This window comes from Accipiter gentilis, chromosome 16, assembly GCF_929443795.1.
Source record: "Accipiter gentilis chromosome 16, bAccGen1.1, whole genome shotgun sequence".
NCBI classification, from domain to species: Eukaryota; Metazoa; Chordata; class Aves; order Accipitriformes; family Accipitridae; genus Astur; species Astur gentilis.
The window spans coordinates 7,592,118-7,736,296 of NC_064895.1; the positions used below are offsets into that span (position 1 = coordinate 7,592,118).

At 39.6% G+C, this 144,179-nt stretch overlaps 1 protein-coding gene across 1 annotated transcript; it reads right to left on the minus strand.

The window, feature by feature from the left end:
- Positions 1–31,098: 31,098 nt before the first annotated feature.
- MYOM2 (myomesin 2) lies at positions 31,099–105,320 on the minus strand. The gene is made up of 37 exons (XM_049818658.1): positions 105,249–105,320; positions 102,480–102,613; positions 101,323–101,442; positions 99,530–99,668; positions 99,204–99,361; positions 98,224–98,316; positions 89,056–89,144; positions 88,925–88,975; positions 88,491–88,655; positions 84,000–84,161; positions 81,942–82,083; positions 80,134–80,333; positions 78,897–78,950; positions 76,152–76,279; positions 73,102–73,285; positions 69,564–69,738; positions 68,055–68,176; positions 66,019–66,206; positions 62,744–62,870; positions 58,190–58,368; positions 57,904–58,018; positions 57,158–57,314; positions 56,947–57,053; positions 54,872–54,916; positions 54,271–54,407; positions 50,956–51,100; positions 50,787–50,846; positions 49,201–49,268; positions 45,364–45,474; positions 43,923–44,010; positions 41,091–41,129; positions 40,306–40,411; positions 37,460–37,623; positions 37,096–37,132; positions 36,945–36,967; positions 36,027–36,082; positions 31,099–31,996 (listed from the first exon to the last, which is right to left on the minus strand). The coding sequence occupies exons 2-37, from the start codon at positions 102,584–102,586 to the stop codon at positions 31,652–31,654; spliced, it is 4,386 nt and encodes a 1,461-aa protein (XP_049674615.1). The 5' UTR covers positions 102,587–102,613; positions 105,249–105,320; the 3' UTR covers positions 31,099–31,651.
- Between the last annotated feature and the right edge of the window lie 38,859 nt (positions 105,321–144,179).

A 144,179-nucleotide genomic window follows, 5' to 3' on the forward strand; every position in this document is an offset into this window, starting at 1 on the left:
TACTGGAGATTGCCTGTGGGTCTGGGCTTAAAGTTGACCTTTAGTTTGAGTGCAAAAATTAGTGCGCATTGAAGCGTCAGTAACGCTCAAGAACTTTCTGAAGAGATTATTTACTAAAGTACTGTCTATGTGAATGGAAATTTAGCCTTCTTTATTTTGCAGTGCATTTACAGGGAAGTCACTGTTGTTATTGTTCTTTCCTTCTGTTTCACTGGCTTCCAGAAGAAGTATAATAACCTAGTCCTCAATTTTGCACAGTGTTCCTAAGAGACATAAATATTACTGCAAAACCAGAGAGGTCTCCAAGGTCCCAAGACTTATTGTCTTCAAAAATGTTAAGACTCCTTGCACAGAAACACCTCTTTCAAGGCTTATTGATAGCTGCTGATTGAGAAACACATTCAATAAAACAGCTAGTCAGCTCGAGAATGTGGCAATAACAAATAATGAACACTCCATTAGGAATGAGAACATCTGGTCATCTTAAGATGTGGAGTAAAAACTACAGCACTTCAGGCCAAGTTCCCATTGTCTTCTGAATATTTTATCATAAACATCCCAAGTAACTCAGCCCTTTCTGTAATTAATGTGAAAGAAAGTATTTCACAGAGCTTTGTCACAAGGCAAAAACACAAAAGCAGGAAAGTGCATTAAGAGTGTAATATATAACTGAAATAATGACTATAAACTAAAAGTACTACAAGCTCAAATGAGAAAAATATTTGATAATCACACCTGTCCAACATTCTTAGGAAAGCTAAAAAGACAGACATACGTTCTTTATCCAAAAGGCTCCTATAAAAACCAGTACATTCTACTACAAATATAACACTGTATCTATGAAGTTGTTAAGAGCAGACAAAATGAACCATGAAATATCATCATAGAATTAAAAGCATTATGAAAATATTATGTAGTTCTGCATTGCTTCTATGAGGTACAGTGACTTGGTTTACCTGTTTAATTTGATTCCAGGGCAGGGGAGCTGTTAATGTAAGGAAATAGTTTGTTTAAACGGACAGTGGCAAACAGCATGCACATGTTCTGGGCATTATATCATCCTATCTGTTTAGGCTGATCAGACTGTGAGGACTTGTACATTTTTGAACATGCCTACCTGTGTAAAACCAGCATATACAAGATAAGTAAGGCAAATTCTACTGTTCTTGTCTAAACTTGATCAAAAGAATAAAAGCAGATGAGCTGCGGTAAAATTAAGCTCAGATATCATCCACAACACATATTGCATCTGTGTACTAACATTTCTCATTTGAGTAAATTAGCCTTCATTTAGCTCTGTGTTATGCTGCCAAACTGCTTTCAAGCAGTTTGTTTTATCTCTACTTAATCCTGCAATTTAGACATCCCATAGAAACTAAATATGAGCACAGACTTTAAAACCACAGAATTGGGAAAGGAACTATAACAGCATGCTCTTGTGGCAGACAGAATTTATTTCTATTATTCAACCAGCTATGAATGAACAAACATAAGCAGACAAACAGAAAGGAGTGGCACTCTGAGTTTGTGACTGAAAAAGAAGGCACATTTAGGAAAAGACACTCTGGAAGGCTCAGACCATATGCCAGAGATTATTTCTAGGTGTTGGGTATAATAAGCAATACATATAGGTGGTTTATTTCTTGTGTCTGCACATACACATCATTTATGCCATTAAAATTAAAGAGTAGTTGTCCTGTAAACCTTTTGGCAGTCTTTCTGCTTTGTGGTTGTAATACAGATTGACCATGAAAATATTTGTTTGATGACAGATACCCACACAGCGTTGGCACCAGGTGGTAGGCTAGCTGAATCACAAAATTGAAGTGCTGTGAAGATCAAATCAGAGCCTACAGAGCATGACAATGAGACCAAAGAAAGGGAATTACGGAACCCACTTGGACCACGGGAATCACAACAGTCCTCCATAGGGAGACTCAATCACAGCAGATTTGTAGATGTCAGAAATTTGGGGCTTGGGACTTTTAAGCAAACCTGTATGATTCTGTGAAGGATAAGCTGCAGGGGCAAGAACGTGCAGTGTACATTAATATATACAGATACACAGATACATAGGAACAAAAATATTTCTGAATTTAAAACCACAGGAATATCAGTGCTCTGTGAATACACCTGCAATCACATGATTTTGGTACAATGGCATGAAATACTGAGGAACACAGACAACGTTTAGCTATGGCGAGAGATCACAGCCCTAGGAAAGAGGAAAGCACAGGTCTGAGAGTTTAGCTTGTTGTGACTGATTAGAATCAGCATAGAAAATGATGCAGAAGTCGTCCTCATTCCTGTATTATCTTCCTTCAAATACTCCTTAAAGTTTTCCTTTGCCACAGTGGCTACGAGAACCAAGACCACATGGCACCTATTTGTGTGCAGGGCTAACCAGGATTCTCTCATTGTCTTCTACACACCCACTATTTCCTGTCTCTCTTATGACTCCAAATTGTTGGTTCTGTGATGTAAAGTTGACTATTCTGTGCCTTATTTGCACATAGCATCTGTTTCACACACTTGATTCCTCTATATTACAATATAAGTATATTACAGTAGAAAACTCTTCTTGCTTTTTATAACATGGTATATTGCAAAGAGCTCCTTCTGTAATGAGATTCACAGAAGGTAGACATTGATATTATTTTATTATCAACTTATAGGTATATTTCCTATACCTCTACAAATCTACAAATTTACATTTGACATTGTTAAAATTAAACTCTGGTTTACCAACACTTATTTTTACTGTGGTAGATTTATGTAGTAGATTTATGTGGTAGACTTTACTGTGGTCTTGTACCAGAATCTAACCCCTGTGATAAAAATTGGGATGGAACCAGGCTGCTTTTACGTTCATTTTACCTCTTCCAATTAGCTCCAGGGTCTATTCTTTTCGGAGCAATTGACAGAGATGCCGAATACCTACTAAATCAGTTTTAAAGAATGAAACTCCAGCAATTATTCCCCTAACCATATCAATACAGGCAACAAAAATGCATAATCCAGTAAAAAACCGAAGAATTCGCTTTTTTTTAAAAGCAAGTGTTCTGTTTCACTAAATAAATTTTTCCACGGCAGCAATGTTGTATTCATATCTGAATTGAGCCTTGGAAGAATGTTCACATGCTTTCTTTAACTTCATTTTAGACATCTTTAATAACGAGAAGAATTCAAATAATTATAATTATCCTTTAGGAATAAAAAAGTCTGCATGTAACTTACAGTAAATTCCATTAAACTTTTAATACCTTTTGAATCTGTTATTAGTTACATGATTCAAAGACGGAAAAGAAAAAAAAGAAGTGAAAAAGCCAGTTTTATTTTTACCACATTGATGTACGATCAGCAGCGGTAATCCAAGGTTTTTTACAATATAGGATATTCGTTAACTTGTCCTTCAGCCAGAAAAATGTAATTAATTGTATATACTTATTTCTATAGCTGTGATAGGAATGCATGTCATGACTGTTGTCACTTCAGTCTTTTGAACGTTTCTACATCCTTAGCAACAAGAAGGTACTGAGGTGGTGGTGTTTTGTTCAGTAAAAGTGTGTCACACATTTATTAATTTCCTATCATTGAAGCTGTTAATTACACACACAGAAAGTTTGAGGTGGGAAGGGGCCATAGGAGGTCACCTTGTGTGCAAGCAGGGTCACCTAGAGCTGGTTGCCCAGTACCATGTCCAGAAGGCTTTTGTGTATCTCCAGGGTAGGAGATTCTACAGCCTCTCTGGGAAACCTGTGCCGGTGCTCAGTCCAAACTTACATACAGGTTTCTTCAATGATTTTTGGTACACATGCACGTCTTATGTATATGTAACAAATTCATACTCAGAAGACCCATAGGAGCTGGGAGACATTATTCAAGAGATCCCCAATTCTCAAGGGTAGTGGGGGACCTCACACGGCATTCCTCTCATCTAGGCACAGACATTGATATCTATACTACTGTCCAGGACATAAATCACCTTCTTCCAGGTTTTTTCCCAGAGGAAAAGTGATGATCAACTCACTTAATCTGAAGCCTGCAGCTCAGGTGTCTACACTTGAGATAGTCATCTGAAGTACCCACTATAATCAAAGTAAAAGAATAAGCATTTTTTTTAATGTGCAAGCCATTCGATAGCTTAAAAGCAATGCAGAATTTATGATTAGCACATCACAATAAAATAATATTTGTAGTATGACTACTTATTAATCAAATGTATCACTAATAATTAAATGGAATACCTATACAAGATCTACAAAAGTTTTCTTATACTACATTGATTTGCTCAGTTAAAACATGTTAGATGTGTTGGTACCACTGACCAAAAAAATAAAAAAAAATAAAAAAAGCAGTGTTTGCCTTCCTACAGTTAGGAGTCAAATGAGTGTAAACACTTTTCTTCTGTCCCTTCTTTCCTCATGTTTCACCATTTCTGATTACCTTCTACTCTCCTTTTATTTTTCTTGAAGAGCTCCACTGGGGCTTCTTTCAGTATCTTTCTGCTGCATATTATTCAATGACCCCTCCTTTTTTTGCCTCCATTGTTATGCAATGCTCTCTCTGCTCCACAGTCTTTAGATTCAACATAATGGAATTATTGCACAGTGTTACGAATGGTACATGATGATGCCTGAACTTATTTGGTGGGCACCAGGAAAATAAGTTATTTGCAATAGAAACCAATGTATGAAAAATGAAGCCTTGGTCAGATATTAAAAATATACTCTTAAAAACTAAGGCAGACTTTCAGTGAGAGTAAACGACCATAAGTCCATTGTCTTCAATTTACCGATATACTCTTAACTGCTTATTGCTTTCTGCTTTGTAAGTAAATATGTTGTAGTGATTTGCTTGAGCCAATAGCATGTGAACAGCTTTCCAGTGGTGGAGAGAATGCATCAGATAGAGAACCACTGTCCCTTTACCCTTATAGCGAGCAAAGCCCTTCTGCTTTGCAAATAGCATCTTGAATAACGTCAGCTATGCTAGGTTTGTGTGAGTGTGATGACTCTAAGGGAATGAAAGGGAACATCAGCAGGCAGCCTAAATGGCAGTGTATTTACTTCAGCACTATTCATATATTCACACCAGCTGAGGATCTGGCTCCTGAAGCTCCCTTTCAGTCCAAGAAAGCAAAGTGCCTCATCACAGAGCAACAAACTGCTCACAGTTGGTGCCATTCAAGATGCAGTTTGCAAAAGCAGAAGTACTTCGGAAATACTAGAAAAAAAGAAAGGACAGTGGTTTCATACCATTTAACTGAAATACTCTCTTCCCAGATTCAGGTGAATCACCAAAGCACTGTAAGATTTATTGCCAGTTCATAAACTACTGAGGAAGCAAAAACCTGAATAGTTACTGATGATTATGTATGAAAATTAATAACTCTTCTGTTAACATTTATATCATGTCATAAAAATCGTAGAGAGTGGTTTGTGGAGATGAGATTTTCTTGTTTTCATAATTCAAGAAACTCCCTTTCCCAAGCAGGCAAGTAAAAGTATAAATCCAAAAGAGGCAGATCCCGTTAAGATGGATGCAGTTCAACAGTGCAGAAAATATGCTTTGTTACAGAAAAATAATTCTCTACCAAGGTATATGAACAAGTAAAGTAATGATATTGGATTTCCATGTATTTCTTTATCAGGAATTGATTTAATTTACAAGCTAAGGCCAGAAAATGCTTACAGAAGTAACATTGTTCAATTACATACTGTTCAAATTACGCTGTTTATTATTTTTCAGGATGAGTGAATTTCTTTTGCCTCATTTTCTCTGCACTCTTAAGCATCAGAGGCCTAATTCACACTACAGAGACTGAGACAGGTTAGATTTTGGAAAGATGGCACCGCGTAGCGGGTGACTACTCAGCAGTGTTGCCTGACAGCAGTTTTACTGGCTCAAAGAGCAGCTATGTTTAAGTAACAGCCTACCTCTATACTACCTCTGCATGCCATGTACATGTGGAAGAGGAAAATAGTAGAACAGGAAAGAAGTGTGGCTGTGGTAAGTCCACATTTCAGCGATCCTCTCCCTTTGTAGCAGGCCGGCACGGTAGCAGTCAGCAAAGAGCTGCAGTGTGTGCTGCTGTAGCCTGTGCCAGCAAACACTTCTGAAGGGCAGAAATGCAGAAAGCCCCTGAGGCAGGTGGCCCGGTGCTTGCAGCAGTCTGTGGTGGACCAGTGTTCGGTGACACTGAGAAACTTGCATTTGCCTGCATCTCCTCACTTCTAGGACATCTGTGTATAAGAATATGCACTTGATTTCTACGTAGTTCGTTGGAAAACAGTCCCGTCTCCTCTTTTTTTGTTTAAGGAAAAAAAAAAAAAAAAAGATAAATGGCATAAAGGACACTGGAGAAATGCAGAGAAAGGCAGAGAGCTCATAGAAAGCAACTGAAAGTGAGAGAGGACAGCATGCTAAGATGAGCATTCTTTTACTTAGGGAACTTGGTTGTGCATCCTTCTTGCCAGAGAACTGCCCTCTATTCCTGGCAAAAGCTTCTCTGCAGCCGGGAGAAATTCTAGGCCGTGATAAAAATGGCAGAGCTTAAAATATGCACCTGTTCAAGCTAATCAATTGTATTTCACTTTTTCTAAGGTAAATTAACACTCAGCTTAGCAAACTCTTTTTCTAAATCGCTGTCTCTCAAATGAGGGGCCGTGGGATGGAAAGGGAAGTAAATTTTCCCCAAAATGGAGAGAATAGTAATTGGTCTGTGTTAGAAAGAGCACAAGCTACAACTTCTCTGCACAACTGTTTCTCTGGCACCCCTCCTACCCTTGGCAGGCCCAGCTATAGGCATGAGGCGTCCAAGAGATTTGTCAAAAGCCCATGTTCCTGGGCTCCCGAGTTTGACCCCTTACCCTTCTCCTCCATCATACCACATGCTATCGTCAGCAAGCAATTTTGTTCAACCCGTTTCCCCTAGGTCTGCTTTCCTACAATTCCAGGCAAACTTATATTATGCTAGCCTGTGGGCAAGCAATTTCTGCAGAGCACAGGGAAGCTGTTCCTCTTTGAGGAAGCAGGTTGGAGCTCCAAAGCCTTCCCTGGTTGAGCCTATTTCAGGGTCTGCTTGTGCATGAGAGTGGGGATTCAAACAGCAGACTTAAAAGAAGGGGAACAAGCAGGAGCTGGGGAACTGGGCAGCTCTGTGGAACTGACTGTAGGAAATTGAGACTGGCTAGTTGTTTTTTTGGAAGGGGATCTTGGGCCCAGGCTCTGCATCTTACCTTGAGCCTAAATTTTATGTGTCGCCATTATCGTTATGTTCTTTGCCCTGCACTGGAATCGCCACTCTGGATACACTTTCAAAAGCCATCTGTAGGCTATGTAGGTGGTCAGCATGCTCTCTGCATGGCCAAGATCTGTTCTTTATCAGCTGTGAACAGTGGAAATAAAATTCATTAAATAGCATGGGCTTACCTCTGCAGCCAAAATAATCCACCACTGCCTGTGCATAACACGTACACTCACACTTTAAGGTACCAGCACAAACATGAAAGATGAAAATTTTCCATGTTCTTTGTTGCCATGTGTTCAAAGGATAAAAATCTAGACAGAATCAATCATCTTCTTTATAACCTAAGTATTAATTGGAGTGAGACTAATTAGTTGCCTACCTTTGATGAGAAATTAGATATCCTCCTCCTCTCTTTTTTAAAGTGAAAGATTTACTGCTCAATTTTAATGGCATTTTAAACGTTTCCTTCTCTTTTAATCTGTGGTACTAATTTAATATAGATACCTCTGCAGCAGGAAAGCTCTCTGCAAACTGATTCTGATACATAAGGTGAAGCACCATCATTTTTCAATAAATTGTAGGAGTCAACAGTAAGCTGAATATGATGCTCTGCTGCTGAGCTCAATTAATAAATTTGAACTATGGATTTAAAATGTCAACAGCTGATGCAAACTTTAATAAATTATATTATAATTAGTATCTCTGACTATAAAATCTCCATTCCAATCTCTTTTAAAAGCAAACAAGTATACGTCGCAATTTGGCGTGCTGACCCAATAAAGCCACACTGATTACAGCACAGTAATGAATATATGTATCATGAATAGTTTCAGTGGCTTAAAACAGGTGTAGTGTATGTAAACTATATATTAATGGCAAAGAGCCTTTCTAGAAACAATTTATTAAGTTCTGCTGAATGTAAGAAAAAAACCCTACTCTTTCCAATGTCTGAGATTTGGTGAATGACACTCACTGTTCTCACTGTCCATGGTGTTGGCAGGATTAGTATAGCCACCATGTGTTGAAAGTATAAAACATTCATTGTGGAAGAATTCTTCTTTGTTAGAAGTTGATTTAAATGAGAAAGCTGAACCTTCTGGAAACTTTTCTGTCTAGTAAATAAGTATACATCGGTTCTCCCTCAGATCTTGCTGGATTTGGGAGGTTCTAACACAGCTAGAAGTCTGTTGGTATATCTGTTTTATCAGTTAATGGCATGACAAATTCAAGAGAAAAAGCTTAACGAAAGCTTCATGGACTACCTCAAGTCTCCTGAGACTTATGCAGAACAATTCTAATCTTTCATAGCATGATTTAGTAAACCACACTGGTTGCATGCATTTCTAGCTCACTATGATTTAACTTAGAAATCAAAATGGAGCATCATTGTTTTGGGTAAGAATGTGATAGACAAAATTTTAAAGATTTACCAGGATCCAAATACATCCTCAGGACCTTAGCCTGAATGCTGATTTTCTATTGAGGAAGTCACTTTCCCTTAATAATACATTCAAAGGTCATCAGCCCTGTGGGCAAAAGGTTTCCTTACATACCTTTGTATTTACAAGCAACAAAAATAATACCCTTTCTCAATCTGTGTCTTTTTAGTACTATAAGTTTAGACTTTGTATAAAAATGAGATTTTCTTTACACATAATTTTATTTAATTGGAAACTTTTATAATGTTACATATGGGATGAAAACATTGCACATTAAAAAAGACTTTGGAAATAAAAAATTCTTTATGGTGTGCAATTGGACCCTTGTGCATATCATACATTATTAAGGATTAACAATAATGATTCTTTGCATGGCAATTTTGTCCATAATACCCATACTGTAATTTCTGAAATGCTCTACCTAGTATATATTACTGCTTAGGGAAATATTGCAATGCTGAACTTGCTCGAGGAGTGTGATTTCAACAGAAGTGTATGGGTCTGTGTTAGCTCTGGATCTGGGTCTAGATTGTTTTCACAATGTCTAAGTATCAGCTAATTCATAATCAATGATCTGGCTGCTGCTAAGCTACCCTAAAATATTTGTGAGGATTTTGCAATTACATTAACCTAGTAAAGGTCTGGGTTAGTATCCTAAGTTATATCACAAGCAAAATTAATTTTTAAGTCTCTGTATGCAGCAACATGACAAAATATAAATGAAATAATAGAGATAAAACTGGGCAGTGGGAGTGCTTTAGTTCAGCTACTGTTACTAGCTTTGGCTGTGTTTGTTCCCACAAGTTAATCACTTAATTTTCTGTGTCCTATTTCCCCATCTCCAAATCAAAGATGATAAAACATACCTTGTACAGTTTGCAGGAAACTTGCAATTGAATCCTGCCTTCCACACTTTGTAGCCAGGCCAGTGTTCCAGCATATAGAGATCACATGACAGAAAGGATCCAGAAATCTTCCATCTATTGGACCGAAAGTCTAGAGAAAGAAGCAAGTATTGTTTTGCCCTGGTAGTATTTTGCAGCTAGAACATACCACCATGTTTAGACTGCAAGGAACAACGCTCCTGCCAACCACCCGGGCCATCTCCTGTCAAAGGCTCCATCCTCCCCCTTCCTCTGTGTGACCCAAATCCCCTGCCTGCATTCTTCATTAAGTGCCTTTCCTAATGGGAAAAAGCTGGTATTGGGGGGAGGGAAAGGGAAGCCAGGAGCAGAGGTTCCCCCAGCTACAAAGACTGCTCATGCTGAGAGGAGTTGAAGACGCTGGTACACACATCCTGGTTCTCCTGTCAGTCTTTCTTGCCTCCCCTCCTTCATTGTCCTTCCTCCTGACAGCTCTTCAGTAAAAGGCAGGTTCAACTTCAAACATGTGTTTCTAAAATACAAAAAAATTCAAATGTCGAAAGAGGAAATGGAGGGAGGATAAGCCTTGTGTGTAGACAGAAAACCAAGTGGAGAAAACAGCTCATCGATTGCTGAGAAAAAAGCTTAGCTATTTACTTGGAAATTAAAAAAAAATTCATTTTGATATATCCCTACAATTCAGGTCTAACACAAATTCATCACAAAACAAAGATATTGAAAATGCAAGTTACACTAAGGTCCAAAAAACCCCCAAATCACAAGATGATTAACGATGAGATAATTACACTTATTGGAGTTTTGTTTATGGCTTTGATATAGAAGAGATCCACAAATGTCAAGCACTTGCCATCTTGCTGACATCAAAGATGTAAGTAAAACCCTCAAGTAATACATTACATGCTTTTCCTAAAATCTAAAGCAGTGCTTGTTACATATGTATATTTTTCCATGGGAGAATGTAGTCCCATGGAAATTTCCACCCTTGCCCTCTCTTTTCCAAACTTAATTTCAATGCAAGTGCATACAAACTTATTTTTACCTCTTCATAACCCACTCCATACTGTTGAAACTGACAAGTCCTTCTTCTCCCAAGAAAAAATGCATGTACTGTTCTGCATATTGGTCCAGTAAAGTGACTTGCTTAGGAACTGTTGAAATATTACCCCCTTAAATGACTACTGAATGACAAGAGATCCAGATTGTGGTCCTCACCTCCATGCTGAATCCTGGCCTGGGAAAGGTGAGTCAGAGCTAGATTTATGACTTAATTTACATGCAATCATTTAAGAAAGGACAAATAAATTCTCATAAGTATCAGATGGTCTCAGAGCTCATCGGGTGCTTTTTAAATGTTATCTGGGAGACTGACTAAAGCAAACCAGAGGGCTGTGGTCAAGCAGACAGATTCAGAGAAAATGTTACACCTGAGTCAGCCTGCTAATACAGGAGAACCTTAAAACATTAAAGATGAAAAGCAACCCAGTTCGAAAAGGCTGTGATTGGTAACAGAATTCAAGCAACTTCAATTAGATTTGCCCTCAAGGAGATGTCTGAAGCTACAATATGGGTATAAATTGCATTGCATTGCAAAAATACAGAAACTGTCTCTTTCAGAACCACAAAATCTACTTTGAACAGACAATAGGCCTACTAGCATATCAAGTGGAACAAATTAAAACTGTCAACATCACAGCAACTGTTTTAAATTGGTAACTTAGCATGACCCTAAAGCAGAATAGAAATTAGATGTTCTGATAATGTTCAGAAAAGTGAAGGCAGAGATCTGCTGCCTGCCCTAGCAAACGGCAAAGTTGTAACATGCAGAGTCCTTATATGAAACGTTGGCTCACCCACACAAAACGCAGCTTTAGAAACTTTTATAGGTTGTGCGATAATCTCCAACAGAGTAATCAACCAAGGAAAAGAAGTCATTAGCAGTGAGTAATCATCAGATGAGTGATTTATCACTAGTCTTCTAAATAATTGGTCATGGTGATTGTGAAAACTTCAGCTAATATATTTAAAATGTCATGTGGAGTGTTGACCCTGGCTGGTCTCCACCAAAGCTGCTCTATTACCCCTTCTTCCTCTAAGCTGGACAGGGGAGAAAAAATGCAAAAAAGGCTCATGGGTCGAGATAAGGACAGGGAGAGATCATTCAACCAATTACTGTCACGGGCAAAACAGACTCAACTTAGGGAAAATTAACTTAATTTATTGCTAATCGACCAGAGCAGGGTAATGAGAAACAAACCCAAATCTCAGAACACCTTCCCTCCACCCCTCCCTTCTTCCCAGGCACAACTTCACTCCCAGATTCTCTACCTACCCCCCGCAGCGGCGCAGGGTGGATGGGGAATGGGGTTTACGGTCATTTCATCACGTTATTTCTGCTGCTTCATCCTCCTCAGGGGCAGGACTCATCACACTCTTCCCCTGCTCCAGCGTGGGGTCCCTCCCACAGGAGACAGTCCTCCATGAACTTCTCCAATGTGGGTCCTTCCCATGGGCTGCAGTTCTTCACGAACTGCTCCAGCATCGGTCCCTTCCATGGGCTGCAGTCCTTCAGGCACAGACTGCTCCAGCGCGGGTCGCCCCCAGGGTCACAAGTCCTGCCAGAAAACCTGCTCCAGCGTGGGCTCCTCTCTCCACAGATCCGCAGGGCCTGCCAGGAGCCTGCTCCAGCGCGGGCTTCCCACAGGGTCACAGCCTCCTTTGGGCATCCCCCTGCTCCGGCGTGGGGTCCTCCCCGGGCTGCAGGTGGAGATCTGCTCCCCTGTGGACCTGCCTGGTCTGCAGGGACACAGCCTGCCTCACCAGGGTCTTCCCCACGGGCTGCAGGGGAATCTCTGCTCCGGCGCCTGGAGCATCTCCTCCCCTCCTTCTGCACTGACCTGGGGGTCTGCAGGGCTGTTCCTCTCACACATTCTAACTCCTCTCTTTGGGTGCAGTTTCTGTTCCACAGCAACTTTTTTCCCCTTCTTAAATCTGTTCTCGCAGAGGCACTACCACCATCGCTGGTGGGCTCACCCTTAGCCAGCGGCCAGTCCATCTTGGAGCCGGCTGGCATTGGCTCCATGGAACATAGGGAAAGCTTCTAGCAACTTCTCACAGAAGCCACCCCTGTAACTCCCCCGCTACAAAAACCTTGCCACATAAATCCAGTACACAATATATAATATCTACTGTATTCTGATACATAATCAATAAGAGGGTGAAGGGTCTAGTAGTGTACACCACTGCTGTCTTCCTAGTGCTGCTGTTTGGTTAAAAAAAAAGTGTATATATATACATATATACATACATGTAAATTCAAGAAAAATAAGCACCACCATACTATTCCTGCCATAATTTTTCAAATTCCATTGACAAATTGACAAATTTGAAAAATAGATTAGAAAATTCTTACTCCCAAAATATTCCTCACATGCATAGCAACCAGTCATAATCAACAAAATATAAGATCCCACATGAATTTAAGATTAAAAATGTTAAGCAGTGTGGTACCTAACATTTAGGCACCTCAATGCAGGACAGATAGACCCACAAAAAACAGTATACCAAGCACAGAGCAGCCTAAAGGGACGTCCTGAAGAGAGGGTTTGCACTGAGTTAATGCCCCAGCACTACCAGGCAGCACAGTCTTCCATGTGGGATTTGCAACCTGGAAACTTCTTAGACCCTTTTCACTCTACCCTCAAAACAAAACAAATAAACAACAACAAAGCAAGACAAACAAACAAAAAAAGAGAGTAGGAATTACTGCTTTTTGTAGGAGGAATTGTCTAAGACACTTATCTCTCTGCAAATACTAGCTCAGGACACAGGAGGAAGACACAGACTCAGACGGACGCAGGCTTCATAGAATCATAGAATCACAGAATGGTTTGGGTTGGAAGGGGCCTGAAAGATCATCTAGTTCCAACCCCCCTGCCATGGGCAGGGACACCTTCCACCAGACCAGGTTGCTCCAAGCCCCATCCAACCTGGCCTTGAACACTGCCAGGGATGGGGCAGCCACAACCTCTCTGGGCAACCTGTTCCAGTGCCTCACCACCCTCACAGTGTGAAGAAATTCTTCCTTCCATCTAATCTAAATCTGCCCTCTTTCAGTTTAAAGCCATCGTCCCTTGTCCTGTCACTACATGCCCTTGTGAGAAGTTCCTCTCCAGCTTTCCTGTAGGCCCTCTTCAGGTACTGGAAGGCTGCTGTAAGGTCTCCCTGGAGCCTTCTCTTCTCCAGGCTGAACAACCCCAACTCTCTCAGCCTGTCTTCACAGGAGAGGTGCTCCAGCCCTCTGATCATCTTCGTGGCCCTCCTTTGGACTCACTCCAACAGGTCCATGTCCTTCTTATGGAAGGAAGAAAGCTTGTCCCAGGAGATCCCTGGCCCCGTCACAACTGAGGTGCTACCAGATAACTTTAATGTTCTATACTAGGTATTTAGCAAATGTAAATGGTGAGGATTAGACAGAAGCTGGGTGAGGGTTTGAGGGTCACAATTTTGGTGTTAGGTGTTTCCATTCAGTGTAAATCCCCCATCAGACACCGTGGCCTTTTTCTAATCTTTGAATGAACAGCGTTAGGATGGCCCACGAAAGCCGCCTCATTGATTCAAAGTCAAGGAAAACAAAGCTTTGGACTGCAGCTCATTTAATGCTGGGCAGATAAATGTAATAATGTGGTATTATGCTGAACTGATATGCTTGACTGGTTGCTTGCTGACTGGCCCACAATGTGCTGGAACTGCAGTCTGTGACCTTTCAGGGGTGAAAGTTGCTCCATGGCGCTGACATTTACCCAGGCTTTGGGAGTTTCTGTCTCCTAATACAGTGACTGCTTTATGAGAGTTCCTGGCATATTCCACAGGAAAAAAAATAAAAATGAGGAGGGCAGCATAAAAAAAGACTTCAGCAGCCTAGGTTACCAGGATAAGGAAAGAAGAATGTAAGAAATCTAGACATGTAGTCTGACTATTATCCCCAGGGAGTGGCAGCTCAGCAAAACCCCATTAATTTTACAGTTGTAGCTTAAACTGTGTGGATTTTATTGCACAGATGAACAGTGGCTGTTCCCCGCTAGGTCCGTCCTAGTTTGACGCTATTCAATTGCTACCTCCAAACTTCTGTTTGTTGGTGTCCCTGGCTGCAGGTGTTTCTTCCTGTTCTTCCACTAGATTAATTTCTGTTGGTTTGTCTGTAACAATTACCTGCAGATGAGAAAACCTGAAGATCTTGAAATATATTCAGAAAACTGCAAAATATACAAGGGTCTGACCAAAAGCCCCTGCAAAATAGTAGGTAATACTTATCACTACAAAGCAGGTAGCAGAGCAGGCAGACAGCCTTAACACACACTAATACCATTGTACTGTGAAAACTGTAGAGAGAATGCTGTTGCACTGACAAATAATTTTGTCAATAACGTTGTTCAGTTACCATTTTTTACCCAGGTCAATAGTTTTTTGATACCATTAAAAGCATTTTCTTGGATCTAAGCTTTACAATTAAAGCAAAATTAGTGGCCATGCTATTATGATAAATAGAATGTAAAACAGAAACAAATGCAAATGAAAGGAAAGTATATTGTCTTAGCTTGTCCCTTGAGTTCAAAATGACTTACAGCATTTTACTAAATTAAAAGGGCCAGCAGCAGTGGAAAGATTATTCTGGGTGGGGTAATTTTCTAGCAGGGCAGAAAAAACGTAGCAGTTCTCACTTTGCCTTTAATCCTCCAGCTAGAGTAAGGGAGGAAAGGAAAAAAAGCTTGGCAGGGACTCAGCATGTCACTGGCATTACATGGCCGCCACAACAGCCATCCAGGACCACTCACAGCAGCAGTTAGAATATTGTAACTTATGCCACCGGTCTGGTCTGATACACAGCTGGCCCAGGGTCATGGTAACGGCATCCAAAGTAATTTACAGCATCTGTGCACCTCCCCCAAGTTACACTGTGTGCCTCGCGGCTGCAGTGAAGAATTTGGATCATTAACTTTAGAGTCATTTAACTTATGCTTGCATTATGACTGCTGCCTGATGGCATCCTACTCCTCTATCTGTTCCTAGGTTGCCATGACAAACTAAAAATCTTGATGCAATGAGAAGTTAGTAAATCAGATGAGTTCCATGAGAATTTAGGGGATAGTAGCTCTGCCTCCAATATCTTGGCAGATAATCATTTTCATGGCCACTTGACAGTGGCAACAGTTATGACTTCTGCATACTGCCTCATTAACATTTCTAGGATTCAGCACTCTCCGAAGATGCTGCCGTTCTTTGATTCATGAACACTGCAGCAGTGCACAGATGCTACACATGGCCAAATATTCACTAACCCGTATTTAGGCACCTATGTACGTGACCTGCTTTTCACCATTATTGGGAACCTTTAACACATCTCTCTGGCATCATGAGAGTGTTTCTACTCATATTCTCATAAGAGATCAGCTCCTCTTTCTCCTCTCTGTCTTCACCCTTAAGCTAATAGAACATTTGTTTCATGAAGTTGTAAATGATCATTTTAGATGTTGGTGAGTTGGTTTTTTTCCACCTGTGAATGCGAGTTAAACTGGTTGATTTATGCATCTTTTTAATGAGCACATCCAAGACTTCATCAGCATCTCCTAGACCTTACTTTTCCCCTCTAAACAGTAAATACTGAGGATCCACCTTAATGTGAGTTCAATTCAGACTAATCTTCATTTTTATAAAAGGACTTCTAGAATATATTTTTATTATTCAAAAAGTATGAAAAATAAGGGCTTATATTTTTCCTGTCAGGAGCAGAGCTATTATGTAACAATTATGTTAATAGGCATATAAAAATTTGCTTTAGCGTAGTACAAGCACGAGCTGCAATAATTAAAAGGACAGCACATTTGGTTGGATAAAGAAGCTTACTTATGAGTTTATGGCTAAAGACAACAGTTTTGTCATTAGTATCGTACGTTTTATTATTGTAAGTTGCAGTAAGTAGACTACTATATGAATATGATCAAGAAGACTTCTTGCACAGATAAGCACGGTGCTGTGCCTGGAAATCGGACTCCTGTGTGAAGGAAAGATTTAGGTTTGTTTTTAAGCAGGTTCTTTTCTAATAAATCTTGATCCTCACAGCATTTTAATCACACGTGAGGGTAAAATTCATCTCACTGTGTTCATATGTAATTAGCTATCAGTCAAATGCCTTCAGGTTTATGATAAAGTTATAAGCCAGGAATGCTCACCTCACATCCAGTGAGCCTTCACGTGGCCCATCAGAAAAAATAATCCAGTGTACAGCTGCTTTCAGCATCCCTCTCTCTTCAGGCAGTTCAGCAGCAACCAAGGAGTAGGAGTTAAGTCTAATAAATTGATTTGCTTCTGTCATGCCATGAGGGAAGGATTACAAGGAAAAATGGGGATAAGTGCAGTCTGCGGTGGTAACAAGGACAGTTCCTGTGGCCTGAGGAGAGCGTTCACTACCCCATGCTACCTCCAAGGAAAGAGGCTCCATAGCAGATGATAGTTCTCCTACTTGCTCCAGTGGCAGCAGCCCACTCCTGGATGCTTTTCTTTGGGTATACCTGCGGAGGTCACACTTGTGAATGATGTGGTGAGAGTGGACAAAATAAGCCCAGTTCTCCTGGGAAGTGTTAAATGCACTTGACTTCCCCCCGAAAAGTAAATTCTTCTATTTGCTGCCTTCTCATTTTTCTAACCATTTCAACTTCATGTTCTCAAGCTTTTCTGTACCACCATCAGATTAGAAATGCATTCTTGTGTTTTAAATTAAAACTGAGGTACTCACATCAGTTTAGGACTTTGAGTCTAAATTATGAGGTGGTACAGTAGAAACTGCAGCCACTGGCAACGTTACATCCCACTGATGGATCTGGGGCTTTTTGTACAACTTCTAGCACCATTCAGCCATGATTTTTAGTGGAAATTTAAATGTTATTGTAATAAAAATAATGAACACTTATATTTTTAGTATGGTTGTTGGACAGCTTTTTTTATCTGTGCTGTATCACAAACACTACTTGAAAGATAAACCATCTTACTACTGAAATGCAAAATGATTTAATGAGACACACTACTGTAAACTCTCTTATTCTCATCAGCCTTTTTCATTATCAAGGGAGTGCAATATCAAATTAGTTTAACTTCTTGACTCGCAAGAGAACACAAAGAAATCACAAATTAAGATTCTTCTGCAAGAATGCTTTAGTGCCAGGATTAAATGTGAATGACCAGTTCATTGATAAGCAGAATTAGCACGGGCAAATAAAGTCCTTGGGGGCAAACCTTCCCAGTGCTCAAGAACATGTCACTTAGTATGACCCCATTTATTTCAATAATATGCAAACCTGTGACTCAAAATTTCAGCCTGATGATATACAAGGACTTGCATCCAGTTCAAGATAGTTAATGATCTTCATCTCTGAATGCAAAGACAGCTGTATCTTGTCATAAATTGTTTATACTGGGAAAAGCTTCATGTCTCCTCCCCAGTAAGGGAAGAGATGTCTCACAGAAACATCTAGTTGAACTTCCCCTTTCAGTTACTTCTCATTGTTATTGAATTGTACACCCTTCATGATTACAGAGTTACTTATTCTTTTGCTCAAGACCTTGTCCCTAAATCCATGACCCGAAGAAAGAATTAAGGTTTCACCTAATATCACAACATTAGATGGGACTACTGAGACTGCTTTATAGATTTTTAAGGCAGGAAGAAAATAATTCACCAGCCTGAACAAAAAAAAACACAAACTAAGGTGACCAGCAGCTATTAAATGACTTGTGATTTAACTAATGTGTAACTGTTCAGAAAGACCCTCTGTCTCAATGGCTATTGAAAGCTATGCCCCATATGTTAATTGATTCTCACTGTTGAAAATCAGCTACCTGCTTCCAGTTTGAATTCTGCTAGCCTCAAGAGGGGTTATTTCCTCCTAATACCTGGGTTTGAATGTTTATCAGTTATTCATGTTTCAAGCAACAGAATGAGGGCTGGACTTTAGTACTGCCAATATTTGCACACATTGCTTTTTTCACATGCTTTCATGAATGCTGCACCATACAAGACACAGAATCATCTGTTTGTTTTTAGAAGTATATGTACTGTAACCCATGTGAAGAACTTATCACTCTAGGGAAGGATACCCCAGAGAGAAATTGAGATTTTTATGGTGGATCAGTCACTGTGTAGAAGTGCTCAATTTCTTTCACTTTTTTCCTTTATTTTTTTCTTTAAATTTTAACAGGTGGGACAAGCTACAAAACATCTATTTTTATCAGGTTGTGTTGTCAGAGCTTCTTATATTCCCACTTGCTAATTTTACTCTAGCTCATGACTTCAATTTTTTCAGGAAAGTCTCACCCGCCTGTGATTTTTTTTCATGGTATTTCTTATGCCTGCAGTGCACTACCTTTTCTCTGCTATCTTGTCCTCATCACTTTGTTTTCTGGGAAGAGTTTAAACAGTGGTCTGTTAAAGCTTTCCACTAAAAAATGTAATTCCAGTAAATGATAACTAAGATGTTGCCATTCTGGGTTGAATAGGAGCATTGCAGCAGTTGTTATCAAGCTTCTCAAATGTAATTCATGCTGTATAAGAGTTTATGCATGCAGTCAAATCCTTGTAAAAAAGGGATGTGATACTCATGTCCCATCTGGGATTAGCCACCAAAATAAAATTAAAAAGAAGAGTGAGAGCTACATGATGTAGCTTCCTTCTGTCTTCTGAACTAGATGTACGCTCATCATTCAAGTGTTTATTATTCAGGAAAATAAAGAAATCTAACAGGGCAGGGCTTAAATATCAGAAAATGGCAGTTAAAATATACAAAATTTTTTTTCTGCAAATGCAGTGCTGCAATTCTTCACACAACAGCTCATGGCCACAATGGCAGGGTAATGAAAACAAAAGAAAACCTTGAAAACAAAGTACTTCTACAGGTGAGAAAAATATATGCTAGGTTCTTGGGGGTCATTTTGTACCATGCCAGAAGAGCAAGAGAGTCATAAACATTAAGGTTATGGCCACAATGTGTCACTAGAGCTGGGTACAGAGAACCAGGGACACATCAGTGAAACTGGCAGGCCACTATATCCCTTATTATTTTTCTATTAAAGATTTTGGCTTTGTAAAACCAAAGCAGAAAACTGTATGCTTCTTGACAGATGAAATCACTGCAGAGAGAATACTGATAGCTGTGCAGTTCCTGCTTTGCCCTATTTGAGATCCATCCTACTGCCAGTCAACCAGAAAAGAGCATTTAGTCAGGATGTGTAGCCCAAACATAAACTTTCTTTTGTCGGTAGTTCTCTTATTAGTACTTGGACAGCTGGTAAGAAGAAACTCCCCAAACTAAACGTTTCCCGACAAGTATCCCCTCAGATAGAAGAGAGTGTCCCAATTCTCGTCATGAATAACATATTCAGATCACTCTATGTATTAAGCTCAGCAGGTCCAGCACTGTACAGAGATCCTGAAAAGGGGACAGGTTTAACCACCAGAAAGTTTCGGATCAAGATTTTGCAAGTTTTTCTTGAGGGTCTGGTCACAGACTTTCATTTATGTAGCTGAGTCCCTTAGTGAGCTTGGTAGTCCTCACATGTAGAAGATCAGAGCTTTGCAGGGATATAACTGTCATAACTAAAAGAACAACTGTTATTACATTCACCTGACTAACTTGAACCTTCTTGTGCAGCTCAATCACACATCTCTGCTTCTGATGCTGGTGTCTTCTGCCAGCTAACACTTCCAGCAAACTGCAATTCTGACACTCCCACTGCAAATATCCTCATATAGCCATGAATATCCTACTATCAATCTCCTTCTCAGCTTGCGAGCTTTGTTGAATGTTTAATTTCTCTCTTTCTTCCCTGCATACTCTGGTTAGTATTATTGCCAAGTCTTACTTTAGTATCTCAGAGTTGGTACCTTTCCATATCACTCTGGCCAGTGGTCTGACATGGTCTTCCCCAGTTAGAGCAGCATCTTTCCCTCAGTTTCTTGCCAGTGTCTTTCTTCCTGTCACTCTATCCTACTGCTTAGATCATTTGATTCTCCTGAATTTCAGCCCTGTTACCCCACTCAACTGCCATACTCTGCTCCCTTAAAAGCTGCCACCAATAATAATTTTGGCTAACCAACAGCAGATTTCATAAAATGTACTAATCTAAGATACACGGAGATGTCCATCATCTCAGGCTCTGGAGAGAAATGCATGTCATCCAGCCCATGCTTTTGTCCTTACTGCTTTTGTGCCTTCTTACCCAGCTGCATTCTGTTTCACTGCTGCCTCTTCCACACACGTATCTGGGTACTCATCTCAGCCTGACTGCCCATCCCCTTCACTGTGGTCTCCTTCCCCTCTAGGTCATACTTCCCCTTGTAATTTCAAAACTCTTCTTTCTCCCTGCTATTGTCTCTTTTCACAGCCAGGCCAGTACACCCACAATCAGATGTCTCTGAAGCTGTCCTGTTCAGTCGCTCTATCTGCTGCCCCCCCAGCATCTTCCCGGTCCGCCTTCCCCTCTCCTCCCTATGATCTCAGGCTTCCCACAACCATCTCCCCTCACCAGCTCTGCACCAGTATCAGCCAGCTCCCTCTTCCTACCCTGCCTGAATCCCTCAGGTAAGCAGGAGGAAGAAAAGAGATGGTCTTCGCTGCAGCATCTATTTAGGAGAGCAGGCGCTGCCTCCTGCATCCCAGAGGAGTCATCTCAGGGAAAGGGCAAGCTGCTGTCAGCTGGAGCCTGACCTGTGTGCACAAAACCATCAAAGACTTTTACCTCTAGGAAATCTCTACTCGTGCAAACTACAGTTTACCAACTTGGCCAAATTTAGACAGGTTTTCAAGAGGATGAAGAGAGGCAATTTTCTTCTGCAGATCCCCTTTCCTGCTCGTCTCCATTCAATCTGTTGTGAACGGGTGATTTAGATCACTTAAGAACCACTGTCAAAGATATTAACAAAAGTGGTTTTCATATGATGTTGTAAAAGTGTGACTTAACATAGTTCAATGGCAAGGTTCACTATTACTGTATGGCACAACCATTTGAACAATGATTCAAAACTATCAAGGCACAAACCAAAGTTACCAAGGCACAAATCAAAGTTACCATACTACAGGGTTATGCACTATATCAGTCACTTACCAAAGATCTGCCGTTGGTAAGAGGACTCTCTGCCTTGAGGAGCAACCTTGAGAGTTGTCCCAGCTCCAGGGGAGATCACCGCCATGCAGCCACACTGCCTAGCAGGGAGATCTCAAAGAAGACCCACTTAGGCTGTCATATTTATGCAATAAAGTGGCTGGCTTGTAGTCAAATTACATGTGATGGGAAAGGTATGCATGAGACTCCTTGTACCGACAACTTACTTTGTTCCTTCATAAAGAAGATTTGGAAAAGCCACCTGCTATTTGTGTGTTAATTGCATGTTTGATGTTCCAAGCTCATATGCATCGATGCTCAGTGTCACTGTTCCTTTGTGGGCTTTCAGAGAACAGACTGAAACTAGAGGAGTTCTCAGGCCTGGTTTAGGCCTTTACTTCCTTTGGAGCCTGTACCAAACTACTACTAGTTTGGTAAAGGGGTCAAGTGCATCCTTCACACTCCACCCTGTGACTGCAGTCAATCCACTTCATCAACTCATAGAGTAGTAGTACAGTTACCTCTTCCCTCCGTGTCATAAATATGTGGTGTATTGCAGATCAGTGGTAAGAGTACAATTATTTGGTAAGTTGTTTAGTTTAAGTGTCACAATTAATGCTAGTTATACACCATTTCACAGACAGAATTGGTTGATTGTATGTGTTTTACATGTTGGATTGACATTATTTGTTTCATCTTTTACCAAATTTGATATACAGAATGATTATAAATAGTAAACATAATAAGGTTAAAACTAACAAAACTACAATTCGGTGCAGCATCAAATTTAAAATTCCCATTGATGTTGGTCACCACCCAAAAAGAGTTTCCCACCAGTGATGTCCTCCATCTTTCTTTGCTCTTTCTAGGACATGGTGCATCTTTTCTGCATCATGAGGGCTCTTTGCTCCTTGTTTGAATTCATTTTATCAGTTGACTCAGGTCATCATGCTGCAACAATTTTCTTATTAATGTGAGATTCATTCCAATAGGGGTAGGCAAAAATCTTGAAATGATGTCTAGGTACATTGTAGCAATTGGTGGGTTGTGATAGGTGCTGAATAGTTAAAGTCACATCCCATGATTTTGGTAAAATTACAAATACAGATATTTGAGTAATTCTGTATCTCTACAGTGGTGTTTGTAAATATAGAATCACAAAGGGGTCTCATATAAACATATCCATTTCCAACATATACAAGTACATTTTCAGGGGTTTCATCAGGATGTATTTCAAAATGACAAACATTTTGTTCAGTGTCAAGACAAATGTCTTGGGCCTTAATGGTATTACTTTCATGAGTAAATCCTTGTTGTTCCCATACAACACATATCAACATCAATAGTTTGCCATTTGTTCCCATTTTGTTGGGGCCATACTCTGTGTTCTAATGGAAAGAGGGCAGTTCCATTGTGATTGAGCCCCAGCACAATGACCAGGTGTATGGTGTATACCGAAGCATTGCATACTATCAGAACTAAAGCTTTGGCTTTACTGTTGGTAGGGTCATAAGTGAAAATAACTAGATGCCACCAAGGTTGGAAACTCTTTTCAAACTGACTTGCATTATCCCAAATTACCTTTCAAATCTCAGTGGGAAGGTGCACTCATCACCTTCCCTTATAATTGCTGTTACAGTAGATTGCCCCCACAGCTGAGAAACATGTACGGTGCAGAATGTATTATAGTTACTGTATTGATTAGAATAAATAAAAGAAGTGAGGTTCTCCACCCTGTGGGTTGAGCTTGTTGACACGTGGACCAAATTTGGTTCATGCTGGAGATGATTAGACCTGCGAGAAGGATAAGCAATCCTTTGATGGTTAACCCAATCTCCAGGGCAGATGTGCTGGCATCATTCCCGGTATGATTCCTGGAAAAGGAAAACAACACAAGTCTCAGCGGGGACTTTCCAGATGGGTTACACCTTAGTGGCTCAACTTGTTTAACTGCTCACACTAAAGACAAAACCCACTAGGAATATCTATGTTCTGTCTCTTTAACATCAAAATACAAGATCATTTGAAAGAATAAAGATGAATATAAGCAAGCTGCCAATCCTGAAATGCCTGTGGAGCATCTGTAATTACAGCCTGAGGCCTCAGGAGGAGACTTGGGAGCACAGTTACTGCAAAGTCATTGGCCCATGGCATTTTCAATTAAAGCCTGTCAAGCCCAAAGAGACTGTGCTCAGATGGAAGGGGAATTACTAGCTGTGTTCTTTGGAATGGAACAGTCATATCAGTTCATGTTTTGGCATGGCATGGACAAGAGGCCTGACCAGAGCCCATCGGAAAGTATCATGCAGAACTCTCAAAGTGACAGAAATTATGTTTCTGAGTCTTCAGTACTACAAGGTAAGGATAAGGTTCTGAGAAGGGAAATCATGGTTAATTAAATGGACTACAATACAGGTGACTTGATGATGCAGGAGACAAAATGGTCTGCAAGAGATACTCTCCAAGCTGTGACGGGACACTTCAGGCAGTCACAACAGGATGGGACACAGACTTACTTCAGATGAGTAAGCTTGAAAAGAGTAACACCCATAGGAATTTAGCTGCCTGAAGCCAGTAAAAAGAGAGTTGTGCATGTAAAACATGATTGTATTTAAAAGGAACACAAAAGCAGGTTTAAGACCTGACGACAAAGTGAAACAGATCCATGTGTCACACTTGGAGAAAAAAAGACACATCCAAGGCAACCTGGAAGCCCATTGACCAGGCATAAATGCCAGACTGGAGCAGCAGGGGGTATGCACCAAGATAAGGAGAAAGGACTCACAAGAGCCCAGCCTGTACCTGAAAGGTCAGAACATAACCTTTAACAGCAAAAGCCGCCACAAGTGTTTACTGTATGTGAGCTGGAGGTCTATCCAAAAGCCAAGAAAATCAGGACGTTTAAGGTCTAAACCTGCAAAAAATGCTTTGTACATCACAGAGGAGTTCAAGTACTAATTGTGCCAGTTAATCATAACCCATTTTTTCCCGCCTAAGTTACCCAAAAATCAGTGGGAAGACAATCAGTGGTGGACACTGATAAAAAGACATCATGAACAGGAAAGGGTCAACATCCAGAAATGCTGGGTTCAGCTGCCAACAGTACGGAGACACACAAGCTCCTCAGCCAAACATTTCATTTTCATTAGGATGGGCTTGCTTGCTGAAAGTGGTTATAAGAACAGCAGACCACGTAGGCTCAATTATTTACTTACTAACAGGACACTAAGTCTTGCTGCTATCACATACCATACACATTTCATATGGCTACTGATGCCTGGACACTTTAGTTACAACCTCTGCTAGTAAATTAACCAGTGCTAAGGCATCAGCATTGAACTTAATTAGCTAGTGCTTTTATTTGTTCAGACTGACCTTAGCAAAGTTTTGGTGCAGGTCAGCTCACAAACTCTCAAACACCTCCTGATCTGAAGTTAGGGTGGGTAAGTACTGTCTTCAGTGGGCAGTTCAGGTGACATTACACTTTGTGGTGGATGCTAGAAGCAGTTAATGTGATCTGTACAGGGTGTTGCCTTAAGGACTAGATAATCAAGCCTGGCACTGTTTTATTTACTGATACAGATTCTGCCATTAAAGTAGTATCAGAAGACAGCAGATTGAATGACAGAGGGACACAGATCATATCAAGAAACCATGAAGTCTAGAGAGTAACAGAGTTGAACAGAAAGATAACTGGGAACTAGTTAGAGACAACCAGATGACAAAAGCAGACAGGCTCAAGCCCAGGAGCAGGAGGATTCAGAGCTTTGGCCAGTCGCTGAGCTGCCTTAGGCACACTGGAAGTTTGGCATATGAGAACCACAGAATCGTGCTTCTCCAGCCAGAGGGTACTGCCTGGCCAGCACAACAGAGAAACTGCCCAAAGCATATCTTACAGGCTGAGCAAAAGGACACTAATTGACCATGAAAGGCTTACGGCATCTATTGATTGAGATGTTGCCACAGAGCGATGGCACTCACAGCAGCATCAAAGCCAATCAAAAACTGGGATGAAGACTTACATATTTAAAATAGAAGGCCTAACAGAATGTCTTGGTAAAGGCCAAATCACAAGAGTCAGCTATGAGTTGGGACCAAGTGGCTGCTGGAAGTCAGCAAATGCTTGCATAGAGATTTCAAAATAACATAGATGTCAGAGAAGGCAGCAAAGACTTCAAAATACAAGAGTTCAGGAGAGGAAGCCAGCCTGTAAAAACATAGCAAAAATTCCAGCTATTAAGAAGCATCTCTGTAAATAGACTTTTCAACTAAAGAGCTAATTAGAGAAACGTGGTGCAGAATTTATCACGTATAACTTTAAACATCAGCCATGTAGATGTCTCCCATCCAACCTGGTTATACTAAGCTCCCTTTACAGTTGGTGGAAAGAATAGACATGATTCATCTCACTGATTTGAGACACCTGCTTTAGAATGACATGACTTGTGCCCTACTAGTACTTGTTTCTCTCCATTTTCTAAGAAGGGAGTTTCAGTGATTAGCTCAGATGGAGACATCTGCATGTGGCCTCGTAACTCCCAGCCAGGGAGTCGTCTTGTGTTTTACCTCCCATTAAGCACCATGCAGGAGGTTGATTGCCATTTTCATATGTGGAAGGCATTTTTTCCCAGACAGCAAAAGTGGCACACGACTATGAGGTGTTCTTTTTCACATCCTATCTAGCAATCAGGAGGGCTGGCTTTGGGGTTGATTTACAATTGTTGGATTGGCTTTTAGTGCACTTCATTCAAAATGGTCCAGTGGAGGTCACTAAGTTAGCAGACCAAAATTTTGATCATCATTTTTACCATGATTTAAAATGGTAAAGAGCTACACTGGCTCTGGCTTTAAAAGAAGTCGTGGCTCTTTCCATCTGCCTCTCTTCTACATGCTGTGTGCACCAATGTCATCAGATGGATAATGGCTTCCTGCAGAGGCCCTTGGCAGGGTGGAGGGCAAATTCCCTCCTGGGGGACACTGGTGCCAGGTGAAATCCGCATGGGACAACCCTGCTGGATAGTTTAGGATGCCATGGGAAAGGTTTTAGCTGCAGCTATTAACCATATTACTTGTAACTGCAGTAGGGTGTCTAGGTCTTTTTTTCCTATCAGACTCTCAGCTGTACAATATTAATGTAACACAGGAGCAACAATAACAGAAAATGAAGCTACATTAACTTAAAAAATGAGACAAGTTTATTACAAGTTAACAGTCCTTCAATGCACCCACACAAAGTTCAAATGTTCATAAAGGAAATGATGTGAGGTCAAGTGTGCTATTTTTAAAATATAACAATCTGATAAACCTTGAGCTAATACCCAAGGACAAAGCTGGTCCTGAGTTACGGCACATTCCAATGAGGAATTAAATATTAATATAGAAGGCTACTGGTAGTTTCTTACAGGTCTCGACATCACTGAATCTTGCAGTGGCAGTGCTGAGAGCAGACCCTGCACTCTTTGCTCCCAGACCTCCCATTAATTTCAAATGGAATCATCCCTCTGTAAAGACTGGAGAAAAATTGTAGGGCATGGGCCTTGCAGTATTAGAAACAGTGTTCTGAAAATCTATGGAAGCTACTAAGTCTGAGAGGTTTGCCTTTAGAGCTTGAATCCAAATCTCCCTTCGTAAATATAGTCGATAGGCTGGGGCTTTCATATCCTAAGGAAAAACTTGATGTAACATGAGTCTTGCAATATTTTACAAGGCACGCTTAACCTCTTAATGTGTGTCATGCAAAGATTAAGAGGCAGCATTATTGCTTGCAAAATCACCTGCTATTTCCGGGAAACAGTCATTTGCTGGACCTGTCCTTGTCACTGGCATAAGTATAATGCTTTTAATAATCTCCCATTCCCTAAGTGATGTGTTTGCATCAAAATGATGGATATGCTATAGCTGGAAGAATTTTTTAAGATCTGCTCATTTCTATCTTGTTCTTCTGGTGCCATCTAGAGGTTTTATTCTTAGTTCTACAAACCAGAAAATAAAGTGGTTTATTACATTTCAAAAGTTTCCTTTAAAAACCGTCTGTGCGTTAACATCACTTAGGGTGCTATTATCGCTGAACCTCTGTCTCCATACAAGAGCAGATTAATGAAGTGTGCACAGGTTTTTGAGCTGTGGGATGCAAGTGAACCTTATGGGCTGGGAAAAGATTTACACTAGAGGAAAATACTGTCATAAAAAAAAAAAAAACACTTTTCCTCATAAAAAGCACCTGTAAATTGGCCTTAGGAGGAATTCTCAGAGAACTTGTTTTCAAGAAAACAAACAGTAACGTATCAAAGCTGATTCAAAGGAAGCAGGTGCTTGGAGAAAAGGCAGCCTTGCCAGCCTTGTAGCAGAATGCCAACATGACAGACACAGCCATGACTTTGGCCTATCAGCACAACTGGCTGACATCTTATCTGCCTCCCATGACAAGTCGGCAATGCTCCATTTCACGCTAGCACTGCCTAGAAAAGCGCAACATGACTCAGACAGCACAAAACTCACCAGTGTGACAGAAAATTATGCTAATAGAAACATTTCTTCTTAAAGGTAACAGAAATAGCTAATTCACTGTAATGGGCCCCTGGATTTGCAAAAACAACAGTCTAGGTTCATATCCAGAATAAATGAGTCAATCTCCCTTGACCTTAGAGTGGGTAGGCTCATTTGGCATCAGGCCTTCCCCAGAAAATCTTACTTTCTTCCCTTCCCCTTTCAAAATATTTATTAATTAAACTAATGCTGACACCAAGTCTGTGAAGGGTGTGTGCAAATGCTAATATGCCTCATCATGTATTGCATCTGACTTGATTACCAGAGCATCCTATTTGTCCCTCTAATATCCATCCAACTGTATTGCCCCTCCGGGCAACTAGGTGCACAGAGTCGACCCAATTCATTTCATAGCACTGATAACAAGATTTTAAAATGTGTACAAAAGAATCAACGGTACGCTGAACACTGAAAAATGTGAAACAGTTTATAGGAAGTCCTTAGCCTTTTGAATACAATGTTCCTGTGAATGATAATTTCTGTACTTCAGCAGAGGATTAACTGTCATAATAAATTATTTCTGTTTGCCTGGAAGGAAATAAGTGAAGCTTGCTTAACTAAGAAGGCCAGCTAAAGGTACAACTGAGATGAGAGTAACCTTGTCTCCTGTGCCCAAGGATACCTCTGAAAAGCTGCCATAACATGCAATAATTTGATAGTGTCAGCTAAAATTAACTTGTGTACTGTAGAAGGAGATAAGAATAATATTAAATTCTTGCTGATACTCACTTTGTATGCTACGGAGACTTGCTCTGATGTTTTGTGAGTCTGCCATGGTAAGATTTTGAAAACCTGAAAGGCCTTTAATAAGAAATTAGAATAGAAAAGAAGAAAATTTGAGTTATTTTATCAAGAGATTTGCTGAAGTTCTTGTGATGACAAATTCATATAAAAATAGTTTTTCTTATTTTGATAGATATTTGGAAGATAAATCTTTGCTTTGCTTTGTGTCCTGAAATTTTCTAATTAAACTGTCTCACAGCAATATCATGTCCTTGAGCCTTTAACCCTCTTGGACATTTTCATTCAATGACCAGACACAGAATGTGGTTCCACAGCCACAAGAAATCTTCCCCCAAAAGAAGCATTTTTCATCACTGGCCAATGTAATTCCTGGCTGGTTATACTGTGCTTAAATATAAACCCTCTGTTCATTGGCTCTAAGTACATAAATCTTTCAAAAACTGTTTATTTAAAAATCAAAGCATCTTTTAATAAAGTGTGATTAAAGACCCTTTCCTTTCCAGAGCTGGCCTGTTGCTTTTTATCATGACTACTCACAGATATCAATGAGTTGCAAAGGAGACTTGCAGTCTTTTTCACCCGAGGAATTTGAAACTACAATGAGTCCATTCTCATCTTCATCATTATCTGTTCAAACCATCAGGTTGTTAAATAGTCCAGAGCACCACACCCTCAATCCCTCCTTCAATACTGAAAACTAAGGTAAAGTACAAGAAAGGGAGAAAACCTCTCAAATCTAGCATTTAACATGCTCATGTGAGACGTAAGATGCCTAGGCCTAGTCCCTTTTTCAGTCTGTTTACCTAGTCAGACAAAGTAAGAAAGGATCAACAGAAGCAGCACTTCCAAATACCGGGAAGGCTGGGCATTAGTGCACTGCTCTTGGTGGTCAGAGATACAGGTCCAAATCCCCATGGATGGAGAGAAGGGAGAAGTGGAATGCTGCTCTCCTGGCTCCCAGATGAGTGCTCCAACCTACTGTATCTGACAGCTTGTAAATTAGCTTCTTATTTCCTCTGCTTTTCATCTGTCTCGAAAATAAAACATTTTTTGAATCAAGTGAAGTATTTGTTTGCCAGACAAACAATTGAAGGTCTATGTCAATTAGGTGAGGGGAAAAAAATGGAAAAAAGCCCTGAGATTAAATTTACTCCGAAACTATTCATTTTCCTGTTTTTTCCAGTTTCTCTGCTGGGAGGAAGAGGGAGGGGGAAGCCCAAACTATTATTTCTGTGTTTTCCACACTTAAGCTCAGACACTATCAGACACTCAGCACTGGCTTTCAGCCATGACCCCAAACCCAAGTTAAAGTCCCACCACTTGCGTCAAACACTTTCATCCAGTTTCTCCAGTTAAGATTTTCCAGAGTGCCATTTCTCCAGGCCACCCCTCATCCAAGCTCCCGTCTCCCACAGTGCTCCCTTTTCCTTGCATTTATCCTGAGAATGGGAGAAGTCACAAGAGAGAAGGGCCGCATCTGGGATGTTTGTATCACCAGTGTTACTTACCATTAGAAGAACTCTTTGCTGGAAGTAGCTTAGCAAATTACAGAGGTTCATCTAGGTAGATAAATGGACTTTTATTGAACAGAGAACCTGATATGAAAAAGACACAGCTACAAACACTCAATCATGTACAGATATGTGAGTAATCTCACTGAAGTCTGTTCTATTTCAATGTCTCATGATAAGCATATATTGAAGTCTTTGCCTAGCAGAACATCACTTCATCCATGGAAGAGTTCTGTTGTTCATTTTGGATAGACCAGAATCAAAGACATAATTAACTTAAGTGACTGAATTGTGTACATGTCTTTTGGTACCAGTTTAAGCTTGCATCTTGATGTGTATTGTAAAGAGTAAAAATTGTTGCAGGTGCCACCCAGTGACTGTGATTAACCCTAATTTGCATTCTTTATTGAAAGTCGATAGTCTGCATGCTACCAGCTGTGAAATTTTGCAATAAGCAATAATTAAACAGTGAAAGATAGTAAACAGAACTAGTTAGGTGTGATTCAGAGCAGTGAGTAACAAAGGTGACTTTTAAAATTTTATTAGCACAAAGCAAGAAAACCAAAATGCAACCATGTGACCTATGCTTCAATGAGTAAACAGTGAACATTTGTAAAAGTCTACTAAAGATAACATCACGCTATAAAACAACAGTATCACTACTAATTAGAGACTAATCACTAGACTTAAAGGATCAGAGGCTTCAAAGCCAAAGGGACTGTGTGTGGAGCAAAGCAGGAACCATCTCTGAATATGTTTCTAACTGCAGTTCACTACCTTTACTGATGGGACATTTGTTCTCAGAGGGTTGTTGGGTACGTTTGGGGTTTTTTGTGGAAGATTAGGGAGGGGGAAATGGAGGTTTACTGTATGTCTGTGCAACTTGCCATTGCATATGGGAACGTCTGGCAGGCATTTGGTTTTTTGCTATTTGTAAGTCCCACCCTATTACGTGTATTCCAAGTGAGATTGTTGCAGATGTGTACAGCACCATAGCACAGCTACCTCCCTAAAGCAAACTCCTAAAAGCTCAGTTTCCCTTTGGACATTACCAACTAGTTACATGGGGGAATACCTCAACTACAGCTCATGTATTCTATTTTGTTTGTCAAACGTAGTTGTCAACCTTTACTTCTTATCGGATTTTGCCTTGTCCTCAGGCTTGAGGACTTCTTCTGATGGTGGTATCGGCCTGGGTTTTGCAAGCTGGCCAGGCTTAATTTCAGGCATTTTTTCACCATGTCTGTACACACTTACAGTGACATCCACTGTTTCCCCACCATACTTGTTCTTGACATGGATGCTGTATTTGCCTGAGTCTTCTGAGGTCACTCCCTTGATTGTTAAACTGGCATATTTCCCTTGTTCCAGTGAAAACACATAGTGCTCATTAAGTTCAAAGGCCTTGTCATTCTTGAACCAAATCACTTCGGGGTCAGGATTTCCAAATACAGTACAGGTCAGATTCAGCGTCTGAGGGAGGAAAAAAGAAGTAATTTTGAGGATCAGTCAGATTTGTTTAACCAGAACATTCTCAGTATGGCTTTCAGGCACTTCTTATTCCTAGTTAATTGAAGTAAGGCAGGTATCATGTTCTTGAGGACTGAAAAGTAGAGTTCCTAATTTTTTTTTCTTTGATTCAGTCTTTCCACCATCTTACCAGTGACTGTGATGCAGTAATAGCCTCGGGGTAACAGTGTCTGAAGATGGTAAGTTGGACTGTCATTGCAGTCCTGCCTGCAGGAGACTCCTGACAACCCATTAATCTGACATGAGGTTCAGGCAATGATAGGTTTAAAAACATCCTTGAAGTTTCCCTGTACACAGCGGGGAGGAGAACTGAGCAAATCTTTTCTGGCCAAGGCCTCCTGAGGTTATTGCTTGAGATGATAAAAAAAAAAAACAATCACTTAAAAATAGACTACATAACATGAATCATTGGACATTGATTCCAGGTGCTGCTGACTAGTAAAATGGAAATATTTCATGAAGAATAAATAATACATAAATGTTGTAAAAGTGCTACATGCGTGTGTAACCTATTCAGAGAATAGCTGAAATGACCTAGTAGGCCATTGAAGAGAAGGAGATTGAAGAAGCCCACAAAATTTTCATGGTTGTTCATCCAAATTTTTATATAGCTACTGCTGAACCCCATTTTGGCCACCATATGTATATCTACGTAAACTTTAAGTATTTAGGTACAGTGATGACAGAATAAATGATAGAATCATTTGAGAAGTTGCATTGATTAGTGCCTACTTTGTCCACCTTTGCTTGAAACTCATTCTGCCAAAAATTCTGCCCTAGGTAATTAAAAGTCATATTAAAAATTTCACATATGCATGATTGTGTTGGGGGGGGGGGGGGGGGGGGGGGATTAAAAAAAAATGAACAACCCAAAACTGATAGTTTCTACCAGAATGCTTCCTTATATTCCCTCCCCTCCATATGCCCCTTCAGGTTTTGAAAAATCTTGACCCAGAAGGAGCAGAGAAAGTCTGTCTGTGTGCATATGTGCATGTTTTTGTGCAATATTTTTCTTGAATGATAATGACTGAATAGGTGTGATATAACACAGAGAAAAAAAATTAGAGGAGGAAATTTTAAGTGATCAGAAGTGCTGTATGTTCACAAATAGAAGTAGTCTTGCATGCTACATGCCTCCAAAGTCAGAGGGGAATGTTGAATGAAGATTTTATATGCACTGGGTCCAATCTAGTGACAACCTAAGTGTGTGAGTACTCTTAAAGAAGTGATACCATGTAGGACGTAAATTTAACTAAGAGCCTAGAGGAACTAGCCTTACTATAAAATATTTAAAGGAGTAATGATGCAAACACAAAAATAAAATTTTGGGAAACCAAACTGATGTCTAATAGTGTGAGTTTAAAACTCACTCTCCTTTCTGTAACTCAGGCAACATTTCATTACTATTGCGCTCAAAAGCAACCTCATTTAAGAGCAATTAATAATTAATTCATAATAATTAATCAAGTCTTAATAAGTTAACATTAAAAATTTACTAGAGAACAGATCTATTCCACAGTCATTTTAGATCATTTCGGCCTGTTCTAATTTATTAAATTATAGATGTGACCTAAAATCATTTATATTCTCTTAAGAAGCACTAGTAAAACTTTGTCTCGTGTCCATATATTTGTGTAGTTACACCATCCCATTGCATGAGGAAAACTCTCCACTCTTTTTTTTTTTTATAGTTACTTCCCACACTTGTACTTACACAACTTTTGCATGGTACCTGTTCATATTTAATTTAGAGGTGATTTTAATGTTTTACTGCCTTGTGATGCATTTTGTTTTGTCTGATTTCAGGCATCGGAGATTTTCTCTTCACGCATTGTTATTTAATCCTCACACGATTAGGTCTCTGTTGAAGCCTTTGACTTCTGGAAATGCACTATGTAGCATTTCCTTAACTTAAGATTGTAGTTTTTAGGGCATGACTGTATAAGGAAACTGCAGCTCGTCTGTGCATGCTGTCAGGAGTGACTTCACCAAGCTGTTTCCTTACAGTTAGACTGGTTTAAGATGTTGCTCATAGAGTGACTTACACCTAACCTCCCAAAAGACTAGCTTTCTTGCTCTGAGGTGCCTCTGACCACCACAATAAGAAGGCACCTCATGTGAACACCCATTAGAGACAAAGAAAGGAATGGGCCAAGAGGAAAGTCATCTCTCTCTGGTCCAGAGTTGAGCAGCTTTCAGCATCCACTCCAAGGACCACATGTTCCCCAATCTTTCTAAAGAGACTGCTCCTCGATATGCAGAAAATGGACAATTACATGGAAATTTGGAAGGGTTGTGTGCAACCTCCTACTCTGGTGATAAGAAAGACAGTTTCCACACAGAGCAACATAGCTGTAGTGTCTGAAGATGCACTTCATACAAGAGTTGTAAACAGCCTGATCAACATGCTCTGGATAGCCAGCAGATGGTAAGAGTCACATTGGCTCATGAGCCGATCTGCTATAGTCAGTCAGAATGAAAGTCCATCTAGCTCTTTTAAATGTCAAAGGCAACTGCTTAAGAAAGCATACAAAAATACAGAAGATGAATAGTGTGATCCTATTCCCAGTATACCTTCCTACTTTCCAAAATCTGGTGGCTTTTAAACTTGTTATAAGCACAAGTTGTATCAAGAACGTTGTATTTAATGGCCCCTGCTGGACTTCCTTTCATGATATTACCTATTTCTTTTTTGGACCCAAATCTATTTTGGCCTAAAGTACTAAGGCACAAATTAATTATGAACTACTTGAAAAAATACTTCTTTTTGATTCTTTAAAGCCTGTAAAGACCATGTAATTAGGCATTCCCTAGTTCTTGTGCTGTAAGTGCTTGATAATCATTTCCAAGTACCTCCTCTGCACCGTGCACAATACTGCAGATTTCTTTTTTAACCCTGTTCTCTTTCAGTTATTTTTCTTCCAGACTGAAGACCTAAGTTTCTCTGCATAGGAAAGGATGGGCTACCCAATAGAAGATTATTTGCTTCAGGAGAAAAGGACAAGAACTTGCTGTCTGCATGGGAAGAATGCAAAGAATTTGTCTTTCCTGGACTGAAGGATTGGGTGTCTGGAGTCTGGCACTCACGCCCAAGATGGAGAGACCAAGTTCCATTACTTCCTCACACCTGTAAGGACTAACAGCAGCTCAAATAGTCTTGTCCTTCTGTCTTAGTATCCAGAGAGTTTGGCCTGAGGTTGCATGAGGTCCTGCTCCACCATGACAAAAATCCCAGTGAGGGACACCAGTCAGTCAGAATCATGAAATTTCATCGCCACCAGTCAAGCTGACCTAGGAAGGGACTTTGCAAAGACTGACCAATTTTGACTTTGTATCTGGGCATTTAGTTATTACTGATGTCAAAAAATGTGTGTATTCACAGGCCTTCAATCTCCCATAATTATATATTTTAATGAGGCTATCTGCCAATATGTAGGAAGAGGGGAGAGTTTAGCCCCTTGGCCCAGGTAGGTTCTTTACCCTCCTTTACTCTTACCAGCCATAACAGCCTATGTCTAGCATGCTGGAGAATGGGACCTGATTTTTGTTTCTGTTATACTGGCTCTGAAAGAGTGGCTGCTTCCTCCTGCCTCTTCAGTTTCTTCTACAGGGCAGGAGTAGACTCTCCCCTTGAACTGCTCTGCTCAGTACACAGAGCTGAAAGGCAGCCCAGATTTGAGTTTGCAGTTAACTTAGAGCCTCTACATAATCAGTACAAGACCAGCTCCTCCTGAGGCTGACCTTGCTTGCCTAAGGTCTGAATCAGGCTGTGCCTTCTCCATATAGTCAGCTTATGGTACCTGTGCTTGCTTAGAAATTGCATGTATCTCAATTAAATGACTACCATTTGGTAGTTTAAATTATCCTCCTTCTGCTTTCAGCTTCTACAAAATCATCTTCATCCCCTTCCCTTTTGCCATCAAAGAAAACCTCTCACCAGTCAGAATGACTCATTGACAAAAATTAGCCTTACCTTCCCATCCATTATAGTAACGACATCAGGCAAACCACCAATGACTTTACCACGATCTAGGAGTTAAAGAAAAATATGTGGACCATGTGAAGTTTAGACCTCACAATTATTCATTTCTTACTGATTTTATAACATGGTATCATATTAGCCGCAGCTTTGGTTTGGACTTATCTTTAAACAAACTGTAGTCCCTGGTTAAATGGCGTAAAATAATACAATTTTTGTGATATTTTGTGTTATTTCTTTTCAATGTATTTTATGGTCCCCTCTTTTTTTTAGCATAGATTGTGCTATAGCATTCTAAACTGATACATACAACAACCTTGAAGCTACAGCTGAGATTGACAGTTTGTGCTTTGGGCACAGAGCAAAGCAAGAAGGATGCTTTTAGCATCTTGGTGGTATCTAAGATCTAAGGAAAATTTGTTCTGCCAATCTCTTTGTGGGCAGAAGCATCTTGTCATTACCAGGGGAACTGATATCAAAGTACCAGAATTCCTACAGCACCTAACAGTAACAAGCTTCCCCACTGTCAGTGTCTCAGCAGCACTGCCCAACAGGCACTAGCAGGTAATTTTGTACTTAATAGGTAGATCTCAATATTCAGTATCAACAGCAGCTTTCAGAGTCAACATCTCCTTGTATGACACCCAGAAGCTCACAGCCACAAAACCTCTGCAGACACAAGAAGATACAGTGGAGGCTTGCAAAATGTGTAAAGCTTTTAGTGGGTTTCCATTGGAATTAGAAACAAATAAATCCACAAAATACTATTATTATTGCAGTATTATGTGCTAACAGGGAATTACCGCAGCCACAAAACTCTGAAAGCTATGGCAGCATATCGTGACAGATGCCTTAAAGAGAACACTAGACTACATTGTAGAACACCTTTGATAAAATGTAAAATAAACTTACTCTTCTCAGCAAAAGCAGCTGCCCTAAAATTGTTGAGGAATAGAGGAGGAGAAATAAATAATGCAATTAATGAAACGATTAATAATTTTTGTTTTCTGTAAGTAATGACGCTGTTGTTACAGCATTAAAATGCAAAAGATGTAGCACTTACTTGAGTCGCTGGAATTCTGCATATGCATCATCAAAAGCTGTAAAAAACCAATTGAGAGCGCTATGGTCCATGAACATAACTTGCACTTTGGGCTCAGTATAAACATTTAAACACATACTCATGTTAAAGCTCTTTTAAAATCAGTACAGGGTTACACAGTAGCGAAATGGGAAACCAAATCCCTGAAACCCAATGCCACTGGTGGTGAAAACAGATACAAGACTAAAAAAATCATAACAGTTGTGCAACTAAACTACAATTGGTTCTGACCAAAGGCTTTCTGGTTTTACTGTCATTCCTCTGATTATTGCCAGTAAATTCTGTTTAATCCATGAAAAGTTACCACATGGTCTTATAAATTTACCTTGCCCAGACAGATCAATTGTGCGTTTGTAGGATTCCTTGTCGCCAAAGATTTCAAAGGTGTAGTTCCCCTTATCCTTTTCAGTGGGTTCAACTATCTGCAGCCAGGCAACATCCTCTCCACCTCCAATCTTCATCTTTTCACCAGAAGGAATCTTAGATTCCCTGGGGTAAAAAATAATAATAATAAAAAAAATAAATTAGTTTGAACATTCTTTTCATGTATATTCTCCATAGGAGGTCATCTATAAAAGGATGGATAAGGATATATGGATAAAAAGATGGATATAAGGATAACATACTATTCCTAAACTAAAGATAAATTGCAACTAATGGGAGCAACTTCCCAGAAGATTCTTTTCTTCCTATTGGGGGTATGAAACCCTTTGAAACAATTAGCTTGAGCTTTCATTCCAAAGATTAATTTGTTCACCCGCTTCTCACTCTCCTTCTCTCCACACACACAATCATCTGTGTTTATATGCACATTCATGTCTGTATGTGAAAATGGTGCATGACCTTAGACTTCTGTACACTTCATACATACTAACATAGAATATATCAGAATAGGAAACTAGAGGCAAAAAACCTTTTCTGATGAGAAAAAAATATCTTTATTTTTCATTAACTTCAAAAATCAAGTAAGAAAACAATAAAAGTTTTCCATAGAATTTATTATTCTTGCATCAAGTCAAAACACACCTTTGGGGGTTTTTTGGTTTTTTTAAGAACAAGACAAGAAGCGAATTTTCTAACTGCAGACAATTAATAAACAGGTATTTAAAAACCAGTGGCATTATATTGACTTATCATCACTTCCAAAGCTAAGAATATAAGAAATGCCCTACTGATTCACATCAGGGGTTCTTCTGGTCCATAAGCTGTCATGAAGAGTGGAAATAGAAGAAACTATTTAATGAGAGCATGCAAACCAGACCACTTTCAATGGTTTGAAAAGTGTCCTCTTTCACTCATTAACTAAAGGAATATTTATTTTCATCCTTCCTCCCCAAGCATGTTTAGCTGGAATTTTTGATAGATGAAGTCAGCATTAGCTTCTCTTTGATCACTTATTTTATTCACCCAGACAGGGCTGATTTTGCTTCATAGCTAGAGAGTTACTCTGATGAGGAAAAGGAATTTTTACTATTTCCCTTTCTGTAAGACGACTACATTGATTTCAGTGTACCAAATTAGATACCTGGATAGAAACTACTGTGCATTAGAAAATACTACATATAATATTCCCCAGTGTGCCGTGAGTGGATGATGCATGCTGGCTTTAGGACTTGTATTATGTTCCCTGCTATGCAGTACAATGGATAATTCAAAGCTAGCTAGAAATTTACATGGTATGTTTCATGATGTGCAGACAATGGTAAAAAACAAAACAAAACATGTATTGTCTAGCCTTTCATTTTTTCCAAGAAAAGATTTGCTAGAACCCCATTTAAAAGAGCAGGGAGGTTTGGAGATGCTGGGGGAGGTTGGTTGGTTTGTTTGTTTGTTTTAGTCTTTGTTTAAGCTTTAATAACTCTGGCTTATAACCTTGATATTCATGGAAGAATTGAAATTTTATTTGTTCAAAATCTGTGTTCAATGATCTTCAAGACAATCAATGTGCAAGACATTATAAAATCTGAAATATTAGGAGGAGGAAGGTGTCTATGTAAATATAAATATGCACGCGGATGTTTCCTTATTAGCCATGTGTCATTCTTAGTTTTACATTTCTATGAACTGGATGGTAGAATGGACTAAGTCACTTTTAAAACTCAAGCAAATACAGTAAAAAGCAGAGGCAAAAAATATTTTTCTTTTCTTTTCCATCATATCAGTATCATATTTACTGAAAAAGGAGCAGAACTTACTGAATACAAAGCTTGAGTTATGACTACAGCTGCACATGCTTGCTGAAGTGTTCTTGAGCTCCCTGAACCTGATGATCACTGACACTTTTCTTGTGTTCCTGTATTCATAGAAACCAAGGCTGGGCAGCATTGCAAAATTATGACAACATGCTGATAAACCAGCTTCTTCCTGTCCAAGTCAGACCAGTTCACTGTGTCATCTCTGTAGGCCATCAAGGAATGTGAAAGTTGAAACCTCTTGAAGAGTTTTAAAATCCTTCCAAACCTTACCTCTGTGGTTTCAAACAAATGAGGGCCTGACATGGCGAAGTATTTGAGGACGCATTTAACTGTAAATACACGGATGAAGAGAGTGCCTCTGCAGTCAATGATTAATGTAACGTGAGGGTGGAAGACTATTGGGATCTTTAAAGCTTATTTCTGGTCATATTGTGAGCTCTGAGGGCTATTCTTGAAGTATTCTGTGCTCCACTGAGTATCTCTTCAAAGAAGAGGAACAGAATCAAAATATTTTTGGTTACTTAAGACTGTATCAGTTTGAAAAAAAAATCCTTTCTTAATACATGCTTTTATAAAACTGTGAGAGCACATCCTTTCTATTCACCTAGTATTGGAGGAGAATTTCATCCATTTAAAGAAAAGGGCAGCCCTGAGTAGAAAACTATGCTCGAGTATTTTGCTATCTTTGAACCAATGAGATGATATAGTGGAAAACAAACAGTCTTGTGTTGAATAAGAGGCTGGAATACTGTAGTTTCTTCTTTCCTGGCTGTTACAGCCCTCCGGATACATGTTGAACAAGTCTGTTAAAATTTCTTTTACTGTATGTACTATGTGAAAAGAGAATATGAAGTGCTGTAAAGAGAAATTAATTAATGTGGTCCAGTTACTAAATGAATGCCACAGAATAGTAAATAGCAAAACATAAAGATGAATTTTTTTCTGAAATAAATTTGAAAAAAATATTCTCATCTACCTGTGAGACCAGCTAACTTTCATTTCTTCATTGTAGTACTTCAAGAAACACTGGAGCCTTATTCCTTCCTCAGTGCAAAGGATCTTCAGTGGAGAGGCTGACTTACCTACGTAAAATAGAATATGTGCAGATCAAACAGGATAGTGGAATGAACAGGAAACAGTCAAATGGACTACTTGTACTGTCAGGACAAGAAAAATTCAAGATGTGAGCCATGATTTTCAACTACCACAAAGAGACAATTGGTCATGCGTCTCAAAGGAGATCTGCTGATTTATATCAGGTATAAGTTCAGTATGAGTTTATGGTTTTATTGTCATATACAAGCATTATGACTAGCAAGATCCATTGTGAAACAATAAGCTAGTCATGTAATTGCCATGAAACAGTAGTGTCATGATTCTAATTGCACAAAAAATTTATTCTTGTGCACCCCCTTTTCTTTCAGTGGAATGACTCGCAACTTCTCACTGGGAGCAGGATCAGAATCTCCTTCTCTCTGTATCAAGGTTCAATTACCAGTGGGATGTCCGAAGAAAATTATTGCTACAACATTGTCACAGTATCTAAACCAAACAAGCCAGGTGGAATAATACTTTGTTCCCTTTTAATAGTGTCAATTAGCAAGGTCAACTGCCTATTCAGAAACTTAATAACATGTCCATAATAATATAAGCATCATGACTCTCAGAGATTTCCCACTTACAATAAAAATTTTCTGCCTCAGGCTCAGATGACTTTAACATTAAAAACCTACGTGAAAATCCAAGACAGCATTTACTTACCACTGACTCGGCTCAATGCCAGAATTATATCATCGTACACTGAAGAGAAAAAAAAAAAAAAGAAAGAAAAAAAAAGAAAATGTGCCATCAAAATCCAATCCCAATATAGCTTTGTTATGTTCAGTTTAATTAAAGCAATATGGGAAATCTTCACATCCTTAGGCAAAGAAAACCATTAAAATTGCAACAGGTGTATGGGACAAATTGGAGACTGACTGTGTACAACATATGAATTCTGTGCTGTGTCACTCAGTATCTCTGCTGTGTCTGGAGTCAGCTGTCTGCTGTCAAATCTTTGTCTTTGTATCCCTCAGGCCAGAAACAATAAAAGGTCATTAAAACTAGATAGTTCACATTCAGAGGAGAGTGCAGGGGAAAGAGAAATTATCACATTCTAGGTGAAAACAGTTTTCACCTGCTCCCTGTAGGTTGGCATTTGACAAATGTAAACCTCTTCAACAGCAAGTGAAAGAAAACGGGTATCATATCAAGCTTTTGAAATATCACAGAGCTGATGGGTTTGCAGAAGGGGAGAACCCTGGAGATAACAGCAGAAGAGCAGGGAACTCTTTCACAGCAGAAGAATCCTATTCAGTGTCATTGTGTAAGATGGAAAGAGAAAGAAAGAAGCACCAAAACCTGAAGAATGCATATTCAAGGCTGAAGAATTTTTATGAATAGGGAAGACAGCGAAATGCATGAAGTTCAGAAAACACTACTTGTATATTTGGTCTGTATTGATCTGTATCTGCACATTTTTTGTCTCTGCTAAAATAAATCGTGATTCAATTCTGTAACTGTCTGCAAACTCCAATATGCTTCTACTGGCATGTTGACATGAGGACATGAATTGCTTAAGAACTCAGTCTGACATTCATCTTTTCCTTTTATTTCAGGTAATTCCCCAACCTGCCAAAAATAAAAAAAATGTTAAGATCTTTGGTAAACTGAGTCAATTTTTGAACATGCCTTTCTCCCTCTATTAGCACCCAGCAAATAATATTCATTATTTGGGTCAAATGTCTACATGCAGGTGGGATGAATCCAGGTTCACCTCGGCTTAGTTGGAGGGACCTAAGCAAAGATGCCCAGGGAAGCTCTCTCTGCCCAAGTTGAGTAAAAATCATTTATGTTGGCAACAGATCAGTCTTTGCTATAGACTCAAAAGTAAACTAACTTTTTTTTCACTGAACAAATTTAAATATACATAGAATTACAGTAGCTTACTGTAATATCTGATAACATATGAAGCCTTATTTAAATGCCTACCATCAGTGCATTTTAGACTAGATTCTCTTACCCCTATTTGCATTTATTTTCATTTGAATGCCAATGCATCCTGAGCTTGAACTAACCTGCCACATAAAATATGCAGTCTTCCAGGGTCCCAATCATGCTAAACTTCTCTGTTTATCCTTTACGTTTCAAGGCTAACTCCATCATTTAGGAGACCCACTGTTCGTTTTAACACTGCAGTTCATGCGGTTTTGCTGGTTGACATTTTCAAAGCTTCCTGGACTCACAGAATTAGACACTATGAATTCTCTAAATAGGCATTTCACTGTACACCTGCAGCACAGCACCATCTTACCATACCTGAAGTATAGTCTCTGGAAGGACCCCTGACCATAAGATGGAGAACTACTGTACCTTTTGTTTATTCCAGTGGTCAGGATACCCCTTACTTGAAAATCCGTAGACTAAGAGAATGATGTCTGTGTATGTACCAAAGGACAAGAATGGAGGAGGTGGTTAATGAGGATCTATTGGATAGTGTGACTCCTGAACATGACATAAATGGTATGGAATGAGGGGCGGAGATTGTACTGGTTTTGGCTGGGATGGAGTTAATTTTCTTCATAGCAGCTTGTATGGTGCTGTGTTTTGGATTTGTGACTGAAACAGTGTTGATGATAACACAGGGATGTTTTAGCTATTGCTGAGCAGTGTTTGCACAGCGTGAAAGCATTTTATTTCTGTTCCTCAGACTGCCCCACCAGCGAGGAGGATGGGGGTGAACAAGGAGTTGGGAGGGGACACAGCTGGGACAGCTGACCCCAACTGACCAGAGGGGTATTCCAGACCATAGAACGTCATGCTCAGCATGTAAAGCTGGGGGAAGAAGGAGGAAGAGAGACCTTCAGAGTTTTGGTGTTGGTCTTCCCAAGTCACCATTACATGTGATGGAGCCCTGCTTTCCTGGAGAAGGCTGAACACCTGCCTGCCAATGGGTAGAAGTGAATTAATTCCTTATTTTGCTTTGCCGTCATGCACAGCTTTTGCTTTATCTATTAAACTGTCTTTATCTCAACCCACGAGTTTTCTTGCTTTTCCCCTTCCAGCTCTCTCTCCCATCCCACCAGGGTTGGTGGCAGGGAGGGAAGCAAGTAGCTATGTGGGGCTGAGCTGCCTACTGGAGTTAACCTACAATACAGCTTTATGATTTTACAATCAAAATAACTCTCAGTCCCCACAGACAGACCCACATCAACATATTCAGCACTTTGGTGCTTTAGGGTGGTTTGTAGACATTAAAGCTTAACAAATTTGAGAGAGAGCGAGCTCTCTACAAAAGATCTCACATAAAAGGGGGTGTCTGATTAGAAACTTACTTCATTTCTTGCCTGTCAGAGTACTAGAGAGTAACCATTACAATGACCAGTATCACCCCTCCTAAACTGGTGATCTGCAGTTCAGGCCTCTATAACATAAGAAATGAAATGCAAAGGACCCCAAAAATGTTTGCTAACTTGCCATTTGCAAGGATAGATCTTTGACACCTCTTATGAACATATGGAGATCATCATTTCAATATAGTAAACTAAATGTTACCTTTTCCTGATAATTCAAGAGTAGATACATCATGACCTCTATCATCTGATACTGTCGCCTTATAAACTCCTTCATCTTTGCGAGACAGCTACAAGGAAAACACAAGATGTTTACTGACAAACTTGATAATAGTACAACATTTGCTCAACCCCTGCATGATTTTCTGAATCAAACAGCTTACATCGTACCGCATTCTGGTTAAATAATCTTTCCAGAAATGAGATGGAAACTATGAATGGCTTATGCATGTTTTTCATGGAGCTGTAGTTAGTTCTTAAGCCTAAAACATATTCTGATTTCAGTTCAACTGCCTTGAGAAACCATGGTTTTAGTCTTATTCCAAAAAGAGTTGATCCTGGTCAGTAGAAATTACAAGTAGCGTAGTAAGATGTAACAGAGGGTAACTTCAACACACACAAACTTTAGAAATTAAATTTTTCTTCAACCAAAATGATTACTTTTTTGAATCAATCTATGTAAAGCATAACAACAGATCTATATCCTTTAACTGTCCAGATATCAACTCAGTAGCTTTCATTCAAGCAGCAACTGTAGTCAAATTATATCTACGCTAAGTAAATAATGAAATCATTACCCTTACATTCTAAAATCTAACACAGTGATACTGCATTAAAGGCAGCAGGGGTTTTTATTTGGGATGGGTTTATTTTAATTTATTTTAAAACCTAAAGGAAAAATATATAAATAATTATATATAAATGGGAGGTTATTTAATTGAGTCTTTGACTTATACAAGACCACAAGCAAGTAAATCATAGTAGAAGCATCATATAATTGAATGACAAGTAACAAGAACAATTCAAGACAAGCAGAAACCACCCTCCCCCAAAAAAGTCTAGTCAAGAAAGATGAAGCCACTGGAAAGTCAGTATCCTCTTGCAAGTGAAATGAAGGAAGGAAATTAGAAGAATATGAAACCAATAAATAAATACATAAATTTAATGGAATGCACATTATGCTGAAAGCAGAAAAACTCGATCCGGGGAGGTTTTGGCACTTGACAAAGGCAGCAACTATGCAAGCTAAGGCTTCAGACCCAAGTAAGGTTGTCCTGTTTGCATAAAGATAAATCTTAAGAATTCATATACCTCAAACCTATTCATTTTAGGCAATAAAACTGAAACACTGTCAGAAATGAGGTGCTTGAACAAATTGATAAATTAAGGAGCAATAAGAACTAACGAGATAGAGTTCACCTACGGACACTGAAGCAACTTAAGCATGAACTGTCTGAGCTGATAACAAAAATAGATACTCTTTTACCAGCATTAGTTACTCACCAGCTAATTGAAGGGTAGCAAATATGCTTTTTCTTAAAATGGTTCACAGAAATCATGATAGCTGGTTTAGTGCTCTGCCTGGCAAATCTACAGCGTGTCAAGCAGAAGCTGTCAATTCTAATCAGTAGGTGATACTGTACCCTGGGAATACTAAGGTGACATTGTCCCTGCTGCAGATCAGGCACCTCAGCGTCAATCCCAGAACCGTCCTTATACCACTTGAAAACAGTCTCCTTCTTTGTGTTCGCAACCTGTACAACAGAAAAGGCACATAAGCCTGGCTATGTCCTGAAGAAAGGTATCACAGGTAGGTAGTCACACAGGTACTTTCAACATAAGAAGTCAATTTTTTTTATGACACATGTCAAATAAAGCTAAGTAAAAAAACAATTTCAACCAAGTGCTACTAAGCAAACCTTAGTCCTGCGGTATTTATTTGCAGCACAGAACTGGTCAGAAGTATAGAGCTTACACCTTCAGAGCCCTGTCAAATCCTTAAAGGCAATCCTGTCTATCTCTTCCCTTAAAGGGTTTTGCACCCTCGCTATGTGGTTGTAATTTTTCTAGAGATATCTTTGAGGAGTATCTTTGAAATTAGAGCTGCTGAACTCTGCTTTATCTTTTTGTGTTTGCCATGTGTCTCCAGAGAGCTGTAACACAGAACTCAGGCCCTATCTTAGAGCGTCTTCAGCCAATTTGCAGATTTATCCCAGCTACCTAAGCAATGTCTTCCAGGGCTACACTGCAGAGAGCAACAGAAATTGTTATTCTGAAAGCATTTGAGACTTCAAAATTGTGAGCTGTACCAGATATCCTTTTTTTCTTCAACATTGTGTCCTATGAGAAGCACAAAGACTTGAGGAATCCTACAAATTGCAGTCTCTCCCAACACAAAGGAGCTTCACAAAGTAGTGCAAATGCAGAGAAGTCACTTGAAAGCCAGAATTTTGCTGTAGTAGCAGCAGATCATCTAAGCAATGCATAAACAGACTACAACCATACCTCAAGTATTGCTCTGATTTTGAAATATAAATTGTGTATTGGTGATGCTTAAAATATCTCTGGGTGAATGTCCTCAAACTACGAATTCAAAGAAGCTAAAAGCCCAGCTCTTTTTAGAAACCCTGGCAATATATTTTATTTTTCTCCCTTTCAGAAACACTATGGTTTCTTTGACATCACTATCCCCATACCCTTCTAAAAATCACAAAAATGCAATAGTACTTCTGTGCGTAGCCTGGATACCCAGTCAGCATGGCTTTGGCAGAAGGACAGAGCTGGCAGGACATTTCTCAGTCCCCAGGCAGTTGCTTTAAAAAGCCTCCTTAAAAAAAGAACTGAACAAATGGATAGAGGGCAGCCCAGAAGTTAATACAGATCTGCAATAGTTTCAAGTGGTTTGCTTGGAGGAAAAAACATGCCCCAATTTCTAACACTTTCATAATAGAGAAGTCTTTCCATAGATGGACAGCTCTATGAAAGCGCTCTAGAGGAGACTAGACAAATAGGAGGGCCTCCTATTTTGACTCCTGAACATCTCTATAAAACCTGCTCAAATTAATCGCATATATTGCTGCTTAATAACCAGTGTGCTTGCTATGGATCTCTGACAAAGTATTTGAGATCACAACCTGGCCCAAAGCAATGCCTTGCTTTAGAAAAGTGAGCAGCATTTTACATTTACCAGTAACTACAAAGTGGCTATTCCTGTAGTCATATGACATGAGTGACAATTTTATTTGAACAAAGCCTGAAGGAATAAGCCTTTAATGCTTTTCAACAATTTTTCATCAAAGACTGTTAGCACTCAATCTGACAATAAATAGACTGAGTTTCACATGCAATTTGAAGTGCTGAAGTTATTTCATGTTGACATTTACTTTGAAAAGTTACCTTTTTTGCTGTTTAGCCACACACCAAAAATCTTGCTTTTAACAGACACAGTACAAATAAGGGTCAAAGTTATACAAGAGCAGGTAGCTTCTGAACATTCTGAAATTCAGCAGTACTTGAAGAAAAATGATAGTAGATGCTGGCATATGAAGAAAAATAAACACACAATAAAAAGCAAAAGCCATCAAATTATCACTCATATGAACAAACATGTCCCATAGGCATGCAAGGGCTACAATGCCAAGAACAAGGTCATCAATCCCAGCTATTTCAGAATTAAACACTAGGTCAATCAAAAGTCAATCAGGTCCAATCACATAGAAAATAACTGGTATGTGAGGTAATGTGTATTACTTTTGATATACTGTTTTATAACACAACCCATATTTGTTCATTATTACTGTTATGAACCTGAATCATACAGTCCATCTTCTGCCCTACACAAGCTTTCAGCTGGCCTGGTTTCCTAAGTCCCCTATTTCATGCCATGGCCTTTGAGAAAGTCAAGGCAAAAAGCGCTCTCTTACAGGTACTTCCTTCACATTATCCCAGGCTCTTTCAAGAGGTAAAAACACCCATGACAATTATTTTCGCGCAGGAGCACAAAACAGAGCCTAGAAGAGACCTGGGCCAAGTGCTATGGTACGACCTGGGGAAGCAGAGATTGTTCCTTAGATGTCTTTTATTAGCACAGAAATAGCCCAGGTCAGCCACACTTCTAACTCAAATGTCAGGTATCTGAAGTTTGTAGGACAAATCCAGGCTTTATTGTTTAAACTCTTCCTATGTACAAATATCAGTTAAGCAAGCATAAACAACAGTACCGTGTGAACCTAATGGCCAGTCACATACTAACAGTAACAAACATTGTAAGGTCAATGGCATAGTTAAAATGATAAGTGTGCAAACAGCCCATATCCTACATTTCATTTACATAAAATGTTCTGTCCTTATGAACACAAAGGACACTGGTGAAAAGCATATAATCAGACACTCAGCCTTTCAGTTTCAGTGGTATAAACAGGTTTGACAGTCAATGAAGAGCAGGATAATTTCAGATTAATTTGTAGAGAATTAACACTAGTATAACTGGTTCAGCAACATATAATTCCACATGTGAAGGAAAGGATAAGCAGGGTTCATGTCTGAGCCAAATGCATGTGGAGATTACAAAGTATGCCAGCTATGCGGCTCAGTACCAGCAAAGGTACCATCTTAGCTAATGAGCGTTGAGCCTTAAAATGGGGGCACACAGAATGGCAGCTTCACCACCCAGGCCAGTTCTGCTGGGAATAAGCTGAGGTTAAAGGTCTCCTAATTAGTGAGCAGAAAAAAGGAAAAAAAATCCACAAATGTGCATGTGAATTGCTCATAATGAATGATTCAAGTTAGTCTAATTAAACGCCAAAAGCTTACTCAAAAGGAGTGGAGAAAATTAGTACAAAAGAGTCCATATTACAAGAAAAGGCAATGAAAAGGAGTTTGATGCCTGTTCAATTCAATTAATTTAGTTATTCAGACCTCTAATTAGTCACTCTAGAAGAGCAACAAAAATGAAAATGTATCAGTTTAGAATGGCATATAAAGATGTTAACAGCAAAAATTACTCTGAATTCCATGCACATTAGCATTAGTTAAGATTCAAAGGTCATTAGCCAAATATAATAAAAATCATGTTTTATAACTTTAATTCTAGAAGCCTTTGTTGCATGTTTGGTTACAGTTGATTAAATAACAGATGCTTTGGTAGAGGAAACTTTAAATCGAAAATGGTGAGGAAAGAGTTTGAACTCTGGCTTTTGGATGAATATTTTGTTTAAATTATTGTTATGGTTCACAATTATTATAAAGGATTAGATCACCTAACACATTTAGAAGTCTTCTGTAATTTTTTTTTTTTTAATGACGAATACAGCAGAAGAGTAGTAAGTCAGAAATTTTGATTTTAAATAATTCTAAATAAAAATAAAAAAGTTTTCATATGAAACTTTTAATTTTAAAAATATCAAAATATTTCCTCATATTTCCTACCTCAACTTTAAATCAACACATTCTAACAAATTATTTCAAGTATATTTCCTCACCTTACAAGCAAGTAAAACTTCACATTCCTCTGTAACTTCCCAATACAGAAACTCTGAGAAGTGAGGACCTAAGAAACAAAATTGTTTTGAAGCATATGTTATAGAATGAAGAGTATCAGAGAGATCCAGTGAAAAAAAGAAAAAGGATGAAAATTATATTATAACATCCTTACATCAGAATGATGAGAGGGAACTCCTCAACTACCCATGCACTAAAAGGAAAATCCTGTAGTAAGTTTTTATTGTATTGACACAGGTGTCTACAGTACAGTTTAGAAACCTGAGGCTTATCTCCGGTTTTATGATAATTCATGTAGTATTCCAAAACGTAACATGGTGAGACAGATTAATTTACTAAATACGTTTATGCCCAATTGCCAGCTAAACATAGGAAAGAAACAGAGTAGCTACAAGCAAGTGTACAAACAATGTATTTAATGCAAAGGGAACTGGAGAACAAACAAATGTATCCAAACACCCAATTAAATGGTCAAAGCAAAAATCCCATGCCAGACATTATTTGTCCAGATTATATAAAGTAAGTGAAAAAATGTATGAAACATTACAAGCAGAATAGGAACTATTCCTTTTCCCCACTGAGGTTCCAATTCTGCAAGTATCTATAAATCCTTAAGTAAATTTACTGACATACATAGCCTTTTTAAAATTATTGTGGTTACTCATGTCAGTAAAGTTGTATGTTTTAGTGTCTGCAGGGTCAGGGCCCATAACTGCAATATCCAGACCTGGAAGGTAGTAAAGTCCCAGATTTTCACTTAAGTCACTGAGAACTGAAGATCTTGTGAGTTTATGTTGTAAGTGGTATAATTTCCTTCCTAAATCTATTGAAAAAAAAAATAATCCCCCCCCCCCAAATAGAAAATAATCGAATTACATTGCTTATGTAGAGAATTTTACCTAAGCTATTTAGAATAAATGCTTTTAATTATTATTATTACTTTCATCCTAAAAGCCATGTGCTTGCCAAGCGAAAATTACAAACTAGAGCTCAAACTCAATTTTTTAAGCATTTCACAGTGATAGAATTCTGAATTAGGTATCCAATAGTAATCCTGACTTTCAGCTGCAACCAATATTGATAGCAAGTATATAACAAACTCTGTAACTGTATAGCAGCTATGCAACAAATATACATTTAGTTCCTGGAATTTTGCCTGGAGAGAAACCACAGGATCTGGTTTTTCATCTTCCTTGTTTGATGCTATGCTGTCAACTCTTCTGTCAATTATATTGAAGGGACAATTTGTATGCTTAAAAATAAATGTGCTGAAATGTTTTGTTGGATGAGAGCCTACAGTAGGCACACTTCTCATGAATATTGAGCAGATAACCTCTTGTAGTGACTCCCACTTTATTTCTTTACTTAGTGAAAGTTCTGTCACAACCTGCATGTATCATATCACAATGCTGGAAAATAAGATCCACCAAGGGTTCAGTGTCTTCTCAAACTCACAATATATTCATCTTCTAATGAAATCAACGGAAGTTGGAACCACTTAGTATTCACCAGGGATGCATCATTAGCTGCAAACTGGGCCTAAAATCACCAGTCTACTCTGTCATACCTTGCTTCCTGAGAAATTCCTTTCGCTGGAGCTCAGACTCAGCCAATACTGCCTTGAATGCTAAATTTTAGAAGTGAATGAAAAATGAGTTAGTCACAAAATTACTCCAAGAATAACTAAAATTCATTTCTTCATCAGACTCAAAGTTTCAATGTTTCAGTGAACATACCATCTCCAATGAGAACTAATGAAGACTGGTTCTTGGCCTTTCCATCTTGAATCTGTACTGTGTAGGTACCTTCATTGTCAATTGTAAATCGGTCCATCACCATTTCTATAATGCCATTTGGACGGTCACAATTTATTTTATGCCTCTGAAATAAACAATAACGTTAGTAAAGTGTAAATTACTTATGATTCCCTACTGAATTAATCATGTTTTATAGCCCTGCCTGCACACTCAATTTTCACATGTCCTTTTAATTGTAAACTATGGAAACAGGGCTGTGCTTGTATTTTACTGTTGTACCATATCCCAGTGGTGACAGAAACCTCTGTGTGCAGCTGCATTTGGAATCCTCGAGTCATCATAATACAGCAGGTTTGGATTTAAAAATAATAGTTTATGGCATTATGCATGTTTGAAGAAGAGCCTACACAGCCAGCCTTTAGCTGCATTACAGCTTCCAGTGCAGCAAGGGGTTTTGCTAGTCTGGTTTTCACTGTTTGTGTCCTTTTTGTGTTTGCGTTCTATTAAATATTCCAGAAAGAGAAATTATTGGCAGGCATCATCAAGGAAATAGAAAAATGCAAGCAAATATTAGACAATACTTGAAAAATACATGTTCTGAATTTGCAGGTACTATTTTAGATACAACCACCTCTTACTAAGTAATAACCTCTTTCATTCAGTGACTAACAACCATGAGGACTGTGTGTCTCACTAACAGTGATGTTGTTTGAATCTCAATTAATAAATTCTGAAAGCAAAGTAAAAATAATCCACAGAAGTTATCTGATTAATACTTTTAGGCAACCAATGTGGCTGAGGATATTACACATTAACTGTTCTATTCATGATGGGACAGAAAAGTAAATGTCACCATCTAGAAGGAGTTCTATGCAGTAAACTGTTAGTCTTAAAAGGAGACATGATGCCTTATAAACAGTATGTTTTGATTAACCTTTTTCTTTTACTCCAAAACTAAAGCCTACCTAAAGCCACAGGTAGATTAAGTTTAGGAAAGGGGAAAAAAAGAAGACAGGGGAAAAAAGCTAGTAAAAATACCATTTATTAAACTCTCTGGGACTATTTCCTTAAGTGGAAGAACCTTTAAGTACTGATCCAAAATTAGTAGGAATGACCCTACAGATATATCTGCTTCAGCTTTGAGGGACACCTCCTGGCCAGCATCAAGAACAGATTCACTGTTGTATGGAAAACAAGCCTGAAATAATAGTGTAGACATAGTCAAGATGTTTAGTATTCATTACTGGTACTTTCAAATGTACAAATATTACTATTTTAAATCTTAATGGGGTAACTGAAGAATCAAGAAAGAGAAAAGATAATGGAATTAACAAAGAAGTAGCCAACAGATTGCTTAGGAGAACAATTTATTAAACAAATTTCTTAGTGGGAAGGGACTGCGGTATAACATTTATATAAAATAACAGGAGAAAATGTTCATATAATTTGGATATGTGTTTTCCCATTTATAGTTCAAAGAAAGATATAATGTCAAAGAATAAGACAAGTTTTTATTAATCAGGAAATTAAGTTGAAAAATTACTTATGTAAGAGTTCATCTGTAAGAGCTGAGGACATAGGCTAGGTAGGTTAAAAAGAGAAGTTATAAACTTCATCAAACTATCAAAAAGTGCAAATTCAAATTCTCACTTACAGTCTCTTGCCCACAGAGGTCAAGGACAACACTTGCATTCGTTTCATGAGTTCTCAGGGAGAGTGTTAAATTGAAATTTGCCAGAAGCAGAAAAAGAAGAGCAAGATGTAAGTTTTAATCTGATCATTTATCATACTTCTAGAATTATTTTTTATTTCTTGCTTTTGGGTAAAAGAAAAAAATATTAAAAGATTAAAATGACAGCTGATTAAATGGGGCCCAGTTCATGCCATTCTCAGACTATTTTGAAATTTTACTGAAACTGCTCCCTTTTAGGACCTAGAAGGAAAAATTTATCACTTCAGCCAATGTCAAGAATCAGACTACAATTCACCAGCATAACGGTCTATTGAACATGTTCAGTGACTGTAGCCCAGTCTCCAGGCAGGTTTTAGAGTGTAATTAGGCTTCTAACTATTGCCATTATGCAGCAAGATGAAGTTCAATGATTTTATGGGCACCATAAATACTAGGCTTTTACGTGACTTTCCACAAAAATATCATCAGTCTCCAAACGTAAATGTCACCTGTGGGTTACTAATTAAAGAGGTGAAATAATGCAGCGCCACTTCAAGACTCTCTCTGATGTCAACACTTCCAAAACATACGTGAACTAAAAATAGCTTGTTCTGTTCCACTAACATTGCCAAGACAGAATATTGTCATTTCAATACATCCTAGTCACTAATATTCAGGTTTTCAGTGCTATAGTTTATTACTTCTTCAAGAAAAACAGAAAAGTATTTTACTCAGAAACACTTCTTCTGCTTGTCAATACATAATTAAAGTAAATGCTCTTTGCTTTTCTGTGGTATAAAGATGCTGATAAGCTTTTCTGGCCAAAACCAGGCTTTGCATCCTCAGGAATAAACTAAACCTTTCAAACAGGTGCACTGGAGGTAGATTCCTCACAGGAAAAGATATGTCCAGTGCTATACTTTATTCCCAGTAGATGAACCATACTCCAGCCCTGCAAAGGCATGACCTTGCTTTCTTCCCAGCCCCATCTGACTACTTTTTTGTTTCTTTTTCTATGAAAGATCTTCCTAGAGCTATAAAAATGCATTAAGCTGGTGGCCTGTCCTTTCATCTCCATGTAGCCATTCAATGCCCATTTACTATCTAGGCCAAAATCTAAAAAAAAAAAATAAATAGAATGTGACACCATCTAAAAGTTTTATATCTATGACTACTGTTGCATTGTCAAGTGTGTCCCACATTATATGTAAAACTAGTAGTAGTAGCCTCAGAGGGTCTTGCTGGTTTGGAGTCCAAAACTGTACTTGAACTAGCTTTTTTGGTTTGAGCTATTTCACTAAAATATTTCTGCACTACATTTCATCAGATGTGTTTAATACTGGTCTGTGTCTAATTTCTCCTTCTCTTTGGCTGTTGGTTGTCTAGCTACCCAAAATGAATACGAACTTCCGAGGATTAAACTTTGCTCTTCTTTTTTGGTATGAATAGGCTCACTCTGCAACAGGAATTCTATACTGCAAAAAAGATTCAAGTTAAAGATTGGCATTCCTTTCAGTTATTATCAGACTTTAATAGCATGTTTTTAAGCAACTATAAAAATAGTATACCTATTAATACATAAAAGTTTACTAAAGAAAATCACATATTTAATATGTACTTACATCACTGTTTTCAACTTCTTTATCATTAATAATGAATCTGAAGGTAGAATCTGGTGATAAACTTTCAGCCTGAATCCAGAAACGAACTTCTCCTTTGTCAAGAACCTCATAAGCTAATTCTGATTTCAGAGGTATTGCTGTAGCAAGAAAAGCAATCAAAAGTCAATAACACATGAAACCTTGTGAGAAAAAGGACTACTGTAAAATATTAGTATCTCCCTATTATTTATGGAATGCTGGATATAGAATAAACTTTATGCAGGGAAAAGATGTCTAATGCAGTCTTTGACTGATTTTTAAATTAATTTCTCAAAGGAAGAAAAGAATTTACACCTTATAGTTTGCAAAACGCTTAAGGAAATGGCTAGTAGCAACCCATAGTCTATTGTTAAAGTTAAACTTCAAAAGACTTCTAGGCAATGATGATTTTATTCAATGCAAACTGATATTCTTTTAATTGAATGGAAAGATAAGGAAGCAAGTTGTTCCATGAAAAATGAGCCTGCCCTTGTCTCGGGAAGAACCTTTTTGGAACTCCAGTCATTTGTATGTAATTATATTTTTTCTAGAAGTATCAAGTAGATTCAGATCTTCAACTTACTTGGATTCTTTATTTCATTGCTTAATGCCAACAAACGTTCAAACTCTGAAATTAAGAAAAATACTCATGTTTTAATTTATTCTGAAAAATACAGTCAGAAAACAAGTGTCAAAGAAGGTACATATCAGCATCAGCAGATAATCTCCTTAAGTCTTATATGTGAAATACCTAACCCTCTTCAGAAAGTGATGACTAAAAAATAACATTTGAGAAATTTAAAATTCCGATACATGGATTTTGTGAGTGTTCCTATTTTGTGCATTTTCATACACACTGGCTTATGCAAAAGAATCTAAAGAAAGAACAAAACTTATTTTAAACTCGCTATGGGATTTAAATGAACGATGGGAGACAATAGCTTCTAAGTAGTGTTTGAGGTTCCTTTATCTGCTGACTTCCTTTCCGACACTGTACCTGAAAAGCTTGTTTTACTGTGGCAAGAAACAAGATTGAGGGCAGGTTAGTCTGAAAAAGGTACAGAAAGTCCTATTTAATGCACTAAATCCTCGTGAAGGCTGTGCGAGAGTCTAGAAATCACTTTGTTAGATTTTCATACTAACCCTATTTATCATATTCATTACTAACAAAGATTTGGAAGATTAACATTACTGCCAATTCCAACTTTACAGATAATGTAAAGACCAAAGGAAATTAGCAAGAATTTATGACATGGTTGAGGATTTAGCAAAATTACAGGAGAATTTATAGCATTTGAGGAAGTAAATGGGCAGTGAAATAATGGTTTTCAGTGTAGAGATGCAAAATCTAACACTTGCTTATAGATCCAGTATAAATAAAAATGTAATTTTGAGTGACAGATATGACCAGGGAAGACATGGGCTAAGTGTGGGATGGGAAACACCTTTAGTGGTCTTCTAAAAAATAACCTCCAAAGGTAGGACTGGTGGTGACAAGACCTACAGACAGCTTTCAGAGTGATGCCTTACAACTAAGCCAAAGGGAAGTTGTCATGAGCAAATGCATATCTGTCTTTTCCTACAGTATTCATTGGAAAATTAAAAATATTACAAGTTTAGCTTCCCTAGAAGAAGCAGATATTGGCAATGACTAAGAGTCCACATAAATGGTCCATGTCCTGGAGAACCATATTTTTTGTGTCTGCACATGGATTTCTTCTCAACACCTACTTTGAATGGGAGGTTTGACATGTTTCATACTGCGATAAAAGTCCTGCCTACTATCAGACTCACACTCAGTCTCATCTCCTCTCCTTGAATGACTTAGAAGGTAAGTAGAGGGATTTTCATGCTTAAGGAACTGGGCATAGCAATCACAGCCTGTGGACTGGGAAAGCATCAAAATAATTTTTGTGCTATTTAAAAATAGCAAATTCCCCCCCTGCCTTGCCTTTCATCTCAGCACCTCTCATGCTAAACCAAAGTCAGACTGAAGCAAATTCATTACAACTTCAATGAAACAAAATACCTACAATGAAATAAAGCAAAACTAAACTAAATTTAAGCCAAAGGATAACTTAACCCTATGTATTCAGATCTAGTTAAAGCAACAACATTTTTCTCACATTCTTCTTACTAATTCTCTGCACCTCCGTTGTATGAAACTGTATCTGGAGCCTCAAGGTCCATCTCTATATTAGGGTCCTTGGTAAGCACAGATCTCATGGTAGCTTTACAGCTAACAGAAAACCAATTATTATAAGATGTGAAAGGCTATGAAGTCAAACCACAGCAAAACTCAAATACTAGAGAAAGAGATTCACAACACAGTGAAAAAAGCAACACTTTTAGACTTTTAACTAACAGTGTAACAGGTTTTTGCGAACAGCATTATAGTCCCAGCACAAAGAAAACAATTCTAATTGGTCATATTCTTTATCTATTTTTAAAGAAAATATTTCCTTAAGTTATCCAAACTTTCATTATTGTGATAATCAGAAAAATAATCACACAAAGCCTGTTGAGCAGTCTTTTTTGGTTTTCCTTAATGCATAGGAAAGAATGTGAGAGTTGTGGAGTTCTTTTTTTTTCTTGGACAATTTTTAGTGCAGTTGAGGTGATAAAATGAAGAAAGACTTAAGATGGTAATGACCTTACCTTCATCATCCATTACAAAGCTGGATGAAACCCCATCTGTGTCACTAACTGAGATAGAGTAAGTTCCCAAGTCTGATTTATCAGGATTTTTGAAGTACAGCTTAGAACTAAAATCATCAATAAAGAAGGATATAATTAGCAGGGTTTCTCATGATATTGAGATTTTTAACAGGACAAACTTCTAATGATTTGAAAGACTGGCGTGACTTACTGATTTCCTTTTGTTTCAATCTTAAACTTATCAGAATCATCAATCTCCTCATATGATTTACCCCACGCAAAATGAGATGCATCTGTAGCTTCTTTGCACTCAAAAGCAAGGTAAATATTACCCTCATCATCCACACCTGAAAAGATTTCTTTTGTTCCTGCAAAATAGGAATCAACAAAAATGTCAAGGCTGCATTTTTCTTTTGAGCTGCAATTCAGAAATTACTAAAGCCCATGCAAATTTTGTCCATCTTCACTAACAGATACTGATCTTTCTTGCAGATCTTGAAGTGTTTATGTCATACGCTGACTCAGCATCACATACTAGCAAGATTCTTACTCTACACAAAAAACAGGAATACTAAAAATAATAAATTCTTATTAAGAAATGAATCTATAAAATGAAACTGTGAGAATGTATGAACAGTTTAAGTAAATTAATCTTTTATCACTCTTGAAGCATTAATAAATATGTTGTCATACTTCTTTTCACTCACAGCAAGTAGCACTTTTGTTTCTGAGAATAAAAACTGAAATAACTGATTATCAAATATTTCCTGCAGTAAATAAAGCAAAAATTCTTGACAGTACCTCTGTATCCACATGATTTTTTCTTTAAGTTTTAAGGCTAAGAGCTTCTTAACTCTTGAAATACTTACCTGTGCTACAGTATAGAATCAGATTGATTAAATTCACTTCTAAGTATTTCAGTATTTTAGAAGCAGAGGAGGTAAAACAGTTCATTACCTGGCCGTGCCTGTACAAGCACTGGTTCAGATATCTCAGATGACTTGCCTACCCCAGCATCATTCACTGCACGAACTTTGAAAACATAGGTATGACCCTCATGTAAATCAGTGACCTTGAAAAAGATAAAGAGCAAAGCCAAATTAAAAAACGATATCTAAACTGTTTTGTTTACTTATATGAAGATGTTAGCAGAAGCCCAAGTTCAAATACACCTCTTTGTTGTACTCAGTCAGATGTTTTTAGAACTCAGTTTTGAATTAACACTAACTGATGAAAATGTTACCTTAAAATAGCGCTTTGAAGTAGGTTTGTCATTAGCAGTGATCCAGTCTTCTGTATCTACTTCCTTATAGTCCACTAAATACCCAGTAATAGGGCTCTTGCCTTCATACACAGGAGCTTTCCACAGAAGAACCAGTGATGTATTTCTAACTTCACAAATCGTGAGATCATAGGCAGGACCTAAAATATTTCAAATATTGGAAGTTCACTTCAATATAATACATTTTTGCAAACTGGCCCTGTAGAGGCTGAAATGCACCACTTTAATTTTGTTTTGACTGTGTTTGCTTTCAAAAATCTCATTCTCTACAATAAACCTGGTATGTGTGGTATTTTGGTTGTTTTCCCCTCATGGCTGCATACAGCAATACCTGCTTTATGCAGTGAGTGACGTTAGTATTCTGAAGCATACATTCTTAGCTAGATCTCAGTAACTCCATTTTAAGGAAAAGTTATTCATGTGGAAAATCCATGCAGTTTAAAATTTTCCAACAAGCAACAGAGGTTTCTTGTCTATTATTTAATTCACCAGCCCTACATCAAATCTGTTTCACTGAGCCTGACTCAGGTTCATAATTTAGCACCAGGACTTTTATTTTTTGTTGGTATACATGAACCATGATCCATCAGACTAATCCAAAACCCACTGGTACCAGTGGACTTTGGATCAGGTTTCTTGTTCCCTGACAGAAGAACTTTTCATTGTGATGTGGAGAACAGTAGCCAAGAAGAACTTCTTAAGAGGATATCTGTTAGGAGAACTATTTACACCAAAAACATCCTGCTGCTCTATGAATAAGTGAGAGTTCATACCTTTGCAGCTATCCGGTTATGTTCTCCCTACTATACTTTCCTTCTCCTTCACTTAACTGTTCTGGTGCCTTTCAGTTTAACTTGTAGCATTTATTTTTTACTATACTTTTAATGTTTATTTATACTAGTAAACTATAAAGCATAATTGTAACAGTTTCCTACCATTCTGAAAACACCCATGACAGAATACTGATATTTAGCCAAATTATGTAGCTGGAAGCTTCCTTTTTGTGCTTTAAATTTAGAGTAAGGAAACCTGAAAGTACCTGAGACTTAGGGATTTTCTCAGTGCTGTCAGTTTGGCCTAATTTAAGATATTACTTTTCCCTACAACACATCTCACCATTTAAAATAAAGAAGAGTATAAAAACCTTACAAATAAACCTGATTGCCATTCCAGCTCACATGATGTTAATGAGTAATGAATGAACATGAAGTGTGTAAAGGATGATATTCAGCAAACATACAGCAAAAAACAGTAGAAAAGTGTTTCTCCATAGTGGATAAGCACATTTCAGAAAAGAAACATATAAGTACCTGTTGCAGACCTTATGAGGATAAATACTAGATTTCCCATAGAAAGACTGCAATTTTCAAGGAGCCTAAAGCCTTCTCTCAGGGGTCTTTAAAAATCCCAACCTAAATGTCTACATACCCACAGATAATTAAAATTCCACTGGCAGATGCACCTGCTAGAAATCTGGACAGTAGAAAAAAATGTGTAATGAAGTATATTCTATTCTGAGGATTCTGAGACCCCAGATGTTTCATTTTTTTTGAAGTCATGTAAAATAATTCATTAGCTATCATTGCTAAGTCACAGAGGCTCACAGAGATACCTAAGAGTAGAGTTCTGCAGAAGGATGAAATAATTATGGGTTCTGGGCAAGGAATCCATCACTCATGCAGGAAATCCTGCAAGGGTTTTTTGGCTTTTCTAGGAAACCTCCCTTCCATATCAAAAGGTGGAAGAATATTTCGTTGACACTGGGAGTATACTGCAGTCACATTACATTAGTCTTCAGTATCTTCAGCAAGTCAGGGAAGAGGGTTGGCCTCTTTCTCCCAGTCTTAAATCTCAATTATTTCTTTTCATTATTGCTATGACATTGTTTAAAAACGTATTCTAAAAAAAAGTTTGTGAAATATTTTAATAGGTTTGGCAATTTGGGGGGGGATGAGGAGGTTGTTTGTTTGTGGTGGTTTTTTTTAAGCAGGAAGAATGCAATACTCTCTGTTCAAGTATTTTCGTAATGAGAACAATGTAATCAGCCAAGGAGTAGAAAGGTCAGATTCTTCATTATGAAAATGGAAATTTCACTCTCTTCATTTCCTGAAAGTGCCTTTTATTTTATTTCTTTATATATCATTTAAAATGAAGGATAATCTTCACTTGTTTACACACTAGGCAATTTCACTGATGTTTTGAAAACACTGTAGAGTATAAATCACAGATCCTTTCTCTAAGGAAAATAATTGTTCCACGGATGATGCATTTATACTAAATATTACAAGATATAAGAAAATGTAATTAACACAAAGGGAGTTAAGGTCAGGAGATTAAACGTTTTGTTATTCACAGCTTTGCCTTGTCATTAAATCCAGAAGGTAAGACTTATGAACTCAGAAGAATTTAGTTAGAAAACACAGAGAACATCTCTCTGGCAAGCAGTTTTGCAGAAAAGAATCTGGGCATTAAAAAGAAGTAAACTTGGAACCTAGCATAACAGCGTAATTTTTTTAAAAAGGACAAATAAAAGGGGATTTGTAAGCAGGCAAATAATTGTAGGTGGTTTGGAGTTACCATTTCTCTGATCAGCACTGAAAAATCTTTATTTGAAATAATCTCTCCAGTTTGCACTCTGCCATTCAAGAAAGATAGGAACCAATGAGAAAAAGTTCAAAGAATAGCAAAAATTTATTTATTTAGAGATAGGGAACACATGATTTATGGGGAAGGTTTCATTAACTGGTTTTTGTTAAGTTAAGTGGAAAGCTAGGGGTCTGATAAAGTCTTTAAACACATAGAAAAGCTGTTGCAAAGAGGAAAAGAATAAACTCTTCATGTCCTTGGAGGACAGGACAAGAAGCAAACAGGCTTAAGTTGCAGGAAGAAAGATCCAGGAATATTAGAAAAACTTTTAATCTGTAAGCATAGTAAGATTAGGAACAGATCCTATCCAAAGAACCTGGACTTTTTCATAGGTAGAAGTCGTTAAGGATAGATTACACAAGCCTCTGTCAACAAGATAGGTATAGCTGATCCTGCATGTGGGCAAGAAGTTGAATTGGATGACATTTGATAGTCTTTCCTAGCAAACAATTCCATGATCTTACCAAATTGTTTCTTGTTCCAGGCAAGAATTACTTTTTTCATATAGCATAGAAAAGAAAACTGAAATTTTCCTGCTGCCTTATGCTAATTATGCCTTTTTTGAAATCACTGAAAATTCCAATAGTTTTACAAAACCAGATTGAGGGGTTGGATTATTTTTTTTCTTTACTGAGAACATAACTGCATGAACATTTATGCATGAAACAGATGTGTGTAGGTGTCAGACAGCTCTTGATGACATAAACAAGTGTTAGAATGGATCTTTAATTGCATGCCAAAGCTCAATGTCATAAATAGAACTTGATTTAACAACACAGCAGTATTTTACAGCATTTTGGGGAAAAGAAGGTAGAAATATATTAAAGTGGTAGGTGCCTGTGTTTCTGTTACGGGCTGTAGTGTGACACACTTTGTTTAGGCAAATCAGTACCAGACATCAGAAATAGCTGTAGCAAAAGTGTTGCTTGGTATGAGCGAGGGCAGTATAAAATAAGCAGAATGGGCCTTCAAAAACCCTTTCATAGTTTATTTACAGAACTCGAGCATTACTGAGGGGAACCAATTCCCTAGATGTCTAACATTTAAGCACAAATTCATATGCTCACATGAGGTAGGCTAAAGTTTACCTTTATTTTGCCCTGGGTCCTGAATTCACAATACTTCTTATTTAACATTTTCTACAGTTAGCATTGCAATTAAGTCTTCAGCTGCATCTACACTGTTAAATTACAGACAACCTAAACACAAGTTTAAGTACTAGCATGCAGTCATTCCTACTGTATGTTTGTTAGCACATTTGTCCTAACACCTGGCTAATAAGAATCTCTCAGGTAACACCTAGGTTCTAGGGGAATCCAGGGGAAACACATGAATAAGGGCACACTAGTTCAGAGTGGGAGACTTTAGCTGTAAAGTGAGCGCTACACGGTGCTACTTGCCTCTATGTCAAGAAACAGGCCCCTGTTGTGTCTTATTTATGAGCAGAAAAATATAGTTTTGGAGTCTAAAACTCCAGGAATATTCTTAATAGACTGCAATTATGGTGCAGAGATGCCTATATGTTGTACAGGTGCTGAGGGTGAAGTGGAGCTTGTAGGACTGAGGGTGAAGAGCTGATAGAGATAGTCTGAAGGCTGAAGACTTCCTGCTCTGAGCTGATGTGGGCAGTGAAAGGAGACAATCAGCAAGCTAAGTAAAGGTCACCCGCTTCCCAGGACGCCCAATGTTGTCAGCTGGGATGTGGAGGTAGCTTTTACTAGGAGATCTCAGAAGCAATGGCAATCTCAACAGGTAATATGGCAGAAATTAACCAAAAGACATCCAGCGGAGTTTGGTTGGAACATTACACTGACTGTGTTTTAAGGAGTTTCTATTGAAGTGAAGTTCATGAGGAACGAATAGACTTACCAGGTTCTGGCATAGTCCAGGCTTTACACTTAAAATGCTCACTGGGATCTGAAGGTTGACCTATTCCAATCAGATTTGCAGCAGCAACTTTGAATTCATAGAAGGCATCTTCGGTCAAATCCTCTACCTTTTTTGAGAAAACAATTCAACATATCAAAAGCTATGATTTATATTCTTTTAATAAATTAAATACTTAAAAATAATTGTTGTGGTTTAACTCCAGCTGGCAACTAAGCACCATGCAGCCACTCACTCACTGCCCCCCACCCAGTGGGATGGGGGAGAGAATACCCTCCAAAAAAAGTAAAACTCAGGTTGAGATAAAGACAGTTTAATAGGACAGAAAAGGAAAGGAAAATAATAATAATAGTAGTAGTAACAATAATAATAATAATAGAATATACAAAACAAGCAATGCACAATACAATTGCCCACCACCCGCTGAACAAAGCTCAGCCAGTCCCTGAGCTGCAGTGTCCCCTGGCCAACTTCTCCCAGTTTATATACTGGGCATGATGTCATATGGTATGGAATATCCCTTTGGCTCATTTGGGTCAGCTTTCCTGGCTGTGTCCCCTCCCAGATTCTTGTGCCCCTCCAGCCTCCACCGGCAGGGCAGTATGAGAAGCTGAAAAGTCCTTGACTTAGTATAAATACTGCTTAGCAGCAACTAAAACATCAGTGTGTTATCAACATCCTTCTCATCCTAGATCCAAAACACAGCACTATATCAGCTACTAGGAAGAAAATTAACTTTATTCCAACTGAAACCAGGACAATGAGCATTGGTTAAATAATTATCAGGCCTTACTTCTGTGCTGGAGTACTGGAAGGATCTAATTTGAAGATTTTACTCTTAAACCAAACACACGGCAGAGATATATGTTGTACTTCCATGTTTCAGCCACATCATCCTAGGAATAACAGCACTCAATATATTGGCATAAGAGGCTGTAAAAGGTTAGAGCAAAGGTCCAGGGAACCCGCTCAATGAATAACCACTAGCAGATACTTATGGGTGAGTGTTCTAACATGAAATACCTTTGCTTATGAATGAAATAGCATTGCTTACGAATAGTTATTCATAAGCCATTCACTTAAGTAAGAGTTCAAATGGTGTTTTGGTCTAAAGAGGTCATAGTGGACTGACCAGGGAAGAAAAGAAAACAACAGGAAACTAAAGGAAAAGCCAATCCAATTAGTTCCACAGTGTGCTGATATAACTCTGGGAAAGAATCTTTTGGTAATTTTTTCTGGCTTGTATGCATCTTTCTCTTAATATTACCTACCATTACAAGGTGAGGAAGTGAGCACTGGAAATAAGATAACCAGAATCTGTGCTACACCTCTCCAAACGCCCCTGATAAATGAACCCTGACTTATCTAATGAGTCCATCACCACATGACCATCTCAGATTTTGAGGTCAAGGTAGACAAGCTATAAGGCATAATCTTCTTGACACCCTGAGCGTGTCGTGGTAGGAGCCCTCTTCCATCCTTCTTCTTCCAGAACACCTAAATACACTAAACAAGGCTTCTAAACCTCGGGCCTCTGCATAATTTTCCCAAAGTTATATTTAAGCATATGTCCCAAGAGAAAGAGGCAGCTGAGAGTAGTACTTCCAGTGGAGATACTGAACAGTTTCGTATTTTCATTAATAAATAAACTATAACTATATTCTCTGGGAAGATGTGAGACAAAAAATTATTTTGGTGTGACTTTTTAAATAGTAACAAGCATACGATGGGATGGTAACAAACATGATGGGGCAGCATCAAATACAAGACCAACACAAACAATGTCAACTAGGGAAAGTCAGGTACTAATACAATTTAGACAGAATTTCCTGAAAATAGAGAGCTATATAGTGTGATTCACAAGAAAGAATAACAGTTCAGCCTGTAAAAATGGTTTTGAGATCCCAGGTTATTAAGGGAAAGAATATTTGTGGGGTTCCCATAGAATTATTTAATCAGAGAGGGTTAAACCTTTAGTGATTGCCCGATACTGTACTGTATATCTCTGGGCCTTCTCCGCTTGCAGCATGCCATAAAATATTCTGTGCTACTAAAAGCTGTCTTGCTGTTATTTCCCATCAGTATTTCAGATTCCAGTCACTCAAACTAATGTATGAAGATGCACCTTCAGGCACAAATACAGTTACTGGCAGGACTGAGACTTAAGTATCCAATTAATTAAACTCTGAATGGTTTCTCTTAATTTACATTACTCATTTGTTTACAAATGCATTAAAAAATGAAAATATCTGGAAAGTATTGCTTAGTATTGCCCTTTCATGCCTATCTTACCCACCCTTTTTATTTCTCAACATCCATCTGTTCTGTCAGAGATGCCAGTCATAAACTCCCTCACAAGCATACATACACCTGAGTATTGTCGGCTGCCTTCTCTGCATGAAACATTCTTCCTGAGCTCATCTGCAGCATTATTTTCTACTTTAGTGTCAAATATCTGCTAAAGACTTACTTCTGCCCTGAGGCTTATAGGAAAGTTGCTGACTTGTGGAAATAATTTTAAGAAGAATTTGGGAATAAAATCTGATTGTTTAATTTAACTTAACAAGCATCAGATTGATTAATTACTTGCTATATCCTATCTTCCTAACCGTTCCTCGTGGAAGTTCACATCAAAATTTTCCTTTTTTAAGAAACAATGAATACATTGTAAGTGCAACCGGAAGTAATTTATTTCAAAATTAAAATCATCTCTCTGGTACTCTGGAAAGGAGACGATGAGGCATAGTGCTACGTTTATTAATATACTTCCCTTTCCAGCTGAAGGCAGATTTTGAGAGTAAGAACAGGGACAGTTATATTTGTCCTTAGCCCATCTCCATGTCATTTACAAGTCTGCAGTTCTACAGACAGCACGGTCTTCTGTCCTGCTAAATGCTTCCATCCTTTCTCTGCATGTTATTACAGTGGTGATACATATAGTGCTCATTAATGAATATAGTTTATGAAGCATTTTATAGCTCATCTTGTTCTTTGTGAAAAATGTGCTTCACACCTTTTTCCTCAAAAATTTCCTCATCTGAATGGCCTTACTGGTCTTAGAATTTCATAGCAGGGGATGGCATTGATGCTGTACCCCAGTTTTTAGGCTTGTTACATTCCAAAATGCACAATGGATGGACCTGGTTTTTTTTGTAGTAAGTATTTAAAGAATTTCTGTGCAAGAAAGTAGAATTCTGCCAAAAGCAAAGAAATAGTACAAAACAACTCCAGAAGGATAAGGATTAAAAAGTACCAACCGTATAAATTGTCCTGGTAATAAGGGAAGAATTTACTTCATGCCAGTTTTGATGGTTAGCTTCCCTTTTATCCATATAATAACCAAGGATTGGTGAACCTCCACTGTACTTCGGTGCTTTCCAGCCAAGAGTCATTGAATGACCATCACAGTTCAGAAGTGTGATACCATGAGGATATGACGGACAAGCTATAAGGAAATAAGCAACCTGAGAGTTAGGACAGAGTCTAAAACAATGCAGTGTAGAAGTTGTTTAGCACTTTTTGTATTGCTTTTGTTTTCTGCAGCATACTGCTAGCAGTTGCATATCGGTAACAAAATAGTTATAAAGCTGCTAATCAACATTAATTTTATCTCCAAACATATATGTGGAAGCTTTTGAAACAATAGAAATAGAAAATATTTAGACATTCACTAGCTTAACCTATGTTGAGGCAGAAGAGACGTTTCCTTCATGAGTTTATCTGCATGAGTTTATTCCCATCTGTAGCAGAAGCAGAAATGTCACCAAAGTACCTTCCTAGAGATGAAGAAAACTGTTTTCCTGAGCTTTTTACACCTGTACTACTAGCAAACACCCTTTCTAGCAAGCACAGGTTTGTATTTGTCGTCTGTACATGAAAGTTTGCCTGGAGTTAGCCCTTTCTTGACCCTCTTGTGCTGCAGTCAGTACAGGCTAAGCTCCTGCCCCTAAAGCTCATCTGATATTTTCAGTTGAATCACCAGCATAACTTGAGAGAATGTGACTTACCTCATTCAGAAAAGAATATGTTAGCAGAGGCCTTTAATACAGTCCCTGATCTTGTAGCTGTACTAGTGTTCAGCATGAAAACAGATAGTAATCAGCAGAACTGGTCTTTTGTTCTTTCTTCAAATGTGGTGTCATACTCGGAGGCCATAAAACATGGCCTTTGCAATTATCACCACTTCTTGGTAAATAAGAATGACCATAGCAAACTCCTACAAATGCTCTTAAAACAAAACTACAGAAAAAATCTGTCCATGCTAATGTAAGTCACCTATAAATAGTCCTGCTAAATTCCTGTTAAGGCTGCCAAAATGGATACAAGCAATCCACATCCTGTAAGTGTGTGTAAGATCCATGTGCTCTGTGTTTGGTGACATACCCCATGCAACCCACATCTTTGAAACACACAGTGACAAAATAAAAGGTGCAAGTACATTTACGACATAGGGGTGATATATGTACAACTGTCCATGCACCACCTACCCATATGAGACACACTTTGTCCTAAAAAAACCAAATAAAGTAAGTTTTTCAGTAACAGCTCATCCAAATTTATCTTCTAATAGCCATTCTGAATTATAAATCTTTTTGATTATTACTTCTGACAGGTATGCCTATTGGTGGTCTTCTCTAAGAGGTGGAGGCCATTCAGGTGAAGAAAAGGTGTTCTATTTTAAATTTTTCAGTATGAAACTGAAACTGTGCAGAAATGAAAATTGGACCATAGTAGCCCAGATCCGTGTACTTTCTGTTCTAAATAATTACCCAGCCTTTCACGCAGTGTGCATCACTCCCATTGAAGGTTGCACAATGGATTGTTCTTACACTGAAATTGTGTTTGCAGGGTACCAGAGGAGGTAGATTGTGCTCCAACCCGGAGCAGCCAAAGGGAATTTTCTGTTTGGTTCAGACACATAGTAAAAAAGTTTCTTGAAACTCTACTAAATGGAGCACATTCTGTGCTAAACTGATTTGCACCACTCCAAATCACCCAGAAGCTACTTGTCTAACTTCATATTTAGTTTCTTTGTTACAGCTGAGGAGCTGAAGGCAACATGGTCATTATAGCGAATCTGACCCAGTATTTCTAACAGGCATTACGAATAACTTTTTTTAAACAATGTCTTTTCTCTAGAACAGCACATGCCAGAGCTTAAGCATCATTAAGGTGATGTGCTTGATGGCTGCAAAATGTAGCATTATAGCAAATGAGACCAAAGGAGTTGATTGCTGAAAATATGTAACTCATTCAAGAAACAAGAAGCTAACTCGCACAGAATCATACTTACTAAGGGCTGCCTGTACTGTTATAGCCTCCGACTCCTGTGAGTTTTCACTGAATCCTACAGCATTCACAGCTTTCACACGGAAGATGTACTGCTCTCCAGTTTCCAAACCATGAACAACAAACCTGGGTTAAAAAAAAATAACATCATGTATTAGTATGTATTCTATAGGAACCATTCTGTGCTGTAACATGAAATCTTGGCAACAATCAGAAAGCTCAACTTCATGAGTGGTTCACAAAGGAAAATATTTCCAAGAGCGAAACCGTAATATAATGACATAATGTAGTACAATATAATTGCATGGGACACTGGAACAAAAGTCATAGTACTCATTAAATTGCTAGCACTGATCTACCAGGTAGAGTCAGATAAACTATAATATATTCCCTCTGAACTTTGGCTTGCTAAATTCTAATCTATTTTGGGAAGGGACTTTATGTTTCACTATATTTTCAAAGTCACTATCAAAAATAGCTTTCAGTTTTGATCTGAGGTTCCAGGTAATTATTGTACCAGATAGTCAGAACTATCTTATTGTAGGATATGATCACACATGAGCAAATGAAATGTTTTTTCTTATTTTTATGTTGTCCCAATCCTTTTGACCAAGAATTAGTCTCTACTTTTTCTTTGATCAAATTCCTTGACTACTTGATCAAAGGATTCAACAGAATACAGTCACTCAAAATTAATTAATAACTGACAAAATACACTAAACAACATGATGTGCTTGTTATATACCCATAAGAAAATATAAATTGCACACCTAAACTCTGCATTTGGTGAGAGATTCCAATAAAAGTAAGCATGATTGTCACAAAGGAAATTACTTGGAGAATCACACAATGAAGTGTGATATTTTCAGGAGGGAGTAAGAAATCATCAGAAATACAGACAGGGCAAGCATCATGACAAGGCAACTAGAAATGGGCTACTCTCCTTTACCCTTAGATGTAGCAGGTCAGGGAGCCCTGATGTTTCTGGGACAGGACACTTGGATTTCCTGCACAGTAGTGTCAGCAGCTGAAGCACTTTCCTCACCATGTTTATAGCAGACTTAGCCTGACCTTTTGCCCTGATGTCCAGGGACTATGGGAAAACTTCTGAGTTCCTTCTCCTTCTCATACTCTTCCTCATGTGCATCAGGTCTGTTTACCCCATAACATAATTCAGACTTTAGGAAAGGCATTTATTTTATGTTTACTCATGTCCAAGACATACAGAATCATGTCTCTAGAACCTGCTTTTGTAACTCAAAGTCATGGAACAGTCAAAAGATGCTTCTCTCTGGAGAGAAGAAAAAAAAGGGCGGGGGGGTGGGGGGGACACAGGCAGCAGAAGTCTGTCCTGCAATCTGAAAAGCTTAGCTCTGGGAGTCTGCAGGCTGTTTTTCTTCACATTCATTCAACTTTCACCTTCCGTGATAACACCATTGCTCAGCATGTAAACTGGCTTAGAACTATCCTACAGTTTTCAAACCTCCCCAAAATACAGAAGTATTGTCAATACCTGTTGTATTTAATAGGTTTATGGTTACTCGGTTCCCAGTGATTTGATCCCACCACAGAATAGTCAATGTAGTAGCCATATAAATCCTCTTCATGTTTTGGTTTTTCCCATTGAACTACAACTGATGTTTTGGTATTTCTTGTGGCCACTACCTGGCCAGGTGTAGATGGAACAACTAAGAAAAAGAAAGAAAACATGTACTATTATGAAATACGCAAAAATAAAAGTAAGCTGAGGTAGATGCAACACTGTATACTTTTATTGTACTTAATCACTACCGCTGTGAGTTATCCTACCATGTTAATATTGCTATATGGCATATATTTTAGTATATTTGTTTCACTATAAGTCTGGATACTTCTATATATGTGTGTACAAATATCTTCATTTTTCTATTTGTTTACTTAGAGTAAACTTACTCCAAGCTATGAGGGTCCATACTTGTCTGATTTTATATAGGTTTTCTGAGGAGTGAGTTATAGGAGAACATATTTTCAAGTATCAGTGTGGAGAAAGGCACACAGATATGAAAATGTTCTCTCTCAGAAGTTCTCTCTCGACTGTTCTCTCTCAAATAAGAGGTTTATGTATAGCTTATGTCCCTACAGTAATACTGCATCAGTAGGAAATGCACATAAACTCTAGAGGTATGATATAATGAGTATTAAGAAATACTGCCTTCCAGTCAAATAATGACAACCCCAATTCAGAAAAGGCCAGCTTTTCAGGACAACTTTAAGCATATGTTTGAATGATGAGTGTTTAGCCAAACTTATCTAGATGGATTTCACAGAAGCATAGGAACATTGGTTGGAAAGGATATCTGGGGATCACCTAGCCCAACCTATTGCTGAGAGTGGGATTATCACCAACACTAAACTGGATTGTTAGTCACATTTTTTTCCAAGTCTTGAAAACTTCTGACAATGGAGATTTCACAGATTCCCTGAACAACCTCTTTCAGCATTGCACTCTTGCACCTTTTTCACTAGAATGTCCAACCTGAATTTGCTAAGCTATAATTTATGGCTGTTGCCTCTTTTCTTTTGTCATCTGGCATTGCTGAGAGCAGTTCAGCACCATCCTCTTTGTAAGTCTCCAAACTAAACAAGGCCAGCTACTTTCACCTCTCTTCACTGGTCACAACCTTTAGGCCCCTGGCCATCTTGGCTGCCATCCAGAGGACCTCTCCAGTTCCTCTATATCCATCCCTCTAGACTAAGGGAGCCAGAATTGGAACCAATAGTCCAGGATAACCTCAGCAGCATCAAGCAGAAGTGGATAAAGCTTCCTTCAATCTGTTGACTACAGTTCTCCCAAGGTAGCATAGTATGCAGTTCACTTTACATGCAATGAAAGTTCACCGTTGGTTTATATTGGTCTAAATACCCTGAATGTGCGTAAATAAAATCAGAAAAGTGACGATGTAAACAGAAAAAAAATCTTAGTAAGGGCCAACACACAGTCTGTACACTATAAAATTTCTATCTGAGCTTTCACAATGTAAGGAACTAAGGCAGTGTCTCAGCCTTTCATGGTAGCTTAAGAGAGTCATCCAGCATTTGCCTGTTGAAGGTGTTTTAGTTTCCTCAGATTGATATGCTTTGGGGAACTACAAGCAGCATATAACAAAAGAAAGGCAGCATTTTTTTCATTTAGTCTTTCAATCTCAAAATAAAAAATAATACTTATACACTATTGTACTTTATGCAGTAAGTCTGTAAGATCAAATGGGTTCAGTTTGAGATAAAGGTACCTATATTTAGGACTTTATGTGTAACTGTACACAAGTGCATGTTCTTAAGCTGCACTTACAGTCAAAGAGCTAGGGCTTAATTTAGTTACCCAAACAAATTCATTTAGGGCCATTTTAAAGTGTTTGAGACTTCTTCATGGAGCTGCCAGATATGACTCAGGAGATACTGAATACCTGCACCCCTCTGAAGTGGCAAACTGGAAGTATTTGAAGAGGTACTAGATGTCTGCTTGGCCAATTAAACTGAGCCTCTGATCAGTGGTTGGTAGAGTCCTGAAAATGATTCATCTCACCCCAACGTAGACACTCCATAGCTGCGTGCCATGGGGCAACATCAGCCAATTTATCCTCCAGGCTCCAGTTGCTGCAGTAAGAGCAGAGACATCTACAGCATCTGTAGATGCCTACATGGAAACACCTAAATTTAGACGATAATCTCAAACTGAATACTCTTTTACCACTCAATTCAATTGCATAATATTAAGTGTCATCTTGGATGGCCTAGGATACCCCATCCATCCTTAGTTTCTGCTCAAGAGAGAAAGTTACCCATAATTCCTGTGTAATGACTGCCATCCCCATGAAGTTGTCTCGGCTACCCTCAGGAATGTCAAATGGCACTACATGCAGGCAACTAAAAGGAGCCATGTGTGTCTGATGTATTATAGCTCAGGTGGTAAACTCCATCTCTGAAAATACTCCTGCAGTTTCTCTTTAAAATAGCATCTTCTGCTTTCTGCTTTCAGCTATAGCTATGATTTATTCAGAACATCTTGCGTTAACCCCTGAGGGATAGCCTATTTTCTGTACTAAGTGAAATAAATGGAGTATTTTTCTTCCCTACCTTGGGGAATGTTGAATAGTTTAAATAATTTATATGCATTAATGAGACATCAAATCAAGAATACATAAATGCAAAAGATGTTTTTATTTCATCATGAATAGTTACAGATCAAGCTAAAGGTGATGGATTATATTTTTTTAAAATTATGGGAAACATTATGAAGGCTATATCTATCAACATTTAGTGAACTATGGTATATCAGATACTGTAAATATTTCTTATATTTCTAGCTAGCAAGTGTACTTGTAAGATATGTGCTCTTAAGGTGACAGCTGTCAATACATGGGACTGTTATATGTGACCTCTGTAAAACTGCAAGAGCAAATCAAATATTTGAGCAACAAGATGAATAACCACTCCCTAAATTTTCGCTTGTGTTTTTGAATGTGGCCCCAAGATAAACACTTCATTTTCATTTGGAAAGTCACCACTGAATATGTAGATGTATATTCCCCTATCCTTGAAATCTACTCATCTGCATGCCACAGGAATTCTACACCAGCAGTAATTTGCAACTTAGAATACTAAGAAAGAAATGAAAGGCTACCTTATCTAGCTGAAAGTGTAGGGAATTAGGTAGTATATAATTACCTGAGCCAGACAATATAATTATCTAAGTTAGCGATTAACCTGTATTATCCTATTTTTTGACAAGTCACATTAATAGAGCACTCTTAAAGAATTAATAACTAAAATTAATTTAACTTTTTAACAATTATTGGTCTCAGCAAGGAGACTTGTGATCATTAGGAAAATTTTGGAACGTTTCTAAAATTTAGCATCTTGGTCTTTTTTAAATCCTTCACAGTATTGAACACAAATTGATCCAATTACTGTTACTGGATTTATACTAATCTAATTATAATGAGAGTTGTCTATTTCCATTTCATAAAATATCAATTGTATTTCACATTAATGCCTTACAGTTAGTGCCTTACCAACGGTATCTTGTGGTTCAATAGGTTTTGTGATTTCAGATGGATCACTGATGCCATGCTTGTTTGCTGACAAGACTCGAAAAACATACGATTTTCCTTCTGCAAGGTCAAACACTGCATAGCGAGGAGATTTTACTGCAACCTGTGCATTGACTCTTTGCCAGCTTCCACTGCCAACCATGGACTACAGAAAAAAAAAGAAAAAAAAAGCTGTGAATCACTTCTGTTAACTGTCAAAAAATGAACACATTGCTTATTGCATCCTGTCATGAATTTATTTAAGAGCTATAAGAGAAGGATCACTCTCAAATGCCTCTCTTTAACATATGCAAATTCTCATTGCTCATGCATTCCATTACTCTACAAAAATGTCTGAATACCTCACTGTCTCCCTGCCTGTCTAGACTTCAATATATGCACACTTGAACATACAGCTAGCCTTCAGCTAGGGCCATGACTGTCAACTGTGATTGATCCCTAAAGAATTACTCTCATGTCCTGCAAAACTCACTTGAACACCCAAAGGTTCTGTATAAAGCAAGTCCTAATCCAAATTCTGCAGAAAGGTAGGGAGGGGCATGTTACTTTACTCACTACTTTATAATTACTTATTCTGCTGAGTAAGGTCATGTCCCTAAAAGCATTCATCGAATGAAATAATTACTTTTGAATAGTCTCAGTGCAGCAGATGAGCTAATCATCACCACAACTGCACATGGGAGAGAGCCAGCAAACCAGCACTCTCAGAGAAGTCTGCTGTCCATTAGGTTCCCCAGATAAACTGTTGACCCAAAACAACAATTAGTCATGGAATCTTTCAGCAATTTTAGGAAAACCCAAGTGCCCAGTAAATAGCCTAAACAAAATTTCCTTCAAGCACAGAAAGGTGCATACAAGTTAAATGTTTACCAAATTTTGGAACAGAAAGTCTGGGAACAAAACCTGATAGACTATGAACTTCTCAGAGGAGGAACAGTGTTTCATGGGTGCTTGGAAACTGCCTTGTATATAATGAGGTCTACTATAGATAAATAATAAAAATGTAAACAGCTGGAGCCCATATATCAAACTCTTTTTCATAGATACTGAACCCACCTAGTGTTTTCAACAGAAAGAAGAAACATAACATCTATTTTCTTAATAATAAAAAGATGGACAATATGAAATAAACATTATTTTGCCATAGATTTTACTTTTTGGCATGAAAAACATTAATTGTTGCATTTCATTTTCACAGAGGAAAGAATCAACATCACATTTTAGTCTGTAGTTTGATTTGATTTATCTGTTAAATAATTATTTCAAGGGAACATTGCTATAGAGCATACTCGTTTCCGTTTTATGTTTCTTGAAGCATTTAAAAATACATTTTTATTCTTCAGGACTGAGTCTTCTTTATTTGAAATAAATTAATTAGAAATTCTGCTTTTCCAAATTAACAGGTAACTGTGGAAAGCAAAAAACAAATATTCACCTATGAACTGACTGAGCTATTCATATATATAAGTTATTTATATGCAAAAAGATTTTAGATTCAGGTATTAATTAGTATAATGAACATTTTTTTCTAATAATAGCCTTTTAGTCCTCATTCTCACTTTCCCTCAGTAAGTCTGGCATTTAATTAAGACTTGTTTGTTCATCATTGTCATTGCTCCATACTGTTTCTGGAGCTATATAAAGGTATTTCCGTTAAACAAGCAGATACATATATTTTCTAATTCATACGTAGAATGAAATTCAACTAACCAAGGTAGAAAAGGAAGACATGCTGGTTTATTGCATAGAAAAAAAAAAACCCTAGATACTTATTTCTATAGAAATTTTCATTACGTCTTTTGTATGTGAAAAGCAAAGTGGGAGAAATCATGGACATGCTTGCTGGAAAATTTAACTAGTGACTGGACTTCACTTTACACCTATTGGTTCAACATCCAGCAGTCAATGGATGATGGAGAATGTAGAGATGGTTTATAAAGGTCTTTTCAAGTGGAGATTTTGATGTGACTGAGAAGGAAAAGACAAAATGGGGGCTGCGAAAAGAGGAGTGATGTAAACAGAATGACTGGCTGGGAAATGAGCTTTGGAGGAATGTGCTGAACAGATGTGAAAAGAAAAAAAATTGCATGGTAAGGGCCTGAGAAAAGGCTGTCACAATATTCAAGATGCAAATTGAATGTGTGGCAGTTTTATGGACAGTTTCAGTGTTTGTGGATCGTTAAGAGGGGGGGCATATGCTAGAGGCATAATTCATAAAAACTAAGTATAGCTTTGCATGTAAGAGTTTTAGAGGTCAGGTATGTGGGCCAATTTACCTACCAGGGAAACTTTGTAGCAAGGAGGAAAGATTATGACCTCTGGCTGTAATCCAACACACTTAATTTAGAAACCTGGCTCCAGGACAGATCTATCTAAATCTTAGTAGCCTGGATGGGAGAAGAACAAACTGCTCCCACTGTGATGACTGAAGTCCCCTGTCAAGTCAAAGGGAAGAGAAAGGCAGCCATGAAGACTACCAGGGAGCAGTGAACCTGAGATAGGCATCTGCCTCTCCGCTGACCTTACAGGGAATAAATTGGAAATGTCAGGGTATAGCAGAGGGTGCTGTAAGCCTGCGAAAAGGAAAGTGAGGATGAAATTATGAGTCACTGTTTATTCCTTGCTCTACCACAGGACAACCAGAAACGTGCCTTTAACACAGGCAGACTGCAAACTTCCAGTCTTGCCTGTAGGATTGTGAAATCTTAAGATGGTTCTTTTCCATTAAACCTCTACCTTACACGTGTAGTTTTGTTCTCATTTTAGACAGCAGTAAGCAAACAGCACAGGGGCATCCTTTTCCCTGGACCTTGAATTTCAATGCTCATTAAATCATGCAATAAGACATTTGATTGTCCATGATTCTCTAATATCCCATTACCAAATCCTGCGAGACCACAAAAAGTGTTAGTTTTAGTGTTCATTCTGTAGTTCTAAAAATGAATTGAATGTAATTGCACTCAGCAATGAAACACCTTACAGCTGAATGCCACTGAATGCCAGGACAATACCTTCTCAATGAAATACGTCAGTGGCTCCCTGCCACGGGGAACAGGTGGATCCCAGCTGAGTACAACATATGTTTTGCTGATTTCTGAGGCATGTACGTTGGTGGGAGGGCCTGGAATCTGAATATCGCCTAGAAGAGTAATAAACATAGTGAGTGTTAAACAGCAGATTAACTCCTGGGTCAGCTCTCATGCTACAGCTCATCTTTCTGAACTCCAACCCTGCAGTGCAATGCTCAGCTATTAGGGGCTACAATATCATCCATGCAGTTCACTTGCTCACTTCAATTAAATTTTGAGAAATAAAGCATCAGTATTAAAAGCTAGTTATTTACTTTTTCAGTAAAAGTTAAGCATGCCTCCTGCAAACCTGTGTATTTGTCACACCTTTTTTCTTCGATCGCATTTGAATTACTTCTATCTGCTGGGCAGGATGCCTTGGAAAAAAACTACTCACTATATGCAAACAAGAGATATTTTTTGATCAAAGACAGAAGTCTAAAGAGAGTCCTACAAGAAATTAGACTAGAAGAAGATATCTGGAAGGGACATACAGTAAGGAGAAAATCAGCTTAAAACAAAGTGGAAAGCAGAAAAAGAAGCAGAACCTATTAGCAATGTAACCTGTAATGTGATGGTATTACCAGCTGTATTGTCTAAAGCACTTCTAAAAACTGTGGATCAGAGACATAAAAATTTTCACCAGCCCTCTGGTGACTCCACCAGTTGGTGTGGCCTGATCAAACCCCTCTCCCTCCTCACTCTGCAGGGTTATCAGGCACATGAGGCAGGACCAGTGTACCCTGGGCCAGGCTGGAGGAATTCATTGTGGCCCTCTGTGGTCACGTTCACACACCACAGTGTGAGAAGCCAGTTTTGCTATCAGAGGAATTACAATGGTGTAAAACAGCACTACATAGGAGAGGCTCAGACCTATGATGGACCACTTCAGGCATAGCTACACAGCCCTGAAGAAGGTTCCTCTTAGTAATAGGTCAGAAATAGCAACTCAGAAGATACCTACAAATATTTTATTTTTATAGCTTGCAATAAAGAAAGCAAAAAGTTTTGTTCTTTTAAGGTACATTTTGCCACTTCTCAGGCTAGCAAGGATCATTTATCTTCTAAATGCTCAGGATTTGACATTAAAAAAGAGAAAAATGTTTCAATAATAATCTCTAAATCATGGAAGTGATGTTTTAACAGTTTATAAACATCTGTAGAACCAACCAGGCTCAAAATGTACACTGAAGTTATTTCATTGTACACATTTCCCAATCAAAATCAGACTTTTTTTAAAGCAAACTGACATATCCACAGAAAATTTATTTTCTCTCAATGTTCTCTCTATTTGATTTCCTACAAATATACTTTTTCTTTAATAAAGGCACATGAATCAGAAGGCACATGAATCAACTAAGTTTAAGACAAAATTGCTGACATAGGCAAGAAAATTACAATAATCCTTCACAGCATAATGCATAAAGTCCAAAGGTTTCCAATTGGTTTCAGATAACTAAATCTCAACATGTTTTCTTACATCCTTGAAAACCCCAAAGCTGATGTAATTTGTAATGATATAACATGATGGTACAGCCTACTCTCCCAGAATGGAAGGTCATCTGGCACTAAAAAGGAAATCCATTTGTGATCTATGAGATCACTTTTTCAGAAATGGTCTCCAATCTTGCAGATTAAAGTAATGATCGATATAAAAAATGGTATTTGGATATTCATACTCCTTTATTAAATATGCATATTCATGTAACAGAAATCCAAATACCATTTTTCATGCTTATGCCAGTGGCCATTTAATGCCTCTAATCATTCTCAGACAATCCTGAGAGCAGGAGTATGTTCTGTGAAGCCAAACAAGTAAGACAAATGTATTCTGATCCTATAATGTGATTCTGATCCTATAATACCCATATCAACTCAATTAGGGTACCATTGTAAAAATAAAGAAACTTCATCTATCCTGCCCATGCACTGGGGAAACAATTTAATGTCTGATTTTCCCTCGAACTACACCTGTTCTCGTGAAGAGAGTGAGAGTTAATAGCTTATAACCTTTGGTGGAAGAGAGTAGACAGAAAATTTTTTTATTACTTGACATTTTTGACATTTTAAGTGAAAAGAAGATCATTATCCAAGCCTAAAAAAAAAATTTAAAAAATCAACACATACAGAAACAACCAAAGACAGGAGAAATTCAGGCTTTATCTCAACAGTTGTCAGTAATCTCTCCAGTTCTCCTGAGGAAAAGCAATATTTAGTGTATAACCTTAACCTTAAGAACAATCTCTCTATTCAGATAGATATATTAATTAAAGAATTGGGATGGATTGAATAAGTTTTTATCAAAATGTAAATAACTTGCTCATATCATCTAATTCAGTCTAAAAAAAGCTGTATTTAGCTCCCAGAAGGACAGGAGAAAGGGAAATGTGGGTAATCAAATGCAATGTTCAGCTGTTTAAACTCAGCTTAGAACTAGCCAAAGCAAAAAGGTGAGGAGATGCTGTCAGTACATGATGGAAGTAGTGCTGTTGAGAGTGTGATGTCCTCTATCCTTTAGACCACACCTTTCATTTGTGTTCTCTCAGCCTTGCAAGCCAGAATATCTGTATTTATTATTACAAAAAGTTTACTCACTAGGTGGATTTCTTTTCAAGCTATGTTTCTAATTATAATGCTAGATTCCTGGACTATAAACAGATGGACTGAAATCATAGAAATGCTACATACCTTCAAGGTCATCCTTTCTGAGCATAATCTTTCGCCCTTCATCCACATGAATAGCTGTTAATCAAAATATTCAATTAATTTCTTGAACCAGTTTAATGTATTTACAAATTTTGCAAATTATTGTTCATCACCTGTTCAAAAGCCCTTATACTTCCATTTCTATAACTCTCTTATTAAATCTTTCCCCAGATGGAGTCAACACAGTCATACACTAGTTCATTCACTTTCATAGAAAAACAGAGCATGATAAGACAGTACTATTTAAAGATGTGCTAAAAAGCAGGAATCATAGTCACAGTAGATGGATTCAATTCTGTGGCAGATTAGTAAACAATTGTATCATGAACTGGCCTTTTGTTATAGGAATTAATCATAAAGCTAACGGAAACACAGCATACTCAACTCGGACTTTACAAGCAACATTGGGGCAGCGCTCTGCAGTCTTCATAATGAGTTTAATTCCCCTCTGAGTAAAAGGAGCACATAAACCAGAAGATGTGCAAGTACACAATATATGGACTCTGTACAGGGGTTTAAGACAAGGCTAAATCAATAAAACTACTCCCCAGAGCAAGCCAGCTTACTCTTTTAATGGAGAAGCTCTCATAAGGCTTCTTTGCAGTCTGCAGTTGCCTTAAGCACAAGACCAGCTTTCAGAAAGAACTTGTTCATTAGATAGATTGACTTTTTCCACCTGCCAGAAAAGCCATAATATCAAAGACCCCCCAACCTGTAGCATGGGGGCTTTGTGCCAGTACTGGTGCTTCACTGAGGAAAAAAGAAGTGGATAAATACAACAGTCTATGAGCCAGTGAATTCGCATGACAATTTTTACTTTTTCTTTAACTAAACCAGACATATTCAATAGCTTTTTCAGAAGTTACTACCAGCAAATGTAGACATTTATGATGATCTGAGGGCCTATCTCCCACTACAAATGACACAAGCTTCCAGGGCATATTAGCTCTTTTGAAAATATTGCTCCTTGTGATAATGAGTGTCTATATTTAAAGCTAAGCAAAACCAGCCAGAATTGAGACAAGAGTCCCCAGGTCGTGCCAAGTTCTCTGTATGGACCTTGCCATTCCAGCTACATTCCCCACCATGAAATTAGCGAGATATTCAATCAAAGGAAGAAATAAACTCAGGTCCTTAGCTTAACTAAGCAAACAGAATCTTTAAAAAAAAAATTAAAAAATCAAATATTCAACATCTGTTTCAGCCTTGCATAACCTACTTTGTGTTCTCTCCAGGTCAACAGGATCAAGAGCTGCAACGGGTTCAGAGACTCGAGAAGGCCTGCTAATGCCAGCACTGTTCACTGCTCTCACACGGAATATGTAAGACCGTCCCTCCTGAAGACCAGTCACAGGATACTTGCAGATTTTTACAGGAGCATCATTGCACTGGACCCAGTTTTCCAAACCTACTTCACATCTTGGAGTAGCAGAAGACAGCATTTATCAGTATCATCCCACAATAAATATATACCATCCTACACACACCAAGTCGGAATCACAGAAGTCATCCTCACTAAGTTTAGGAACTAAACCATACAGCTTTTAATGAAAATCACACACTTCATACACTCTTTCCTCTGATCAGACAACCAATTCCCACCTTGCTTATATTTATTCATAATGTAATTGCAAAGGTCATTTTTCTTGCATGGTTTTTGGCCTTTCCAACTTTCTGCTTCACTTCCATTTGGTTCTCTTCCTTGTCATATAAAGAACAAGTTATTCACTTTTATTTTTAACATGCGTCTCCACAGAACATGCTGAAATTGCAACATTCACCTAATCTTTTCCATCTCTTTCTTGTCATATTTTTAAGCAAGCATCTTTGTGTGTTTCCCTCCAACAATGGTTGGGCCACAGAGTGTAGAAGTCATCAAGAAGCAGAGTCATGTCCTCATACTGGCTCCTTTGTATGTATGTATCTGTTTTGTGTCCTACTATGATAAACTTTTGTGGAGAAGACTGCCTTTTGCCCTGACAGTATCAGGAAAAACAGGGTCATGATCAAGCGCTCCTTGGCACTGCAGTAATCCAAGCAAAATGTCAAAAAGCACAGCTGACTAGATTATACACAAAATAGGTGAAATACTCCCATGATCTATGCACTGTCCAAATTGGATATAAATGGTAGAGTCCCCAGGGCTTAAGTTAAATTTCCTCATACTGACTGCCATTCATAAGTCAACATTTTCCAGCAATTCCCAGACAGTTGTCACTGAACTCAACCAAATTACAGGATAGCAAATAGCAATGAGCTGCAAATGTTGCTTTTAAGTGTGGAGCAGTGTACACTATGAGATAATTTCAGTAATGTTTCTGCTGACTGACAGTTTCAGACACTAAGGATCAGATGTTCTGCTCTGGCTACAAGGGGCAAGCATGCACTTCAGTGGAAGAGACATGCAAAACAGCACTTGGATCCCCTGTTCCCCAGCTGCCTGCACTGAACTGAAACCCCAAAGTGCAAAGCAGACTGGAGGAGAGAGGACTGCCATTCTGATTTAAACTACCAGCTCCTGGGAGCCCATGCCTTCAGCTCCTGGTGTACCACAGTTAAGGCAGAAATAAAAAGGTAATGTAATAACTCCAAGATTTCAGCTTTTGCAGTATACAGATTAAAGAGACTAAATCTAATTCAAGATGACCATGGATTCTGGCTTCTATAAATTAAATATTGCCAGGGCTCATTCTCTGATTTGGCCACATCCATACTATTGAACATTTTTAGTGTCTGATAAAATGTGGCTGCCTGCAAATGATTACGGGGAATGGCCCCTGGCCCTTGCTAACTCCCAGACTGTGGCCAGAATTGCCTGGGAAGGTACTAGATCATCTGGGCTAAAAGTTTGCCAGGGAACAATCTAGTAATTTAACGCAGTAGGCAACTGAGTTCCAGTGCCGCGGGCCTGTAAAAATATATCTAAAGAACCCACGTATTGAAGGATATAAGGCCAATTTTTTTTTCTTTAGTATATATATGTTTTTGACAATGAACAAAATTTTTAAAATCCCAATGTTTACATACTTGTCAACAAAATATCCAATGACTGGGCTCTCACTGGTTGTATTTGGTGGTTTCCAGGTAACAATAACATAGTCTCTGTTAGCATCATGGCATTTAACATCCATCGGCGCCCCTGGTGCTCCTGCGATCAATGCATCAGCATCTGGACCACAAATAAAAATAAATCAGTTTTGACCCTGACTCCTCTGAAGTCTATCACAAAGACAAATGGGAAGATTTCCAGTTCACTGTGCTATTTGTTTATATGAATGGGAGCCCAAAGATTTCATTAGATGCTAATTCACTGCACTAACGAATCAGGCCCACAGTGTCTATATCTCCACATAGGTAAAAATGCTCAGGGACTTTTTTGAGGACAGAAAAGCAGTTTAGGCATCAAACACCTATTACTTTTCATGAGAATTAAAAGCCTAACTAGCCCATGTGGTTTTGATGCTGTTTCTCACCGAAAGCTGTAGGTTACTGATCAGACCAAGGTACTCAATAAAGAAAATGTAGCTGAGGAAAATAAATCTCTTAAGGAATAAAAAATATGCAAAGTCCGGTACGTTTCTAAGCCTACTTTTTATTTATAGTCTTACAATAGCAACAGGCATAGGTAATCAATGTTCCACCATTAAGATACCCTTACATGGCTTCATTTGGGGAGGTGTTGACTGATGTGGACCCACAACTCCTAGGGAAGTCTTCTAACATGTGAAGCTCCCTGCCTCTTTCTATAATACAAAAACACCCTGTGTATAGTCTAAATTTATAGAGTCTAACCACAGTCAGTTGTGAGGTGGCTGGTGCTCAGCATCAGACCACAGCCTACATGAAGAAAGGCAAGAGGAAGGCCAACAGAGGACACTAGAGACTCCAGAAGACACAGCTCAAGTCCAGGGTCCTGTGCATTCAAAGGGATCAAACATAGTATAAAATGGATAATAGAAGTACCTAAAATTGACCCACCACTACAACAAAAACTTCTAGGAAACTTATTATAAATTAGTGGGCCTTTTTCACCTGGGTACTTTCATTCTTAGAAGGTAATTGGGAAATAGAAAGCTTTAGCAAATTGTTTCCAATGAGATCAGAGTGATAGAGTGGCTTGTTCAGGACGTATTGCAAAGCTGATGAAGTCCTTGCACTAGTCCTGTGAGGAAGATGGATCTCAGGCCCCTGAAAAAACATTCATGTCCCTCCACCCCACACAAACTCTCTCTGGCTGACACTTCTGCAACAGACGTATATTCCAATACATTTCCAAGAAGAACAAAGTTTAAAATTAATACAGCTCCAATGGCTTCAGTGGGGCTGCTCCAATTTGCCACCATCAAGGGTGTTGTCCAATGTATTTAGGAAAGTGAAAGAACTGCTTAGCCAGAGATATTTTCACCTTTCAACAAAAAAATAAAAAAGTGAAAATTAAGTTCTGCTCACAGGTGCATGTGAAAGCTCATTCTCACTTCACTGAGAGTTGTGGATGCAAATGTAAAGGAAAATTCTGACCTTTATTCTACTACAATACATTTACCTCCTTTTATCTATGTCCCTTGTGAAAACTGTATTTCTTCAGTGAGCTAATTTCTTACTTTGCTTCTTTTCTTTGATTACTGAGATGACTGTGACTGGTATAGTGGTGGGAATATTTCTTTTGCTTTCTCCTGTGCCTCTTCCTAAGGCCAGGCACAGGATATGAGAATGCCCAGCAAGGCTCATTCCCAGTTGGCAATCTCTAGAGCTAAAACCATCACAGTGAGGACTGGTAGTATGCAGAGATGTTTGTTTCCTACTGGGAAAGGAGACAGCAAAGGAACAAGCTGTTTCTTCACAAGAATGATTTCTCTGGTTCTTCAGGAAAGAAAATGTCCTCAGGAGCATGCTCCTCTTGAAGCTCCCCATTCATGTAAGGTGACTGTTTTTTCTAGCACAGACTACTATATAAATCTAATTATTATGAAATACCACAAGTCTGGATTTCTTTTGTACTTCAGTTATTACATGGGATTGTTTAATAAAACTAATCTTTCTACTGCTCTTTTTAATTTCTCCTCAGGAAAGAGATGAAAAGTTTACCTCTGACAAACAGGTATGCACTGTATTCGCTCACTCCACCTTTTGTAACCATCCGCAGGGTGTATAAACCTTCATCATCTTTGTTCAGATGGGTAAAGGAAAGAGCTGCCTGGCCCTCTCCAAAATACAGCTTCGTCCACTTGGAGTCCTTTATCAGCACATCTGGAAGAGAAGACCCACCAGACACATTACTATGCTGGCCAGAACAACCTACATCCTAGTACAGTTCTGTGCTAATCAGGGGCACAAGCTAACCCTTATGCCAGCTTTATTCGTAGTGATGGTGCTTTGATGCTATGAAAACTCTACAGAGAGTAAGCTGCATCTCTCTAAACTTATTTGATCAGTGAATTTTAGAGAATATGAGGTCTCAGACTACCTATGCAGTGCCAACAACAGAATTTCTAGCACTACAATTTTTAATACACTGACAGAGAAAAATATTATCCACATTTCGAAACAATGACATGAAAACCTGCCATACCCTGTAATGAATGCAGGGTGGAACTTTGTTTCATTTTTTATAAGTTTTGCTACCCATTCAGGTCAAATGTCAGATTACTCAATTTCTTCCTTCAACTTTCAAGACCAGATTTCAATTTAATCTGAAGATTGCTATAAATATACACCAAATTTAAATCTTCAAGTCACGCCTGTTGAGCAGTGAATAAAATTAAATTTGAATCTCTCACAGGTGAGAGGTGGTGACCCATGATTAATGCAAATTAATCTGATTGCTTAGTGAAACCAGAGCAAAAGAATGAGCAGGATATTTTATGCTAGCCAAGGGACTTTCTCATATCACCTTTTTTAATAATTGATTGGATTATTTTTTTATTTTTAACTCCCTAAGACTTATTGCATACTAATTTATTGTAATTAATGCAGCAGAACAGTATTTAAAGGAGCTGAATATCTATAAATGTTCATTATTCTATTGCTTAAATACACTTTGGAGCAGACACTCAAACAATTGCAAAGAAATCAGTTTTCCCACCTACCAGCTGTATTGCTTAAGAAGGTATACAAAAATGACACATATTCAGATAATAAAGCAGCTGGAAGACACACACTACTAAAACTTACAGCAGTAAATTACAAAATCACCTATGCATACAGTTGTTTTCTGAGAAGCGTACAGTCCTTCCCATGAAGTCCTTAATCATGAGATCCTTATCTAGAATATCTGCATGTCCCCTTTCTGTCAGGCATGCCACAATGGTACTGAGACTTTGTGTAGAGAGACATGAAGTACTTTAACTGAAATCAGAAAATAGCTTCATCTAGAAATTTTAACCAATACATGAGTTCTGTGGAAAATCCTGAAAACAAAGTTGAGTGACCAGCACCTCTGAAAAGCAGGTCACTTATTTAGACTCCAAGCTTGAGTGGAATGGTAGACACTCTAGTTAGAATATACAGAAACTGTAGGGAAGCTTGTACTGTCTGTGAAGGCCAGAATCATCCATTTCCACCCTTTATGTGTACCTGGGATCAGAAACTGTAGAGGCAGTTGTCTTTAGTAAGAGCAGAAAAACTCTCCTTCACACAAGGCCAAAGACCCACCAGAACCCCTAAGAAAGCAGCAGCTCTCTTTTTTAATGCAGTCTGGATGGATGACTTTCTAGATAAGCCAAGAAGAAGAGTAAATTTTGGAGGACACAAACATATTCCGAAGTTCTAATAGAGCAGGTATTCATGCACCTGCCATCACAATAATAGTACAGTTACAGGGCTTACTACTGCACTCAAATTGTCAGTCTGTTCACGTGTTCTGCTCTGTCACTTCTCCCAGGATTTATCAAAGAACAAACCTACAGGAGACTAACCCTCCAAGGCAGTGTGACTCAAGACTCACATGCTGTTTTCAGTACATGAGATAATTTTCCTAAAACATTACTCTGCTGAAAACTCATATAAAGAGTGGAGAATTACTATATACTGAAGCTTCTTTTCATCGTGTATTTTGGTCTGCTGAAGTTTCAGCTAAATTCTACACTCCATGATTTTTATCTCTGAATTCAATTATTTTATTCTAGATTACAGTATAAATGGCTGCAGAATGCTGGTGCATATAGCTTTATAATGTTTATATTACATCAGAGATCAGTAACAGAAAGCTCCTGTTACCAGCTGAACTCATATCCAGATTAGATATATGTTCCTGAACTATTATTTTGATTTAGTTCTTTTAGTATCTTAAATTGTTCTAAGTGGGCCCTGAATTATAGATATCATATTCATGTTTGTCAGATACCAAACCACTTTAAAGGATTTAATTCAGTTGACTTATATGCCCCTAGGAGTTTAGTAGACATCCTCAATAAGGTTCACTCGCGTGAAGCTTATTAATGCTGGATAAACACATATTTCTCTTGTGTATAATTATTAGAAGTAAATCATACGTATCCATCTCAGGGCTTCAGTTGTTATATTATTTGATTAACACAAACCAAAAAATTTTAGGAAAAATACAGTTTGTCTTAATGCAAGAGTAGAATTAAGTATTACCTCTAAAAAAACCCCAGAACATCTAAAGCACATGATGTTGAACAGATTATTAACCTTCTCATTGTTTACATTTATGCATTGCCTCCAGCTCTCAAGAGACTCAACACAGGGAACTGTAGCACATAGGAAAGGTTCACAGTGCATCAATTCCTGTTCTGTTTGGGAACAAGTTCTGCCAGTTGATGCACCTGTACACCTCTTGGAAATATTGTGATCTATGTACGTGCAATGAAGGACAAATCTAAACTTGTTTGTAACATCTTATTTCCTGCAACATAAGTAGAATAATGGGATGAAAGCCTATCCGACTCACTGCAAAAACCTATTGGGTTTAAAGAGACCAAGTTTTCATCTCAGGCTTTCACATAGAAGGTAAACTTAAGTCAAATAAGGGGGAAAACAAAGAGCATAATATTGTTACATATCAAGAGGGAATTATCTTGGCATCGTGAAGGGTTAAACTGAAAGGTCCATAAGCTTTTGTACACCTGTCCATAGTGCAAGAAAAAATCATGTTGAATGAAAAGTAGAACAATATGGGGCATCCCTTGAAAATTAGCAGTTTCTTCACAACTGCAGTTCCAAACCCAAATTTTCAGAGGTTTGGCACCTTGAGAAACTGGGCCCAGTAGGAGACAAAGTAAATGTACCATTGAAACTGATGAGGTGAGCTATTATTTATAATGATTAAAAATCCCTATACAATTCAGTGGGAACAGAATCTGGGTCCAAGGATGAGCCTTAGATTTTAGGTTATTCACCAAACAAAAAAAAGCCATTTTTATTATTTCATAATTTTTGTTTTAGTAACATCTAATAGTTCCATCACAGTGAAGTATCCACCATGACAGAGAAATAGTAATGAGACAGTAAGTAGCAGTCCTTCCCCTGAAGGATCAGATGCGAATCTATGTAAAATAACGGCATACATGAAACAAAAGGCATAATTAGCAGCAGTAAAAGTATCCTTTTTCTGATTTTCCTAACTTTGAATTTTCTTGACTGCCCTATTAATCTTACTGTCACTTCTTAGTTTTTGCATTACGTTTTGTCAGCTATGGAAATTTCTGCCAGTTTGCCTGGGACCAGTCCAAAATCAATCTTGGGAGTCACCATTCTCCAATGTGGTCCTTCTGGGGAAAGGTCTCACCATTCACAAATAACCAAGGCTTTCCTTAAATACACAGGCAGAATATTTACTGTAAAATCCTACACAGAGATCGTGCTTGGTGAAAAGTGGTGAGCTAAATATCTAGACCGGCCTGCTATCTGTTAAACTTTAAGTAGTTAATTTTATGTTTCTAGACCTTTTTTTGGTGTGGTGAACAAACACTATTCATGCAGGCTTTGTGTACCATCCACCCGAGTATATGACATGCTTCAGCAATGCTATTTTCAGTACTTCCTGCTAAGACCGCTTCACTTGGCATAGCATAGATTTTCATTGACAAAAGGTGCAAGGAAAGCAGCCTACCAACATGACACTTAAACAGCAGAGCAGAGGCATGTATTTCAGGCCTGGCTCCTAGAAGTATTTCTGAACTATACATTACTTTGATTTTAATATGAAATTCACAATAAATACTGGAGCAAGATGGAAGTGGAGGCCCACGCCCACACCTCAGTGCTCCAAACTTTAATTTAGTGCTCTGTGCGTACCCAGTGGTCACAGCATGCAATTATAAATCATGGTCAAATCTAGGAAGTCAGTTTGGATCTCCCCCTAGTCAGCAAATGCTCTAACTATTGTGTTATTAGATAATACGAGATTACTTCCTGTTGCTGTAAATGTGTGCTCAAGGAAAGGTTGACCAAGTCACTTAATTGAAAGAGAGTGCAGGTCTATAAATTCTAACTAGACATATTTGTTTGCTCTATTCCAAATTTAATTCTGAGAATGTCATGTTCTAAGCCTGATCTGTGTCCTCAATGTGTCCTCTAGCATTTTCCAGGTAGCTCCTACTCAATGTACTGACTTACCATCTCTATACCACTCAGCACGAGGTCGTAGTCTTTTCAGGTCTGGGGTGATCAACATAGAACACTTCAGGGTCAGTGTTTCACCTTCAGTTGCAAAGGTGACTCCAAACTTCTCCAGAAACTGGACATCAATGTGGGTGAAGCAAACATCATATGACAGGGGCACTATGTATGAGAAAATGAAAACATTCTTGAGCATAAGTAAATTGTACTTGGCACAGATTACTGTGATCTGAACAGGAGATGGAGCTCTGTTATACTGTATGCTGATCTAGAAATGCAACTGGGAAAGCAAAAGCATCTGGACAGCTCCTATTGTTACTGACTGCTTAGAAAGCAAAGCCAGAAGCAGCAAGTTGTATCTAATTTTCTCATCTGTAAAATATTACTCTGATAAGAGTACATAAACTAAACAAAAAGAAAAAAATGCTTACAGTGGAAGGGCATTATCCCAGCTGGGTGGGGCTCTTCACCATCTCTGAACCCTATAAATAAACATACAATAAGCATTCAATGACACGAGCATTATATTTATTTCTTGTTTGGATCATAAAGTAGGACTTACTTCGCACAATCACAGCGCAATTAGTTGATGCCTGCCCATGGGCATTTGTTGCAACTGCTGAATAGGTAGCAGAATCATCAAAATTAGCTCTGAAAAGGGGAAGGAGGAAAACAGGTGACTTTTTATGCAAATACAAATTCTCTTAATGATTGATATTACAAACCAAGCTACTTCAACCCCGAGGAAAGTGTATAAAGCTCTTCCCTGGTGTCGCACAGTGCAAGACTATGAAAGACAATCAGAAAGCTGGTACTGTTTTTTACTGCAGTTCTATCACAGCTTAATGCGCGGGCTGCACTAACTTGAGCACACTGGAGATGACCTTCAGAGAATGATCAAAAGGAGATAGCTGCAGGATGCCAGTTTGGCTATTCCCTTTCTGTATGTAACCTTCTTCCTTAATCTGTCTTGCCCTTCTGCCACATATTTTAAGAAAGAGACATGGCAGAAAAGTACATGAGATGCTTGCAAAAATTCCTCCTTCTATGACTATTCCCAGCAGGCAGATATTGGCATTTTTTTGCCTCTCTCATATCTCTTAGGCAGTCCAGAGGAAATGGTACAAAACCAGGGAAATGGACCAAAATTGTTTATTGGCATAAATGTTTTGGCTTGATATATTTTTTAGTGAGAGAAGATATTTATTATGCAAGGGCAATTTTATGAAAAATAAAGCAAAAAACAGTTACTTCATGTAAAATAGGACCCAGTGATGGATTGTCTCACTACATCCTTCCTTGAAGAGGAAGTTACATTAGCAGATACATGGCCAGATGTTAAGATATAGGTACAAACTTTGATGTCCCAATTCTTTTCTTATTTAAAATGGTGTCAGTCAGCAGAAGAACTATCGACATAAAATTGAAGGAAAGGAAAAGAAACTAAATTATGTGCAAATACACTTTTTTGGTGCAATTACTCAAATTTACAGTTGAAATAAACTTGTTTGCTAAGTTTCCTATAAATATAAGTGACTACTTACTAGAAAAAGTTAAAAATATTTTGGACTAGTTTTTGGTAAAATGCAGATTTGGATAGAATGAGATTTCCTCAGTTTTGTTGAAAGAACTTAGTCCTGATGGAGAAACAATTTCAAAAAAAGTTAGAATATTTCATTTTTATATTTCAGAACGAATATTTTAATTAAAAATTTTATTTCAGAATTTACTTCTGCTTTGTTTTCCAAGATATACTAAATGGTCTAATATGAAATAAAACATTTTGGCTTTGAATGAACAAAACTTTTTATTTGGCCCAATTCAACATTTTTTTCTTGAACTTTTCCATTAGTCAAGTATTCTACAAGATGTCTGTCAAGCAAAACTGTTGATTTTTTTTTTATTTCTTGGCATTTCTATTAGGTTGAACCATCAGCTAATCAGAGTGCTGTCTGAAACACACACAATTAAATCCTGCTTCTGTGTAGTTCATTTAGTAGTGCATTTAATGCAGGTCACTCAGAAATTTCCAGTGATGAGATAGAATGTTCTGCATGCATGCACTTATTTTCCTCTCAGAAGGATAAATTTGTATCTTCTTGGCAACTGCCAGATGAAAGGGATGAAATTCTGGTTGCACTTGTCTTCTAACAGGTCATATATCCCAGGTGCAGGAGAAGAAAGAATATGTAAAAGTGTTTGATGTAAATTGCATAACAGAATGCCAATTTTGGGAGTATGTAGCACTGTGACAGGCACATCAGACACCTATTTTTCAGCCCTTGCATATATTCTGGACAGTGTCGTATCACAAAAATCATACTATCTGTATTGTGATGTCTAAAACACAACTTGATGAAAGCTCTATTAAATTGAGATTTAACTCTCTAATCTAACAGCTCCTCCTGGAGGCAACTCTTCAGCCACACATTGCACAAAACAAAGCAGTAAAATACAAAGTTTATCATACAATTCATTATCAAAGACAGAGAGGTAAGTCCTAAGATTAGGCCACAACTAAAAAGCCTGCGGTTGGGTATGAAGCCCTTAAGTGCCCTACTGCAATCTGGACAGGCCAAGTAAGTCTGAAAAACAATTTAAAACAATTGAAATACTAGGGTCGATATTATTCAATGGGGTTTTTTGTTTTCAGGAAGGATTCAAAAAAATGCCAATACCTGTTCACAGATCTATATAAAGCTTAACTGATTCTGGACTTGCTTGAAAGCTGTCAGACTTGACTACATTTCTTTGCGCTAACTTCTTAAAAGAAGAACATTTTTTTTTACTATCCCAGTTTCACACTGTTTAACACTTGGGTGATAAAATGCCAAAAGCAAGGTAAAACTGCAGTGCAGTCTTTTTTCCTAAGTCATGTTATAATGTCTCTATACTGAAATGTACATAGTTCATACACTTACCGCAGCCCAGTACAGTGTCTTGCTACAATGAAACAAGCTAACAACAAATAAGGCATCTCAAAAAAGTCTTACAAGAAGGGGCATTGCAGAATTAACTGTACTGGAACTGTAAGGCGTTCTTGTCACTCTGTGCTACATCCCTACTTTAAGGAGATATATATAGACTACACAGTAAATAGTACATAGTATATTTAATAACCTATATTAGTTATTAATAAACTAAACAGTGTTAGATCATTTGTCCCCAGAAACTGGATCTCGATCACTCTAGTGCTGATGTGCTAGAACAGCCCTTGACATGCCTTGGTGTGCACGAGCTCGCCAAAGGGATTCCCAGACACGGCTCAGGAGATGGTAAGGACCATCTCCAGAAAACCATCTGGATGTCCTGACAGCCTTGTCCTGAAGGACGAGAGGATTAGTCTACCCCATGCCGGGAGGCCACTGTGGCAGAGGACATCTTTAATTTGCTATGTCAGGGAGAGTCCAGGAGTGCAGCTCCTGGGCACTGGTGGCAGGTAAATGCCATAGTGTACCCTGCAGGTCTTGTCCCCACATATGTGCCCTATAAAGGCTTCCTGCCCTCCAGCCCGTAATCCAGGCCACTCACCATCCTGCCCAAAGACCTACGGAGGGGCACAGTGTCTTCCTACCACCTACGTGTCCAGCCTTCTCCTGGGTGAGCCAGACCCTCAAGGAGGACGGTGCACACTTACACCTGGCGGGCCACGTGCTGGGGGAGCCATGCTGTGTTTGCTGATGAGGTGTGGATCCATCCGTGGGCTGGACATGATTGAGGCAGCATACAGCACTTATAACTGAGTGATGAACGCTACCCCATCATTGCTGTATTAGGCCATTCCCTCACATAAACAAAGCATTACTTTAGGCTGCTTTGCTTCTGTCAGATCGAACTTAGCTGGTCTTTAACATTTCATTGTTGTTACAGAGTGTTGACAACAAGGATAAAGTATCAGTATATCTTAACTGAGGTTAACTCTGATTAACTATCACTTTAAAGTAGTCATCATCTGCTCTCAGTGTTGGCTTCATTTTCCAGCAAAACAACAGATAAAATAGTCAATGGGAACTCATTTCTGTAAGAATTACACAGGATTCAGGATCTAAAGTGTAAATTATCATTAACCACAAGGTGGCATAAAAATAATCCAGAAAAATATAGAAACGTGTATTCTGAACAAACGCGAAGCCCCAGTCTGTGCTAGACCACTGAAAGCATCAGAAATTTAGAGGTGTACGAACTGCAAAGTTGTCTCCCTAAAAAGAAGAAGTACAATGACAGATGCCTGATTAACTTTTCAAATGGATGTACCTCTGTGCTCATCTCAATCCCCTCCCTATAGTTTTGCTCACATAAGGAACAGCAAAATACATCTCTTGATGAGTTTTTCCTGGTTTTGATCAACTCCAAGCTAGAGAAAACAGTGTATGATCCTAAAAGTCTCTAGAACAGACAGGAGATTCATAAAAGGGTTGTTTCTTTAGCCCAAGAAACTCAATATCTGAAAGCAACTATTTGACAAAAGTTAGTGATGGAATGATAGTTAATTTTCTCAGGGGGAACAAAAGAAAGATGTTACTGACCAAATGACTGACCCCACTCTCACAACAACCTTTGGTTTTATGAAGAGAAACAAGGTACTTTTACAGTTGTTATGAACATACAGGTAACAATTCCCCAGGCCAGGCACTTTCTGCTATTTAAGAGGTCCTAACAACTCTACCCGTTTTCTGGAGGTCATTGCTTTGAAAGCATTTTACAATTCCTTGCTATGTTCTCTAACCTGATGCAACCATTAAACCGTCTTAGATAGCCCAGTACTCAGTGGAATGCCTTCAAATCTGATATCAGAACTGTGTGGAGTTAGTGGGTAAGAGCTACACAGCAGATTTGTTTAACACCCACTCTGAAGAAAGTTGGGCAGGATGGCAAATCCCATAAGGTCCTGACTCTCCTTTCATGCCACATAATGCTCAGACTGAGGATTATCCTGGAAACTATCTACTTCCCTGTATGCTAAAACCCCTAGATTTCCTAAATTGCACTGTAAAAGTCATTGAGTCAACACCAGATAGAAACAATATTTGAAGGACCCAGGAGGCGAGGTGTGGTCTCTCTAGCAGTTATTCTTGCATCATGATGGGGAATGTGTTTTCCAACCTTTACAAAGGTCAGATAAAATATGCATAGAGTACATTTAGATAGCATGAAGTTTGAGTGCAGAGCTGTATCTGTCCCAAGGTACTAATACTTCTTGTGAAAATTAAATTGCCCTGAATCCACATGAGGTTCTGAAGTGCTAATGTTTGTGCGGTGAATATTCCCCAGGCAGATACATCTGTTTAAAATGCATATATTCATCCATCTGCCTAGTGTAGATTTAAACACAGGAGTTAAGAGTGAAATAACATTTTTGCCTGAATTGGAACACAATTCAGTGCATGTCAAGAACAGGAAGCAGTACGTAGTAAATTACAGAGTTAAAATTGCCTCCTTTGAATCCAAATGGCAAAATTTTCAGTGTTATGGCTATATGACATCAATACTCCACAGGATTACCAGCTCATGTACTGATTCTCCAGTCACACTGAATCTCACTGATTTTTTTTGTTTGGTTGGGTTTTGTTTTTACTGAAGAGAGGACCCTCTGTTAGTGACGTGGCCAATTCTTCAAGCTCCCAACTATTGCAGTTTATAGGGGACAGTGACTGACAGGTCAGAAGATCACAGACCATTTCATTTGGGGGCTCTTGTTTGCATTTCAGCAAGGAAAGAAGAGCAGAAGTACACCATGCCTGCTGTCTATACACTCACTGGTACTGCATACCTGCAAAACCCAGGGAGCTGCAGTTTATCACCCAATCAACCCTATACAGCTCAAAGACTCTGCCTTCTATGCCAGAGGACTGCCTTTGCCTCAGTGTCTCTACTCTGTTCTGCTTCCAGCTACTGCAGGAGAAAGGGCAGACCACAATTCTCTATCTCTCCAGATTAAATCATCTCAAGCCTTTTGTGCCTAATCAAACTAAAATAGCGCTGTACAGACTGCACAGTGTCATTTGTTAAATGAGAATAGTTAGAAGAGAAGGTTCATTCAATTTTTAAGCTTTTTTTTTTTTTTTTAAAGCAATGCTGGTGGTGCTGAGGAGTGGAGCCCTGATCTAGCTCTGCCTACTGGCAGCAGGTATTACACTGCACTCTGCTGGCTGTCACACATTTTTGCTGATGCAGCCACAAACCTTTTCTGCTGCAATTACAGGCACTTCTTAAGCAATGACTTAATGAAACAGGAAAGGGAAAGGGCCCTAATAAAAGACAAAATACAGCCAAACTTCGAGCCTTGTATAGGTGAGACTGTGCAGCCACATCACACTGACAGAACTCTGGAAAAGCAGACTTGTTCCCTGCTCCTTCTACTGTCGAGCCTCCATCAGCTTGCCTGTCACATCACTGAGGGCTGGGGGTGAGGAATGCCCCCAGTCAGGAGCACACTTCTGTCCCCTCTACGCCCCAGCCAACATATCAGGAAATGTAATGTAGCCATTCACAGCTGCATAAAGCAAAGTGATTCATTTAAGGAGGCATCACAGTAAACAAAGAAAAAACCAAAACCTGTTGCCAAACAAGTAGCAGCAACTAAGAAATTCAAAATGTTATGACTTTTAATTACTAAGATATACAGTAAGGCAGAAAACATTTTGCTTATTTTGCTATAAAGCAACAGGATATCCTCATCTTGACAACCTCTAATATAGAAATCTTTTTTGTATTATGTACCTATCCATAGTTTAATTAGGTGGGACAAAGAAATACAATTTAAACAAACCCTCACATTCTCAGACATGTATCAATCACTTCAACTACTGGTAGCTTTCCCTCAGAGGGTTCTTCACAGTCTCCTCTGAATCACATATCAGAAGTGAGATGAAAGATGGGATGAACCACCACCCCAGTGCAAGCTGGCAATATCTCGTCCTATAATTATGAGATGTACAAAAAATATAATGAAACTCTAACCCCCTTTTCTTTACTGCTCAAGGGAGACCTTGAGCTCAAGCTCCCAACTGAGGAAGCCTAAAAGGAGCAAGAAAGAGGCACTGTGTAATAATGATAGAGCTGAATGCATGCAGAAAATGTGGTAAATTGAGCACAGAGCACCATAAAAATATGAGACAGAGAAATGAAAATGATCTAGTTACTGTATAGGCTTATGGGCCCTGGAAGACAGCAAACAGTGGGGGATGAAATTGTGTCCAGTTACTACTTTAAGATGACAAGGTGACGTTCTGGGTTTAGTGCCTCAAGAATTTTTCCATTGGGATCAAGGAATACTCGTAGGAATAAATATCACACTTGCAGCAGAAGGAAAAAGTTCACTCCCTGAGCTTCACTGAAGCACTAGAAACATAGCCAAGAAATTCCAAGGCCATTCTGAGCGGCTGTGGATCAGATGACACACAGCTCAGCACTTTGGTATGAACAGCTGAGAAGAGCACAGAAGTGGATAGGTAGAAAACCCCAACAGTTCTACTTCCTGGAAAAAAAATAATACTCCAGATATATGTGTACAGACATGTATGGAAGGTCCAGAGTTAATTGATACATGTTTTTACAAGAACATTAATAATATATATATATATTAACCACTACCTACATCCATTATTTTCAATACGAGAAACACCTAATATTAGTAATGTACTATCAAAATGTTCTTCCATTTCCTGCATGTAGATTTTCTGTCTTTTGGGACTGAAAATACTGCTGATGGTCAAGTTTTGAAATAAAATAGATTAGCAATAAAGAAATAAATTTAAGGTTACAAATTTCAATTTAATATATAACTTTACCGTAAATAAATCATAACTCTGGGTCTACAATCCCCCAGTATTCTTTTAAGTGGAGAAGGGAAACCTGTGGAAAAGCTGCCAGCTATCTTTAGGTGGCAAAAAGACCACACTACCAGCCAGAATGAAAGAGAAAAGGAACAACAGTCTCTGAAGATGACAGCTTGGTTAAACATGAGGGAGCCTGCATGAATACGTACAGGTCTGGGACTAGTAAACAGTGGGTGATGATGGGTGGGTGTGGGAACCTGAGTGGGTGCCAATAAATGACTCTGTGGTATGTCTGAATAAATATGGCTGGGTCTGAACACTCCCAAAGCTGATTATGGATGGTGTCTACATGACTGATAACCAGCACAGGAAAGGGGAAAAAAGCACCAAGGGGATGTAAGCCATTAGTACCCTTCAGCCTGATTGCTACAGATGCTCAGAAAGCAGCATCAACACCAATTCTCATTTCTTCAAAAAGCTATTTACTCCAAAAATGTCACAAAAAGAAGCTATGTACTACATATCCAACATCTGGACTCGCCGAGCCGTTGCTCATGGACACTAACCAAGGGAAATAAACACAGTCACTCAGTGGCAGGATGTCACAAAAGTTTCATTCCTGACTGTCACTCACACATCCAGACAAAGGAGACCAATTTCCATTTCCCCCGCTGCAAGGGAGGTGATTGTAAGAGGACAACCCCTTTCTTTTGACCTCCTGCTCTTAAGTCTGGAAGTAATGTAGGTGAGAACAATCAGCTGCGTTGAGACATCTCATGGATACAGAGAGCAGTCAGCAAGTTATCTGTGGACTGGGGGTAGAAGGCTATGAGTATCTTAGAAGTACTCACAAGTACTGTTACTCCTTAAGAAGCATCCCTTAAGAAGCAACAACATAGTGATTCTTGCTGCCAGCTTCTGTACAGGGATATGCTTTTCCCATCCTGAGCTCTGAAAAGGTGGACAGTTGGGCTGGACTTTGCTGCAGGTTGACAAATACAAGGAGTCCTTTGCAAAAGTAGAAGAAGCGGTGCACTTGTTTTCTGTACTAATGCCACAAAGCTGTGCTCAGGGCTGCTTTCACTGCTGACAGATGGAGACAGGGTAGAAGATGACATGTTTGGCTAGCCAAGTGTTAGCCACAAATACTCCAGCTGTTTCAGCACAGCTAATGCTCATGTTCTGGAGAAATTAAAAGGCCGGGGGGGGGGGGGGGCTTGTGACTCTGCTCTAGATATTAATTTTCTTTTTAAATACCACAGTCATGTCCTCATTTTTCTTTGGGTTTTTATATTTTTTTAAAAAGCTTATACCAAGTCACATATAACATGCAATACTTCAGACGTTTAGGATAGCACAGGATTAGTTTTGGGAAGCTGTTCTACCCAGGCATTTTCTATAGCACAATGTTAACATCATTTTGAAAAATAAAACTAGTTAAATTAGAATATTAAAAAAATAATAATAAATTTACACTTCCTTACTTTTCGGAGAACAAAAATATGGAGATCAAAAAGTAAACAAAACCTAACATATAATAAAACAAATACTGATGACTGGATATCCTTGCCCTGACCAGCTAAATTTTTGCTTACCTTAAAGAGCTTCATCATGGCAAGATCATAAAATACACAGAGAATTTTCCACTTTGAATGCTGAGAACACATAATTCTAATAAAAAAGGAACTACCATTTTTTCAGCTATTTAACCCTTCTTTTCTATCTTGTAGATTGCTGGAGTTAAATAACAGAAATAACTAATTTTTCATTTCATTTTCATGATCTAATATTCAGCTACTTAGTGAATCTTCTTTAGCTTAAATGTGACTACCAACAGAGAAGTGTGCTGAATTTAACTCTCTTGCAGCCTTTGTGTGAATTTTTAATTGTATTTGATATTAAAAACATTGTGCAGAGTACATAAAACTGTTGTATTCCCCAGAATAATCTACCTGTTTATATGCAACACATGTACTCCGTATTTGCTTTCAATTCTGTACTTTGTTGGATCACTTGCAGGGGTAATCAATTCCTCGTTTTTGTACCTGTCAATAAAGAAAAAAATAAACTCATTAATATCAGCTACTATTCACTGTGTTAATTTAGTAGATTTTTATATCCAGATATCATTTACTAACTTCTGAGCTCTCTCTATAAATCTTCTCTACTTGCATAGAGTATTTTCCAGTATGTATGGATATATACACATTGGGCCATGAAGGCAAAGGGGGACCACCATTGCAGTAAGAAAGTGGAAAGAGAAGATGTGCACCCAAACCAAAAGAGTAGGCAGTGAGTCGAGAGAAGATGGCACGTGACTTGAACTCGCCAGTCCACTAGCCCTGACACAAGATGGGAAGCAAATTTTGTCTTGGATCGCAGTAAAGCACTTCAGCACAAACAATGGAAGCAGCAATAGGATTGCGCCTCAGGTTAGATCTTCACAGTCGAGCCTGGGCTCTCAGACATACAGGACAGCACATGTCTGGAGAGGAGGGCAGCTTCAGGGATGTTACATTCATGTCCACCTCAACAGAGTGTGACACAAAGCGAACACAGATACAGCCCGTGACAACAATGGTGCCATGCAAGTTTACCCAGGCTTAGCAAGTAGCCTGCGAGCTCTGTATATTTTGCCATTTGCTAGTTCATCATCAAGGAACTCAACAGCTGGAAAGACTGGAATGCCTTCCACAGTCTGCCTTCTGAAATACTCGAGTTTGCTTCTCACACCGCACAGGGCCGTTCAGCAAGCTGTCCTCCCACACCTTCCACTGCAGTATCAACTGCTACGATCCAGCACAGCTATGAGGATTATAAAGGGGGTTTAACATAGCCATTATGTATGTGACACTTACCAGTTATGCCATAACTTCCAAATGAAAAAAGCTTAACAACATTTTTAGAGGGCTAGGAAAGGCCAGTCTCTTACCATTGTACAACAGGGGTGGGAAATCCTTGTACAGTGAAGCAAAGGCTCACAGACATCTTTTCCCAGACAGTGTGAGACCTCAGGCGCACTAGAATTTCAGGAGCTCGACTTATCCTTTCCTCAACAGCGTGTCTTTCCAGAGCCATATTTTCTTCTACCTATTAAACACAGGAAAATAAAAAGAAGCATCTAGCACCAGACTCAAATGGGGTAGAAGACCTAATCTTAGATCCACAAAATTAAAAGATGCTAAATCACCCTTGGCCTAAATGTCAGTATATCTTATAATTCTGCTCGGATAGGAACAAAAAGATTCAGCACTGTACCATCCTTTGTATAGCAAGCCTATCCAGATGTTCTCTAGCACGGTGCCTGGCTGTGTGAATCTCTTTTTCCAAAGCAGACAACTCACTGGCAAACCGGATCCTTTTCTCATCACTTGCGTGAGACTTTTGTTCATGAGTTCTGTAGGACAAGAAAAAATATCAGGTAAGAGTAAGCAATATGAAGATTTAAGATTGTCACTCATGCACATTAGACAACCGAGGGGTCTGAAACAATATCAGCAAGATGTAAAACCTAGTTTAGGAATTACTCTTAAAGTCTATCTGCCTATCCTAATGAGCATGTGAAATGAATATGAATTTTCCTTCATTTTCTTTCTCCCTGGATATGTGGTGCCATAGCTTCAGGTCTTGAAAGCTGGTGTGGTCACACTGATGTGGTACTCCAGAGTCTTAGTCCTCTGGTAACCAAGATCAAGAACCTACCTGGCTTCCTCTGGCCCCTAATTTTCCTTCCCATGGACACAATAAGGCATGTTCTGTGCCTGTTCACACCCTGACAAGAGTTGGGCCTTGCTTATGGTGCGCCCTCGGCTCTAGCACCTGGGAAGCTCTGCTAGCTCCATGGGCTCTATCAGCTGACCTCACCTGAAAGATACAGACTAAGGAGTTCACAAGGATTTGGTGAACCACTGCATGCAAAAAAGCTGTCCTTGGACAAGGGTGAGTGGGAAGTATGACAGAAACTACCAGGAAAAGACAACATTTTGAGAAATTTGTGGGTTGTTCCCTGAAAATTTAACTCCATAAATTTTTCAGAATTCCTAAAATAAACCCCAAGTCATAAATGTTTTTAGTAGGAGCTACCTCAAGCTCCTGTTCATGCTGATTCAGCAAGCAGCCTATGTTACTCTTTGCCTTGTCAACAGGTCAAAAGAAGGGAGCTGAATATCAGACATTTCTAACATGACAGTCATTATAGAACATGGCAAGACTCTTAAAGCATAACCCAACATGCCATGAAGCAAATGAGAAGACCTGCAGAAGTTCAGTGAACAGTAGATCAAGACATTATTTGTCTGGTATTTTAAAAATATTTCTTTGTATCATTTCAATGTACATTAAACCAGCCTTGTTCTGCCATTGTTTTTTTATATTGATAAAATTTAAGACAGTTTTTTAAAAATAAATTAGAATATACAAATTAATTTGATTTTCCTAGAACATTCTGTTTCTAGGATGTATATTTCAAAACAATCAAAGTACCAGAACCATACAGATGTATATGATTTTTGCAACACATTTTCTACAAACAAGGCAGAGTTTGTTCTTGTAGTATAAATTCTCTATGTCTTTGGTGCAGTCGCTGTAGAGCATGGCAGAGCAGAAACAGTCAAATTCACTAACAGGAATATTGCCATCAGCACATTTACTATAGGATTTCATATCAAGGCTGTAACTGAGATGTGACAGTAAGCCCTTTTGATATTAAGGAAATAACTCAAAATGTTTAAATTGATCCAAATCAGGAATTTAGGAATAGTGGAGTAGATCTGTTCAAAAATGAGTTTTGGATCCCAGGCAGATTCTAATTTATTTTGGTTTTAAAGCTGTTTTCAAGGGTCAGAGTGGGGATTAGGGGAACAACTCTGGGTTGAAATATGAGATTGAAAGTGACACTCAGTCATTTAGTACTCCAGCCAAAATAGATTAGTGAAGAAAAGTGACAGAGAAGCCTCCAGTCTTGTCGACTCTGAAAAGAGCCCTAGCAAAAGAGCAATAGTAAATGGGACCAGAGCCACTACACAGGTCAGATGGGACCAACAGAGCTTTACCTTTTCCTGGATTCTTGCATTGCTTCATGAGCCAAGGTGCGTGCCCTCCTGGCACAGAGTCTACATGTCGTTTTTCCCAAGCCAGATGATTCATAATAAGCAGCCTGTCTGGAAGCAGCCCTTCAAATATAAAAGACATTGTTAAAACCCAGCAATTCCAGTAAAACATGAACTCACAAAAGTCAAAGAAATTACTTTAAATGAGCTGAATACCATGATTGAGCACTATTCAGTGAGAAACCTGCTTTGCATTCCTCATTGACTGCACTAAGGTGCTGATTCTCACTTGTCCTTCAAGGGCTTAATGCCCATCATCTGTCACTGGGGATCATTAGGCATTTTATTTCATTCAGTTCTATTAAATTTATACTTGTCTCCTTCTCCAATCATTCAAATGCTAGCATAGCACTTCAGTGAACCACGAAGGTACCAGCCTGTCTAATACACAAATTACACAGAATCCGTATAACTTTGTCTATTTCTAAATATTCCTGCCTTTCTACACTTCATAAAACCTTCTGCATAAACTCTTCTCTTTCATAAGGGAAGCTGGACAAGCTAGAGAGCTAGCTGGGCATCTTAATTACTGAGAAGGGAGGACAGTGATTCTTAAGCAACCAAGATTCAAAGCTCCAGGCTTTGAGGTACAAAGAATGTGTATCTTGTGGCTAAAACTCTGAGATTTCACATGAAAGGAATTAATCCTTTATTTAATTTTAAAAAAGCAAACTGAATGACAAAAACTATAATTAGGAATAGCCAACTTCAGGAGAAGGAACATCCTCATGTTGTATGGAAGAGCAGGTAAAAAAAAACCTGTTTCTGTGATTTACAATAAATTTCATGGCAATTTTTCTTAAGTTAGAGTTTCAACTGGAGCCTAAAAGGAAGAATTTCCGACTTGGAGGTAGTAAACAGGACAGATCCTGAGCTAAGATGTCTGTGTAGATGAGTTGCAACGTAGCTATAAAGTCTGGCTATACTGGTGGGAGACTATAGACAAGGAGCATCCCAATGGAAGGAATTGGAAAATTACCATTCTGAATAAATCACAATTTGGGGGGCAGAGGGGGGAAGCTAAATGTCTTGATTTTAAGAACTGATTACCCAAAATAGAAACCTCTCTATGCTCTGAATGTGAAATACATGGCACTTACTTTCTTGCTGCGTATTCCTCAAGTACATATCTTGTCTGAATGTTGCGATAGGACTGATCGAAGTGCTTATGCCTTCTCTGGTAAAATGGCACCGCTACTGAAGACATATTTCAGCTTGTTACAATCAGTAATTCCTGCAGAGAATGAAATCATATTTAGCCATATATTTCAGACACTTAGGTTTAATATTTTTTGATACACAGACGTGTGTGTACATGTACAAATGTATAAAATTCCATCAATTTATGACAAATAGAGCCATCACTGATATATATATGCGTACCTCAGGCTGTATCTTATCAGCCACACAGTGTGAGCTATGGAATCATAGATGATAGAGCTAGAAGAGAATTTGTTGGATCATTTTTCCCCCTTCTGTGCAGATGTCATGTAACATCTACACAGAAATTTCCAGGGATGGAAATTTGACAGCTTTGAGGGCATTTTTAAGTGTTTCATCTCTCCACTCTTCAAGCTTTTTTACTTTGTCCCTTGTTGAAATTAATGTTCACTGTTTCTTGTCCAATTCACCATGACAACAAAAAATAGACTGTATTCACCCACTTTTGCAGCAGCCTGTTGAAGATTTTGTTCACATCTCCTTTCAGCTCTCTTGTTTAAACTAAAAAAGGAGGCTCATCCAGTCTTTTTGCATAGGTTATTTTTTCTAGACTTCTAATCATTCTGGTTGTTCTCCTGTGGACTTTCTCCAAAGCATGGCATAGTTTGACCAGTATTTGGATAGAAGCTTCTCAGAAACGATCAGGGAGCTCCCAGAAGCAGTGTGGGTGGGAAGAGGACGTTTCCCAATTAGTCGGAGTTAAGCAAATTCCCAACCATGGCACTAAAAGAACCTAGAGGCGCCCACACCCCTTTGTGCTCACTAGAAATATGATCACAACTTCTTGCAAAAGTAGGGAATGTTACCAGCCATGTCCTGAGTAGGTGCCAGCTTGTGCAACTACCGTCTGCTGAATAAGTTCCATTGACAGTCTCAGTTGGATGTGGGGATCTTTACTCCTGGGCCACTTGGCAGGATTCCAGGAGCGCAACCGAACTGCCAACGCCTTCCCCAGGAGATGGCCGCGCTTCAGCGACAGCGGAAGCAATTTCCCCATATAAAGTCTATAAAGCAGCTTGGGCCAAATCCTGAACTTTTTAGTCGGGCAAATTCCTGCAACAACATCTAATTTCCTCCTGAAAGGTAAGGAGCGCCCCGTTGTTATAGTCCCACGCGGGGCGCAGCCTGTCAGCTCCGCTCCAGAAGCTGGGGTACAGGCAGAGGCATGGCCTGGGACCCCCCCCACCCAGGGCTACCCATGGGAAGTGAAGCAACACTAGCTCATCCAGGAGCCATATCAAGAGGGTGTCAGGGTCCTGGGGGCAGCAATGGACCTGACTGTCCCTGCCCAGCCTCCTCCAGGGCTTCCCCCACCCTGCCCACGGCCTAGGGCCCCCCTGCAGCCCCCCAGGGCCCTGCCCAGGCAGGGGCCCTGCCCAGCCATGGGCCCTGCCAAGAAGAACCTGCCCGTGATGGAAATCCTCAGCCCCGCACCAAAAGCCTGCATTTGTAACGAAAAGTCCCATAAGTAGGCGGCTTCATTATGTGTAATAAAATAGGAGCTCCAAGGGATTTGAAGAGAAATCTTATAAACTCATTTAGGTACAACATGAGCTCCTGTCACTTAATTTCAAGGGCATTGGTACTGACCAGTTTTAGGCCATGGTCTGTTTCCTATTAAATATCTGGAGATATCTGCTTTGGGGACAAAAATGAGCAAAATCCACATTAAAATTTAATTAATAACTGTTTCAGGAAAAAAGTAGTTTCTGGTAAAATGAGCTCAAGCACAAAATTGAAGAAATTCAGTTACTACGTCATTGTCAACTTTCAAGTTCCATGTAATTTTTTTTGTTTCATTAATCTTTTTGCTGTGTGAAAAGTACATGCAATCATTGTACCTTAATAAAATATTGCTAAAAATAGGTTTCTAGATGTTTGTTTCTTATTCTGAAAGCAATCATGGTTTTTTAATATCTCATGTTTTCAAAAATTGTTTTGCAAAATCCCCATTCGAGAATGGGAAGCAATGATAAAATTGTTGAAAAATTACAGATATTATCAAGACTTTTGCATGAATTTTTAAAGTGTGACTTGCTAACATTTTTTCTAATTGTATTACTAGCCAGAATGTATATGCAGAAGGAATCATTTTCTACATTTCATTGCAGCAATTTATTCTTGAAAAATGAGAGCTAAATTTCTTATACAACACATCATATTTTTAGAAAGAAGAATGTAAGATGATCCAATGAAAGACTTCAATTTAGTTTAGCAAGTCACTTCATTTTATGTGTTTGTTTGGCAATTTTGCCTGAACTGTATAAAATTAAATCCAAATTAATTTTTAAAAAACATGTTTTATAGGCTAAGAAATTGAACCTTTAAACATGGCAAAATACCTGCAAATACTATATTTCCAGCATATAGTATTTACCAACAGAAGAAATGCTAGTTATTGATTAAGTAGTGTAATAAATTCTAGCTGTGTTTGTTAGTTTCAGGTATTCAAAAGCAGAGTCAGATGCCTCCAAGTCATGACATTCTTACATCAGCTAGTTTTCCAGGAAAAAGGCCTCTGCAGGAAAAGACAGTAGGCATATTTAATAGCAGATACATCATATTGACAAAAAGTCATGAGATCTAAAGAGATTAGTTTTTACAATTTATGACCTGATAGCTGCATCTTCTGCATAACCTATAGTTACCTTTTCAATACTTTCTCAAGAGATACAAGAATGACAAGTCACACGTTTGGGAATGAGAGCTTGGCAAATTACCAGACACTGCAAGACAAAAATAAAACACGTTTACATCATTACTACGGGACATTAAAGAAATATATTACCACATTTCTAGAGAAATAAGAAAGTTAACATGACCCAAGTTAATACAGCACGGTGCAGGACCTTGCAGAGATGCTGCCCACATGCAACGCTGAGCTGACAGCGACCTATTAACTCATCATACGACGCATTGTCCTAGTTACATGAACACGGCTACACAGACCCATGAGCAGCCTTGGCTTCTCCTAGTTTTGGTATCTGTACGTGACATTATGCTACACCTGCAGACATCAAATACTGGTTTTCTTCCTGCTGTCTAGCTGTGTGACTATTGTGTATATGACATTTGACTTCCACCTTAGTTCATACATTAACTGGACAGTTAATGGTATAATGTTCCCTCTTTTCTATTTTTAATTAGCTTTTTCACCTAAATGAAGGTGCAAAGGGCAAACCCATAGATTAACCTGACTCAGCTGTTAAGTGCTACTCATATTTACATGTGGCCCATGTTAAATAAGTTAAATAAGTCTGTGAATTTATCAACATGCGATTTACATGTTGCTATGTATATAAGTCCCACTGAGATCTGACATATGAGGGTTGCAGAGTAATGCCTGCGTGTATGGATGGATCACAGTCTGGATTATTTTCATTTCTGAGATAGGAGAAAACATCTTTCTCATTTACAGTTCAGTCTTTTCCACTAAATATAAAACTTACATTTTGATTAGCATATCTTCTTTTATTAATCAGCACCCAGGGTTTCTCAAAATTTGGGTTCAGATATTTTTCACATTTACTCAAACAGCCTTAGAATAGAAACAAGTGTAGCCATCCACTCCCAGCCTCCATACAAGCAATTAACTGAGTTTGTTAGCAGCCAGACTCATTTTGCCTTCTGTTAACACAGAGGGGAGCTGCCTGGCAACAATTCCAAATGTAATAATCATCATCAGTTAATTACAATGATGCTTGCAGGGTATGTATTTAGTACTTAATAGTGCTGCAAAGACAAGTATTGGAAGAGCAGAACACAGCCCCACTGTAAAACCAGCTTCAGCAGAGTCTACAGAGCATGTAGTGTATCTTGAGTTCATGATAAGAGAAGTTTCTGTTGTCTTCCTAGGAACAATGTGTTGACTCTGTTCCTAGTTTTCCATGGATACACATTTATGTGAGGTGTCTGAAATATATACTAATATTTAGTCAACATACCACTAATAGTTAGATAACATGATATGCACGTGACAGCTTAGCCCCATTGAAGTTATCAATTTAGATGAACCAAGATTTTATTACCGGCAGTGGCTGGAGACCTAATTATACTGGCAAGTCAACTGGTGGCAGTGACTCAAAAGCAAGATGCAGGCAGTGGTCTGGCAGAGGCACTGGGGAAAAAAACCCAAAACATTTCCCAATGTGAAATTGAAAATTCAACAATAAAAAAATGCATAAATAGGCCAAGAGAGAGACAAATTAATCTTCTGGATACTTGTAACAAAATAAAAAGCAAATCTCAAGTTTTATTCCCCAAGTTCTACTGGTATGGGACTGCAAGAATTACAGAGAACTTCAGAAATATATGGCCTGTGTGTCACAACTGTTGAACTTCATCCATGCAGATCCTATTAATGGCCCTTGATTTCAAGAAAAAGACCTAGAGTTACAGGACAAGATGGTCCTAAAACTTTTAGTCTCTCATCCAACCTTTACTTTTTTGGTGGAACACATTGCCATTGTATTCCTACCCTTTATTATTATTGTTGTTCTTGTTGTTGTTATTGTTATTGTTATCATTATTCCTATTTATTTCTATGACTGTAAAGGCTGAGGATATCAGAAGGACCTAAACTGCACTAATCTATGTGCTGTATAAACCACTCAAAAGACTATTAAACCCAAACAAAAATATTAAGTCAGCCAAAATGTCTTTAAGGATTAATGATGTAAAACACGGGTGAATTACACTGTTAAATCAGTTTACACAAATACACACTTCCACATGCATAGCAGCATGTATATAACAATTTATACTTGGTCATGAGTAAAAGACAGAGTTCCCAGGCCAGGATATGCATAGTTTCATGCCGTAGTAATACTGATCTGAATAGAAAGCAATAATCTAGGACCACATGACAAGGGGCCACATTCTTGAGCAGAGAAGCCAAGGGTCTGATATAGACATTGTTAGTTTGATAAGTGAGTTAATTTAAGATTTAAACGACAGGCAGTAAATTGTAGCATGATCATTCACATAGCCTCAGAGAGCAGGCACACAACCAAATAAATTGATGGATGGGATTGACAAATGCCGTGGGAAGAACATGGTTGTGCTCACCATAGATAGACAACTTCCATTCCCAGACTCAGGAGGCTCCTGTCATAAGCAATGTACTATACAGCATGTACTTTCTCTGCCTGACCTGTCAATGCTACACCATGCAACATGCACTTTCTTTGCTCATCTCTGTCCTTGTCCATCTGCAGAAGTGCCAAAAACAATTTGTGGGTTCTTGCCTGCCCTCACGTAGCCTATCCTCCACATTCTGGCTTAAAGATGAGTACATCCTGCTCCTACATGCGTATCTTCATTCTTGGTCTTCCTCTGTATCTCATCTCTCTCAAATATCTTTGACCTTTTGTATTGACTTGAAGGTTTGTCCTGTTTTTCCCATGGCATAAACACTGTTTCCTCTACCTGTCTGTAGTTCTGCTTGTTGTTCTCAACATTGTTCAAATCTCAGTGTTTTTAGGAAGCCCTGTTTTGTCAACTTATACTTTCATGGTACATTAAAGCCTGTGATATGTATCTGATAAAATGTATTTAATTCCATATCACCTATATACCACTACCAAAGATAAAAGGAAAGAAAAAGAAAAAAAAAAAAAAAAAAACAAAACAACACCCTTCTAGTCATCAGTTGCTTCTAATGACCAGTTTAAAGAATTACCATATTGCCTCAGAAAACATGTGGTCCTTTCCAGATGGTTATATCAATCCTGTAGAAATTGCGGTAGATAATAACATAAGAACATTTTCTCCCAGGAAGCTTACTTTGGTGGAAATCTTGTAAAACCAGCATGAATCATTATGCAGCTCATAGACACTGCAGTCTAAAACAGAATGGGATGTAGAGGGTCTGGTAATATCTTCCTCATTTTGGTAATAAAATTTTAAAACACTAATATGTCTCTCCAGTCTTTTATCTCTGTGTGCATGTGTGTATTTAGATCTCACACAGAAAATCATGTTCGGTGGACGAAAAATGATGAACTTAAAAAACCACACAATCTCCTGTCATTTTAAAATGCTTCTGTCTTTCCCATTGAAGAGTTTTTTTCGTTTTGCATAATAAGAATTCAGTTTTAACTTTTCTGACAACAGAATACAAATGCTTCAGAAATTAAGAAAGCATATGGAATTCTCATTTGCATAAACCCTGTGGAATTCCAGACATTACTCAGCAAGCTTTGAGATTCCTTGTCTTCTATTTTCTTATGTCTTTAGCTACATTATAGCTGGTCTTACATTTTACTGATCATAACTCCTTTGCATGGGAATACTATTATCCTAGTTTCACAAATCAATTTTAAACAGAAATCTTGTGGAGAACAAGTTCAGTCTGGTTCAAATCATCTCCAGAAGTGTGTGCATTGCTTTTCTCATTAAACCTAAAAATGGAGTTCTCTCATCAATTGCTAGTCATCTGAATATCCAGCAAAGCAACATTTTCAAGCAGCTGACAATACTGGCCATCACAGGCATGTCTATTCTTTATTAGCAATTTCATATGTTTTGAATGAGTAAACTTTTAACATTTCACTACATCAAATGATTCTGCTTGCAAAGACATACAGGTAGATTAAGCAATTTAATGCAATTGTTTGGCTATGGCACATGTATGATTAGTGAGAATGCACACTTTGACCTTGTAATAGCCCCTGAATGGTTTGCTTCACCCACTAGCCATAACAGTTAGAGTGGAGGCAATTTGGAATATTCCATGGATGGTCACGGTCATAGCCACAACCCTTGATGGAGTTAACCATCAGTTTTGCTCTGTGGCAAGTAGGTAGAAGGCAGAGCCACGGGTGCCCTTCCCTCCAGCAGGGTCATTGCTGTGCAGGGGAGCACCAGTTCCTGCATTGTTGTTAAGTCTAAAAAAATGTAATTTCAGCTTTTCTATGACTCTCATGATGGAAGGGAGTGGAAGCCTCCAATGTGACTTCTCTTGCCATGTCCCTGTTATAAGCTAAGCAGTACATAGCCCAGAGAAGGTACTTATGTAGATGCTTTCTTATGAATTCATGATCTTACACGACTGGGAATTAAATGAGGCTGAATTTGTCCACATTGACTTGAAACCTTTGTGCATTCCAAATGCACAAAGAGTTGCAACATGTTCCCACAAAAACTTCAAGGTTTCCCTCACTTGGCAAGTGTATTACATCCCTTCAGCTGGACAGCAAGCAATGTGAGACAGTGAGATGGTGAAAGTCACTTCCCATCATCCTAACCTTCACTATCCTTCATTATGATACTTTCATTGGCTCATAGGTATTATCAACACACAAGTGTAGTTTCAAGAGCATGAACATGATTTCCCAACACTCTATCAGTGGTATTTAGCTGGAATTTTCACGTGGCACAGAACACATCATGTAGCTTACAGCAATACAGACACCAGAAACGTATCTTCTGAAGACATGTACTTGAAAGTATGGTAAACAAAAAATAAAAGTAGAATTCTCTGTCCTAGCTACATCCCATTCTTCAGCATGCCAAATAGTTTTGCCAGCTACTATAAGATTTTATGCTTAATTATTTACACACATACTTCAGATAAATCATGTTTTGTCTCTTTATACAGTATAGCACACAAGAAGGTGGCATTGCCAATATATGTGCAATTGGAGAAGCACATATACCAATAGGCTATGGATTGGTATAATCAAGTTCTTTATATACAGAAAGAAACAGAGGAAATGTAATACACAATAAAATCAGCTGACTATGCACAGAATAAAACAATTCAACTTTACTTTTTTGTTTGTCTTTTCATAAATCAGTCTGTGTCATGCTTATGGCTTGTTTTTCCCAAGGAAGGTAATCCATTTTTTACAGAAAAGCACTCAATATCCTCCCACAATCACTCCTATTTGTTCTGAACAAGAAAAACCTAGATAAAAAATGGACTTACCAAGGGATATAGAAAAACTGCAAAGCAGAGAGGAACACCAGCCTTTCCCAGCTTAGTAAACTCTGGCTGAGGAAAACAAAAATAATTCCCCTCTCTAAAGGCTACTGCCCCTTCACTCCCATTTAAGGGCAGATGCAGTGCTATATTTAGAACCAACCAAGTGATTCTCCCAAAACTGAGGTCAGCCTAATAGGCAATATGGCTGGACTATAAAGGCAGAAGAAAAGCTCTATCCCATATGCAGTTTTATACTCTATTTTAATAAAAGATAGACCTCATTCCTAACAAAAAAAGGTTATGTTAGAAGTGGGGTTTCTTTTCCCAGCAACACCAACCAAGCACATGGGGAACAGTTTAATGTCAGAAAACAGTTTAAGCTTTTTATTTAGAAATTATTGAAGTTTTAAAATAATCAGTAACTTTGAAGACCAGTGAGGAGATGTAAACTCCACAATCTTATTAGTAGAGACATGAGAACCCCTTGGTGCCTCAGGCTGTAAAATGAGCCTCCCTGTTGCCTCCTTAAGAGCGCCCTGGATTTGAGAACACGGCTGCAATATGTGAAAGCATAGCAACTGTATAAAAAGCCTGTTAACATAGATTTAAAGAAAGTCCAGTTCCTACTCACTATTTCCATCTCCATAATGTCACCAGTCAACCTGAGAGAGATTTCTCTGTGTCTTGTAGATAAAGTAGGAGGAATTAATATGTATAGAGACATATACAGGCAGAGGAAAAAGCACAGCCAAAGAACTTGATTCTGTGAGACCCTGATGGTCCCTGATTACTACCAACTAAAATGGAGATTTGGTGCCTGTAGGGGTCCTAGTTTTCTATCCAGAAGCTCCAAGGCACCTCTGTGGTGGCTCTGACACGTCCACATGCAATGGGGTAGCAGCACTTGCTCTGCAGAGCTCGTGAGCATGGGCTCAGTCCCTCTGCCCCATTCTGGTGGCATGCAACCCTGTAGGGATTTGTCCCATGACATGAGCCCACACGGGGGAAGGGAAGGAAGGGTAGGAACTGTGACAAGGCTTTGTGACAAGCGTGAAGAAATAATTACATTCGTCTCATTCTGTCTGGAAATAGGACAACGTGTCTGGGAAAACCTGGCTATACAGCAGACCTAATCACACCTCGTGACTTGTCCCATAATGACTCAAATCCAGTGAGTCAGCAACATACAATAAGTAGGGAATTCATTGATGTTCAAAGTATTTGAAAATAACAAGATCTATTTTCAATTTACTTATATAGGAATGGGGGACCAAAGTCACTAAATGACAGTTGAGATCTTCCAGTGCTTGCTATAAGAAACTTTGATACATGAACAATGCTCTTTAAAGTAATGCTTTCTTCTTATGCATATACATATGGGAAGCAGAGCAAGATGTGGAAAAGCCTTTAACCTCTTACCACATCCACAGTATTCATCCAAGTTTCCTGAATAGCTCTGGTAAGGATCTTTCCTACTTTCTTATCGTCTAGGACTACCATTTGCTTGTCACAGACTTCTCCCCCCCTCCCTCCCATTGATCTTAAATTATAACTCAGTCTGACAGAATTAGAACTACAGACAGACACAGTGGAATGACTGCATATGCACCAAGCATAGATGTTGCTTCAGAAGCAGCTGTCAAAGTAATTAGCATGTAATAATCCAGAGCAAACCCGCTTTACTTACACAGCTCCTTCTCTTCTCTCCTATTGCATTTTCCTGGGGGAGGTAAGAGGTCAGTTTTCAGGAAAACTTTAAAGTTCTCATTACACTCTCTGCTTTTAATTTCTTGATCTACATTTATTATCTTTAAAGAAATGGAGGAATGTACAGCCTGCTCTGTCTGCCTTTACACTTGAGCTGTCTTCTATTTTAAGTTCTTTCTTCAGGGTGTGGTTGGATGTCAAAAATGTGAAAGTGCATCCTGAGGGCTGTGGGGAACATGCCATAGGCAAGAGCAAGCCATGCAGTGGGGCCAGTCCCATGTTGCCTCCAGGTAAATCCTTCTCTTCATAGATATTCACAAAAGAGGATAGAAGGGAAAACTGCAGTATAGTATTATTCAGTGGTGTTGAAATTCAGGTAGCAGAGCACCAAAAATTATCCAGCATTTTAATAGTAAAATAATTTACATTACGTTCTCAAACAAACTTCCTCCCTGGCACTGAAGCCATCTTCCCCTGATCCCTCCACTTCCCAAATAGAAGTTCTTCCCTAAGAGGTGCCTTTTTAAAGCAGAGATTTAGCAGGGTATCAAAAGGATTATTCAAGCACTTAAAACTGATCATGTGCTAAAATCCTTTTGTGAATGTGGTATTTTAGAATTACCTCTTTATCTTATACCAGTCCCTTGATGCAGGCAGTTTAATTGATACAGGCTTAAGTAATGGCCAACTACTCCAGTAAAGGAGAAGACAAAGACCTCAAATGGAGCTCAGAAAAAAAGATGCATTAGCTTTTTAGCTACTGGAGGAAACATCAAAACAGCAATGAAATGAAATGTAATGCTGTTAGTAGAGGTGTGCTTCTAGCCTGTAAGAGTGCCTTAATAGCAGCCTTGTGCTTTTCACTTTCTCCAGTTCCAAGAAAACCTAATGCATCTTTGTTAGTATGTTAGCTCTTGTTTTCCTCAAATGCTTGTAGCATATTTATAGTTTCATACAAATTAAAAGATTGGTAAGTAGCAATGAAGTTCCTCATCTCTGCAGCAGTCCTAATTATTCACAAAGCCATGTGGTAAGGTTTCTAAAGCCATGCCAGAACAAAGGCTACTGTGCGCTGGTGATCATAGAGCAGTCTCTTGGATTTCTTTCACAGCTACCCAGGTCCTAGAATCTCCCTTGGCATTACAAATGAAAGACAAAACAATGCATGCAAATTCAACCATACAAAAAAAGAAATTATGTTCTTTACTCAGTTACTGCCTTTGGTCAGAAGTTCAGGATTATCAAGTATGGGGTCCATACATGTACCAAATAGAATGTGTCTTATTCAAAAGAGAATATCACCACCTGACAGACTTACTTCAAAACGATTTTGGAGGCAGTGCACCTGCTTATGAAGATTATCTAACAAGAGAGCAGTAACACACTTGACTGCTGACACCACTGTAAATGTGTTCATGCAGCTGAGCACAAATCCCCAAGGGAAAACACACTTAACTGCCTCTTTCAGGTGGGGAGACAACAACCCCATCCCAGCTCCTAAGTTTCAACACTTCTCTCTCTACCTCCTGCTTTCTGCTTATTTTCATTTTTCTTGATGTGTTTTCTCTTCCTCTATTAGAACCTTTTTATTTTCTTTTTTGGCACCCAACTTGCAAGTATTTTAAGGTTGGCTACACGCAGATGGAAACTGCCAAAAGCTAAAGCTACTCCTCCCAGAAATGAGGATAGTCTGTGTGGAGATGAAACCACAGGAGAGCCAAGACTTTTGGAGAAGGAGAAGGAGGAGGCACTTGCAACCAAAAGAAGACTGTGCAGCTCCTGGGAGAGAGGACAACGGCAGCTAAAAATCAAAAAAACAAAACAAACAAAAAAAAAAAAAAACAAACAAAAAAACAACAAACAAACAAACAAAACAAAAAAAAAAACAAACAGAAAAACAAAACCACTTGCTAGAAGCTGTTTTTAAACAGCCAGTCAGGGATTTTCAACTGGCACTTCAACAGAGCTAGACTGAACTACATCCAGAACATCAGACACTTCTAGTACGAGCCTTTGAACAAATACTAAAAAAATACTCAAATACCTGAATATACAAAATGGTATTTTTTCCCTGCAACCTAAGATAAAGTGAATCTCTTAGTAAGTATCTTATTTATATCTAAGAAGACAAGCACACCACTGAGTTACAGTGAGTCAATCATTTATAAGATATTTAAACACTAATGTGTCACCCTGCTGTCCAGGGACCCACTCTAGAGCACATCAGAGTCAGTGGTAAGATTTTACTGACTCAGGAAAGCTCTGATTCATATCCTTCTTGATTTAAAGCCTCTTTAAAAAGTTGACAGAGGGTTAGCTCAGCCACAAACAGAAAATACAGGGTTGCCTGGTGCAGCAGAATGTTTCAGCTACTATTTTGTGAGTTACTGCAAGTGGTAACAAGAGTATATTTTCCACTGCTTTGGACAGCACAAAATACTCTAGAGCTGGTAACAGGCTGACAGTGATACTTTAATAAAAATTGGTGTTTCAGCCAGTGCAAATACTTAGCTAGATATGTTTTCCTAAATTTTAGGGTTAGCCAAGCAAATTACAGTCTCTCACCAGTGAAGTTACAGCTCAGATTTCAATTTTTTTTTTAATTTAATGAAATCTTTTGGAAGTGTTTCTGATAAACCTTAATGAAAACAACAGCACTTACTACAGTTTACTAACTGTAGTTAGTTAGACAAACCGTACCACAGGAGACTCCACTAGCAGTATATCAGCTCAGTGACACCTCTTCATTTACCATTACAACGAGATCTATTTTTCAACCAAGTGCAAAGATAAGGACCATAATTATTTTTGTCTTACCCTACTATATTTGAGTGTCACACAATACACCCTGCAGATATCCACTGTAGCAACTAATCTCAGTGTCAGCAACAACAGATTAAATCTCAACACAACCACAGGTTGTAAGAGGGCAAAGACAGGAACTACTTACAGTGCAGTCATGTGGCCCATAGGCCTCACCACCCTGCGAAATGCAGGTGAGACAGCTACAGGCCCAAATCCACCACTGGGTAGCACCATGCAAAGTCTATTTTAATGCTTTCAGGCTTTAGTAGCTGCCAGCTGTGGGGGTTAACAGCACCGACATACAGGACTGACACCAGACGTAAGCACAGACAGCCCAATCACAGAATCACAGAATGGTTGAGATTGGAACGGACCTCTGAAGGTCGTCTTCTCCAGCCCACCTGCTCAAGCAGGGCCACCTAGAGCTGGTTGCCCAGGACCATGTCCAGATGGCTTTTGAATATCTCCAAGGATGGAGACTACACGACCTCTCTGGACAACCTGTGCCAGTGCTTGGCCACCATCAGAGTAACTAAAAAGGGTTTCCTGATGTTCAGAACCTCCTGTGTTTCAGTTTGTGCCTACTGCCTCTTGAGCCGGCAGAGACTGAAGGTCACTAGTGCAGGCACACACACACACAACACTCTCTAGGTTCACAAGCACACTCACACATTTGCTGTCTGGTCACCTACTCTCTCTCTGGTCTAGGTCGGTGTTGTAGTTTAAGCCCAGCTGGTAACAAAGCACCACGAAGCAGCTCACTCACTCCTCCCTGCCAGCTGTGGTGGGATGAGGAGAAAATAGAAAGAAAGGATCGTGAGTCAAGACAAGGTCTGGGAGGGATCACTCACCACTTATGGTCATGGGCAAAAGACAGACTCAACCTGGGGAAGAAATAAAATGAATTTAATTTATTACCAATCAAATCAAAACAAGGATGATGAGAAGTAAAACCAAATCTTAAAACACCTTCCCCCCACCCCTCCCTCCTTCCCAGCTCAACCCCACTCCCGGTTTCTCTCCCTCCTCCCCCCGGCGGTGCAGGGGGACGGGGAATGGGGTTTGGGGTCAGTTCCTCACACCTTGTCTCTGCCGCTCCTTCCTCCTCAGGGGGAGGACTCCGCACTCGGCCCCTGCTCCACCATGGGGATCCCTCCCACGGGAGACAGTCCTTCACGAACTGCTCCAGCGTGGGTCCCTTCCATGGGCTGCAGTCCTTCAGGCACAGCCTGCTCCAGCATGGGCTCTCCCAAGGAGTGGCAGCCATCTTGGGGGGCATCCATCCCCCTGCTCCGGCGTGGGCTCCTCTCTCCCCGGGCTGCAGGTGGGCATCTGCTCCCCCGCTCCTCTCCGTGGGCTGGGGGGGGCAGCCTGCCGTCTGGTCTCCCCACGGGCTGCAGGGGCATCCCCTCCTCCCCCGCTCCTCCCTCACTCCCCCCGGGATCTGCACAGGGGTTCCTCTCCCATTCCGATCCCCTCACTCCCTGCAGGTTTGTTCCCCTTCTGAACTCTGTTCTCCCAGCGGCGCTACCGCCGTCACTGACGGGCTCGGCCTGGGCCAGCGGCGGGTCCGACTTGGAGCCGGGGAAGCTTCTGGCAGCTTCTCACAGAAGCCGGCCCTGCAGCCCCTGCCCCGCTACCAAAACCCCGCCACACAAACCCAAACCAGTTGGTGCTCGCTGCAAACAGACGCATGCACTCATCGACTCATCCCACCAACCGCCCACACCCACAGGAGCCCCCCGATACCTACATGTAAGGCATAGGGGCACCTACACCCCCAGTCTGACTCCAACAGCTGTCACCCGGTCCACTCATGCCAGTCTGCCCCATAACTGGCACTCAGTCCGTGCAGAACTCACACACATGGGATGAAGAGTGAGATTACACAGAGAGGTAGTTATAAAGGTTTTAAAGAAGATAGGACAGACTGCTGTGATCAGGCACAGGGCTCAGTCAGACAAGCATACTGACCAGCCCTGTTTTACACATGACCGGCCCCTTTTATACCCCTTTCTGTCTCTTCCTCTCTCTGTTCCTCCCCAATTCCTTCCTCTAAACATTTCTTCATCACTTTGCACAGATCTACCAACTCCCAGTCCTCTGGTCCAGCATCCAGGATCTTCACCCACCCCATCCCAACACCTCCAGTTAGAATCTTATCAGTTGCAAAGTCCAGGTTAGTTTTTCTGAAATAGCCCATCAATTAGTGTGGCTGGCAAGGTTTGTTTCTTCTCATAGTCTCCATCATTGTTTGTCAGGTCTGTGACTCTGTATGTTTGCTGCCTTCACCTTTTCTTATCACCCTGATCTTAGGTGCTCCTCAATCAGATCATCTTGGTGGAATAAGCATTCTGGCACTCCACTATCCTTATCAATTAGTGCCACTAACCAGGTTTGTTTCTGGTTATTGACTTTGTTAACACTAGTCAGTCAGGTTTTTTGTGTCTGTGGTGTTTGGCTTTCCACTTTTCTTTATCATCCCATTTGACACAGTCCTCGGTCAGATAATCTTACAGAAAAAAAAAACATTCTCACACTCCACATATCCTCACACAGTTAACATGGAAATTATCTGCTCCTGTTTCATGGGGGAAAAGGAGAAGGAAAGGAATACATAACAGATCACAGGGCAGATCACTGGCATGATGAGTCTAATGTGAGAGCTGACATGAAAACGTCAAACAGTATCAAGTTCAGGCATGTCCCACTATTCAAGGTTATTGAACTTTGTGTGGCATATCCATCCGTTCATGTCACTGAAACCATGTAGCTATGCTGCATATGGCCTATGCCATGCATGGTATAGTATCTTATGTCTGATCATAAATGTGGTCTAGAGTAATGAGCCTTTAGTATATTTCTGGAAGCAGGTAACTCTCATTAGACAAATGGTATTGTTTGGTTTCAGGGCTAAATGACTCACATCAACAACAGCTTGAAGGAATGATACAGTGGAAGTCTGACCAGGTTTCACTATAAACAGGCAAGAACTATTGGAAATGCAGCCCAGGCACAATTTTTTTTAGGAGCAATAGCAGCTGGATCCCTTAATTCCTGTTCCTCACTACTGCTGGATTTCTTTGATTCTTTGGTTGTTATAACCAAAAGGATTGAGTTCACCACAGGTAGGTACAATGAGAAGTGTGCTAAGACTGCCGGTCCCAGGCAGGGCCCAAATTTACACTCTTTTAATAGATAGCATTTGGCATTTTTAGTAACAACAAAGGAAGGAACCACTGTTTTGCAGAAGTGCCAATAAGTCACACTGATCCTTCTCCAACGGCTCTGTAGTTTCTTCTCCAGGTCTTCGAGAGCAGTGCCATAGTTCATAAACCAAAGCAACATTTCATTACAGAAAACAGACTGAAGAGTCCTACTTGATTATTCCATCACAGCCTCTAACTACTGTTTCTCTCCATGGTCCATATTCTGGTGCTTAGATAAAGCTACATTTGGAGGTCACCAGTTCTCACCATTACCGCTACTGCTCCTTAGTTATTCTACAGCTACAAGTGTTCCTGACAGGGAGGTTTCACTGAGTTCTTTGTCCATGCCATTTAACTGGTTATTTACTCTTCTCACTCTCTGGCATTCAGCTGTCACTAAATCAGTCAACCACTAACATCCTTGGTCCTCAAGTTAAAGACTCGTTTGATTTCAAAGGGTGCTTTTACGCAAAGACTGTAGGATTCCCCACACAAACACTCTTCACATTCAAATGCGGCTTAGACAAGTTATTCACATCTTGTTCTTTTTATTTTTCTTCACAAGTCATCTAGTCTGTGTCTTGTCTCACATGCTGAGCTTGCTGAGTATTCCTCTGCAACTATATTTTTATCACAAGGTCATATTTACATTGCTGACTGAAAAAACTTTGACAGATATAAGTACATACATTTTGATTCCTACCTTACTGATATCTGAATCAAACAATTTCTCCATTATTCTTAATTTTAATCTGAGGAAGTTATGGGTTCCAGATACACGGATAGCTTGAGATGGCTGTAAAAATGTTTCTCCATGGGCAGTATAGAGCCTGTTCCTTTTATTCTGAATTTCTGTTGCAATAAGGCAGCTTCAGGTACCGCTCTGGATTCTACTGTAACATATCCTAAATAACAGGTAGGCAGATTCAGAGAGCTGCAAGACCAAAAAAGGCTTTCTTCCAGCTTAATAAATACCTTGAAGCCCGGGTCACATCAGAGTGGCACAGAATGTAAAGCTTTGAATGCTTAGGACAGCTGTCCTCCCTCCCTGCCTCGGTAGCCTGTCTGGTTACACTTGTACCCAATCCCATCCACTGGCAGTGTTCCCCAAGTGACACAAATACTACAGCAGAGCAGGAGAGGAAAAAATCTTGAGCTGAGTGCAGTCGTCGAGATGTCTGGGCATTTACAACAGGACAACAACAGCAACATCATAACATCACAGCAAACATTGGGATTGCTTAGGACACCTCAGGGAGCGACAGATGGTTGCTCCCTCCCTGACAAAGGGGCTGAAATCAGCTGCTCGGAGTTTCCAATGCATGGGAACTCTTGACTAGAAACATAAAGTTTGAAGCCAGAAGAATCATCATGATTGCCTTATTTATACCTTACAGTCTATTCAGTTATGTGGGCTACTTTTGTGCAGTGACACCATGCAATTGATAAAACGTGTGGCCAAAACACCACCTGGCTGATGTACTTGTTCTATAAAAGGAAATCTGTCTTAATTTGGACATATCCAGGGATTAATTCTTCCCTATTGCTTGTACTTTTCTCCAACTCTTAATCATATTTAGTGAAAAAAAAATAGTGCCTTTTTTTTCTCTAGCTGAAGTTTAATTAGCTTTACCTTCCATAGAGTAGTTCTTGCTGGCTTCTCAGATTTAAAAAAAAAAGCAAACCAAACCACTATATTTTCTTCTTCTGAAGGTGCTCACAAACTAACCCTCACACTTCACCTTCCCACTGCAATTGCTAGGCAGAATATCTGTTTCTGACCATATGATGTGGGTGCAGCCTGCTAGCACAGAGCAGTCAGGACTTCTGTGAACAAGGTAGAAAGGACCAAAGAATTAAAACAATGTTGGGAAGTTTATAATTGTCATTTTCCAGATGTGGGAGAAAAGACAGTGATTGCCTAGAAAAAATCCAAGTAGGCAATGAAGTAACAAGGAAGTTGTCATCGTGTGTTGACCTTTGGATAATCCGTCAGAGATGAGGGATAGACGCAGGTGTCACGGAGGCTCACACAATCAAATTAAATAGGTGCTAAACTCAATGAAATTTATTCTTCAGTCAAAATCGTTTAGAACTCTGACAACATTAGTAAAACACAGGTTCATTGATGTAAGGGGAAATTAATATTGCACAACGAACTCGATAATTCTTAAGCTTTAGAAATGATAAGCCAAAATGCATGTATCACTCACCTATAAGATGAGGGCTTTCAAGCTCGAGGAGTTTACTTAGGTAGTGTCCCAATCCAAGGGGAGAGTCCCTGACTGCAGACCCCCTGCTCCAAGGAGGACTGACTCGATTTGCCCTCTGGTGGGGCTCCACTTATACCCTAGTCAAATCTGATCTGTGGTCATATATGGTCAACAGTTGAGAAGTTTCTTTAGACTGAAGTGTTTCACTGGGTAAGGGTCTTGCCTTTTGACCAAAGTGTGTACGTGATGGTCGTCACCAGCCAAAGTGTGTACATGACTCCAGTCACCATGCGGGCTAGGCAGCTTGACCCCCAAACCACAGCTTCTAGCTTTTTTTTCTCTCAGTTGAAAAGTTGTGGTCGTTATCAGGGCGGGTGTACCTGCTGCAATAGGTCGTGATAAACATTAAGCAATGGAGGAACTATTTGCAGTGGTACATTACAAAAAATTAATCTTCTAGAAAGAGGAAGCTCGTAGAAAGAGGAACCTTGTCAAAAGGACACCTTGGGATTATGATCTTTTCAGAAACTTTCTAGGAAATACTAACTGAGCAACCTGCATTGAATTCCTATACTGTAATATAAAACTTCAACTTGAACTTCAGCTGTGTACATATAGAAAGACGAATATACTTTGCAGATTTTTTTCCTGCTTAATCCTAGGTAGAATTTGTATAAAGGTGTAAAGAGTGTAAGGCTGATTGTGATAGCTGCTGGTTGAGAGGCTGCCTGACAGCTTGGAAGGTTGTGCCTTCACAGGAATCATGGAAAAAGCCAGCAAACAGAGGCATGTGGAAGGGAAAGTAAGAGCTCTTGTTCTGGTCTTGCTGAGTTTAGATGAGCAACAAAAAATGGTGGCTGGTTTTCTGTGGACCTTTGATCAATCACACACTTTAAACTCATGCATGATACATCTGGAACAGAAATACTGCCTCCATTTTCAGTTTAGAAAAAATATGGCACTGAAAAGAGAACAGACCACTACACATGTATCTCCCTACTAGCAGAAAGGACACACGAGTGCAGTGTCACTCCCGTTCTGATGGAATTATGCCAGCAATTTCCTAGCATGTCACATGCCCTGGGAAACAATTGTGCCTCATCAGAACCACATGGAAATAGTCCATTAGAGCTCCAGTCTCAAGTAATACATAGCAGCTATCTCAACAGTTGGACTTCTGATTTGCTATGTGCCTTGTTCATTATTACTTTTTGCTATTCTTCCTCCTCCCACCCCCATCACCCCACCCCTGCTTTATAATTCTCGAGAAGAATGAAAAGGGAGATGTCCAGAGGTCCCATTACTAGTGTCAGCCCAGGGGATGAGAGGAAGACCAGGAAGACAATGCCACCATCTCTCACCACTCACAGAGACACAGAACAAGCAGGGTTACGTATAACTTACCAACATAACTAATTATGCCATCCATCAGTCTTCTGATGGGGCTTTGTACAGGTGGTCGCACTTCCTGCTGATGGAGCTCACAGGCAACCTGGAACATGGTGGGCTAATGCTGGTCCTGAGAGCAGCCCTCCACAGCCAGCCCTTCTGAACCCACAGCTGCAGAAGTACTCTACTCCTCCCATAGAGTCCTTGAACTGAAATTGTGTAAAAGCATGGAAACTACTCTGGGGAGCAACACAACACATACATTTGCTTTGTTCTTTAAATCCTTCCTAGGGACCTGCTATTTGCCATAGACAGGGAGAAGAAACTAAACCTGCCTCTAGGCCTGGTCTAATAAAGTCATTCTTATGTTAAGACAACACTTATAAAATATGCACCAGGGATCTTAAAGAGGAAAAGGTCAAAGAATTTATTTGCATTCCAGAAGCTAATGAACATTTGCTTGGTGAATGTAATTTGTTGAAAGAAAAGACTAGGGAACAGCAACCAAGTGAGGGGGAGAGATAAATCGCAGTGTGTATAAAAGAGTTCAGAAGAGGAGCCAAGTACAATGACGTCTTTCCAGGTAGACACATTACAGTTAAATATCAACACCAAAGATCAACAACTCTGTCCAGGAAATAATTTAAATAGTAGCTGTCCAAAGATGGGTATATACAAGGTGTTTAAATTTAATAATATTCAGAATCACCTCAGTTTTCTTTCAACATTTAAGGAAGTTTCATGACTTTATAATTTTGGCCACCATTCACAAAACTACCAACTAGCATTTCATTTACCACCCTTACATTAATTGTTATGTACATTATTAAAATTTACATACATAAGCATTTACACTGAAATGCCACAATGATGATTAAGGGATTAGAGCAACTGACATACCAGGAGAGGATGAGAGAACTTGACTGTTCGGCGGGGAGAAGAGACATCTCAGGGTATCATATGAATGTGTATAAATACCTGAAGGGAGGATGTAAAGAAGACAGAGCCAGGCTCTTTTCAGTGGTGTCCAGGGCTCTGGGGAGCTGGAGACTGGCAGTGCTGCAGCATCCCTGGGGCAGGGACTGATGGCCCTGGGGGGCTGAAATGGAGCAATGGGCAGGGTAGGAGGAGGCTCTTCTTAACTCCAAAATCACATTTGGGAAGGAAAATTGGTGAAAGCCTCCTCCACACCTCTGACTTTTTTTCAAACACATTGCATAGTGTTGGCCATCAGTGAAACTGCATCGATCAGGAAGTGTCTATTGTCTTACTTATAACACAGAATATAGCTTTTTGTGAGCAAGGAATCCAAAATAACAGAGCAGGGTTTCCATGGTAGCGTATTTGCACTTAGACAATTGGCCCATTAAGCTGGTCGATTTCCTTTTAAAGCCTCATTTAACTTCTGCAATATATTATGACTCACAAACTCCAGTTTCAAATAGGCAAGTTTCAGTGAGCTATTATTTCAGTATTGCCAATTATTTAAACTTCATGCTGCAATATACTTGATAAATGTCAAAGTTCATATTAAATATCATATTTATAGAATATGAAATATTAGCTTGCATTCAACAGAAATTACCTCCAGGTAAGTACATCTGTGCACATGGAATTGCTAGGAAAGGCTTCTGAGGTCCAAGGAGGAGTTTCAGGCCACTGAAACGTGTACACTGAAGATGTATTTACATTGTTTATGAATTCTTAGGCTACACTTCTGCCTTCCCTGTCACACTGGGAAAGCGCAGGACAGCAGATTAGCCCTGGGTGTAGGGCCCCCACCCGTACCATGTCATTTGAGGAAGAGATGAGAGGGCAGGCACGTACCAGGCGAGCAGCTGAACGCGAGGCCGCTCCCACCAGCCTTGTAGCTGTTACTGCTACTGGCTCACCAATTCTGCACCGAAGGTCAGAAGACCTTCCTCAACATGAAGGAAGCATTAGACCATTATCCGAAGGTATCCTCAGAGACAGCTTGCCCTCTGAGCAGCGAGAGAAGGCGGCCGTGGCCCTTGGCCATGCAGCTCAAGACTTAGCACTCTGCCCTGCGTCTGCACGTCCTCTACCGTCAGCCCCATGCTCTTTGGGAGCACCTCTGCTCCTCCACTGCCACTCCTCCTCTTTGGTATTAAATTCTGCATGGATTAAAAAAGGGATTAAATTTTCCCTCTCCGAAGAACTTTTTTTGACGCTGTGCCTAGTCTCTCTAAAATTTGAATAGTTTAATATCAAATGGAAATAACTTAACTAGGAGAACATAGAGGAGCCCAAGCCCAGGACTTGACCCTCAATATGGGCAACGGAAGGACTTCCATTTATCTTGAGTATCAGTACTGCTTCCGTTCAAGATCTTTTTCTGCAACTCAGAAATCATAGTGAAAAAGGCATTTTCTGTCTAGTCTAGAGTGGACTATAGCTGTGATACAAAGGTTCTCTCACAAAGAAGATCTATTTCCTAGAAACCTTATCAGCATTCACCTCTGTCAGCCCTTCATGCCTTTCCTGGGGAGCTGAGCTAGGACAATGGTTGGTCAGTGTAATGGGTCTTATGGGACCATTCCAGCTGCTGTAACTCCAGTACTGTGCTTCAGATCATTTATTCTGAAAGTCATTTTTTCCAGGATCATTTATTTCGGAAACTATTTTAGCCCCTACAGGCTGAGAAACACGGGGGGGGGGGGGGGTGGGGGGGGGGGGGGAGAAAACAAACAAAAAAAAACCCAAACAATTTAGAGCTTCTCCACACCAGGAGAGAATTTAGACCTTCTCCAGGATTTGCACAGCTAAAGATCTTGCCCGCTCTCTGCATGACTCCTGAGACAGCATAAAACCAAACTAGGCTATCAAAAGACACAGCTGTAAGTGTGCTGCAAAAGGGGTGTCAGTTACAGAAGCCAAAGAACAAAGTAAAATAGGCTGAAAACCAATAGAAAATAATACAAATGGATATGATGTCAATAAGAAAAAAATGAAAAATCATTTGTCAATCACTATTTCACACAAAAACACTTACTCACACATTACTCCTTTAAAGCTCTTCCTCCTTTATAAACAGTAAACTGAAAAATCAGATTTTCAAGTCATGGAAAGCCTTCTAGAAAACACATTACTTGTCTCTCCCCCCCCCCCCCAGATTTAAAGGGAAAAAAAAGGGGGAGGGAAAAAAAAAAAAGAACTAAGGCAAAGAGGAGTGCAAGATCATGGTTCAATAGTCAAAGTTAAAGAAGGCTTCTTTCCCAACAATGTTCTTTTTATTTTAGCCAGACTCTCATTTGTCTTCCAATATCTCTACCTTGGGAGTTTCATGCAGTGTTTTTAAATAATCCTGTTATGCAGCTTAATGAAAATAATCAGCCTCTCCCTTATGAAATAACTTTTTGTGAAATAACCCTGTTACACAAATTCAGGAGTGCTCAGTCTCCATCCCTTATGATCCTCTCTGAAGATACAGATAGCACAGAAACTCTTCAGAAAGTGCTTTCATTGGGGTTCATTTTAAATTGAAAGTCTGCAAGCTATGTACAGTTACAGACGCTCTCTTGAAAATAGCTAGTTGTGTCAAATACATTTTCCAGAGAAAACAGCTTTATCCTTACCAGATAGTTTAGCTATTTCCTTCTTTATTTTCCCTTTTATTTTAAAAAAGCAAATTTTTAGACAGCTAAGGCCATATGTTCTGTCTAGCTATCCATCTTACTCCCTCGGGTTATACTGAACGACTTAAGTGCAGTAGAAATCCAAATTTGGCTTGCTAAATTCATTTGACAGATGGACTAGAAAAATATCATATGTAAAAGTAACTTGGATACAGCCATAAAACCTTTTTCCATTTCTCAAGTCACTTTCTTTTCTTTTTCTAATACATATGTACAATAAACAGTTCCTGTCTGAACATAGTTACCATTTTAGCAATTTGGCATATAAGCAGTTCTGTCAAGACAATATACAGATTTTAAATGTTTGGCTCTGACAGACCTTTTAGTGCTGCTGGAATGCTTCCTATTTTCAAGGTTACCTAATAATCCTCTTAATTTATGGATAACTTCACAGAGTACTACTGATATCCTTGAATCATTTATCAGTGACTGTAGCATACTCAGTGAAATAATGCAGACATTCCTTTAAAACAATACAAGAAATACAAGGGTACAGAAGGAAGGGATGACTTTTCTTTTTCTCTTTTTTTTTTTTTTGTTTTACAATTCGGGTATGCTTCTGCTATGTTGTGAAAATGCTTCAGCACAAAATGCAGGATAACATTTCTAGAGACACACAGAAACAAAATGTCAGCAGGAGAAAAATGAACACACGGTGATTTCGTTTGCGATTATTAAGCTTTGTAGGGAATCTTCATATCAGCTCCTTTTACTGCTTTTTATTTCTCAATGCAACACAAAGTTGCTCTTGGTGCTGCTCAGTGCAAGCCACTACCCACTAGATGGGGCCCCAAGGCAAGAAGTTCTCAGCTCCCAAAGCCCGGTCCACCCTCAGACACTGCATTTCCAGAGGAGAAATATAGTAAGGACAAAAAGTCATCTGAAACATCAGAACCACAAACGAGTTTAAGAGCTCGAGCTGAATTTGGAACTTACTTCATGAGGGGACTTGAATTCTACTAGCACCTACAGCAAAAGGAAAGCATAGACTCTCTACCCCCCAAATTCTTGGGTACCTAATCCTTAAACTCCAACATCCTTAAAAAAAAAAAAAAAAAAAAAAAGACATACCTGTATTCTACCAATAAAATTCAGAAGATTTTCACGTAACTGTGTTTGACTACATAGAACTACAGCTTCACCTACCCACAGGGGAGGTCATGGACAAAATGATGTGATACAAGCAGCATCGTGGTTTTTTTCCCTGTTGGTCCAGACAACAGCAATGCCAACATCCCTCAGGAAAATATGTTTCCAACAAGCAATAGTCTTTGGAGACCTTTCAGCTATGGCTTGGTCTGCTGGGCACTCAGCCTCTCACAGAAATGCATCAGCTTCCCTGCCTGGTTTCTGCTTCATAGATCCATGCCTACAGAAGATGATGATTTTTACATCTAAAATAAAGGTTCAAGAAACAAAAAACTCTGCACTTCACAGCCAGAGCCATAACCACTGATCCAGGACATCATTCTGATTTGTATTCACTTTGACCCACAACTGTTCTTCATTTAATCCCTTCAAAGTTGATCCTAAGCTGATGATTTACCATCTTATAGGCGAATGTTTTGCAATGTGAATGTAGACTGCTATTATTACATAGCTTATCTCCACATTTGTACCTGAACTCATTGCCATGGGCTATCTTTACTGCCAGTGGAGAAAGCCACTTCACAAATGCAATTCATCCCATTCTGAAGTACGTGTCTAACATTTGTCCTCCTAGGGTAAGTAGTTCAGGTATAAATGTCAAAGTTGCAGAGGTCTTGAGGTGGGCCCCTGCATCTACTTCTCAGAGGAGACACATTTTCTTAGTTTTGTGTTTAACAACACATGCACTAGCCTTCTGAGTAAAACCATGAGCTTTTCCCTCAGATTCATCAGATTTGTAAGGCAACTTTACACCCATCATCTGAAACCACCTGATTCTTTTCTGTGAGCCTCCCACTGCTGAAGTGACAAAATTGCAGCTTTTAACTTAAATGTACAAGCCTAGAGTTACAAGATAGCCCATAGTAATGAGTAAGCCAGAAAGTGTTAATTGCAAATGCTTCAAACGTTTGTCTGAAAGTTTGGAAAATGTGGGGTGGGAGGTTATTAACATGGTAAATCTCATGCAGGAGAGAGAAACATAAACCTTGAGCCTTGAAGTTAATTATTCCAGGAAAGGTTAGTCACATTATGGCTAGATAACTCCATAAACCGTCCCACAAAAACTTCTGTCAACTCTATGGTCTGTTTCTGTTCTTATGAAAAATTAGGCCTGTGATGTTTACCAGTGTCGTGGTTTAACCCCAGCCAGCAACTAAGCACCACGCAGCCGCTCACTTACTCCCCCCCCATCCAGTGGGATGGGGGAGAAAATTGGGAAAAGAAGTAAAACTCGTGGGTTGAGATAAGAACGGTTTAATAGAACAGAAAAGAAGAAAGTAATAACAATAATGATAACACTAATAAAATGACAACAGCAATAATAAAAGGATTGGAATGTACAAATGATGCGCGGGGCAATTGCTCACCACCCGCCGACCGACACCCCGCCAGTCCCCGAGCGGCGATTCCCCGCCCCCACTTCCCAGTTCCTATACTGGATGGGATGTCCCATGGTATGGAATACACCGTTGGCCACTTTGGGTCAGGTGCCCTGGCTGTGTCCTGTGCCAACTTCTTGTGCCCCTCCAGCTTTCTCGCTGGCCAGGCATGAGAAGCTGAAAAATCCTTGACTTTAGACTAAACATTACTCAGCAACAACTGAAAACATCAGTGTTATCAACATTCTTCGCATACTGAACTCAAAACACAGCACTGTACCAGCTACTAGGAAGACAGTTAACTCTATCCCAGCTGAAACCAGGACAACCAGCTTGCAGGAAGATTATTTTTTCAGATCAGCTCTGCACAACAGTAAGTGTGGTGAGGGGCACCAGCCATGCTGAACGAAGACAACCTAGACTTGCTCATGCCAAAATGGACAACAGCGAAGCCGAGGTTGACTGAGTTACCCTGTTTATGTCTGGTTGGATCAGACCCTGGAGCACCAGCCTTCTGCAAGAGCAGCTTCTGAAGGTAGAACACATTGGCTACTCATGAACCTAATGGGAGATTCCCAGGCATGGTAATTCAGTCATCAATACTGTTACAGTGTTAGAGTGCTCCTTGGCACCCTTTGGGACTAGGACACATGGTACTTTCCCAAACAATTCCTGAGTACAGGTGGGATTCAGTCTGAGCAAGGCATCATTGCCATGGAGGTCTGGATGTGGTCCCCTGTTCTGCTAGCTAAGATATCTTGGTAGTGCAGACATGGCCATGGCAGTAGTTCTAGGGATCAGCCATGACAGCCGTGACCCTGTTCATTTTATTAATACATATATATAGCTGGTAAGCCCAGAACCTGGTAGATTTAAAAATAGAGCACTTGCTGAGAATGAAAAACCACTAGGCAATATTGGCATTTGGAGCAAGTCAGGGTGAGAGAGACGCACCGCAGGACTAGTACAGAGGTCAAGCAGCTTGTGCATACCAAGGCGAGGTTACCAGCAACGTTGGAAGCCTGTAACTGGAGCAGAGGAGAATAACATGCCCTAAGAGAATTGACAAAATTAAAATGAAGGAATGGAATCATTACCATGCAAATTCAGGTTTCAACCAGAGCAAAGAAACCAAAACAGACAAGACTTTTCTATGTCTACACAGGCTGGCACAAAAGAAGGAGCATGAGCTCCAGATACCACCAAGTATTTGTGGTGACCGAAATAGTAAAGTGCTTCTGAACAGGGAGGTCTGGGGAGAGCCAGTGGTTTCTGATGACACTAAGTCTTCCTCAGGAGCTGTGCAGGGCAGGCCCAGACCGAAGAACGCCTCTTCTCTCTCTCGCAGCTCTTTCCAACCAGACCCACCTCCCATCCAGTAATTTAAGGAAGGGGGAAGGAGATCTATTACTTCATCCTCATGTATGTTGCAGCTTTTCTTTGTTGCCTCCTACGCTTCATCTGCTACTGCTTTAATCTGCCCACTCTCCCGCTTTCACATGGCTCTTTTACAGCTCTATGTCAGGAAAATATTCTTTTGTCACCTGCACGCCTCACTTCGCCAAGGTCACTTTCTCACACACCTGCAACTGTTCCTTCTCCCCACAGCATCTTCAGACATTCTTTTCATTAATCATTTAATCAATCAATCATTTTCCATGTTTATGTTATCCTCTTTGAGGGTTTTTGATTTTCCAAGTTACTTTTCTCCGGTGCTTTATCAGTCTATAGCATGCTTAGCTCTCTCCAAATCTCAACATAAGAATTAAATGTGAATGGGCCAGCCCATAAGCTCTCAGAGAGTGCTCTCAAGATAATTGGAAGCATATATTGTTAGAAACATAGCATCTTTGTTCAATTTATCCCAAAATTACTTGGTAGTCCTGTGTGTCCTGAAGACACTTCAAGAACTTAGTAAGTATATCTAAAGCACATTTCAGCAGCTGAGATTCTTAGTAATAAACTAATAAAGAAATAAGGATGTTGTGCATCCTTAGGTAGAATAATAGGAACATTACTACCTTAACAAACTTTTCATAGTATCCAGCCTGAATCTTTTTAGCTGCAGAGTAAGCAAAAATTAATCTGATTTCTTCTTGCACTTCCCAAATGAACAAAGAGAACAACTGATCATTATCTTTAATAGCACCCTTTTACATAATGAAAGACTTCTCATGTTCCCCACTCAGAGTTTCATTTTCTAATTAAACACAGCCAGTGCTCTGAAACCTTCTTCACTTCCTAAGCCTCATGTTCCCTTTCCTGCCCTCTGAATTCTCTCCAGTGAGTCCACATTTCCAGTCAAGGACAAGGCCTGAAAGTAGGTGCAGTATTTCAGCCGGTCTCACCCCTGCCAAGAAGAGAAGTGTAATTAATCCCCATTTTACAAACAATGCTGCTGTTCAGACTTTTTCCTAAATGGCAGATTTCTCTTTGGTACATAACAGAATCACGCTGCAACGCAATATCCTTTGCTTTCCAATACCACCTCGAGGGACTCGGTGGGATTCTGCCACCTGGCCAGCTGCTCCCTACCTCCATTTCACATTTAATTTCTCATCCACAAAAGCAGTATTTTGTGCCATTCACTACTTTTGCTTAACGTGTGAGGGAAATCCCCTGCTTTTCACTCCACTTAGGAATAGCCCTCAGTTTTCATGCCTTACTTCAGGCCCCTTGCTTTTTGCAATATCTATTCACTGCATGACTCTATCCCCAGAAGAAGATGCATGCTGTGACACTTTGTGTGATAAAACAGTTCTGAAGAGCAAACTCCTCCTTGCTGTGATGAAGTTCATTTTTATTGCCAGCCACGGCCTATGGGAAAAAAGACACACTCAGCCTCTGTGTGGGTGATGCAGAAGGTAAAATCCAAAAAGGAAACAAGAGGAAACTGGTACGCTTGTTACTACAAGACAGAGGCAAACATGAGACAGACCAAATGGTTAAAGCAGGCATATATAAGGTGGCCAGGTTCTTGTGCAGGAAGTTCACATGGAACAGATTATATGGTATCAAAAATTAAAAAACAAAATAAAGCTTACTTCAAGTATCACATTGCCTAAACCATCTGGGAATGAGATGGAAGAAAACTAGGCCTTCATTACATCTAGGAGATAAACAACTTTGTTCTGGTGATCTCAGGGAACAAAACTCAAAATCCGAAGGCTTGCAGAGGAATAGCACGTTCAGGTCAACGGCCTGAGCTCACTTTGGGCACCTGCCAAACCAAATAGTCACGAACATACGAGTTACTCGCTGCCCACTGGAAGGTCACGCAGGAGGCACGGCAGTCTCAGCTGCGTCTCCCTGAACACTGCATGGCTGTAGTCACAGCCTGAGGTACCAAACGCAAGATCTGCATCTACCAAAATCTTCACACCGTTTGTTACAGTTTTGAATATACTAGGCTCTCTGATTAAGAGACTTGATGTCCTTTTGGTGGTGCACCTTCCGATTCTTCTACCTTCTTCTATTTACCATCTTAGCACTACCTCCCCTTGACAGCATTGCAGTCAGCTTGTCCAAATCTGTCCTGCCATTTCCTACGTATCTTCAAAGCCATTCTGAAAGAGAAGAAAGGTAAAGCCCAGGCTTTTCATTCAATTGTAACCTGTTACAGCAAAGTCCTCCAGAAAAGATGTATTTTTAGTATCTCTACCAGCCACTAAATGAGATTTTCTCCCTGAGGTATTTATCTTTCTATGGTTGTTTGCAAATGTGGCACCAATGTGGCACTGACATATGCTTAGTTTCCACACAAAATAATCCCACTGAACCCCACATGTGAAATTCGATCCCATTACAGTAAAAAAGATGTGTTTTCTATTGGCTCACCTGGGTACAGCATCTCATTAACAGGACTATGTTAGTACAAACAGTTAAGCTAAGCATAAGAGTTCGCTGATACAGCAGCTATTCTAGTATAAGGTTTGAGGATTTTTTATACGTATTTAGGAAGAAAACCAATGCATGCATACGGTACTATACAATACTCTCTAAACATTGTTAAAGCTATTCAAATGCAGAAAAAAAAGTAACAATGTGACACAGAATAATGACTTTGATGAATTGGTTATGGTTTTAAAGAGTTGCTGTCTTTTATGTAAGCTGCAACGACCCCTTTGAACAGCAGAGGACATTTAGTTACCCCAATTTGTCCCTTGAATGGTATCCAGAGGGAAGAACAGTGGGAACAGTGAGGAAACAGCCTAGGGACAGGCGGAGAGAAAGGCCCTTTTGTACAGTGGCAGAGGCAGAATCCCACTTGCTTACTTCCACACATGGACAGTGGAGGAAGGGGAACATTTATCTTTGCTGATTTTTCTAATTTTTTAACAAGGTCTGCAGCACAAAATCCCTTCCAGGCAAGTTGTCAGCAAGGAGGAAGCATCCTGTGTGCAGAGGCCCAGCCTGGGAGATTAGCGATATCACTTACCGCAAACCCAACACAGCAAGAAAAACTGCTGTGAAAGGATGCAGCAGAGGAGAGGTCTGAGAACTGTGTAAAAAAATCATACATACAGCTGCGGCTTTAATCATTGCACCAGGTTTCCAATGATAAGCTTGACTTGCCATGCTGCTGAACCAATATGGGATGCCAGAGGAACTCGCAGTAGTCAGTGGAGAAGCTGGTGTGAATTAAAGCTGAAGTAAAACTAGCATGGCAAAGTTAAATATAATTCTAATCCTGCGCACCACACTGTGTTGCTGCTGCATTTTGACTTCACTTGTTAAGCAAGACAGATGCACAGCTGCAACTGGGCTTCTCTGCTGAGAGGAATGCAAACTTTAGGAGATAGGAGAGACGGCAAGAGACATCACTGCCTGCAGTGGTGGTGGCCCACAGCTAAGCAAGAACCAACCATGTTGGGTTTTATCCCTGATACCGAGGCCCTCGATCCTTTTGCATTAAAACTCTGCTGCATAAACAACTGAACAACAGGGAGAGCAGGGACCAGAGTCTGAAGCTGTGTGCAACAAACTGCAACGTCCAGCACCTTGTTAAGCTCCGTCTCTAGTGCCCTGTATCTCAGCATCATCGCACTGTCGTGACAAGAGAGGATGAGGCTGCCTTCAGCCTGGAGGGTCCAGGTCAATGCGGTTTGAAACTTCTTAAAGTATGAAAGGCACTAGGTGAGGTCTTAACGAAAACGCTATTAAGAAAGGGTATGGCAGCACAACTGCCACAGATTTTAAAGGGACAGAGGGAGCCTCACATTGAAAATAGTCATTTTGGGCAGCTAATACAAGGGATGAATGTGCACTGTAAATCCTAGTAAGCTGGAGCACTTCTGTTCCAGAGAGAGACAAGATTTGGGACAAACCCCAATTTTGTGCTCACTGACACCCCTGTAAGCATACCAATCATTGAGATGATCTTAGGTGATTTTTCCAACTTAAATGATTCTATGATTCTATGAAACTACTTCATCAGCATCAGCCTTTTCTCCAGGCGCACTCAAACTAATTTTCTCCACCACACGGCAGACTGAATCTAAGTGCCCTGAGAACCTAAATGCCAACTTGGGCACAACAGAAAAAGTACAACACTACTGTACAGCTCCACATTCACATTATCTCCATGTGCCATCCAAGTCCACCAACTAGGTCTATCACACTTCAAAGCCCTCATTCAGCCAGATCTCTCAGAACCTCCTTTTTGGGTCAGGATCTGCACAAAATGCAGGGAGAGAGATTAGTCCTGTGTATCAGAGGCAACTTGTCAGAGCTTTAATGTAAATGAGGGAAAACCAGTTTAATCCCTTTCCTCTGCCCAGGGAAATGTGAACTCTTATCACCACATCCGTGTGATACAACCAGCACTCTAGAAGGTTTTCTAGATGCCTTTCTCAGTCTTTTATGTACAAACTGCTATATATGGCATCAAATAATGAAACATCTGATGGACGTAACAGGGAAATAACTCTATAGCGTAGTTTGGAGAGCAGTCATTGGGAGAGGAGACAGGCATTCTTGTCAGCTGTTGGTGACTCCTTCAGGATCTTTTAAAAATAATCCACAGTATTGGCATATCCAAGCGCATTGATGACTTAAACCATAAGGTTTTGCTCATACCAGCTTTCCTAGGTAGCTTTACCATGAAACCTCCCTAAGGGAAACGCAACTTATCCTGGCAGAAAACACTGTCGTCTTAATTACAGCATTGCACCTTTTCCCCTGACCAGAATCAATCATACAGCAGAACAACCTTCTGCCAGTTTAACTTACTCCGTCTACACCAGGCCATTCCCACGATCAGCTGTCTCACACATGAAGACTCACAGTGCTTTGGAGAGCCACCACACCACATCCATGTTGCCTCTGTATAAAGCATGAGGGCAGCCAAGTTAAAACCCAGCCATACAGATATGAAGCATCAGAGTTCTCCTGGGAAGGACAACACCATCTAGTATGTGCTTAATAAGGGTCGTGACTATACCATGAAGAAAGAAAGGTGGGAGAGATGGAGGTGGTTGGGAGGGGTTCAGGGTGTCAGGGGTTTCCCATGCAGCAGGGAACCGCAGCCTTCTGCAGAACTGGGTGCTCTTGGCATGACTATAAAAGCTGAGCTGCTTCAGATACATATAGCCCGGAGAGTGGAAACAGCGTGGAGAGCCAGTTGACTCAGCATCAGAGGTTTCCTCCATCCTGTAAATAGGATGTAGAGCTGTAACAAGAGCCACAAGTCCCTCTTTTACCATGCAACTGAACAAGCCCCCCCAGCCAATGTCTCTGCTCCTACAACCCGCTCCCTGCCCGCTGCCCTCAGCCTCCCCTGCCCGCCGCTGCTGCCGCCACGGGACCTGATGGGACCAGCGCTCTAGGCAGTTAAATGAAGCCATGAGGAACAAGAGATGGGGAAGAGCAGACCACAGCTCCCAGCCCCTCTCCCTGCTCATCGCAGGCTGCTGGTAGCAGCAGGGCTATCTGGTAACTTGCTTCAGCTCTGGATTTTAGCACTTTGGATAGACTGGAGGTAGAGACGGGACAGGTTTGACACCGTCCTCCCACACAACTTCTAACTGACTGCATGTTATGCCATCAGTATTTTTAAATTTGGATTAAGCCTGCAACGAATAATGCTCAATGCTGTTTTGCCCGGGCATCCAAAATGACAAACTCTTTCAAATCTTAAAAATGGTGAAAAACAAACCATTTGCATTTTTGTAAGCATTTCAGCCTTTCCTCCGTATCCTGATCTGAATCCACAAAATATAAATGGTGTGTCTTCCTCTGATGCAACTACTGACCTCAAGGAAGTGCAATAGGTAACAGCAAACCAAATATGCGACCCAGGGGAGGGATTTGAGCAGGAGCTGAGCACAGCTCTCAAACACTCAGCCTGCAGAGCTTTCACCTGTCACTCTCAAGCCTCTGCTTTGTTTATACTAGGTAGGAATTGGTAGAGCAGCAGTTAGCAGTGCTGGCGAAGGAAACTGAAAGGCTGGGTGTGCGAACAGGCCTTCTGTCTGAGCACAGTGCTCATCTTCTCTCGATGCTCATGCTCCAGTCATGTCTCATCTACAGCGAGAAATCATTATCCCCCCTGCCTGTCCCAGCACCTCTGCACTGCCAGTATCGCTTCGTTATTTGTCATCCAACCCACAAGTTCGCATGTTTATGCACATCTCGGCCGTCTTTTGCTTTACTATTGCTTGCTTCATTTAGATTTATATGCCACCTACTAGCAGTTAGGCAATAGTTTTGTTTCCTTCCATAATAAGTGATTTATTTCTGGAAGAACTTGATTTTTTTAACAGCTGGAGGAACATTCCTCAAAAAACTCAAAATACCAGGTCTTCATCCTGGGATATTTTTGACTGGTTCTTCCCCTCTTTTTTCCTATCTCCAATCCAGTTCCACTGATGCTTGCAATGGTCAGATAGACAACCTAACTTAAAATACTGCCACCAGTGCTTTAAATTCTGTCTCACGTGGATCTACTTTGTGCTGGGTTAGCAAGCACAGCATGTACAATCCCAGCTGCCTCTTGGAGCTCTCTGGGCTAGATACCAAACCCCGCTATCATTGTAATTCAACCAGGGATTGTAACCATAGGATATTTTATTTTAAAATATCTTGGAATACGTGCAGTCACTGTCACCTAGGAGATGCTGTATGAGTAGGAGTTTAGCCACAGATAATTTTGAGAAGTCGTATTTTGCAGGGTGAATCAACTGATCCTTTCTTTAGCTGGGAAGCTGTCCGTGTGACTATTGTAAAATAAAACATTAGAAATAATTTCTCCTGAAAATGTAGCTGCTTACAACTGTGCTCACATCTGGCCCTTGAGAAGACTAGTAAAAGGAGTTGGGTAGAAGCAGAAAAGAGAAGAACAGTATAAGATGGAGAAGTAACACAGAGGCTAAGGAAATTACTGAAATCCCAGTTACTTAACAACGGACAGAAGTTAAATTTACGGTTCTTATATGTAATTATGTAAGCTAGTACCATTGGTGCTGTGCCCATAAAAACACCAGCAAATACAACAGAAAGAAAAGTGTCTTGTACATGTAGTCTGCCTAGGTACAAACTCTTGAGGACGGAAAAAAAAAAAGGTATCCTTTAAAATAAGGGATATTATAAACTTAAGAAAAAGTCTTCATATGAAAAGTGTCTCGCTTCTCCAAATAGAATCAAAAGGTGGAGGAAAAACAGAGCTTTGTGTGTCAACACAAACATTGCCCTGCAGACAAATCTTAGTCTACTGCCCCTTAATTAAAGGAGCTGTCCCGGAGTTTTCTTAGATCAAAGAGCGAAACAAAGAAAAAGAAAACTATACTAGGAGAGAGAAAACAATAAGGTCTCTGTTTCCTTCATGAAATTTACTGGGGGAACCGCCATTTTACTGCAGAGCCACAGGCCTTTTCTATTTACAAATTCAAAGCCCAGTGCTAAGCTTTCGAAGATGCTTGCGCCAGGTTCTGTTTCCAATTACCTGCATGCTGTGTGGTTTCCTAAGTGGGGTTTCTGCTGAAACCGTAATCAGTCTAAAGTAAGTAATATCCACAAATGTAAGCCTGGATCAACAGGCTATGCTCCATGTCTCCAGCAGCCCCATCCTGCCTGCAGGAAAATGCCACCTTTACCATGAAAAAACCCTGCTAAGCTTAGACATATTTGGCTTTAATTTAGCTGTAGGCCAGCTGCCCAGGAGAAAACTGGCAAGTAGACCTCAGGGGAAACCGATAACAAGTATTCCTTCTGCAACACCTCTTCGTGGGTTTTCCCCTCCTCCCAAACAGCTTGCAACTGTGAATGCAACATGCTGCCCCGTACGCTTGAGCACCCAGAAGTAACAATTGGCCCTGGTTGCTAGAAACCAGTATCTGTAGAGGATTTCCAGCTTAGAGGCCTCCAAGTTTCCAGTTTTGAAAGGAAGAGGAAGCTATATGCAGAAGGACTGCAGGAAGCAGCTGTTTCGGTAAGCAGGCTGCGCCCATGAAACGGAGCAAAGCACCCTTGCTAGCTACTTTGGATGAGGACGGAGTTGCCCGTTGCCAAGGGGAACTGGCGAGGGTTGCCCCATGCTTTGTTTTGAAATTTTAAACCACAGATGCTGTGGCAATCGCCAGCTGGCTGGCAGAAGCAAGAACTGAGTGCTTAGTGAACTACACCACCAAAAACGTTTAAAAGGTCTTGCCACAGGGATGGCTAGTGCATTTTAGATATCCTTACAACAGCACATGGAAATACACTGGCAAAAGTGACTCAGCAAGCAGATTTTCAGGAAGCACAAATCAGAATTGTTCTCTTGACCTCATGTATCCAGATTTGTAGCCCTTGACAAGACCTATGAAATCCAATGAAAATGCAACCCTTTCCAAGGAATGTGTTTGGTTGTTTCTTTTCCCCTAATATTAGGAGATTTAACTTTATTACTTTTTTTTTTTTTTTTAACCCTGATGGAATTCTAAATTCTCTGAAGTCTACAGAAAGAAACACTTCAATGCTTTAATGACATTTTACCCTTATAGGACTTCATCTGGAAGAGAAAAAAAGGGAGGTCCTACCTGTTTGAATTCACATAAAGGACTCTAATGACCCGTTCAGTGCTTTTGACTGTTAGAGGTAAGACAAAGACATTATCAGCCCCAAAATCTTAAAAAAATTATGTTAAAAAGCTAAAAATTGAGCATTTTTAGCCTTAATTATGTGCAGACTGCAAAGCACTGAATGTCATTTCAGATAAAGGGAGCAGAGAAGAGACTGCAAGGAAGAATTCCACTTTTTCATCCCACTTCTCTCCAGACTACGTGTCCTTCTCAGTAGAAAATACATGGGCAAGAGGTGAAGGTGGAGGAATAGCCACAGCACCGGTATTACCATTCCCGAACCGTGTATGTCCATGTATTAACTAACCTGGTTCCTCCACCGCAGACATCTGTGCGTTAACAGAAAGGCAGGTGTCCCACTGCCTTTTCAGAGCCCAGGAGTGTCCTGGCTTCAGGGGCAAAGGATGCTGCAAAAGGTCACAAATAGGGACCAAAGTAGGAACACTTTCACTCCACCTTTTTTTATTCTGTTCAGAGAAGAACAAAGGAAGAAATCATCACTTCAATATTTTCTTCTTTTCAGGAAGAAAATATTCTGTTCACATGGAGCAAACACAGTAAAAAAATGAAACAGTAAAATAATGCACTCCGCAGTATTAGCCAATATTCCCAAAGTGCTTTACTGATTCAAAAAATGAATTTATTTCCAACACCTGATGGGATGAATCATCTTTGTCTCCCTCCCACCCCCACTTTTCTCTTCAGAGAAAACCGAAGCTTAAACAGCTTTTCCCCAGTAATAAATGGAAGTTTATAGCAGAACCAGAAATAAAACTAGATCTTCTTAATGCATCTATTTCCTATTGCAAGAGCAGCAGAAACTAACCGTAATCCCATTGTTCAGTCATTGCTCATACAATTATCTTTTTCTTTTTTAGGCTGGGCATGTGCAAGCATATGTAGGAGTCAGAAAAACTTTAACAGAGAACCGTTTCCCAGGTAATCCGCACCTATCATTTCTTCTTGCTGTGAACGCTTCGCTCAAACCTCCTTTCGCTCCCCGCGCTCTCTTCCACCTCCGCTGCCATCAGCCAAGGCACAGCAATGCAGGGAGTCCCTGCCTAGATCTGTGGAAGAAGAACTGCTGCAGTCACTCAACTGGCTGGGCTCATTTGCCTTTTTTAATGCCCTCAGAGAGCAAGGCAAGTTCACAAAAAATGAACCTACTGCCTGGATCCCTTTGTATTTAAACTGTGCACGAGGAAGCCCTGGGACCGATGAGAGAAACCTCCAGTAAATTCCAGTTGCTTCAAATACAGTAGCGACATCAAGAGCAGCCAATGCAAATACTTATTTTTTTCACTGCCCCTTCAAAAATAACTTCTTTTACAAGTTCTCTTTTACCACATGTAAGCTGAGCTATTTTCTTGGCTCTCAGGGATGAAGAGCAACCTTGTAATTTGAGTAAGAGGAAGCCTGGAACTGTGCTCTCCCCGGAGACCTACACACGAGTAACAACTGAGCCGCTGTGCCTGTCTTGTTCTTGGGAGAGGGAATATACAGCTTCGCTCCTTTCTGTGGGCACTGAGCCAGGCAGTCTGGTCAGGAAAGCAGCAGGAGCCAGAACAAATTCTGTTCTCCATGTCCTTCCAGTCATTGCTTACAACAGGGAGTATCAGGTGAGCAGACTCTGCTTCTTCCTCTGCTTGGCTGGAGGCACAATGCCCCTTTCTAGACTGGGATAAAAGCACATTACAGGCATGTATAGTGATATGTATACTGATCTATGCCTATACACCAACAACCTGCTTGAAAAGTCTAACGTAGCAATGACAGCAAGTATATGTTGAGTTAAATGGCAGGCTGTGCTCCTTGCCATTAGTGCATCAGTCAGCTGAGTAAGAGGCAGCGTACACTTGTATGGACTAGGCTTTTCAAACAAGCTTTACACATATCAGTGTGCACTATCATCATACCTTTATACTCCAACTCTGACAAAGGCAAACTGGAGTTGGACATAGCCAGAATCTACATTTTAATAATACGTGATTAATTGAAGTAGTGCTTAACAAGGAAATAGAAAGTTGCTGATGGATTAAAGGGTTTCTTTCAATATTTTTTTTCCCCATTAGTATTTTGACATTTCATTTTGTTTTAGGACATCTTTGTCAGCTAAATGGACAGTGGGATTGAGCGCACCCTCAGCAAGTTTGCCAGCAACACCAAGCTGTGTGGTGCGGTCGACACGCTGTAGGGAAGGGATGCCATCCACAGGGACCTTGACAGGCTGGAGAGGTGGGCCTGTGCAAACCTCATGCAGTTCAACAAGGCCAAGTGCAAGGTCCTGCACATGGGTCGGGGCAATCCCAAGCACAAATACAGGCTGGGCAATGAGTGGATTGAGAGCAGCCCTGCGGAGAAGGACTTGGGGGTGTTGGTTGACGAGAAGCTCATGATGACCCGGCAATGTGCGCTTACAGCCCAGAGGCCAACCATATCCTGGGATGCATCAAAAGAAGCGTGACCAGCAGGTCGAGGGAGGTGATTCTCCCCCTCTACTCTGCTCTCATGAGACCCCACCTGGAGTACTGCGTTCAGCTCTGGGGTCCCCAACATAAGAAGGACATGGACCTGTTGGATCAAGTCCAGAGGAGGACCACAGAGATGATCAGAGGGCTGGAGCACCTCTCCTGTGAAGACAGGCTGAGAGAGTTGGGGTTGTGAGAAGAGAAGGCTCCAGGGAGACCTTACAGCAGCCTTCCAGCACCTGAAGAGGGCCTACAGGAAAAATGAGGAGGGACTCCTTAATGGAGAGTGTAGTGATAGGACAAGGTGTAATGGCTTTAAACTGAAAGAGGGTAGATTTAGATTAGATGTGAGGCAGAAGTTCTTCACTGTGAGGGTGGTGAGACACTGGAACAGGTTGCCCAGAGAGGTTGTGTCTGCCCCATCCCTGGCAGTGTTCAAGGCCAGGTTGGATGGGGCTTGGAGCAACCTGGTCTGGTGGAAGGTGTCCCTGCCCATGGCAGGGGGGTTGGAACTAGGTGATCTTTAAGGTCCTTTCCAACCCAAACCATTCTGTGATGATAGGGTAATAGAGTACTGCACCTCCAAGGTATGTTGCCAAATCACACAGTCAGAATCAGTATTTGCTTTCAAGAGATACCTAGGAGCCCAGAACCAGAATAAGAACACAAAGGAAAGAAGTTCAGCTTCTCTTAATTAGCTGATGGAAGTTCCCACACAGCACTGCTCCCAGTCCAGGAGATCTCTCATGAACTTGCATGATTTTGTGTTTTCCTAATTGTTTAAATCATATTTTTAAGAAGCCTCTCTGCCTTCCTAGAACTTCATTATGATTTAAGAAGAGACTGGCAATGATGGCAAAAATTGATTGTCTTATTTGCATTCCCTAAAGTTATTATTAATCTCAGCTTTTATGTCTCTGATTCTAATCAAGATTAAGCATTTCCTTTAATTAGAAAAATATGGGAGAGACCTATAATCCATCATTGCAGATGACAGATTCATTTACCCATGCAGAACGGATAAAAATTGCTACAAATTTTCTACTCACAAACTCTGCAATGATTGTCACACATGCGAAGAACTGCAAAGCAGCAGAGGGGAAAAAAACCCCAACAACAAACAAACCAAACCTTGATCTGTAATGCACTAACAAGCTGTCAATAAATTAGGACCTGGCCATTGAGATAATGGTTTCTAAATAGTGTGGAATTAACTTAATTCTGCAGCAGTTTGTGCTCTTGCTTCATTCCTCAGAGACCTCCTACATGGTCAATACTTTAATCCTGCAGTTACTTTTTCTTGTAGCCACAGTCTGCAGTGACTAAAAGCACAGGTAAGCTTAACTAAAGGTGCAGAACTCTTGCCTTAAGCCCGCATTGTGACTAATTTAATTGCTCACAACTTTATTGCCTTAGGAAGCAAACAACTCGTGGTTTATTGTACCATTCTGCCAAGAAGCGGATGGATTAAGTCTTCCCCACTCCATCTAGAAACTTAGGGCTTTATTAAATGAAAAAAATAGCAGGCTAGGGAAGGAAAATCTGCCTCCTGAAGAAGGGAAAAGAAGTTTTATTTGTTTCCAGTAGGTAATCTTTCCAAGTTCACAGACCCCCTGTATGACCTACTGAAATGTTCAAGCAGAGAGAAATACACACAACCTGCAAAGAACAAAATAACATTTAAAAAAAAAAAAAAGAAAGAGGAGAAAACAGAGGGAAAAAAGAGCGGGGGGGGGGGGGGAAGAGAGGATTACATGAGAAAAAAAAGAAAGGAGAAAAATGGGAATAAAAAGAAAAACAGAAAGGAAAAAAGAAAAAGAAAAAAAAAGGGGGGAGGTGGATAAAAAGACATCACCTTCAAAACTCTCCATGCATAAGCTGCTCCCTGGGGAATTCACCAAGAACTGGCACTGCCACCCCACCAAGAGAGCACAGCAGTGAAGGGCATGGCACAAGACCACCAGGCGCGTATTGTTTCCCCTCTCCTTCCCAAGGGCTCTCCCTGAGGACAGCTGCCACTCGGAGCACACTCACTCATTCCCCTCCTTTCTGCCCTCGCTCGCTGCTGCTGCCGCCGCCGCCGCAACCCACCGTCGTGCCAGACCGCGCTCCCTGCCCTCGCCAGCTGAGCCTGCCCACTCAACACTTGCTCCCGGTGGTATTTATGAGATGCAGGTGCTCTCCACACTCATTTCACAAAGAAGCCTGCAGGTACTGCCACAGCTGAGTAACAAATTACCTCTTAGTCCCCTGACCTACTTTTAGCCACAGTTTTATTTAGACTATGAATTCTTTCTCCTCTGTTTACAGGTGCCTAGACAACGCAGTCCTGAAACAGGAATGGGGTTTGTTTCTAGGCATGGTCCCGGTACTAGTAGCTACTAATTTGAGTTGCCTTTGTCCCCACCCACTATGGGTACATGTGTCCATAGGTTGTAAACTCATGTTCGATGACACTCTTGTTTTGTACACTTGATAATTAGCCAGTATGACATGCGAGTTTCCAGGTATACGTGACTTCCCTGCTTGCGCAGTCTAGGAACTGAAGCAGATTTGTGTTTCCAGCGAGACTTCTCTGCCCTCAGGGGAGCACAGGTCACCCCCACCTGCCTCTGGATGTTTTCATACAAAATCCTTGGTCATTTTTGAAGTCCCGTACATGGACACGAGTGAGGCTAAAACACGCATTGTATCTGGAAACATGATAACAGGGGATCCTCCATAGCCAAATCAAGAGGACTTTGAAACCCAAATCCTTCATGCTGCAACTGGTGGTTTCAGAACTGGAAAATTAATCTTGTGACACAGCACAAGTTATTGGACCCAGGCACATCATTTATCAGACTGGATACGCCTGAAGCTTGAGCCTGGGGCCTAGGCATCCTGAGAGGCACAGGTGCAAAATGTTCCAGGAACCAAGCAGGAGTATGTCCTCGAGATAAAAGTTCATTGGCACCAAGCTTCTTGATGTCGAGTTCACAGCACAGAGAAAAATGACAAAGTTAAGGAATTTATGTTCTAGTGAAGTTAAAAAAAAATACACATTCAAGCTAGTGCCTGCCTGAGTCTTATTCTATCAGAGCTTTTCTTTCTCTTTTCAGATGAAGGTCCCTAGTAAATTATAGGAGACTCAAAAGTCTGGGGCTGAATGGAACAAGTTTTCTGGCAATCTAGGAGGTTTGGTTGAGTTATCCCAGATTTCCCCTGATTTAACCAGCAGCAGAACTTGGCCATTCTGAAGAAAATGTAAGAAAGCTGAAATAGGTGGAGCTTGCACATTGGGGCAGATAAGGAAATAATGGAAATGACACCAAGTCCAACCCCACCTAGACCCTCTATGAATCTTGGAGTTTTCAAACAGGTTATATGACTTCATTTCAAATAAACTATCTGACGACAAAATAAGTAGGAGACAAAGTACAAAATTCAAGCTGTGTTTGATTCTGCTTTTACTTAAACTGCTGTAAATCTACTGCAGCCAAAAATCTGACAGGTGTGACATAAGACAGGAGAGTATCCTGAGAAAACCTACATGTAACTTTTATAAATAAATAATGTACTTAACATACTGACAAGAAAAAAAAAAAAGAAAAAAAGGAAAAGGAAATAAAAATTAACT

What these genes read in the sequence shown, in the direction of transcription:
- MYOM2 (XM_049818658.1), bottom strand. Translation starts at nt 102,586, where the DNA reads ATGTCTTCAGTAGCGGTGCCATTTTACCAGAGAAGGCATAAGCACTTC. An exon ending in CAGAAAGGATGACCTTGAAG is followed by an intron (nt 76,280 to 78,896) that starts GTATGTAGCATT and finishes TTACTCTTCTAG; the next exon opens with GCGATATTCAGATTCCAGGC. An exon ending in GCTTGTACAGGCACGGCCAG is followed by an intron (nt 57,315 to 57,903) that starts GTAATGAACTGT and finishes CCTATTTTGCAG; the next exon opens with GAACAAAAGAAATCTTTTCA.